Source organism: Chiloscyllium punctatum, chromosome 47 (assembly GCF_047496795.1).
Source record: "Chiloscyllium punctatum isolate Juve2018m chromosome 47, sChiPun1.3, whole genome shotgun sequence".
Lineage (NCBI taxonomy): Eukaryota > Metazoa > Chordata > Chondrichthyes > Orectolobiformes > Hemiscylliidae > Chiloscyllium > Chiloscyllium punctatum.
The window spans coordinates 9,046,629-9,190,807 of record NC_092785.1 but is presented as its reverse complement, the minus strand read 5'-3'; positions in this window follow the sequence as shown (position 1 = coordinate 9,190,807).

The following is a 144,179-nucleotide window of genomic DNA, read 5'->3' as shown; positions in this document are numbered from 1 at the left end:
CACTCACACAATAATATACCAATACACAGAGACGCACACATATGAAATCACAGAACAATCGTGACATGCTGACAGTAACACCCACACACCCATACATACCCACACCACAAAGTCATCGGAAGGGAACTCCACAAACAGCATACACACAGACACAAACACAACAGTTGCGTGTGTGCAAAACAGACACAGGTAGACAACCATACAGGCACAGACATGTACACAGACAAAAAGGTACTCAATTTCACGGAAACACTCTCATACAGACTGAATAGCATTCCCAAATACATCGCTGACAGGAGAGATGAATGGCCTGCTGCTACTACTTGACTATGTGCCCCCGTATTTGTCAATCTGTCAGTCAATCAAAGATAGATGCCTGTTCATCTCTGGCACCTCCCTCCCCTTCCTGGACCTCTACATCTCCATTAATGACGACCGACTTGACAATGACATTTTTTACAAAGCCACCGACTCCCACAGCTAGCTGGATTACACCTCTTCCCACCCTACCTCTTGCAAAAATGCCATCCCGTATTCCCAATTTTTCCGCCTCCACTGGATCTGCTCCCAGGAGGACCAGTTCCAACACAGAACTCGCCAGGTGGCCTCCTTCTTTAGAGATCACAATTTCCCTTCCCACGTGGTTAAAGATGCCCTGCAACACATCTCGTCTACATCCCACACCTCCGCCCTCAGACCCCACCCCTCCAACCGTAACAAGGACAGAACGCCCCTTGTGCCCACCTTCGACCCTACCAACCTTCGCATTAACCAAATAATCCGCCGACATTTCCGCCACCTGCAAACAGACCCCAACACCAGGGATAAATTTCCCTCCCCACCCCTTTCCGACTTCCACAAAGACAGTTCCCTCCGTGACTACCTGGTCATGTCCACGCCCCCCCACAACCCGCCCTCCCATCCTGGCACTTTCCCCTGCCACCGCAGGAACTGTAAATCCTGCGCCCACACCTCCTCCCTCACCTCTATCAAAGGCCCTAAAGGAACCTTCCACAACCATCAAAGTTTTACTTGCACATCCACTAATATCATTTATTGTATACGTTGCTCCTGTTGCGGTCTCTTCTACACGGGGGAGACTGGGCGCATCCGAGCAGAGTGCTTTAGGGAACGTCTTCAGGACACCCGCACCAATCAGCCACACCACCCCGTGGACCAACATTTCAACTCCGCCTCACACTCTGCCGAGGACATGGAGGTCCTGTGCCTCCTTCACCGCCGCTCCCACACCACCAGACGCCTGGAGGAAGAACGCCTCATCTTCCGCCTCGGAACACTTCAATCCCAGAGCATCAATGTGGACTTCAACAGTTTCCTCATTTCCTCTTCCCCCACCTCACCCAAATTCTAAACTTCCAGCTCAGCACTGTCCCCATGACTTGTCCGGACTTGTCCTACCAGTCTATCTCCTTTTCCACCTATCCACTCCACTCTCTCCTTCCGGACCTATCGCCTTCATCCCCTCACCCACTCACCCATTGTACTCTATGCTTCTTTCTCCACACCCCCACCCTCCTCGAGCTTACCTCTCCATGCTCCAGGCTCACTGCCTTTATTACTGATGAAGGGCTTTTGTCGATTTTGAAGCTCCTTGAGTGCTGCCTGAACCACTGTGCTCTTCCAGCACCACTAATCCAGATACTGGTTTCCAGCATCTGCAGTCAACGTTTTTACACCGTGATGAATGGTGACCCATTCTGCTTCCCACATCCCCACCAATCCCTGGGTGTTATACTGAGATCCATGTGATTATACTGATGGAATCCTGGGCGTCCATATGCAATTCCTGCGCTGGCAAAACTGCAGCGGCCAACGAACTTCACTCAGTTGTTTTGCTGAATGACTAAGTGAAGAATTTCCTTGACCAGTTGTTATTCTGCATTCCTGAACTTCTCTCTGAACTTGGGCAGAGTCACTGCATAAAATAATGTGTTTGTGCTGCAGCCGAAATCCTTCAGCATTTCTGCAACAAACGTAAACTGGGTTCTAAGCCTGTTCCTCTAAAGATTTCCTCCTTTAATCTGGAAGTATAAGATATTTGTACCGTACGCTAACCAAAAAATTATGAAGCTGATGGGTATGGTGAGGAGGTAAATAACTGACCTCCTCCAGCTCTCCATCTCTGTGTCTTTGTGAGTCTTTGCCCTCCTCTGACCCCTCAGGCTCTTGCGGATTCGACTGGCCACGAAAATATACCTGACCGTCAGAGTGTTCATCAACAGAATTAACATGAATGGGATGAAAGGGGTTAAAATGTAACCAAACCACCTAAATCCCAGCTGCCTGGGTTCAGTAAAATAATTTGACTTTATATCGCAGTGCATCGGAACATTGTCAACTCCCGTCCCAGGTTTGTACCGAAAACACGAGAAAATGCCTTTTGAAAAGAGTAGAATGCCGGTTGCAGCCAGAGTCACGGCCAAGGCCTTCTGTCTCCAACATTTTCTCTTCATTTTCAGGCAGCTAATTGCTCCAAAACGATCAAAGGAGAAAAGCAGAGTGAACCAGACAAAATAATCTGCCGCTTTACGAGCCGGGACAGCGACAGCACTGCACACAGTTCAGGAAACATTTTGGGAAGTACAAGTATTTGAATCGCTACAGCATGATGTCTGTGAGAATGAATAGTCGATCTGATGTTGTCATAGCCAACAGGCAGCGTCTTGTGCAGTTGGAGAGGTCGCATTTTCCACGTGCGAGAAACAAAATCACCCGGAAATTGACTAAAGGAGTCGATAAAATGGAAATCAGAAATTAGGTAAAAACCTGATGAAGGGCTTTTGCCCGAAACGTCGAGTTTACAGCTCTTTGGATGCTGCCTGAACTGCTGTGCTTTTCCAGCACCACTCTAATCGGAAATTAGCAATTGCCATCGTGGCCTAATTTGTGAGATGAAAGGGAAGGGGTTAAGAGTAAATGTGAGGAAGAGGTGTTCACCCAAAGCATGGTGGGGGTCTGTTAATTCAGTTCCTGTCAGGGTAGTGGAATCAGGAAACCTCACAAACTTTTAAAACTACCTGGATGAATAATTGAAACTTCATAACATACGAGGCTACGAAAATATTGCTGGAAGCCAGGACGATCGTAGATTTTGGGTAACGTTGATAGCACAAACTGAATTGTCCAAATGAAATATTCTGTCATTTTTTTAATGATTCTGAGAAGAACTTCAGGGAGGCAGGTTGGGAAGTGAACCATTTTAATGAAATAAATGTAAGGGCTTTGAATGCTGAAAACATGTGATGGCACTCATCCACAGATTCAATCAAGAAGCACATCGACCTGGACCCATATACCGGCCACTGCAGTGGAGAGCTGGACCTGACAACCAGAAGCGGCAGATACAAATCACGATAACCGCCGGACGAAGCATCACAGAAGCGCTTCACAGGAGGCGCCCAAGCACAAAGGATGTCACCTCGAGAGGGGACGAAACGTCAGAAACACAAATTCCCAGCTCGGCGAACAGAACCACAACAATTAGTAAATGCAGTACTCAAATCCATGTAAAATAAGATCCAACATAATAAAAATCTAGTATCTGACTCTCTCTTGTGTTCTGATTATGTCAGGGGCAATTAACATTTCAAGTGATAATGTCATTACCCAGCAGGTCAAAAACATTGCAACATTTCACAACATTTGCTTTTAAGAAACATGTTTTAATAATGAGAATAACTAAACAAGGATGTTGCCTGAACTGCTATAATAATCTAAATGATTAATTCCTGACTTCTAAACTTAGTTAAAAATCATTCCTCCACAAGAATTACTTCACGCATTGTAAAAACTATAGAGATACAAACACTTCTTCATGGAACAAATGGAAGGTCGTCATAGCACTCTGGAACTCACTTTAACACTCCACAGTATTGCAATTATCCTTCAAGTCCAGATCCAGGTTCCCTTTAAATGATTGTGGTTTGATACCTCAAGCTCCCAGCGAAATTTGGCAGTGAGTTTAACATGCACCATCACCTTTTGAACGAAACGGTCAGTCTCGTGTACCCTCCAAACCTTCCATTAATTTGCATTACTCTGTTTCTCCTGATAAATGTTCCTGTGTTTGGCGTGATCGGTCTCCGTCTGTGACCCTGATTATTTTGGTGACTTCAATCACATCACCTCTCATTCACCTCTGTTCAAATGAAAATGAACCAAACACTATCCATCTTTCCTTAATTCTACAGTAATTTCCACATAATGGCAACATTTTTGTAAATCTCTTCGAAACTGCCTCAGTGCAATTCTGTCCTCACTGCTAGGTGGTGACAAAGTACTGATCATAAAACCATAGATGTGAGCCACCCAGTGTCTCACGTCGTTATAGTGCTACAAATCTTGCGTCGGTGAGGGAAGTTGTTTTGCATTGGCTCTGTTGCAGTGTGAAAGATTCCTATTTTGGTAGAGGTAATATGCAATTTCATCTACGTCTCGATGTGTGATCTGTAGCGTAAAATGGATCTGGAGAGGTATAGTTGGGGCATCGTCTGATTGAAGTGTGGTGTCAGTTAATCAGTTCCTCGGGCGTTAGGATATGTGGTTCGTAGCCTCACTTCTGTTCTGATACCAACTGATTAATTACGAAACAAGCCAGACCCTCAGAACGAAATCCAGTTTGATGGATTATAATCTTATGTCTTTTCATTTAACAAAGTGATCTCTTGCTGAATAGTAAACGCAAAATGCGGCAAATATTGCGCCCAACGTCAAAAACAAAGTTTATTTCAAAAGAAATAACAAAATATTAGAAAGCAAACTCTCGACTTTTCAAACAGATTCAAAGAAACTGATTATGCAGTGTGTATAATTCTCATTAACTTCAAAACAATGCATAGATGAAACGAAAAAAAAGCAGCTTTTTACTGAATTTCCAACTGCTCTGTCTTTCCAAAGAAAATGCCCCTCGTGTAATATTCATACCAGGGTCCCTGGATCTAACATTTGCCCAAATGACTTGTGCCAGCCACTTTTAAAGTGAAGCTGCAGTGAACTTCTTTATGGAACTTCCAAAAAGTTGATTGAGAATGTACTCAGCGTTAAGTAATCTCTTCAGAGCATCTTTTCTCCCAATAAATCTGTCTCGGATGAACAGAAATGTTCACTCCAAGGTACGAAAGCTGACTAATTTTCGCATCCCTTCTCATGAGGGTAATTTTGTGTATCCACCCAGTTTCAGGAAATAAAAAAGACTGAAACAAATGAGAAAAATGATGAAAATTAAGCGATTTATTCTGAATATCATTTTGCTGACCTCTCGAGCAAAACTTTAGATACCATTGATACCATGCTGGGTGATAAACAATAATTAAAAAAAAACATTGTGGACTCGTGCACAAAGCCATTCAACCCACGGCCAGACTTTTAAAAAACGGTTTTGAAACAAATTGCTGTGGTAACAGGAATACCTCGAAGTTTAATGTTAGCATCAGAAGGACAGAGTAACCGACAGCTTATTCGTTCAAAAAACAGAAAAGAAACCTCTCCCGATTTTTTTTTTCTATTCTCGACATAAAAATACCACTGTATATATTTTTTTTCAAAGAGACTCTCTTCCTTAATACCATCGAAATTCAGCGTAGTCTCCGCTTGAATTGAGATTTCTGCAGGCTTGCCAAAAGAGATTAATCATTACACCATGGAAAGTTTAATTTCCTGGGCAATTCCTGCAGAGTGTGCGATTACTCCCCATGCGTCATTCTGAGTAATAGCATGAATCCTCAGAAAGACTCAGGCAATGTCAGATGTGTCAGGCACTTACCAGGAATTCTTACAATCGGAATGTTCGTGTCAATGATTTTCCACATCTGATGAATTGAAAAAGTCATTTTCTGCTAAAATCTCTTTGTACAAGCAATCTCTCTGTACGAAATTCCTAGGTGATATAATCCCGAAGTCTTTCATTTATACCTGCTGATACCTCTGGGGGACAATGACATGACAACGTGGTTCCAATCATTTATTTAAGAATTTGAACAAACAGGTGACAGCGGTGTGTTTACTCCGAGTTGTGATCTTTCATTGTTAGAACTTAGGTTTATTCGATGATTAAAATCCGAATCGTTCAATAGCAAACATGGGAACATGCATTCTGAGCCATTTATTGGAATCTCTACGGTGTGGAAGCGGGTTAAACGACTCATCGAGTCCACACTGACCGTGCAACGTGCATCCAACGCAGGCGCACCCGCTGGGGCTGTGAGGCAGCAGGGTTAATCAATCAGTCCTTATGGCACGCTATTTACTCGCGTTGATACCCCAATTCTATCCATCCAACTTGGAAATCTTATTTTACATCATATTGTTATTAACTTGACATTGACATTTGGAAATTAATTCCGGTTGAGAGTTTCTCAGAGAAATGTTCTCCTCAATACTGGGTTGTGGCTGTCCTGTTTAATTGCAGCTGTAGCATGAAAGAAAAATAGCTGGTTACCTGAGACGACACATTGTAGGTCTTAACAAACTCAACAGAATTGAAGCGGAAAGTGTAGAAAATGAAGAGCCACAGGTCCTGCTCAACATTGGCATCAACAATGTTAGGTGGTGAAATAGCCCTTCAGAGGTCAGAATTTAACATTAATCATTCCTCATTTACAAAAGCACAGCCTGTGACAATAGTCTCTCACTGACTGAGGTATTGAACATCTCCATATCCATGACATTCATCCTTTTTATGTCAGCAAGGGCTCACTGATTGAGACAGATTAATAGCCACAATCAGGGAACTCATATCCGATGAGGTCAAGTTGGCTGACCACATCACAAATATTCTCAGAAGGAAAAGCTTGGGGTTTCTGAAAGTCGATTTGAGCAAATCAGGCAATAAATTGAACAGCTGATCCTTGGGTTACTCCAAGTGCTCATTTGATTATTGTATGTGTGGCTGGAAATATTGGTTCCAAGGGGAAGATCGTCGGACATTTCATTTATTGGTGAGGGTTCTGGGACTGGTGCGATCTGAATACATTGGAAGAGTGGTTTGCTTTTAATTGAATGTTACTTTTCTAGCCAGATCCTCAATAAAGTATGCGTGGGCGGCACGGTATACACTGTGGTTAGCACTGCTGCCTCACAGCGCCAGAGACCTGGGTTCAATTCCCGCCTGAGGTAACTGACTGTGAGGAGTTGAAATGTTCTCCCCGTGTCTGCGTGGGTTTCCTCCGGGGTCTCCGGTTTCATCCCACAGTCCAAAGATGTGCCGGTTAGGTGAATTGGCCATGCTAAATTTCCTGTCGTGTTAGGTAAGGGGTAATTGTATGGGTGGGTTACACTTCGGCAGGTCAGTGCGGACATGTTGGGTCGAAGGGCCTGTTTCCACACTGTAATGTAATCAAATCTAATCTAATCTTAAAGTGATAAGTTACTTTTGAAACCTCACCTTCATAACTGATTATTTATGATGATGTGTTCGGTATTTGGACAGAGATACACTTTGAAAGAATTAACTTATTACTTCTCACAGTCTTGAATTGATACAAGAGCACAGGTGTAAACACGCAGCAATGAAATATGCTTTCTCCAAATAGTACGTACACAATGCAAAAGCATGATTTTGCAATTTTATTGTATTGGGGAAGAGTGATCTCAACATACTCGAATTATTTGCCAACATGGAGAATGAAGAAACTTGCGTCCTGAATCTAAATAGAGAGTTGATGTATAAATGAGCAAGGCTGGACTGAGGAACATTAATAAAGACGTTCTCAGTTGAGAGGCAATGGCAAAAGAGGGAGAAATGTCTGAATGCATTGCAACAATTATTCAGGTGCTTCGGGATCAGCACGAAAACACGATAGGTGAGAATGGGCAGCCCTGGCTGACTCTGGATCTGATCAGGAAGCCCTCTGATTCTCAGCCATTGACGGCAGAAGCAGTAAAAATATCTGTTTCCATGCTGTACGTCTGTATGACTCTACGACCTGTTGAATTCATTTGCTGAATCCTCCCCAAAACTCAATGTGGAAAGCACATCTCAGACTTAGCTGCACAATATCCTGTCAAAGGTCTTCTCCTGGTCCAGGCTGATGAGGCAGGCCTCCAACTCCCCGGTCCTGTACGGAGGTGATCGTGTCCCTCAGGAGAAAAATTCTCTCATTGTTAATGCTGCCCACTACAGGACAGGTTCGATTGGTTTGAATCACTGATCCCAGAGAAGATCTGACCTGGTTCTTTATGACCTTAGATACGATTTTTAAATGTGTAGTCAGCAATCAAACAGGTTGCCAGTCCTCCAACTTGTTCTTCGAACTGTAGATGAGGGGCGAGATAGCTTTTCTTGTGCGTTATGCATTGGTCCTGGCCAATCATGTCCCACCGATTTGACCACAATTTGGTGGGAAAGCAGTGACCTCTGGGAATTTTACATTTCTGAGGACTCAATAGCCTTGTCAGCTCATTCAGGGAGAATGGCTGCTGTCGCATCTCCCGGGTGCTGTTGTCTAAGACCACCGTGATATTGGGCAGGAATGACAGGGACATTTGCAGCGATAGTTGGCTTCATATCGTAGAGTCCAGCAGAAAAGGATTTGCTGATCCTTAGAATATCATTTTGAGAGGACATTACCGAGCCATCTTCTTCATTCAAGCTGCTGATCACTGATCTCCCTCTGTCAATCTTATGAAAGAACAATAATGCGCAGGACTCACACTGCTCGGCTTTGTGGATGATGAACCAGGAAGTTACCATGAAGGCTTCTGATGTAAAGAGCAAGGCTTACTAAAAATTGGTCATAACATCGACCTCCATCGTCTGCAGTAGACGTAGGTTCTGCATGCTCTTTTGCATTTTGGACAGTTCTCCCTGCTAAAGGTCCTCTTTATATTCCCCTTGAATATCGCCCACAAGTCCGAGAGAGACTGAAAGAGGGATGTCACAGTTCACCAAACTGTGGAATCCATTTTGAGCTTCTCTGTGTTCTCTTGGTTCAGCAGTTTCACCATCAGGTTACACGTTCCCTTTCTGGCCAGCATGAGGCAGTGATCATGGAGCAACACCGGGTTGACGTCGGTGAATCTGCCCAAACTCAATCCAAGTCTTTCCAATCTAACCTCACAGGTGAAACGTTCCAAGCCTGGGCAATTCGCCTTCAACCTTCCTTGTGATAGTTTCAAAAGCGTTCATGCTGTTGTATACATTTGCTTCCAGGTTGGTTGCAACCTTCTTTCTTCTTTGCTCTCTCGACTTCATCTTTACTTTCGTTTGCTTTTAGCGATGACGGTTGGTGAATATGGTATCAGCGGTGTCTACAGCAGCAGCCTTATGAACTGGAACATGAATCCTGGTGTTGGTAGGGGTAGGCCCAGGTACACAATCCCATTATGTTGACCAATTGCATTGTACTGGTGTTAATGAGACAATGGAACTGAGATGTTAAACCAGGAAACTTGCCCCTTTGCCTGTCAAATTCAATCAAGCCAGACAGATATGCAAGTCTTCATTTTGACTGAAAATTGAATGGATTGGTGATGAGACATTGCCACAAGGTTTCGCACTGTGAAATAGTTCTGTGTTTAAGTAGAACTGTTCTTGAGATGGTTAATTTAAAAAGATGACATCATAACATCAAATGCTGTTTATGTCCCACACTTTCTATGATAGAAACTGAATTTAAATTTCGTTAAGTATTTTGTTACTTCAAACGGCTACTAAACAATTCTGAGCGAACATGACCTGAATGACTGGCTAAAAAAAGGTCAGAAATCACACGAGAGCTTGTGCTTTCAACTGGACCTGTATAATAATAGATTGGTATCGTGTGACCTCTGACATTGTCTCCCCCATTTCAATGCTGGCACCTCCACATCATGGCTAAAAAAAAGGCAGCTCAAATCAGAGTGTTCCCACACACACTGCAGAGAATCTCAGGACAAAGAAGCAGGGACCTTGGGAGTGGGAGGAACAGCTCCAACTCCAATTCTAAAAGCCGTCATCAGGTATTCTAACCTCGTACCTGGGCAAAGACATTTCAGAACTGAAAAATTACCCGGGATTTTAGAGGGAAAAATTGGGTTTGCAAAGTTGCATATTTATTGAACCTGGATATCAAAGATAATAAAACACTTCTCGTTATTGGTGTATGACGAGGCCCATTAATGAGCAGATCGACCAGACCATATGAGAACAAAACTTACAGGTGAAATTATGAATGTCTACAGGGAAATGGCCTGCACAGCGATTAATCCTTTTGCCTTAGAATTTTACAGGCGGAAAAACCAATAAGTAAGATTTCACTCATGTCGTTTCGGGAAAGAAAATGGAATTCTTACTTGGTCTGGCCTGTACATGACTCCAGACAGACTGCAATATGGTTGACTGTGAACTGCCAAGAATTGCCAATAAATGCTGTTTTGATCAGTGATGCTGTCATCTCACAAAATACCACAAATGTTACAGCTGCAATGAAACAAATCCCTGGTTAGATCTCACTTGGTGAAATGTAAACAGATCCAGCAACCACACCTTAGTTTGGATACAATGGCATACAATGGGAGGGAATACAGTACAGCTTTGCAAGAATGAGAGCTTAACTTTAGATGTTTAGTTATAAGGAGAGGCCGGACAAATGTGGCCTTGTTTCTGTCGAAATTGAAAACAGGGTGGATGAAGGTAAACTGTTTCAATTGGTTGGGGATTCAAGCACAAAGGGACAAAGTCTGCAAATTAAGGCCCGTGTGATCACGGGAAATGTTAGGAAGCATTTGCACACAGAGAGGGTTTTTGGAAATCTTTACGACAAACGACTGTGGATTAGGTGTTCATTTTAAATCCGAGGTGGATTTTCTTTTTTGGTAAACCTAGGTATTAAGTGAAAGATACAAATAGAGGTGCATGGCGTTCTGCTGCAAATCAACCATTGAATGGTAGAACTAGCTCGAGGGGGGTTGATTGACCTTTTTCTATGTTCCAATGACTGTTAGCCCAGAGCTTATCCAAGGCATTGACATCCTTCCAAAAGGAGAAGCGTTGAGAAGTGGGCAGAGCTCCATTTCAACCCATCACAATCCATTTACTTTTCAAGAGTTCAGATTTGATCGGTGTCCTTCCCAACTGTGTCTGAAACAATGAATTGCAAAGATTTAGTAATATTTTCGTTAACTTTGTATTCCATCTCGACTTTGTGCAGTTTTTTTTTCAGCCTGTTCAAACTGCCCAACCACTTTCCAGAGAAATAAAGTGTACAACTCCAAGCCTTGATGTTCTTACGTCACCTCCTGAATTTGGTAATTTAATTTACAGCATATCTCTTGTCCATAAAGTTTAATGGTTTCTCACTTCTTACATTATCTGCTATTTCTCTGCCTCCTTCACCTGTTTACAGTATAAAATGTGTGTAGAAAGATCCCACTAATGGACAGCGATTAGCTGAAACATTTGGAATACTGCAAGCAGCCGTTATCTAAAATATTGTTCAATGTTCGAACAATTAGCCAGAGAAGTGAACATTTCACTGACGGATTTTGTTTTTAATTCAATAGATAAAGCATTGCTCAGTTTTCAATGTGTGTGCTGCTGTCATAGACATACTCAGAAACAATAGAATAGGTGGAAACTATTCAACTCCTTCGATTGCCTGTACCACAGGAACTGGAGGAGACCATTCAGCCCTCCTCCAGCCTATTGTACTGGAGCAGGAGAGCATTCAGCTCTGAATTTCAACGCAATTGCTGGCAGAGATGCTGACATTTTTTCCAATCAAGTTCGGCTTTTCTTGATGATTTATCACATCCACAGTTCTTTTGGTTTTGTTCAGCCCCAACTCCAGCATGTTACATAGAAGGAAGCCATTCAGCATGTGGACGCAGTGTCTTATTGGAAATATCACCGGACTGTCAATCCAGAGATCCAGGTAATGTTCTGGGGAACCGGATTCAAATGCTACTCTATGTCGGATGGTGACAGTTGAATTCAATAAAATTCTGGAATTGAGGAGTCTAATGACCAAAAGTCCGATTGTCGGTTGATTCGTGTCCTTTACAGAGAAAAACGACCATTCTTATTTTGTCAGGACGACAATGATTCCAGGCACACAACAATGTGTTTGTCACTCATCTATCCTCTAGGCAATTAACGATGGGCAAGAACATGTTGGCTCTGACCAGTGACTCCTTCATTCCCATGAATTAATTTTAAAAAGCCCCGTTTGGGACTGATACGAAGGAAGTAGAGGAGGTAGTTTAGCTCATTTTGAGAGTATAAAGAGGAACAACAGAATGCCATTCATTCCCTCTCATGTGAGTACAAGACCAGGAGAAGGGAATTATATTCGTCCACACTGCTCTAAATTAAAAATAGAGAGCAGGTGGGAGAGGGAGGTTTGAGGAGTATGTTGTGTGTGAGGTGCCAAGACAGAGTAGTCAGTGAGGTGGAGAGAGGTGATCTTGTGAGACAATGCGGTATAGGAGGGGAGTAATTGTGCAGATGAAAGGAGTGACTTAAAGTTGTGGTTTGGAAATTTGAAGAAATCAGAACATTTATTGGAAGCTAATTGGAAGGCTATGCCTATTTTCCCCAACAATAACTAAAACTGGAACACAGTTCTGTTGAGTAATATTTAATCCTTTACCTAATCGACAGCAGTTAAACAACTCTCTTATTCTCTGTGCAATCCAATCTCTTCCCCGGTGTTAAATTCTCTAACGGAGACTCTGTCTTTCACCTTCTCACTCTCTCTCTCTTGAACTGTATTTAAGCCATTATCTGAATTCACTCCTCTGTATCCACTCCCCTGTATTTAAACTTTTTCCTGTTAGTTTGCATTTAATCCTCCCCAATTCATCTTTAATTGCCCCAATGTTATTCTGCGTTTGATTCTCTCTATTCCCTTGTACTGAACCATTTCTCTCTTCCACTATATTTAACCTTCGTCCTATTCCTCTCTATTCAATCCTGTCACTGTTACTTTACATTTCATATTCTTACAATTACTCTGCACTCCACAATTTTATTTAAATTGCACACATGTAAATCTTTAGTCCTCTCGTTGCATTCAACTTTCTGCACATTGCTCTCCAATTAACTCACATACGATTCGTCTTCATTTAATCCTCTGCACTCTGTGTGTACATGTTTGCTTTTCCCCTGTGTTTCCCCTATCCCTGCTATCCTCTGTTCATCCTTCTCCTCATAGCAATCTAGGTAGTTTATTCTCAATATCGCGGTAATAACTGTCCTCCATCTTCCTCTTAACACAATTCTCACACTGCTCCCCTGTAATCACCTCTGTCCTTATTACTCGGTATTTAATCCACTCAAGTGTCACAGAGGCCAGGAACCGTCATCAAGTCACTGCATTTACGGTTACGAATTATCTGTAACTGACCCAGCTATGACAAAGCTGCTTCCTAGAATGAGCAGAATCCCCAATGTTCCTGTTTGTATCTGACAGCCAATAATCCCTGATGGGAATAGGTTTACAGCCCCCATCAGGGAACTCATTCAATTTGATCCATCTCGCTGGACACATTTTTTTTTCCAGCTGCCCCTGTACTTACCCTCTCTCTGGACCCCTGTAGTCAACACTGTTTCTGCCGACACATTTCTACCCTGTCATTTTCTGTCAAATCCTCTTCATGTTCTGTCTTTAACATTCCCCCATTCCGCTGTATATTGCTCTCTCCTTATTATTCTCAACTTGCCCTCATGTCCATTTAATCGTCTCCCCATTCTTTTCAATTGAATTCTCTGTCTGGTACAATATTCAAAGTTCGGTGTATCTTTATTTAACACACTGTCTGTCCCCAGTGGCTTCAATTATTGTCACCACCCCTTCCACATCATGAGGTCCGCCCAACACTAACTAGAACTCGGTGTCCTGCGTAATCATTCCTCACACCTGCTAACACATAAACATTGCTTCTCTGTACTTCCGCTGCTCTGGCTGGTGCTGGGACTGCAGATCCATTCAAAGGTCCTGGAGGAGCTTTGCATCAGCCCAACACGGTCAGACACTGCATTACTAATGGGTAAGATAGAGGTACTACATCATCATGAACAATACTCTATTGATGCATGAATAGAAACAGTTCCAAGAAACAACAGTATTTCCATATAATCATGAGCAGCTCTGATAGATGACAACATTTGTATGTGCACTGGGACAGATCCAAGGCAAAATAATAATTTTGCATCAACACAAAAAGTTCCTTTGAACAATGATACGAACGTGTAAACGAAATCAACTCTAATACACAACAATATTTGTACAGACCCAAACAGCTTCAGCATGCAACATTACATAACATAGATTATACATATAAAATGTAAAACTGCATTTATATCAAGAGTGGTGTGCTGGAAACGCACACCAGGTCAGGCAGCATCTGGAGTAGGAGAATCATGTTTCAGTCAGAAGTTGTTCATCGTCCATGATGAACAGCTTCTCCCCAAAACGTCGATTCTCCTGCACCTTGGATGCTGCCTGACTGACTGTGCTTTTCCAGCACCACGCGTTCGACTCTGAGCTCCAGAATCTGCAGTCATCGCTTTCTCCAAATACTCTATTTTTGAATAACTTGAATGAAGAAAGGGAATGTTCTTTTGCCTAATTTGCAGATGAGACAAAAATAGGTGGAAGTCAAGTTGGCACATTGCATGCGCTTTCTTCGGTATCGAGATAGTCATGCTATTCTTCCAGCAGGTGGGGATTTCGTTTTGTTGGAGGGAGAGGTTGAAGATGTCGGTGAATACTCCACGAGTTGGTTCATACAGCATCTCTGTGCTCACCGTGTGATTCCGTGTAGGCCCACTGCTTTCTTCGGGTTGTCTCTCAGAAAGACTGATCGGAAATCTGAAGTGGTGACCAAAAGAATAGAAGTGTCAGGGGATGTTAGGGTCGAGGTCACTGCAACGCTGGCATTCAGCTCAAACCAAGCATAGAAAGCACTGAGTGTGTCAGGGAGGGATATGTCTTTGTCTGCTATCTTGCTGTGCATCATTTTGAATCCGTAATGTTGTTTAGGCCGTGCCATGGGCGGTTGGTGTCTGGTTGGTCGCATTCGCCTTGAACTTGATCCAGTAGTGACTCCATTTTGGTGGTCATATCTGGATTCTCTGCGTTAGTCGGTGTTGTCTGCTTTCAATTCTGCCCATCTGGTCTTTAGGAGGGAGCGTATTTCTTGGTTTATCCAAGGTCCAAGATTGGGAAATACTCGGATTGACTTATTTGGCATGCAGTCCTCCATGCATTAGTTAATGTAGTCTATGACGTTGGTGTCATAATCATCCAGGTATTCTGCCGATACATGAACACGGTCAAAACCACTGATTCCTAGCAGTCCTGGAGACTGTCTTTCACAGCCTCAGACCAACATCAGACCTCCATTTGTGCATGGTCTTTTAATTTCAGCTTCTGCGTGCAAGCTGTTTCCACATGTAGGGGAGACTAGGACCTGAGGATGGGTCAAAATTTGGAACATAGATGAGGATTAATTTCTTCAACCAAAGAGTGGTTAATCTATGGAATTCATTGCCGCAGAGAGCTGTGGAGGCGAGGCCATCAAGTGTGTTTAAAACAGAGATAAATGGGATTTGGAACGACGCCTTTGGTTAAGGGGAGAGTGGGATTGACAAACAGATCATTCATGATTAAATTACAGAGCTGACTGGGTGGCCTGAACGGTCTGATTCTGCTCTTACATCGTATGGTCTAATGATCCAATTTCTAACAATATTTGTAAATGCACACAAACCGCTCTAACCTCAAACGATAATAATATATTATAGCCTTTGCAAAACATGGAGAAAAGAGCTACTGTCCTGCATTTCAGTGAGTATTCCCTCCCTTGCTTAGTTCGTAAGACTTAGGTCTTTGAATTGAAATAACAGCTCAGCTTTCAAGGTTTCTGGGGTAAATAGACTGATATTTACATCGTTTCCAGTTTCCCATAAATATTCTATTGAGAGAAATCAGTGCACCTTGACCGACTGAAGACTTCAATTGTCATTGGAATGGAGAGGGAGACTCATGATAATACAGAGAGATAACCACAACCAGCAGGAAACAGAAACCCCGCCCCTCACACACACACTTAGATACACACATGCACACACACACAGAAAGTTAAAAATCACACAACACCAAGTTATAACCGAACAGGGTTAATTGGAAGCACTAACTTTCTGAGTGCTGCTCCTTCATCAGGCGGTTTTGGAGAACACAATTTTAAGACACAGAATTTACAGCGAAAGTTTACAGTGTGATGTTACTGAAACTAATCATTGAAAAAAACCTTAATTATTTATTGTGGCTTTCATCTGTTAGAACACTGTGATAGTTTCACTTCTTTCATGTGTAAATCACAAAACCTTTGTTTTAAAGTTGCATTCTCCGGTTAACTGTAACAATGGGTGTTAACTACAAACTTTTTAAGGTGTTAGCTCCGTGTTCTCTGTCATTGTCATAATGTTTAGACTGATTGTAAACTAAAAAAGTGAAATCACAGAGTTTAACATTAATTCATGCAGTTTTTGAGCAAAGTACAATGTAACTCTGCATTATGGTCAGTATCCCACGCTTGTAAACTTTGGTGCTGGGAAGAAAAGCTTTGGAAGTTATGATTGTTGCTGAGGTGTCTGGGACTGTTGTGATCTAAACACATTGGAAACATCGCTTTCTTTTTCGTTGGATGGTGATTGTTAACGTTCTGGAGTAATATGCCGGCCATGATTGTGGAAGCCACCACGGGAGGTAGACAATCTTGAGTGAGAAAGTAAAGCAGCTGAAACACATCCTAGATCTGTAATGTCATTCTGGTTCTGAATCCTGGCCTTCAGGATCAAACACTCCACTTATGCATCTCACACATTCAGGTACAGGGTTCTTTCTCAAGCATTACTTTTGAGGTTTGGGAGATCCTCAATAACATATGCATGAAGTGATGCAGTTACTGTCGAAACCTCACCTTTTCCATTTAGTCTTTGAGATGATGCGTGATTTTTTTTTTCAAAAACAGATTGGAAGAGTACATCAGTATCTTGAACTGTTTGCAACAGGCCACAATGCATTCTTGAAGGATTATTTTATTACATCTCGCAGCATTGAACTGACACAAGAGCGCAGATGGAAGAATGCAGTGATTTCCGAAGCTTTCCACAAGAGTTACGGACACAATGAGTTAGCATTATTGAACAACATCAGTATACTGGCGATCAGTGACAATAAAATCTTGAATTAATTATTCAGGTGGAGAATGAAGAAATTAAGCAGAAACGTGATTCCTCAATTGAAATAAAGAGAACAATGAACGCTTCGTGCAGAAATAGACAATGATAGATAATGCAATCTTATTAAAAAATGTAGTTAGTTGATTGGCAACGGTGAAACAGTAAGCAATGCCTGAATGAATTACAATAATTCACCCCTCTCTTGTGCAACAATAAAACAGAAAAGGAAAGAGTGGGAAGCATTGCTTGAATCCCAATCTTATCAGGAAGCTTTGTGATTCTGAACCATTTATTGAGACTGCACTTGTTGTTGTAGAGTTGTGAGATCAAAATGTGGGTTCCCTCCCCAAAGCCTCCTTGGAGAATACATTCCACATGTAACTGTGCGATATCCTGTGAAAAGCCTTCCCCTGCTCCCGGCCGATGAAGTTGGCGTCCACCAGGCCAAGCTTCCCACGATCGTGTCCCTGAGGAGAGTGAGGCTTTCAGAAATCATTCTGTTCAGTAAAGCGCAGGTTGATCGGCATCATCACCACTTCCAGAGCAGTGGTTGGCGATGACCTTAGAAACGATTGTGTAATCTGCATTCAGCAGTGAAACTGGTCAACAGACTTCCCTCATCCCTTGGAATTGTAGAATGGTGGGGTTGTGAAGAAAAGTTTATGCATGCATTTACACATGCTAACAACATGAACGTATAAGAATATTGCCAGTCTTGGAGTGTTTCAGCTAAAGGGAGAGTATGAATAGTCTGAGGTTCTTTTCGCCACAGCGTCAGAGATTGAGGTGTCACCATGTCAAAGATTATAAATCATGAGGGTCAGAGATAGGGTAAATAGCCAAGGACGTTTCCCCAGCATAATGGAGTCCAAAACTACAGATAATATGTCTATGTTAGAGAGGAACGTTTTAAAAGGGACCCAGCAGGCATCTTTTTCACACATGCTTGGATTGAACTGTCAGACGCAGTGCATGCAGCACCCTCCACCACAGATCCCCGAGAGAAAGGGGGAGGAATACCACGTAGAAAGCCCTCCACTGGGGGTCCCCACCACCTGTTGGCAAATGGGCACGCCAAGGCGTGTTCTGACAATGGATGAGGGAACGAGGTGGACAGTGTGCAGCATCAGTCTATACAGGGCCCGCCATTTTACCCCCTGAAAGGGAACAAAATTAATTTTCCGGAGATGGCTCAGGTTGTGGGACACAGGGTCCCGCGGGAAGTACGGGACCTTGGGGCCAATGTGAAATTCCGTCCGTGATGGGGTGATCGCGGACGGGATCCCATCGCACACGTGAGCGTCCTCCCACTGGTGCACTACGTCGGGGACTAGCACCACCGTTTTAAGGCGTCGGATGACTCTAGCCACGTACCGGACGTCTACCGCTGCCCTTCTCGATATGTTTTGCGGCAGCGTCCAGCCCAGGCTCCCGGCACCCAGCACAACCCCGACCCTGCTCACCCTCACCACCATGGCCCTCCCCTACGACAGCTTCTCGAACCCGTGAGTATGGAGGTGCGGATTCCTGTGCAACGGCTCTCTGATGACATCCACGATTTCTGCCGGAGGATAGGCACGGCATAGTTCGACCATTCCAGGCAGTGATCATGTCCTGGTAAAATTACAATGAGTGTACGTGGCTGCTTTAATGTGGTGAACATAATATAATAAAACTCCAACCTGTCTGACTCCCTGGTGTGTTCTGATCATGTCAGCGGTAACTACAATATTTCTTTAAAACCGATTTATAATGCAAATAACTAAACTAGGCAACCAATATTAACCTAATGATCAAATTGATAACACCCCTCAGTCTTTCTGAAGTCCCAAAGAAGCTCAGATCAGTTCCGGCATTGAAAAAGGTCATTCATATCTGGGTCGACTGAATAATCTATGTAACTGTCCAATCCCACCTTCCAGCATGTTGTACCTTGAAGATCACTTCAAGTGCAGATGCAGGTATCCTTTAAATTAGTTGAACGTTGCAGCTGAAGCAGTCACCTAACCACAGCACCCCACTCCTCCAAAACTGGGAAGTGAATTCCAGACAAACCACAACCCTCTGGATGAAATGTTGAGTCCTCATGTCCCCTATAACCCTTCAATCAATTCGTATCCCTCTTGTGCACTGCTCAATGATCATTCGTTCAGGGTGACAGGTCTCCATTCAAGACGTTCGTTTTTTGGACACATGAATCACATTTTGTCTCTTTCTCCTCTGGGGAAAATGAACCAAAGGTGTCCAGCTTTCCTCAATGCTGCAGTAATTCCCATATTATTAGCAATATTCTTGTATATCTTTTCTAAATTCTTCTCAGTGCAAGACTGTCTTGATGGTTAGGTGGTGATCAGAACTGTGCAAAAACGGCAGCTGTGAGCGATCCGATTTCTAATTTATTTTCAGTGTTTCAGGTCTGGCAGTGGTGAGGGAATTTGTTTTGTGTTGCCTCTGTTGCAGGGTAACGGGGTAGTAATTTGGCGATGGTGGTCACATGACACTGTATCTTAGTTCAGGTTTCCGGTCAGGACTGAGCGTATAAATGAAACTGGAGGGGTATAGTTGGAGCATAGTGTGATCAAAGTATAGGATTAGTTAATCAGTTCCTCACGAGTTAGACGATGTGTTTAACAGCTTCACCTCTGCTCTGATACCAGCTGATATAAACACAGAACAAGCCAGACCCCAGACCCCAGCTTGATGTATCACCACCTTATTTATTTTGATTTATCAATGGAGTCTCTTCCTGAATTGTACATAACCAATGCTGTAAATATTGCTTCAGCAAAAAGACAGAAGTTTACTATAAATGAAATGGTGATACAATATAATAACCGAGCTATGTACGTACAACACAGATTCAAAGGCAATGAACATGCAGTCAATGGATAATCGTCAATCTAAAAGCAATGCAAAAATGAAAAGAGAGAAAACGTATTTTATAGGTGCGACAAAACAATAGCAAGGTTGCGTTTACAAACAGAATATTCCTCGTACAATGATCACACCAGAATCTTGGTTAAGTGACTTGCGATTTCAAGTATTAAACTGGTACTCCAGTAAACCTCTTCCTGAATCTACCACACAGCTGATTGTCAATTTACTTAGCTTTAATTAATCTATGCAGAGCTTTATTTTAAACCAAAATTTCTGGTCTGCGGTGAACACAAACTGTTGGCTCCTCAGTAAAGTGATTGACTAAATCTATCATTCACTTCAAATGAGCAAACATCTACATATCCACTCAGTTCCAGGAAATTAGAAGGACTAAAAGAAATGATAAAATTGATGAAAGTGAAACGAAAGGTTTCAAAGGTAAGGGTACTATTCCTAATCTCAGATTCCAGAACTCACAAATAAATCTTTGGGTCCATTTTAATGCCATGTTGGGTTCCAACCAAAAATAAATAAAGATTTGGCCTGTAGCCAAACTTCAAAAGCAGTTTGAAAAACAAATTGTTGTGATTGCATAAATACCTACAAGTTAACTATTGACTTCAGAAGCACAGAGAAGCCCACTGCTTATTTACTGAATAGCCAGAACCAAACTCACTCGAAATATTATTGAAATCTATACATAAAAATATCATCGTTTTTAATTTTCCGATTATGATGGCTTTGCTCAATTCCACGGTAGTCTTCAATTGAAATGGAGATTCCCAGAATAGATAAATAGCTTGGCAGACGAAAGTTCAATATCCCAGGCAATTCCTTCGGTATCTGTGATAGTGGGGAATCTGCAGCGTCCCTGCAATTTGAAACTAAATCAGTCATCCGCCACTGTGTGAGGGTGATCACAATATGCGTATGGACCATTGTCAGTGGCAGTAACTGAAGCGAATCTTCAGGCCGATTCTAATAAATTCAGTTGTGCAAATCAATTCTGCAAGACACCCTCCCGGAATTGCACATGCTGAAAATAAAACATCATTTTCTGCATGAAGCTCTTTGTGCAGGCAATCTCTCTGAACTCAATGCCGATGTGATTCAATCTCAAAGCCTTTCCTTTATACTTGCTAACATTTCCTGGGCGACTGTAACATGACAACGTGATTCAATTCATTTCTTAAAGAATTTGAATGACCAGGTGACGACGGTGAGTGAACTCCCAATTGTGGCAGAATATTTTTCAAACTGAGATTTATTGGATGAGTCCAATCTCAATCGATCAATAGCAGACATTGGAAAACACACATTGAGTTATTTCATAACATCCCTACAGCGTACATGCAGGCCAATCGGCCCCTTGAATCGACTCAGACCCTGCAAAGGGCATCCCACTCAGACCCAATCCCTGGAACTGTCAGGCAGAAGAGCTAACCAGTGTGCCACCCCACATGCCAGCATTGGCAAAGCAACACCATCCAGCCCACTTTGAAATCTCCTTTTAAGTCATCTTGCCCTTGACTTTGACCATTTGGAAATTAAATTCTAGTTGTTAAGTAGCTCTCTGAGAACTTTCTCCTCAACACTGTGACGTCGCTTCCCCGTTTAACAGCAGCTGGTACGGTGAAGAAATATTGTTTGAGAAATGGAGAGAACACATTTCAAGTTTTAACAGATGCAAGATCGAAATAGAATTGCTCACCTTGCATGGATACAGCGTCTCAATCAAATATAACTTCTTCAATGAAGGCAAGTAAAATATTCACAGAAAACTACCTTCAACCGTTACGTAAGCTCAAAGCAATAGAGATCCTCATACCATGATGAGACTATCCTGGAGATAGCTGAGATCTGACTCTGATGCACACATGATCTGTACAACAGCAGATGGGCACGAATGGCACCCACATGTATGGTGAAGAAACCTAAAACATTTGGCTGATGATGCGATGACACAGTTTGAAGGAAGATGGACAGATAAGCCCAGTGGGGAATTTGCACGCACAAGGGTGCAAAAAATGTCAAATTCCAGAAATGTGTGTTCGGTAGTTAATATTGTCTACGTGCCCTGTAGTGATGGTGAAATGGGACTTGGTGTGTAGACTGATAAGGGTCAGAAAACAGCGAGCAGAAGAATCATATTCCATAATCTGTTTGTCACGTTGGTATTAGCAAGTCCACAAGGAGCATTACTTGAGATACAGCCATTGAAAATTTCTCTCAATGACAGAGATCATACGATCATATGTTACGTTGGCGAGCATAATGAAACGTGGGACAGTAAAATACAAGGATGACATCGGAACGTTGAAAAGAGGGAAGACATGTTCAGTGTATGAATGAGCACCACATAGATTGTGTAATGTAATGTAGAGAATGTGATACATTGTTCCTTCATTTCCATCTTGGAAATATTTCAGGCCGTCAATAAACTAATACATGCTTAACCTAGTCATAAATCTAAAGCCAAAAAGTAGCATTTCTGTCCATTCAATGATTGCCATTGGTATTATTCTCTTGAACATTTTACTTCTCTCAGATCTCTCTAAATTTGAGGTACAAACATTGGTTTGTGTCATTTCACTCCATCATCATGGAAGCCTTGCTCTCTTGCTTTCATTCTGGTCATTCAATGCTGCACTCAAAAGGACATCGACCCTCAACTCCCCAGTATATTTTTGTTTTTCCTTTTTTATATAGTCAGTGTCTGTGCCGTGTTAAAAATCAAATGACAGCAGTGCACAAACCTAAAATGGCTGTCTGACTCAGAATCATCAGTCCTGACTTGACAAATCCAGAATGGTATGTTGCCTCGACAGTTCCCAGTGTCAAGCACATCCCAGAACAACTTTAGCCCTTCCTGGATGTGGGAAGGGCTTGAGGTGGGACAGAGGCAGGCGTTGGATAGTGTGCTAAGTGAAGACACAGATGTCCTGGTCCACATTGAGGAAAACAATATTTGACAGCGAAACAGCGACTCAAAAGCTGGCATCCTATCATTATGCACGCTTTTGATACAAGTGCATAAACTTTGACAAAAGCCTGTCACTGAGCCATGCCGTCAGCATCTCAATATCCCTGATACTCACCCGTTGACATCAGCGATGCTTCCCTGATCGGTCCTAATTAACAGCCCCAGTCAGGGAACTCATGCCCCATGTTGTGCAGCTGGCTGACCTCATTACCTTCCTGAAATCCATATTGATGAAGCCCATTGCTCTGCCATCATCAGTCCACTTTGATATTTCTTCAAAAAGCTCAATTCAGTTTGTGAGACATGATTTCCCTCGCACAAAACCATGTTGACAATCCCTAATCATTCCTCGCCTTTCCAAGTACATGTATGTCCTGTCCCTCAGGATAGCATCCAAAAACGTGCCCACCACTGACGTCAGGTTCACTGGTCTATAGTTCCCTGTCTTGTCTTTCCCGCCCTTCTTAAACAGTGGCACTACGTTTGCCAAACTCCAGCCTTCCACCACCTCACCTGTGACTATCGATGATGCAATCATCTCAGCAAGAGGCCCAGCAATCACTTCCCACAAAGTTTCCGTGGACACCTGATCAGGTCTTGGGGACTTATATTCTTTTATGCGTTTTGAGACATTCAGCACTTCCTCCTTTATATTATCGACATTTTTCAAGATGTCACTGCCTATTTCCCAACATTCTATACCTTCCAAGTCATTTTCCAGAGTAAAAACTGACGCAAAATTCTCGTTTCGTACCTCCCCCATCTCCTGTGGCTCCAAAGGCCACCGTGCTGATCTTTGAGGTACTCTATTCTCTCCTTAGTTAACCTTTCGTCCTTAATGTATTTGTGAAATTCCTTTGGATTCTCCTTAACTCTGGTTGCCAAACTGTTCTCATGTCCCCTTTATGCCCTCCTGATTTCTCTCTTTGGTATACTCCTACTGCCTTTATACCCTTCTCAGGATTCACTCGATCTATCCTGTCTGTACCTGACATATGCTTCATTCTGTTTCTGAACCCTCAATTTATTTAGTCATCCTGCATTCCCTGTACCTACAAGCCGTTCCTTTCACCCTCACAGGAAGATACTGTCTCTGGACTCTCATTACCTTATTTATGAAGGCTTCCAATTTTCCATCCGACCCGATCCTGTGAACGTCTGCCTCCATTAGCTTTTGAAAGATCTTGCCTAATACCATCAAAATTAGCCTTCCTCCAAGTTAGAACTTTTTCACTCTTGCATCACTATTTTAAAACTATTAAAATTATAGTCACTGGCCCCAAAGTGCTCCCCAACTGACACACCAGTCACTTACCCTGCCTTATTTACCAAGAGTAGTTTAAGTTTCGCACCTTTTCTAGTAGGTCCGTCCGCATACTGAATAAGAAAATTTTCTTGTACACACTTAACAAACGCTTCTGCATCGAAACACTATGACTCTGTATTATTCTGCATTTCATCATTTCTCTATTACCCGTTATTTTCCTCATACTTTCCATTTAATCTATTTACAATTACTCTCCATTGCAGCCACTCTGCTTAAACCTTCACTCTGTATTCAACATTCTCCCTGTTACTCTCTAATTAGTACTCTCACTATTGTTCTTCGTTTAATCCTCCGTACTCTGGACTTAACCTTATCCGTTCCCATGCATTTATCCCTGTCCCTGTTGTGGTGTATACAACTCTCTCTTCATTACTCTCTATTTCGTTCTTTTTCTATCACTCTGTCTTATCTCTCCTTCCTTTTCCCCTTAACTGAACACTCACGTTACTCCCCTGTATTGAACAATCTCCTTAGTACTCTGTATTATTTCCTCTCAAGTTCCACAAATGTGTTAACCCCTCATCAAGTCACTCTGCATTTATACTTGCACAGTACATGACATTCACCCAGCTAGCACAAAGCTGTTTCCTTAAGTGAGCAGAACCCTTGACACCCCCGTTGATATCCTGTCAGCCAGGACTCATTGTTCGTACCAGATTAATAGCCCCACTCAGAAAGCTCATCTTTAAGGAGATCCATCTGGCTGACCAAATTACAATCTCTCCAAATTTCCCTGCACGAACCCTCTCCCTGTGCCCCTGTCATCAGGATTTCCACACTCATTCTTTATGTACATCTTCCCCTGTTATTTTCTATTAAGTCCTCACCCTTTCTGTCTTTAAACTCCACCAATTGTCCTGTATCCAGCTTTCTCGCTATTACTCTCCTACTGTCTATCTTTTCCTCTACCCATTATTCTATACTGAATTCTCTCCCTATTACAATCTTTAACCCTTTCTCTATCTGTATTTAACGCTGTCTCTTTCTCCAGGGCTCTTTAATTAATGTCTCCATCCACTCCCCCCATTCCGGATTTAGTGTTTTTTCCTCTGCAATACTCAGAGACTGAGTATCCCTGCCTGAACATTGCCCACAGCCGCTAAACTGTAACCACTGCTGCTCTGTGCTGCCGCCCGTCTGGACAACGCTGGGACTGCAGATTTATCCCAGAGTGCTGGAGGAACTCAGCACCAGCCCCACATCGTCAGAGACAGTGTTGCTGGTTGGAAGAAGAAAAGCACAACTTTAACATGAGCTAATACAGTATTGATGTAAAAATAGGAACAGCTATAATACACAACAACATATACATACAAGTTTTAACAATTCTAATATGCAACAATATATAACGATAAACTCGAACATCTCCAACACAATTGATTTTTAAGTTCCAATGCACAATAATATTACATGCAAACATAATCAGCTCTAATGCACAATGATATTTGTACAGCCACAAAGAGCTCCAACATATAACAATACATAATGTATATTAGATACATAAACATGTAATAATGTGCATATGAATGACTTGTCGGAAGAAAATGAATGCACTGCTGTGAAAGTTGCAGATGACACAAAAATAGGAGGAATGGCAAGTTGGGACATTGCATGTGCTTTCTTAGGTAAGGTTATGGTGGTGGTCTTCTTGGAAAAGATAGGGTCTTCGGCTTGTTGGGGGGAGAGGGTACAGATGTCGGTGTGCACCTCCGCCAGTTTGGCCGTACAGAATCTAATTGCACAGACAGAGACTCCATCCAGGCCCGTCGCTTTCCTTGGGTTGACTCTCAGGAAATCTGATCTGACATGTGCGGTGGTGAACGATGGACCAGTCGTGCCTGGGGCTGTTGGAGCAGGAGTGAATGCGCGACTGGGATTCTGCTCAAACCGAGCAGAGAAAGCATTGAGCACATCAGGGAGGAACGTGTTTTGTCCGCTATCCCTCTTGGCTTCAGTTTACATCCCATAATGTTCTTTAGGTCTTGCCATATGCTGCGGGAGTCTGTTTGTTTGTATGGCCCTCTTATGTGGTCTGGTCCTCCCTCTTGGCATCCCCGATGGCCTAGTGGTGGTCAGATCTGGATTCCCTGTATAAGTCAGGCTCTTCCCACTTGCTCATCTGGTCTTCAGTAGGGAGTGGATTTCCTGATCCACTGAAGGTTTACGCTTGGGGAACATTGGATTGAATTCTTCACTCCACAGTCCTCCATACATTTGCCCATGATGTCTGCAATGGTGGTGTTGTCTTCATCCAGGATTTCCACTGAGTACTTCAACACGGTCCAGTTCACCAATTCCAAACAGTCCCAGAGACTGTCATTCACAGCCTCAGACCAGCATTGTATTTCATTTTGTAAAGGGTCCTCCAATTACAACTTCTGCTTGTAAGCTGTTTCCACATGTCGAAAGACGAATACCGGAGGACACAGCCTCAGAGTGTAGAGGCGACGTTTGGAACTGAGACTGGAATTAATTTCTTCAGGTGATTCATCTGTGGAAATCATTGCTTCAGAGTGTTGTGGAGGTCAAACATTGAGTGCATGATGCTGCTGCCCCTTTACCAAGTATGTGTTTCCTTGTTTTTTTTCCTGAGTGTGTTTGTAAATGCAATGGTTCTCGGATGTTGAGATTGGATGGGTTGCAGAGCCAATTTCATGATAGCTAACAGAAACTGCCTCAGGCAAAAATGCTTTCAAATGTAAAATCATCTGCAATGAAAGGGGTGTGGCCAATTCTCCCACCTCCGATTATCTCTGGTCTGGTTTAGTTTGGGTAGGTGTTTGCAATTGTCAGATTTTTAAACTGCTGGTGAAAGGAACAGCGACATGGAAGAAGTTGTTGAATGCTGAAACTCTCTCTGACATCTCTCCTGCAAGACCCTGTGTTTGATTTTACCCGTTCTGACACTGGGTGCTTGTGGAGATTATTGGAGGAATTTTGAACAATCGTTAAGTTGGGACAGTCTGTTGGGTTTTCAGATGTGTGAATTGATTTAGTCTTCTGTTCTCTTTTGTTTGTGTTTGATTCGATACTCTGTAGATAAACTCTGCGTTATTTAAACCGATGAATGTTTATCTGCTCCATCAATCCTGGAATATCCACTATACACATGCATAAAATCAGCAGATAAGTTAGGGTCTGGGCTACCATCTTAAAATACTTTTAGTGGGTCTGATCCATAACAATTGCATTAAAAATTGTGCAATATGGGTCCCTGGTTGATAAGGGAATCAAACGTTGTGGGGATAAGGCCAGAGAATAGAATTGAGAAACAGATCATTCATGATCAAATGGCAGAGCAGACACGATGGGCTGAATGGCCCTATTCAGTTGCTACATTGTATAGCAGAATGATCCCGTCTATGACAACATTTATGGACGGACACAAACAGCTCCAACATGGAAAAAGTGTATGTATCTCTTCCTTGATTTAACATGGAAGAAACAATTGGAATGCTGCATTTCTTTGAATATTTCCCTGTGTTATTTTTGTTTTCATTAGTCTTAGGTCCTTGAACTGACGTAGCAGTTCCGTAATCAGGGTGCAGGAGGTACATATATTGATATTTTGATTTTTCCCAGGTAGCCAAAATGCACCTTTGAGAGCAATATGTGCACAGAGACCTGTCATAGAGTTCACATGTCCTTTTTCAGGAGACGGAGTTTCATGATCAGACAGAGACAGAACCACACCGAGACGGACACAGAAACACGCCCACACCCTCACGTGCACACATGGACATGCAAGCAGAAGGACATCCAAACACAGAAATGCAGGCAAATTAAGATATAGGAACATACTGACAAATAAAAACACATGCACGTGCAAACATTCAACTCACAAAAATCCACACATGCACAATAACACATTCCAACTGAAATGTGAGAACACACCTATACAATGACTAAAGAAATATGCCCATACCCTCACAACACATACAGGAATACAATCAAAGTCAAGAATGGGGTCCAACTGCTCACATAGGCGTGAGCATGTACGCGCACATGCACACACGCACGCAAACACATGACAACAGGCAAACTAAGTCAGATAGGAACACCCCCACGTATGGTCAGAATGCATACACGTTTCCACACAAAGAAATACAGTCACACAGAAAGAGTTGAAGAAAACTACACACGCATACATGCACACACATACCTACAGACATACTCACGGAGAAAGGAACATACCCATGTACATACCGAATGCACACATATCCACACACACAGAAATACAGTCATACTGAGATACAGGAAGACAGGCACAGAATCACACCCACTCCCTCACACTTAAATAAACAAACTCAAAGTAACAGACATTACACACCAACCTTCGAGAATGACAGCAACTTCTTGTACATATGTAAAAACACATTCAAACACAGTTACGGAACCATCACCACAACTAGAAATAGACAGAGTGACACACAGAAACAAACACAGAGAGATCCTGCTGGGGGCACAGAAAGTTCATGACTTACGGACAGACAGTCAAACAGAGTCTGAACAACATATTCTCTTGCTTAAACAAGAGCACAGCCAGGCAGAAACACACTCCCCAAACCCACAATAATGTGATGACACTCAGAGACATACATACATCGTTTCACAGAATGTACACACAACCACATAGTCATTGAACTACCATGCCAAAAACAGCATACACACAGGCACAAACACCACAGATGCACATGTGCAAAACACAGACAGATACGCAATCACTCAGGTACAATGACATACGCCAACATAAAAACACCCACCTTAACAGAAACTATCTCAGACAGACTGAATAACATTCCCAAATAGATGATTGCATGAATTGAAATACTTCTCAACACACACAAAGGGAAAGCCACTTTGACATTCATAAACACAATCACAATGTGTCACACTCAGGGACATGTCCAAGAACAAACACTGAAAGACACGCAAACACAGGGAGATCCCCACAAAGGCAATGAAGACCCACCCCTCTCTCTCTCTCTCACACACACACACACACAGAGGGAGATCCCTACAAAGGCAATGAAGCCCCCTCCCCACCACACACAAGGAGAACCCCACAAAGGCAATGAAGCCCACTCCCTCCCCACAACACACACACAGGGAGATCCCCACAAAGGCAATGAAGCCCCCTCTCACCACCCACACACACAGGGAGATCCCCACAAAAAGAAAAGAAGCCACCTCCCCTCACCCCACCCACACACAGCGAGAATCCCCACAAATGCAATGAAGCCCACTTGCCCCAATCCACACACACAGGGAGATCCCCACAATGGCAATGATGCCTCCTCTTCAAACACACAAACAGGGAGATCCCGACAAAGGCAATGAATTCCCCTCCCACCACTCACACACACCGGGAGATCCCCACTAAAAGAAATGAAGCGACCTCTCCTTGCCCGACACACACAATGAGATCCCCACAAAAGGAAATGAAGTCCCCTCCCCCCCCCCACACACAGGGAGATCCCCACAAACACAATGAAGCCCCCCTCCTCCACACACAGTTGGATTCCTACAAAGTCAATGAAGTCACCTCCCCTTCCCGACACACACATGGAGATCCGCACAAAGGCAAAGAAGCCCCCTTCCCCCATCCACACACACAGGAAGATCCCCACAAATGCAATGAAGCACCCTCCCCCCACCACACACACAGGGAGATCCCCACAACGACAGTGAAGACACCCCGCCACGCACACACACAGGTATATCCCCACAAAGTCAAGGAAATATGCACCCTCACCCCACCCCAAACACAGGGAGATCCCACAAAGGCAAAGACGCCCCATACACACACAGGGAGATCTCCACAAAGTCACTCAACCCCACAACATCCCCCCACACACACACGCACACACACCCACAAATGCAACGAAGCCCCTTCCCTCCCCACACACATGCGCACAGGTTTATCCCCACAAATGCAATGAATTACGCTCCCTCCACCCACCCACACGCAGGGAGATCCCCAAAAACAGGCAATGAAGCCCATTCCCCACCACAACACACACATACACAAGGAGGTTCCCTCAAAGGCAATGAAGCCCCCTTCCCCCACACACAGAGAGATCCCCACAAAGGCAATGAAGCCCCACTCCGCTCCCACACACACACAGCTACACAGGCACCCTCACACACAGAAAGGCAAACGCGTGAACACACTTCCCGCCCAGCCACAGGGAGAGGAATGGGAGATGTCCAAACTCCAGCCGACTTACTTACAGTAATGTGTCAAAGTGTTGCTGGCTGTAGCCGTACACTTTGTATTTTACAAATCACTGTTTGGGGAAAGATCAGTGAATAAAGGGATTAAAGTCAATGCAAGTGAGCATGTGCTGAACTGAGACAACATTTGTCTGAAATGGTCAATGTGAGATAAAGACAGACAGCGCATGAGAGAGAGAGACAGAGAGACAAGAAGGATAGACATAGAGGAAGAGAGACAGACTGACAGACAGACAGATAGCTAGAGAGAGAGGAACAGAGCAAGAGAGAAACAGCCAAAGGCAGACAGAAAGAGACAGAGAGGGAGAGACAGAAATAGCCTTATGAATGAAGTAGACAGAAGGTGGACGCAATAAACACACTCAAATACAAATGTGCATTGAACAATTATCCATTCATATGACCAGATCACCGGTACACAGAACTTTTATCTTGTTGTAATAAAGTGTTTATTGTGAGCTGAAGAGAGAGAGTCTGACAGTCATCATGGTGCAGGAGGGACTGTTTCAGTCCCTCCCCACTGCGCCCCTGCAAGGAAAATTCAGAGACACCTCCTGCTATAGTCTTTCACACTCATCCGCAAAGCAGTCCATGAAGACAAAATATTCCAGCTGAACCCATCACTCACACCTGTCCATCACTTGCACTCACTCCTGCAGCCTCTTTCCATCCTACCCTGCCCCGGATAGTCACCTCTTGCTCCATTAACTGCTGTCCATTTTTCGTAACTTTCAGTATCATTGAAGGGGAATGCAGATAAATTATTGCTAATGTTTTGAGGGATGATGGTGGAGGAGCGCTCGGATGAACAAGGAAATGCGGGTTTGATGGTACAGTTGCATCAATCACGATTTTCTGGGCTGGCTGGGCGATCAGAAAAGAATGGCTGAATGGCCTCTTGCTGCTCATTGTGTGCCTCCGTGTGTGTCAATCCGTCAGTCAATCAAGGATAGAAGCATGCTCCTGAGCATGGTGAATGGTGATCCATCCTGTTACTGCCCCCCGCATCCTGCACTGGGTGTTATAGTCAAAATCTTGTGCTTGTGCTGGTGGAATCCTGGCCGTACATCTGCAATTCCTGCACTGGGAACACTGCGGCTGCCTCGTGAGCTCTCTCAGTTGTTTTGCTAATTTATTAAGTGATGAATCTACATGACCAGTTTGTGCACTGCATTCCTGAACTTCGCTCTGATCTTGGGCAGCGTCACTGCATAAAATAATGTGTTTGCGCTGCAGCTGAAATCCTTCAGCATCACTCCAATGTATCCAAAATTCATGAAAGAACTGTTGTTCCATTGATTCCCTCCTTTAATGAAATTGTACAAGACTACTGCACCGCGAATGAACCACAGAAGTATGAAACTGATGGATATGGTGAATAGGGAAATCACCGACTTCCTCCGGCTCTCCATCTCTGCATCTTTGTGACTGTCTCCCTTCCTCTGACCCATCAGGCTCTTGCGTACTCGACTAGCCACTAAAATGTGCCTTACCGTCAGAGTGTTCATCCACAGAATTAACATGAATGCGATTAAAGGGGTTAAAATTATATCGAACCACTTAAACCCCAGCCACCTGGGATCAGTCTCATAACTTGACGTTGTTCGGCAATACCACTGAACATTGTCAATTATCCTCCCAGGTTGAAACCGAAAGTAATAGGGAATGTTTTTTGAACAGAATAGAATGCTGGTTGCAGCCACAGCCACAGCCAAGGCTTTCTCTGTCCAATATTTTCTCTTCAGTTTCAGACAGGAAATGGCCACAAAACGATCAAAGGAGAAAAGGACAGTGAACCAGACGGAACAGTCTGTGGCTGCTCGAGCTAAGGCATAGACAGCACTGCACACAGGGGTGATATTCAGGAAAGACCTTGAGTAGTAAATGAATTTGAATTGCCACAGAATAATCTCCGTGAGAATGAACATGAGATCCGATGTTGCCATGGCCATCAGGCAGCGCATTGTGCAGTTAGAGAGGCCGCATTTTCCCCGTGCGAGAACCAAAACCACCAGGAAATTAACTGAAAGACAAAGGAAGTAAAATTCAAATCAGAAATTGATGATCAAACATTCTCTGCTTCGGTTCAGAGAGCAATAGAAGGTCTCAGCACCGAACTGAGGGAGCTGGAAGTGTTCAGATTTCGAGTTTGAATACGACATCTTCAATGGCCTGACACATTGTTTGAAACAGCTCAATCCTGTGTTTGACTAATTGTGGGCAGGCAATCAACAGATGCAGATGGCATCATTTTTAAGATGAAAGGGAAGAGGTTAAGACGGGGTCTGAGCAAGATGTTTTCGCACAGAGAGTAGTGAGGGCGTGGTAATTCATTGCCTGGGAGATTCGTGGAAACAGGAAACCTCACAAACTTCCAAAACTGGATGAACACTTGAAGCGTCACAGTATTTGAGACTAAATTTGCACTGCTAGAAGCTGGCGCGGGTATAGATTTCGCGCAGGTTTGATCGCACAAACTGGATGGAACAAAGTACCTCTTCGGTATCATTGATTCTATTATTCTAAGAATTACTTCTGGGGGAAGATTGGGTAGTGTAACATTTTAATGGAATAACTGAAAGGGATTTGAATGCTGAAAACATGAAACAGAATCAGATATAACTGGCAAAACCCAACAGTTATGGCAGCATCTATGGGGACAGAAACAAAGTTAGTGGAATCACCGTTCATCAGAGCATTTTCATCTAACCATGGGTCATTGAACTCAAAACATCATATCAGGTTTCTGTCCACATTATACCCTATCATTTCAACCAAAACACAGGGATTCGTTTCTAACAGGGAAATGAGGTTGAAAGTGTTGATATTCAACTACAATGGAACATTTGGTAAACTGCTCTTCACTTACATAGTTGGAGTCATGAAGATGTACAACACAGAAACAGGCCATGTAGCCCAAATTGTTCATATAGTTCAGATATCCTAAATTAATCTAGTCTCGTTTGCCCCTATCTTCCTCTCAAATCTTTCTAAACATTTACCCACCCAGATAACATTTAAATGTAATTATACCAGCCACCATCACGTCCTCCAGCAGATCATTCCATACATGCACCACCCTTTGAAATAGTTACCCCTTAGGTCCCTTTTAATTTTTGCTCCTCTTACTCTAAATCTATCTGCATTAATTTTGGACTCCCGCAACCCATGGAAAAAAACCTTTCCACTTACCTTGTCAATGCTCCTCATGGCTTTGTAAACATCTAATATTCAGCCCTCAGCCTCCTAAACTTCTGGGAAACCAGCCCCAACCTACTCCGCATTTCCCCATAGCTCAAATACTCCAATCCGGGCAACATCCTTATGAATCTTTTCCGAACCGATTCAAGTTTCAAGGCATCCTCCCTTTTGTAGGAAGACCAGAAGTGCACACAATATTCCAAAAGTGGCCAGATCAATGTCCTGCACAGACAGAACATACCCTCCCAATTCCAACATTCAGTGGTCTGAACAATAAAGGAAAGTATACCAAGCGTCTTCTTCACCATCCTATCGACTTGAGACATCATTTTCAATCTCAGTGAACCTGCACTCAAAAACCTCTTCTTTCAGCAACATTTTCCAGGACCTTACCATTAACTGTACATGTCCTGCTCTGGTTTGCCTTTCCAAAATGTAGCACTTCACATTCATCTGAATTAAAATATAAAGGACACTCCTCAAACAATTGTCCCATCTGATAAAGACCCGTTGTAAATTGAGAAACATTTTTCGTTGACCACTCCAACTCTAATTCTTGTGGCATCTGTAAACTTACCAACTGTATCTCCAATGTTCACATCCAAAGCATGTCTATGAATGAGGAAACGCCGTGGATTCCGCACCGAACCTTGTGGCACACCACTGGTCATCGACCTCCAATCTGAAAAGAAACCTTTCACTACCACATTCTGTCCTCTGCCTTCAAGGGACTTCTCTTCAAATGGTTGTGTCTCCATTAGTTCAATGTAATCTAACCTTGCTAACTACGCTACCATGAGAAAACTGATTGAATGCCTTCCCAAAGTCCATATAGATCACATGCGCTGTTCTGTGTCAACAATACTCTTCGTAACTTCTTCAAAAAACAGAGTCAGGTTCGTGAGTTATCTTATCCCACGCACAAGGCCATGTTGACTGTCTTTAATCAATCATTGCCAATTAAAATACATGTAAATCCTCTCCCTGAGGATTCCGTCCAATAACTCCTCAGATACACCAGTCTATAGATCCCTGGCTTTTCCTTAAAACCTTTCCAAAATAGTGGCACCACGTTCGTCTACCTCCAATTTTCTGGCATCTCACCTGTGATGATCGATTATACAAATATCTTAGCAAGGTGCCTAACAATCACTTCCCCAGCTTCCCAAAGAGTTCTAGGGTACATCTGATCAGGTCCATGGTATTTATCCACCTTTATACGTTGTAAGACATCCAGGACCGCCTCTTCTGCAATATGGACATTTTTCACGAAATCACCAACTATTTCCCCAAATTCTGTATCTTCCATGTCTTTCGCCACAGTAAATAATGATGCAAAGATACTCAATTAATATTTCCCCCATCCCCACCATTTCCACACATGGGCTACCTTGCTGATCTTTACAGGATCATATTTTCTCTTCAGTTAGGCTTTTGACCTTAATATATTTATGAGACCACATTGTTTTCTTCTAAAACCTATTTCCTAAAGACATCTCATGACCCCTTTTTGATCTTCTGATTTCCCTCCGAAGTATACATCTTTATACTTTTCTAAGTATTCGCTCGACCTCTGCGATCTATATGTGACATATGTGCCCTTCTTTCTCTTACCAAAAGATGAAATTCTTTCATCATCCAGCATTCCCTACACTTCCCAGCCTTGCCTTTTAACCGAACAGGAAGATACTGTCTCTGGACTCTCCTTTTCTCATTTTTAAGGTTTCCAATTCTCCCCTGTCCCGTTACATGAGAACATCTGTCCCCATTCAAACTTTGAAAGTTCTTGCCTGGGACTATCAAAATTGGCTTTTGTGTAATTTCAACTTTTAGAACCGATATATCCTTTTCCATCAGTGTACTAAAACTAAGGGAATTATGGTCACTGGCTCCAAAGTGCTCCCCAGCTCACAACTCAGTCCCTTACCCTGGATTACTTCCTAAGATTTGTGCCTTCTCTAGTCGACCCATCCACATACTGAATCAGAAAATGTTCTTGCACACACTAACCCAATTCCTTTCCATCTAAACACTTAACACGACGGACATCTCAGTCTATGTTTGGAAAGTTAAAATTCCCGACTATTCCCACTCTATTATTCTTACAGAGATCAGAGATGGCCTGACAAAGTTTCTCTTCAAATTCCCGCTGACGGTGGGGAATGGGTCCATAATACAATCCTAATTAGGAGATCATTCCTTTCTTATTTCTCAGTTCAACCAGAAAGACTTCCCTGCACCTATTCTGAGGAACATCCTGTAAGTACAGCCATAATACCATTCCTTATCAAATGCGCAACTTCTCCTCTTCCCCATTTCTTGCTCCCCCTTTCTTTCCTTCCCACAGCCTTTGTATTCTGCAACATTCAGCTGCCAGTCCTGTCCACCCTAAGCCACATCTCCACAATTGCTATGATTTCTAAATCCCTTTTTTTTAACCATTTCCTAAGTTCATCTGCCTTCCTTGTTTGGAATCGTGCACTGAAATAAATTCAGATTAATTGATCAGTCCTACCTCGTTCTCTGCTTTGTCCCTGCCTGCCGTGATTGTTTGACAGCCTCCTTTTCCCAAATGTACCAGTCTCAGACTCATATTTTTCTCACTATCTCCCTGGGTCCCACCCAGTCCCCTGGTTCCCCGCCCGCACCAAACACCGACCTTCTTATTTTAAATGCAAGCAGCTCGAGCAAATCACCCTGCTCGTACATTAGTCCCCTTCCAATTCAGATTCAATCCGTCCTCCTTCTACAGGTCATTTCTCCCCCAGGTTCCAGTGATAACAAAGTGTGAACCCTTGCCCCCTGCACCAGTATCCCTCCCACGCATTCATCTGCTCTATCCCCCGGTCCTACGCTCACTACCTTGTGGCACTGAGAATTATCCAGGTAATACTACGCTCAAGGACCTCCTTTTAACTTCCTACCTAACATGTTACACTCTCCCTTCAGAATGTCATCTTTTTTTCCTTCCTATGTCGTTAGTTCCAATGTGCATAATGACCTCCTGCTGATTCCACGCACCTTTGAGAATATTTTGCAACTTCTCCAAGAGATCCTTAATCCTGGTTTCACAAAGAGAGCACTCCATTTTGATTCCTCACTCCTGGCCGCAGAAACATCTATCTGAGCCTTTGACTACCAGAACTGATCGTTTGGAAACTGATGTACTGCTTGTTCCATTAGAGCCAGACTTGGTACCAGAAACGTGGCTCTTCGTGTTGCATTCCCCTGACAGTCTATCACCGCTATGTTTTTCACAAGAGCACGGTTGTTTAAAATGGGTGTAGTCACCGGAGACTCCTGCACTACACACCTTCCTCTCCTAACTTTCCTGGTGGGAACCCATCAAACTGATTGTATCTGTGTTTATTGTCTCATCCCATAAGTGCTATTCATCACACCCCGACCTCCTATAAATTCCTTATTACCTCAAGCTGCTGCTCCAATCCAATCCATGCGATCTGATGGTATTCACAACCAAACATACTAATTGTGGATCCTAATTATCGGTAACATGGAAGCTGTCAAGAAAATCCCACATCCGACAGGAAGATTATATCACTCTACTAAAGGCCACCACTGCAGCTGAGTAATCTGCGGACCCAGAAAATATCACTGCCTTACTGCGCTAAAAAGGCACAGCTCCAGGCTAACTTTTTGCCTATGCTTTTTATTTTCATATTTTCGTCAAGAGACAGACCTCAATAAAACATAAAGCCAAAAAGAACTCACTCTACTCACTTTGGCACATTTACACAAAAAAATGTCTGCAAGATGACAAGTAAAACCTGTGCCATGAATTCGTCCACACAGGTTCCTCCAAGGTCAGTTGCAATTTTCGTGTTGTTGCTTTTTCGTAGATGCACTCTGATCCCCAGAAATACATGAACTCAAAAAGCAAAGGCAGTCGCTGTGCAGATTCACTGCAATGGCAAAAGTGAGGACTGCAGATAATGGAGGTTGAGAGTCGAGTGTGCGGTGTTGGAAAGCGCAGCACATCAGGCAGCATCTGAGAAGCAGAAAAATCGACGTTTCGGACATTCCTGATGAAGGGGTTTTGTCCAAAACTTCTATTTTCCTGCTTCTCGGATGTTGTCTGACATGCTGTCCATTTTCAGCACTTCACTGCTGTGTCAGTCAGCAGTGTAGGTGTCTCTGTCTCTCTCTTTCACTGGCCATGTGATCTCTAGCTTTGTCGTTCTCCATCCTTTTTCAATTGCCGTTTCTTGGTCTTTCCTTTCCATAAATTTCGAAAACAATGCAATAGCTTATAAAACAATAATTACTTTGCCTAGAGTTAATGGAAATCAGCTCTGCCATCGAAGATCCCCCCAAAAAGGAGCAGCTCTTAAGGCTGCAATCTTTGCCCGTCCCCATATAGAATTACCTAGAATTGGCTGGTCACTACAATTCAAAAATCATGAGTTGTTGCACTGGAGAAGACGTTATTATTTGACGGCTCATGCTAACAGATCTGAGAAAGGTTTGTTTTATCATTAAAGGCACAAACCCCGATAGAAGCCCCGTCTGTGTGAGGATAAACTGAGGATTTGTAAACTCACTGAATCCCTCATCCTTTGTTTTGTGAAGTGAACAATTCCTTGTAATGTTTAACAAATGTTGTAATTTTTTTGTACACTAAGTCATCAAATAATGCAAAATGCAAATCGAGAACTGTGACTTTTTGATACATTCTCTGCGTTACCTGACTCAAATTGTTTGGGGCTGTGCTTGTTCATATTTTTTGAATAAACGACATAATGCAAAAGAAAACAGGCAATTCAGTGCTGCAATTACAGAGTGTGACAGATCCAATCCTTTGTATAATGAACATATAATATGGTAAAAATTCAGTCTCTCTGACTTCTAATGTGTTTTGATTTTGTCAGGGATAATTAACATTTGAAGTGATAATCCAAATACTCAGCATTTCATAAACAGTACAAGATTTCACAGCACTCCTTTTAAAAAAAGTATTAGTTTTTTTAATGAGAGTAACTAAGCAAGGTAAGCAATACTAACCTAATGAATTATTAAATCCTGAAGTTCCAAACTTAGTTAATATTATTCCTCCCCATGTTGAAATCACTTTATCCACTGCAAAATTTATGAAGCAACAAAACCTTCTTCAATGAACAACTGGAAGGGCGCCGCAGTCTACTGAAATTCAACTTAACACTTCACCATGTCCCAGTGGTGGAAACTGACAACATAGAAACAGGCTATTTCAGGCACCAAGCGAATTCACTTTCACACGCCTCAGTCTTTCTGCAATCTCACAGAAATGCTCGGAAGTTATGGCACTGCAAGACGTCATTCATGTCTGCATCAACTGAATAAACTAGCTACCTGCTCTGATACAACTTTCCAGCATCTTGTCCACATTGTTGAAGGGTTGTACACTTTACATGCAGATCCAAGTTCCCTTTGAATGAGTTAAGGTTTGACACCTCAAGCCACCATCAAAACTGGGCAGTGAATTCCAGTTGCAACATCATCTTCTAAATGAAATGATAGGCCTAAATTTTCTTGATAATCCTCCCATTAATTTTTCTCACTCTGTGTCTCCTGGTAAATGGTCCTGCATTCTGGGAGACAAGTCTCCATCCAAGACCCTGCTTATTTTGCACATCTCAATCACGTCAAATCTCATTCACATCCGTTTCGTTAAAATCCATCTTTCCTCAATGCTGCAGTAATTTCCACGTACTAAGACCATTATTGTAAATCTCTTCTATACTCTCCACAGTGCAATTCTATCTTCGCTTCTCGGTGATGACCAGTACTGTGCACAAAAACACAGCTGGAAGCCACCCGGTGTCTCATGTAGTTCCAGTATTACAGGTCTGGTGGTGGGGAGGGAGGGAATTTGTTTTGTGTTGGCCGTGGTGCAGAGTGAGAAAGGAGTAAGTTTGGGAGGAGTAATATTGAATTACATCTCAGTGTGGATATCTGATCAGGATCTGGTACATATAATAGACTTGAATGGATATAGTAGGGCGCAATCTATTTGACGTGTGGGGGTAGTGTATCAGTTCCTCCAGAGTAAGTCTAAGTGTTAAATCGCCTAACGTCTGTTCTAACACCAGCTGATTAATTAAAGATCAAGCCAGATCGTCGAAGAAATCCAGCCTGATGGATCATAACTTTATTTGTTTTGATTTAATAAAGTGATCACTTGCTGAATTATAAACGCACAATGCTGCAAATATTGGTTCCACAAGAAAACAGATTTATTTCAAAAGAAGTGACGACAAAATAGAATGAGAATCTAGATTAAATTGGTGCTGGAAAAGCACAGCAGGTCAGGCTGCATCCGAGGAGCAGGAAAATCGACGTTTCGGGCAATAGCCCTTCAGCAGGGCTTTTGCCTGAAACGTCGATTTTCCTGCTCCTCGGATGCTGCCTGACCGGCTGTGCTTTTCCAGCACCACTCTAATCTAGACTCTGCTTTCCAGTATCTGCAGTCCTTGTTTTTACCCCGATAAAACACAATAAACCAAACTACGTACTTGTTCTGCAGATTCAAAGGCAATGAACACAGAGGAAATGTATAACTCTCATTAACCCCAAATCAATAAAAAAAGAAGCAAAAGGACATGACTTTTATATATTATGTAAAACACGACTCCCAGTGTCGTTAGAAAGAAACAACCCTCACATAATATTCACACCAAAATCCATTTATATAACAATTGGTTAAATGCTTGTGATTGTCACTTGTAAACTGGAACTGCAATGGATTTCTTCATGGAGCTCCCACACAACTGACTGTCAAAGTAGTCAGCTTTCAACCATCGCTACAGAGATTTTTCTTGTCCCAACACTTCGACCTGGGACAACATTTCAATTCGAAGGCAATGCAATTTACTGAAGCCCTCATTTCCTTTGCATGAGCATGGAGCTACACATCCAATCATTTCCAGGTCTGACTGGAACTAAAAGAAATGACAAAAATGATATCAGTGAAAGCAAATCTTTCTCAGTTAAGTGTTTCTTCCTCCATCGCTTATTCCAGAACTCTTCAACAAATCTTACAGTCTCCATTAACACCATGCTGGTTTGTAATCATCAAAAATAAACACAGGTTCACTCATGAACAAAGCCATTTAGCCGAAAGCCAAACCTCAAACGCAATTTTTAAAACAAATTTATGTTATTGCAGACATAACTTCAACTTCAGATGCACAGAGAAGCCAATGCTTGTTCACTCAACAAACAAGAACAACATGCAAATTAACTGATTTTGCAAACTCGACATAAAAATACCACGGCTGATATTTTTGCAAAGTGATTCAGTTTATTAATTCCACCGAAAATCTTTATAGTCTTCGACTAAAATGGAGATTTCTGGATGGTTCCCATAAGAGAGGAATAGTTTTCCAAGCAATTCCTGTGGAATCTGCGAAGATGTGGATTCCACGCAGTCCCTGTAATCTGAGACTAAATTACTTATTGTCTGCTCCTGTGTGACCTTTGGGCACAATATGGCCAGGTATCATTGCCAGTGGCAGAAGAAACCCGCAGAGAATCCTCAAACAGATTCACACAAATTCATAGGTGCAAGGCACTTACCAGGAATTGTTACAAACGGAAGGGTCGTGAGAAATATTTTCCTCACACCATAAAGTGAAAACGTCATTTTCTTCCTCAATCACTTTGTGATGTCAATTTCACTGTACTCAATGCCGTGGTGATATAATCTCAAAGCCTTTCATTTATGTCTGCTGGCATCGTCTCGGGGACTGTTACATTAAAATATGGTTCAATCAATTTATTTACAAACTTGAACAAACAGGTGACAGCGGTGAGTTAACTCTCAGTTGTCACAGAGCATTTTTAGAACTGATGTTTATTGGATGATGCAAATCTCAAATCGTCGAGAGGAAACATTGGAAAATGCATGTTGATGAAAATCATAGAATCCTTACAATGTGGAAGTAGACCAATGGGCCCATCGAGTCCACACCGACCCTGAAAAGTCTATCCCACCCAGACCCACCCACTGTCCCTGTCAGGCAGCAGAGCTAAGTACTGAGCTACTGTGCCAACCTGTCCACCAGCATTGACACCCCAACACCATCTCTCGAACACTGAAAACACATTTTACTTCAATGTCATCCTTCCCTTGCCTTTGACCATTTGGAAATTAAATTCCAGTTGTTCAGCGTCTCTCTCTGAGAAATGTTCTCCTCAACACTGGGATATGGCTTCCCTGGTTATCAGCGGCTGCTTTGTAAAAGGATGATAGTTGGTTAATGGAGACGACACATTGTATGTTTTAATAAATCAAACATCGTGATCGAATTCCTCTCCCTCCACAGGTACAGCGTCTGAAACTAATATAACGTTTCTTGTGCAGGCAATAATTGAAATCAATAAAATAATCACTGAAAATCGCCCACAAAGGCTATGCAAACTCCAATCAATACAGATCCTTCGACTGGGATACGAATGTCCTGGACATTTTGCAGAGCTGACTCTGAGACACACCTGACCTATGCAGAAGCACATGGGCCTGAGTCATTATCTCTTCCCTGCAGTGTACTGAGCATGTATAGAGAAGAAACTTCAAACATCTGACTAATGGTGGATTTGCGCACTTAAGGATGAAGAAATTTCAAATTCTGGAAATGTTTGAGAAGGAGTAAATGTTATCAATGAGCCCTGCAGTGATGGGGAAATGGGAATTGCTGTGAGGACTGATAAAGTACAAAAAACAGAGAGCAGGAATAAATCAGTCATATTCATGTTCTTCGGCTGATATTAGTGAGTCCCACAATTATCATTCCTCGTGCCATTTATGATCTGTATCCATGACTGAGGTGATAGGATCATGTGTAACGTTGGTGATCACACAATGTTTGGTGAACAGTAAAGGAGGAGAGAGGAAGAATGAAAAAGGAAGGACAGCTTCAGTGAGTGATTGAGCACAAAAATAGTCTGTGCAATTTAATGTCGAGAAATGTGAACAAATCTTCAACCATTTCAATCTTGGAAAGATTTCAGGCCACCAGTAACTTTTCGATGCTCACTCCAGTCGTAAATCAAAAGGCTACAGGAATCCTTTATGTTCCATTCACTGCCAGTAGTTTCTATTATTCTCTTGAAAACTTTACTTTCCTCACACCCTGCCAAGTTGGGTTTCCATCATTTTGGTCCCTCATATTGATCCCTTTTAGTTAGTTACCATTCTGGTCAAATGATGCTGCACTCAAACAGACATGGATGCAAAACTTGGTTTATATTTTTCTTTTTTTCCCCACTTATAAAGTCAGTTTGGTTCTGTGTTAACATCAAGTTGCAGCAGGGTTCAAAGCTAAATTGATTGACTTTTTCAGAATCATCCGTCCTGACCCGACAGTGTCCAGGAAGATCTATCGTCTGAAAAGTGCCGAGGGTCGAGAATATCACAAAACATCTTCAGCACATTTTTGGGGTGTGGTTGACTGTGAGTGTGACAGGGAAGTGTGGAAAATGAGGAGGTCCTCATCCACATTGGCGCCAACCCTTCAGAATCTTGCATCCTGCCATTAATCACATTTTATTCACAAAGAAAGAGCCTTTGACGGAAGCCTGTCACTGAGTCAGGTACTAGGCATCTCAGTATTCCTGACATTTACCCTTCAGAATCAGCCTGGTCTCCCTGACTGACACAGAGTAATTGCCCCAGTCAGGGATTTCATATCCAGTATAATCCAGCTAACCCACCTCATGGCAATCATTACCAGGGTGAAAAAAACAATGAGTTTCTGAAAGTGCGGATGAACAATCGGGCAAGAAATTAAAAAGCTGATCCATGGGTGACTCCGAGTGCTCATTAAGCCGAAGAAGGTGTGGCTGGAAACACTGGTTCCATGAGGAAGGGCTTTGGGCATCTCAGTCATTGGAAATGTTTCGCAGGCTGGGGCGACCTGAATGCATTGTGATTGTTTTGTTTTAATTGGATGGGGATTGCAACCCAGCTCGGGAGATATACGACTGTTGTTAGAGAATATTTAATCAGACCTGTCAGAGGATTGGGAGTCTGAGATCAAACTCATTTAGTAGGGAAATGAAGCTGGTCATTATAAGTAGACAATCTATGAGTGAAAGAGAAAAGCAGCAGAATCACAATCTGGATCTGTTAAGATGTTGTGCATCTGAATTCTGGTCTCCAGGATCAAACTTCCATCCCCGAACTCACATTTCTAGGGACAGAGTTATTTCCTGCACGTTTCTTTTTCATTTTCGTGAGAAGCTCAATAACATAGTTACTATCGAAAGATTTTTTTTTATTTTGTCTTTATGATGATGTGTGAGATATTTGTTCTGAAATAGACTGCAAGTATACATCAATATTTTGAACAGTTCACTACCGCCCAAGAACCTAAAGACAGAATGCACATTGGAAGGACTAATTTATTACATCTCACAGCATTGGATTGACATAGGAGCACAGATGTAAGCATGCAGCAATCTGTTATACATTTCCACAAATCACGAAAGCAATGAGAAAAAAATACGTCACAATATTGTTGTATTTGGAAGAATGCCCATAAAATGCTCAAATTGTTTATTAAGTTGGAGAATGAAGAAATGGAATATGAACCTCAGAGCCCTGAAGCTAACTAAAAAGAACAACAAGGAATTGATGCCTAAATGGTCAAACGTGGACTCAGTTTTCTGTGGATAGGGAATGGCTAAAGAGTATGAAACATCTTCATGAATCACAACACTAATTCAGTCACCTCTCGGACAATGAAGAAACAGGATAGGCGACAATGGGTGGGGCTGCCTGAGTCCAGGGCTGTTCGGGAAACTTTCTGATTCCCACCCATTTACTCAGACTACACTAACGCGGTTGATGCAGAGCATTGGCATCCAATTGCAGGTCTCGTTGCAAAAAGCCAATTTTGGAGAGTACATCCCACCTGTTGGTATACAATTTCCTGTAAATGGCATTTTCCTAGTCCAGGCTGGTAAGGCAGGTTGCCAACCTCACTGTTTCACACATAGACATTTACATCGCTGAGGAGTGCGAGACTCTGAGAGATCGTTCTGCCAAGTACACCACAGGCTTTGTCGGGGTGAATCATTGATCCCGCTGCAGACCTGACCTCGTTGATGATAATCTCAGGCAGGATTCTGTCAATTGCTTTTTGCAGTGAAACCGGTCGTCAGTCCTCCCTGTGCACCTTCTAACTTTAGATGAGAGGGATGGTAACTTTCCTGTTCGATTCACACAGGCTACCTGTTCGAAGCATACAGTTATCCATTTCCAGCAGGTCCAGGTCAATCAAGTGCCACAGAGGTGAAAACAACTCAGGTGGGCAGTCATCACTTCTGGAAGTTGTACTCATTCTTAAGGACTTGAGGGTGTTGGTCAGCTTCTACAGAGGTAACGGCTGGTCCAGACTCTCCCGTGTGATGTTGTCTAAGACCTTTGTGATACAGGACAGGAACAACTGTGCGGCTGCGTTGTCTGCACACTTCATATCATATCGACTGGCAAAAAGGGATTTGCTGATCTTCAGAATGTTCTTCCTGGTGGTCGTGGTGTCAGTAGAAAACCTTTTAATCCAGATTGATCGGACAATTCGCCCCAAGGCCTGGCTCCACAAACAGACAAAGATTGTTTGGTGTGTGCTTTTACCCACAAGCTGTACCAAAGGCCAGAAGTTACTCTCAGCAAACAGTTCCCAATTCACAGCTCGAAGCCTATTTCATTACAAAAATGCAAAACACAAAAAGTCAGTGAGGGGCCTATCACATCTGCTCCCCATCATTTCTGTTGTAGTGTTCATCTTCTCCTTTGTGAAGTACCTGTGGGTGTATGAACAGCAAGAGTTTGGAGGGACACGGGTCAAATGAGACAATTTCGGGTATCTGATCGACATAGATGAGTTTGATTTGATTCAATTTGATTGCTTTATTGTGACGTGTACGGAAATGCACTGAAAATCTTTGTGTATGAGCAGTCCAGGGAGATCACACGAGGCAACGATGTGCAGAACAAAAGCTTTTGACAGAGTCATACAGGTTATATTGCGCAGGGCGTACAACACAGGTCAGCGTTAGAAAAATCAGCATTACTTGAGTCAAGAGAGTCCATTCAATAGCCTGATAACGTCTGAGCAGAAGCTGTTTCTGAACCTGTTTGTTAATGGTCAGGTTTTTTGTACCTTTTGCCTGATGGAAGAATGTGTTGGGTATCATTAACGAGGCGGCAGGGGTATAATGGAGTCCATCGATGGAAGTATGGCTCACGTGATGGCCTGGTTTGTCAGGATGTCTGACTGGGATGAAGTCGAAGATTTATGCAGATAATGAATTGGTTGAATGATCATCAATTTCTGTTTGTGTTTCTGATATACAGAGTCTGCAGTTCCTTTGGTTTTGTTCAGCCCCTTCTCTAGCTTGTTGCACAGGAGGAGGTAATTTAGAAGTTGGAGGCAATGGCCCAGTGGAGTTATCACTGGACTGTCAATCCACAGACCCAGGTAATGTTCTGCAGACACAGACACAGCAGATGGCGTTATTTGAATTCAATAAAAGTCTGAAATTAAAGAAGCTCATGATGACCGGTTCAGAGAGGGGAACTGCCATCCTTTCCAGTTCACTACTACGTGTGAGTCCAGACGCATAACAATGTGGGTTGACACTGACCTGCCCTTTCGGCAATTCGGGATGGGTGATAAATGCTGATGCTAGCCAGCGACGCCCTTATCCCTGAATGAAGAAAAACAAAGCCCCTTCTTGAACCTGAAACAGAGGAATTGGAGGAGGCAATTCCACCCATTTTTTAAATTGGAAAGGGGACCAGCAGAAGGCCATTCATCCCCTCTCAAGTGGGTAAGAACTGTCGATGGGCATTACATCAGCCCACACTGTTCGACTTGAAAAAACAACAAGGCACGTGGGAAAGGGGAGGTGTGAGGAGAGGGAATTTGTGTGATGTCCAATTACAATTGCATTGGGAATGAGGAAAAGTCGTTGAGATGGAAAGAAGTGATCCTTGAAAGCAATGCAACAGGGATAAACTAATTTTGTCAATGGACAGAGTGTGAACAACGCTCATTATTGAATTTGCAGGGATGAGACCATTTGTTGATTGCTTACAGGAAGGCAGTGCTCCTCCCCCCAACACTGACTGAGGGTGGATCTCATCTCCTTTATTCTGCATGTTATCCTTTCTCTCGTCCCCAGTATTTAATCATCAATATTATCCTGTAGGTAAAAACAATGACTGCAGATGCTGAAAACCAAATACTGGATTTGTGGTGCTGGAAGAGCACAGCAGTTCAGGCAGCATCGAACGAGCAGCGAAATCGACGTTTCGGCCAAAGGCCCGTCATCGGGAATAAAGGCAGTGAGCCTGAAGCATGGAGAGATAAGCTAGAGGAGGGTGGGGGTGGGGAGAGAGTAGCATCGAGTACAATGGTTTAGTGGGGGAGGAGATGAAGGTGATAGGTCAAGGAGGAGAGGGTGGAGTGGAGAGGTGGAAAAGAAGATAGGCAGGTCGGACAAGTCAAGGGGACAGTAACTGAGCTGGAAGTTTGAAACTAGGATGAGGTGGGGGAAGGGGAAATGAGGAAGCTGTTGAAGTTCACATTGATCCCCTGGGGTTGAAGTGTTCCGAGGCGGAACGTGAGGCGTTCTTCCTCCAGGCGTCTGGTGGTGAGGGAGCGGCGGTGAAGGAGGCCCAGGACCTCCATGTCCTCGGCAGAGTGGGAGGGGGAGTTAAAATGTTGGGCCACGGGGCGGTTTGGTTGATTGGTGCGGGTGTGTCGGAGATGTTCTGTAAAGCGCTCTGCTAGGAGGCGCCCAGTCTCCCCAATGTAGAGTAGACCACATCGGGAGCAACGGATACAATAAATGATATTGGAGGATGTGCTGGTGAAACTTTGATGGATGTGGAAGGCTCCTTTAGGGCCTTGGATAGAGGTGAGGGAGGAGGTGTGGGCACATGTTTTACTATCCGGCGGTGGCAGGGGAAAGTGCCAGAATGGGATGGTGGGTCATAGGGGGGTGTGGACCTGACCAGGTAGTCACGGAGGGAACGGTCTTTGCGGAAGGCGGAAAGGGGTGGGGAGGAAATTATATCCCTGGAGGTGGGGTCTTTTTGGAGGTGGCGGAAATGTCGGTGGATGATTTGGTTGATGCGAAGGTTTGTAGGGTGGAAGGTGAGCAGCAGAGGCGTTCTGTCCTTGTTACGGTTGGAGGGGTGGGGTCTGAGTGCGGAGGTGCGGGATGTGGACGAGATGCGTTGGAAGGCATCTTTGACCACGTGGGAAGGGAAATTGCGTTCTCAAAAGAAGGAGGCCATCTGGTGTGTCCTGTGGTGGAACTGGTCCTCCTGGGAGCAGATACGGCAGAGGCGGAGAAATTGGGAATACGGGATGGCATTTTTGCAAGAGATAGGGTGGGAAGAGGTGTCATCCAGGTAGCTATGGGAGTCTTTACCTCTTCCCACCCGATCTCTTGCAAAAATGCCATCCCGTATTCCCAATTTCTGCGCCTCCGCCGTATCTGCTCCCTGGAGGACCAGTTCCACCATAGGACACACCAGATGGCCTCCTTTTTCAGAGACCGCAATTTCCCTTCCCACGTGGTTAAAGATGCCCTCCAATGCATCTCGTCCACATCCCGCACCTCCACCCTCAGACCCCACCCCTCCAACTGTAACAAGGACAGAACGCCCCTGGTGCTCACCTTCCACCCTACACACATTTTCGCATCAACCAAGTCATCCACCGACATTTCCGCCACCTCCACAAAGACCCCACCACCAGGGATATATTTCCCTCCCCACCCCTTTCCGCCTTCCGGAAAGACCATTCCCTCCGTGACTACCTGGTCAGGTCCACACCCCCCTACGACCCACCCTCCCATTCTTGCCCTTTCCCCTGCCACCGCAGGAACTGTAAAACCTGTGCCCACACCTCCTCCCTCACCTCTATCCAAGGCCCTACAGGAGGCTTCCACATCCATCAAAGTTTCACCAGCACATCCTCCAATATCATTTATTGTATCCGTTGCTCCCGATGTGGTCTCCTCTACATTGGGGAGACTGGGCGCCTCCTAGCAGAGCGCTTTCGGGAACATCTACGAGACACCCGCACCAATCAACCAAACCGCCCCGTGGCCCAACATTTCAACTCCCCCTCCCACTCTGCCGAGGACATGGAGGTCCTGGGCCTCCTTCACCGCCGCTCCCTCACCACCAGACGCCTGGAGAAAGAACGCCTCACCTTCTGCCTCAGACCACTTCAACCCCAGGGCATCAATGTGGACTTCAACAGCTTCCTCATTTCCCCTTCCCCCACCTCATCCTAGTTTCAAACTTCCAGCTCAGTTACTGTCTCCTTGACTTGACGACCTGCCTATCTTCTCTTCCAACTATCCACTCCACCCTCTCCTCCTTGACCTATCACCTTCATCTCCTCCTCCACTCAACCATTGTACTCTATGCTACTCTCTCCCCACCCCCACCCTCCTCTAGCTTATCTCTCTATGCTTCAGGCTCACTGCCTTTATTCCTGATGAAGGGCTTTTGCCCGAAACGTCGGTTTCGCTGCTCGTTGAATGCTGCCTGAACTGCTGTGCTCTTCCAGCACCACTAATCTGTTCACTGCCTTGTATTTACTCCTTTCCCTATTTGTCTGGATTTAGCCTCTACAATGATTCTTTGCACAATACAATCATTATCTGCATTTGATCTTCTCTATTTCCTTGTGTTACCCAACGGTCCTCCTTTGTATTCAGCCCTCAATGTTACTCTCTGTTATCCCATTCGCTAATACTTTCCGTTGAGGTTGGTCAGAATTACCCACCATTGCACCAGATCTATGTAAACAGGACACAAGATAATCATTAACTTCCACTCTGTGTTAATCTTTCTCCCTATTACTCTCTAATTATCCGTCTCTCTATTACTTTTCATTTAATCATCTCCACTTGAGGATATGAAGCCTGAATTCAGGCTGAGGTAACTAGCTGTTGTCAGGAAGAACGACTTAATACATATTCTTACGAACATAGGTGTAATTAAAATGGCTTCACAACACAAATAACATAACAATGGTTTCTAGGCTGCAAATTAACAATTCTGCTTAAAGCTGCATAAAATGGCTTTTAACCCACTAAAGCTGCATAATTGACTTGCCCACAATCTGTCTCAACAAAGATTAATAGACAATGCTTCCTTTGCAGCATAGAAATAACTAGACTAGTTACTGGCCATCCTAACTGACCTTGAAGTGCAGGGCAAAAACTCAGTGCGTGAGATAAGAATGGTTGAAGTTTTGAGAAATAAAGTTGGTTCCCAGGAAATATCATTGGGTTAAGTTGCTGTCAATAAATCAATTTCATTAAATTGATCGGGTATTGTTTAAATGAACTGTACGATTGTCGCCTGTACCTCTCTTAAAGAAAAGTGTTAAAATGTCTTCGTTTGAAGCCAGTTCCTCTCAGCAATAGAGGAGTTTTTAACCTCTGTGTCTCTGGATGATCTGTGCTCAGCCGTGAGGAAACAAAATGTGAATTCATCAAGTACCAAACCGATTGCCTGTATTTGTTGACTGATGGCGGAACAGACATACCACCACACCCCCCCCCCCCCCCCCCCCCCGCCCCGGCACTGGCACCAGGGGCCCAGAGTTTCGTCTGCTGCTGTGACTCGGACTCGGAATGGATGGATTTCGGTCAGCAGTTGACTTCAGAGGATTCAGCCACCCAGACGTGAGTATTTTTACCCGTTTGGTTTCCTTCTCATTCGTGTCGTGGTTAACCCGACACCTCGCTGCTTAACATCTCAGTCCAGCCGGACAGAAAGAAAGGTGTCTGGAACTCCAGGATGTCGGGGACTCCAGGATGTCAGGGACTCCCACTAACAGGTCGGGGACCCATGCGTAGAATGGGCCACTCTCAAAAGGGAGGGGTCGGGGGACCCCAGGGAGTCGGGGGATCCCACTAACAGGTCGGGGACCCTCAGGTTGAATCGGGTACTCAGAATAAGTCGGATTGGTGTTGTTTAAGAATGTCGAGAAAGTTCCGCAGAAATCATTTTTCTTGTTCATTGTCGGGTTGTTGATTAGTGAAAGTTTTAGGTCGAGGTTATCTTCTCTGTTTTATCTGTTCAGCTTGACTTGTCCTGCTTTGCTGCTTTGTCTTGTTTGTCCGCTGTGGTTTTGTTCTGTTTGTTTGGCTTTTGGTTCTTTGGTTATGGAATATAGAAGGTGGTTGCTGCTTTTGTTGCATTAAAGAAAATAAAGCTGGCCAGTGATAAACTTCTCGCATACTTGGTTAAGCAGCTGTGTGCCGCAGCCAGGATTTATTATACTAGTGTGTGTGTGTGAGAGAGAGAGACTCAGTTGATTCTGCATCATTTGACATCAATACAAACTTGCTCTCAATTTCTCCATAATTCCATGCTTCTGCCAAAGATCATTTGCACCACTCTCACCCCAACGTGTAGTACTAATGAAAGAATTGACCGAATAAAGTATAGCAGTAGCAATACGTCTGGGCCTCTGGTGCATAATCATTCTGTTCAAGGATGAGAGCAGGACTCTGCTCAATTTTATGTATAATCTAAACCTAACATGGAGTAAAATCACTTCAGACTTTAACATTTGCTCTTTGAGTGGAGGAATTGCATGAACCTTATTTAATTTCGTTACATTTTGTAAAACTGGAAGATCCAAGGTATCCCAAATAAACAGCACAGTTTTCAGAAAATGATACTAGCAGATTTGATTTTTGTTTCAGACTCGTTGTTTGCACTTAATTTTAAGTTTGCCGTGTTTCATTGGTGATTATGGTGTGCCAGTCATAACTTTATTTGATATCAATTCCCCTTCCTTAATGACAACTGAAGTTTCAGTTCAACATTAAGTTGCGATAAATCATGTAACAAAATTAACATCCTATTCTTAATACCTGCGTCTTTGGATTCGGCCATTATTCGAGCATTAGAATATTTTTTGTTATCATGTGAGTAGACAAGAACTTCTAATGCAGCAGCGGTCAATTCACGGCCAATAGCATTGTAAATGAACAATGACTGGTCAGGACTGTTTAAGGAACCTAATCTGGGATTGAAATTGAAGGACTAGAACCAGGTAATTATAATGGATTTCCGAGTTGGAAATTCTATACATTTTACATTTTAAATATTGAACACTGAATAAATGAATTTACACCATATATTGATGACTTATAAAATGTCTTAATCACCTGTTCAACTTTCAGCTCTGAATTAAGATAATGATTATTTTATTTACTACTATTTTGTAATTAATTTTATTAGCCCCGAATCACAAGCGCAGAATTAATTGTCATGATCACTTGGTCTTGTTCTTTTACACATTATTAGTGACCTATCTCATTGTCTCTTGGTTAATTTGAAGAATGGCTGCATTAATTTGATGCTAACTGAAGAATATAAAAATACTTTACTGGCCAGTTGAGTGGAATTTGCATGTGATTGGGGATTAATGCATTTATAGCAAATGGGACTCCCAAAAGATGGGAGGTGTTGTGAATGGGTAGATGGGGAAATAAAAGGAGGATATGAGAAAAATGTAAGGCAACTAAGGCTGAGGAATATACAAACAGGGTTAAGCAAAAACGCTATAATTCAAGAACTTAGATTCTACTCGGAATCCCGAGCCTATGTCTTTCTAACCAACCCTATTTGAAAATGGTGATTTTGTTCTTGGATACCCTTGGGAAAGGAGAGAATGGTTTATACTCTCTTACAATGGACACGCCGCGGCCTCTAAACTCGATGGAGGGGACCCCTACTGCTGATAAAGTCACAGGGCTACTCCATCATTGCACGCTCATCAGACGACCCCCATGCAAGGGGGGTGATGATGAAGATCGAACTTACCCTATTATATGGACTCATCTTCGTCGGCATTGGTGCTCAAGAACGGACGGTTTACCCGTCCGAGCTTTTGCAACCAGAGACTGTGTCTTTTTGTGCCGAGAGACTGATTCTTTCGATGAATGGAAAGTTATCAAGAATGATTGTCGCAATGATCAACTGCATCAAGAAGATTGGACAGTTCGTTTATTGGACAAGTCTCAATGGTCTTTACCCTGTCAAGGTGTTGTGTGCCAGTTTGATTTCAGTTGTGATATGAGCGGCCCGAGTAAGCCTGTCCTGTATTCAAAGAGGTCGAAATTGGCACAGTCCAGAAGAGAAATTGGGGAAATATTATATTTTGCGAACAATATGTTTCCTCAAATTCGCAATAAACTTTATGGCTGGGATGAAGTGCTCTGTTATGCCATTACATCAGCAAAGGACTCGTTGACCACTTTCCCCTCCCGTCCACCCCATCCCAACATAGGAATCTGGAACGCTTCTTAGTCGTTTTCTGGACATGATATTTCTTTTGACTATTAATTATCCCCACCTGCTTGTTGCTTTTGGACATACTCCGTGATCGCCTATCCCAATTGTAACGACAGAATGTTATGTGGGTACATTTACGTGAATGTGTCCAAGACTATTCCATGCACCTTGAGTAAATGGACCAATGGCGACTGATCCCCTGTGGGGCCTCGCATCTCATGCATATGCCTACGGGAGGAGTATGTCTCTGTAACCCTGTTATTACTGGTGTTCAGGCCCTTTGTGGTGTGGTTAACAGCACCACCAACCTTCACTGCGAGACCCCGAATGGCATCTCTATCTTCCCCATTCTTGGATGGAAGGAAACATTCTGGGAGAATGACCACATCTCTTCCCATAGGACGCACCACAGTTACATTGAGCAGCTTTCATGATCAGCGTTCAGTGCAACCACACTTTGGAGTCATCGCCGACACATATATTCGGGAAGTTTTTTTTTCCAGCCAATTCAAAGCAACCAACTAACTTGTTCTTCGTTGAAACAGTGATTTCCCCTGCTATAACCGTAGGGACACGTTTCCCGACTACTGTTCCCTGTCCAACTACCTGGGAATAAGTTTTCCCTGCCACTGTTCAGTTTTCTTTGAGTTCTGTGTACAGTGGAGGGGTGCTCGGGCTTTGGACAACATTGAAGTTCAGTCTGTGTACGATGAATTTCTTAGTACTATTTTCCTTCGGAGGATCTTCTGGAATGATGAGCTATCTAAAACGAAATTATGTTATTTGTGGTCTCAGACTCTTGGGCAAAGAGACAGTCTTGGCCTTGGCAGGGGTTTAGGACATGCTCTCAGAATTATGCCTAACTTCCAAACAAAAGCGGTACGTCTTGGACTACCAACTCGCCAAAGAGGGTGGGCTTTTTGCCATTGTAAAGGGCAAGTTTATGTTGGGGTTACTGACCGCATCGAGAATATTACCAACCATGTAGATAACATCCAGACCTTCCTCACTCAAATGACAGAAGGCACGGAATGCGGAGATTTGGGTTTTGGCTCATGGTAGAACGGGTTGATAAGTCTGGCCATGTATATTGTTATTGTTTTAATTTACCTCTTTGATGGCGTTGCTATTACTAAATGTATTATTGATAGGCAAATAATTTCTGTTGACAACATCGGTTCTCCCCATAAAATGCTTCTTCTCCATCCAAATGAAGATGAGGACGTGCGATTGCCTACCCTTGATTCTTTGGAGGGGGAGAAGGAAGTATGTCATTCTCTAGCGTCCATTTGATTGGACTGATCGAATCTGTTTAGATCAGAGTGGTGCTGGAAAAGCACAGCAGGACAAGTAGCATCCGAGGAGCAGGAAAATCGACGTTTCAGGGAAAAAAAAACCTTCATCAGGAAACTAATGGCATCATCAGGGCATCTAATATAAGCTCTCCCATAATATTGTGTGGTCATGGATCGACTAAAGAGGGGAGATAAGGATCTGGAAACTGAAGACAGGCTGAGGTAACGAGTTGTTATCAGGATGAGTCACTGCAATCCTTCCTTTCATTGAATATTTCCCTGTCTTGTATCGTTCATTAGGCTTTGGTCCTTGAACTGAACTAATAGTTTAGCTGTCAGGGTGCAGGAGCTACAGATACTGATAGTTAGATATTTCGCAACTTGCCAGAAATGCGCTATTTTGACCAATGTGTGTACCGTGACCTGCTCAAGGATTCACTTGAACCCTTTCAGGAGATGGAATATCATGATCAGACATGGACAGAATCACAACCAAAGGATCACCGAAACACTCCCACACTCTCGCGCAAACATACATGTACATGTAGAAACACACACTCACCCTCAAACTCACTTACACATACATGCAGATCACATACCTGTACACAGAAATATAGTCAAAGTGAGATATAGGAACATACTGACAAACAAAAGCACACATAAACGTACACATATGCACAGATGCACAATAATACCATCAGTCTGAAACATGGAAACACATCAACACACAGACTACAGCAACATTCCAGCACCCTCACTACACACAGGAATGAAAACAGAGTGCAGAAGGGGGCACACCTTCTCGCACATGCGCGTGCACACATATGCAACCAGAAAAACAGGCATACTGAGACACACCCATGTATGGACAGAATGCACACACATACAAACACAAAGAAATGTAGTCATACTGATGATTTAGAGATGCGGTTGTTGGACTGGGGTGTACGAATTTTAAAATCACACAACGTCAGATTCTGGTACAACAGGTTTGTTTGGAAGCACGAGATTCCAGCGTACTGCTCCTTCACCATCTGGTGAAATTTAGCAGGCACAGTGAGAAATCAGAACAAATCTACACACGGTCACACATGCGTGCGTGTGCGATCGCACACACACACACACACACACACACACACACACACACACACACACACACACACCCCCCACACACACACGTATGCACACACAAATACAGAAAGGAACACATTATGTACATGCCAAATGCACACATATCCACACGTAGAGAAATGCAGTCATACTGAGATATAGGAACACATCTCCACATAAAGAATTACACCTACAGCCCCACATACAGATGGAAAGAACTCAGCGTAAGAGTCATTACACACCAACTTTCAAGGACTGACAGTACCTTCTTCAGCACACACACAAGCAGTTTCAAAACTAGTTACTAAACCACAACCACAATGAGATAAATACAGAGTGACAGTCCGAAACAGAGACACACACACCGAGAGGCACAGAGAGACCTTGACACACGGACAGACAGCCAAACACAGTCTGATCAACACACTCACCTGATTTAACATGAACACAGTCAGGCAGAGACACACCATACTCCCACAATAATACAATGACACTCAGAGACACACACAGATGGTGTCATAGAACCGTCATGACATGCGGGGAGTAATACACAAAAACACACACACACGCACACACAAAACCACACGGTCATAGGACTGTGACCTCACAAACAGCACACACACAAGCAAAAACACAACAGCTTCACAATGCGCAAAGAACACACAGATTAGCAATCACACAGGCACAATAACGTACACTCACATAAGAACGCTTACTTTCTCCGGAACACTTACACAAAATTGAATAACATATCCAAATACATAAACGCATGAATGGAAATTCACCAAAATACTTTCCAATGCGCACAAAGGGAGACCCACACATAGAATCATAAACACATTCATGATTTGTCACACTCAGGGACATATCTAATGACAAAGACTGAGCGACACACAAACAATGTTAGATCCCCATAACAGCAATGAAGTACACCCCTATGCAGAGACACACAGAGACAGTCACACACTGAAAGGGAGACGCATGAACACATTTCCCGCACAGCCACAGAGAGAAGAAAGGAAGATGATCAAACTCCAGAGGGAGAGACAGAGGGACCGAGAAAGAGATAGACAGAGACAGAGGAGGATTGACACAAAGGGAGACAATGAGACAGACAGACAGATAAACAGGTATAGAGACAGATCGATGCAGACAGGGAGGGACACACAGAGCGAGACAACAATAGAGAAAGAGAGACATAGCAAGAAACTGAGAGATGGGGGGGGGGGTCAGCGTGAGAGAGGAACAAAGACAGACAGGTGAGGTAGAGAGAGCGGGAGAAAGCAATATTTTTGTGAAGTAATTAGACAGGAGGTGGACCCAATAAGCTCTCAAAAACAAATGCACTTCTCCAACAACCAACTCTGATTAGGTGAAGACTGGCACCCGGAACCATTCCCTGCCAGTTGTAATAAAGTTTTAATATGAGCTGAACAGGGAGAGCCTGACAATCATCATTGTGCAGGAACGATTGCTTCTGCCCAACACCGTCCTCCTCTGCAGGAGAAATGCAGACACCCATCATGCTGGTCTTTAACACTCATCCAACGGGCACTCTGTGAATACCCAATATTGCAGCTGAAACCATCACTCGCAGCCAGCCCGACATTTGGAATCATTCCTCCAGCCTCTTTCCATCCTCTTTCCATTATAAGTGAAGAATTTACGTGATCAGAACTTCGCTCTGAACTTGGGCAGAGTGGCTGTATAAAATAATGTGTTCGTGCTGCAGGTTAAATCCCTCAGCATTTCTGCCATCAACATAAACTGGAATAGATGAGAGTTCTTCCAACGATATGGTTCTTTAGTGCTAAAGTATAAGGTGTTTGCATCCTGTGCTAACGACAGAAGTACAAAGCTAATTGATATGGTGATGAGAGATATCACCGACTTCCTCAGGTTCTCCATCTCTGTGTCTTTGTGAATCTCTCCATTCCTCTGAACCAGGCAGAACAGTCTGTGGCTACACGAATCAGGACAAAGATAGCACTGCACACAGGGGTATGTCCAGGAAACACTCTCGGTAATAATGATCTTTGAATTACCACAGCATGATCCCAGTGCTAATGAACAGCAGATACCCTGTTGCCATAGCCAACAGGCAGCGCGTAATGCAGTTATAGAGGCCGTACTTTCGCCATGACAGAACCAAAATAACCGGGAAATAATCAGAAGTCACTAAGCAAACATTCTTCATGACTGCTGAACGGAAGATCTTCATATCTAACTGGGACAGGGGATTGACAGATGGCAGAAGGGTGCAATTTTTAAGGTGATTAACCAAGGTAAAAGGTTTGGAGGGGATTTGAGGAAAAGGCATTCACTCAGAGAGTGGTGTGGGTTTTGATACGTCAGTGCTTGGGAGGGTTATTGATGTAGGAAACCTCAAAACCTTTAACAACGAATTGGGAAGAGTCCAGATTTTATTTAGCCTTGATAGCACAAGCTTGATGGACCGACGGACCTCTTCAGTACAGTCGGGTTCCACAATTCAAAGAATTATTTCTGTGAAGTAGGCTGGGAAGTGAAACATTTTTATAAAGGAAATAAATGAGTTATGAATACCATAATTATAATAATTAATCAGAAATATCTGGCGAAACTCATCAGGTATGGAAGCACCTATGGAGAGTGAAACAGAATTAATACAATCATTCTTCAACTGAAAACGTTCCTCTGAACATTTGTCAAAGAACTCAAAACATCAACTCGGTTTTCTTCTCGCGCAAGTCCCTATCATTGCAAACAAAGGACTGGGGTTGACTCTTAAAGGGAATTGAGACTCGTAATATTGATGTTTATCTACAATGAACCATTTGTTCTACTGGTCTTAGAATGCTGGGCGAAATTAGAGTCTTAGAGATTTAGAGGAAGGAAACATTGTTCCAAGTCGTCCTTGCTGATCAGATATTCTGTAATAATAGCGTCCCATTTGTCCTCATCTCCATCAAACCCTTTCCTCCTCATTTACCCATCCGGTTGTGTTTGAAATGTTGCTTTTGTACCACTCTCCACCGGTTCATCTGGCAGTTCATTCCATATATGCACCACACTTTGCATGGAAATTGTTTTCCGTTAGATACCTTTTAAATCATTCCACTGTCACCCTGAACCTAGGCTCCAGGCCTCTGGACTCCCCCACCCCAAAGGAAAGAACTTGCCTATTTATCCTATCTATGCCCCTCACGATTTTATAAACCTCTATATGATCACTCTTCAGCGTCTAAAGCTACATTAAAAACAGACTCAGCCTATTCAACCTTTCTCTATTACTCAAACCCTCCAAACCTGGCAATATCCATGCAAATCTTTTATGAACCCTTTCATGTTTCACACCTCTCTTCTGATAGTAGGGAGACCAGAATTGCACAGAACTTTTCCAAAAGTGGCCTAACGAATGTCCTGTACAGGTACAAAATGAACTCATAACTCCTCTCATCAATGCTCTGAACAATAAAGGAGCACCTTCGAAACGGCCTCCTCAATATCCCAGCGTCCAAAGACTCCACTTTCAGGGAACTACAGAACTGCACTCCAAGGTTTCTTTGCTCAGTAACATTCCCCAGGAGCTTACCTTAGTGTACAGGTCCTTCCCTGGTTTGCTGTTCCAAACTGCAGCACCTCACACTTACATAAAGTAATCTCCATCTGCAACTCCTCAGTCCATTGGCCCATCTGATCAAGATCCCATTATACACGGACATAACTTACTTTGCTATCTGCTATATTTTACATTTTGGTTACATCTGCAAATTTACGAGCCATACCTCCCACATTCACATTTAAATCATTTATATAAATGACAAAAAGCAGTGATTCAGTTTCAACCCTTGTGGAACACCCCTGGTCACAGGCCTCCAGTCTGAAAAGCAACCCTCTACCACCACTCTCTGCCTTCTACATTCTCGCCCATCCTGTATCCAGATTGCGAGATCTCCCTCCATTCCATGTGGTCTGAACTTGCTAATCAGTGTACCATGAGGAACCTTGACAAACTCCTTACTGACTTCAATATAGATCACGTCCACCACTCGGCCATCATCAATCCTCTTCGTTACTTGTTCAAAAACTCAATCAAGTTAGTGAAACATGATTTCCCACGAGCAAAGCCATGTTGACAACCACTAATTAGTCATTGCCTATCCAAATAGAGTGTACATATAAATCCTGTCAATCTGGATTTCCCTCCAACAACTTCCAGACCACCAATTTCACGCTCACCTGTATAAAGTTTGCTGGGTTATCCTTACAACGTTTCTTAAACAGTGGCGCACATGAGGCAACTTGCAGTTTTCCAGCACATCACCTATGACGATTGATTATCCAAGCATCTCAACAAGGGTCCAGCATTCACTCGCCGAGCTAGCCACAGAACAAATCCTGGGGATTTATCAAACGTTATGCATTATTTCATAACCAGCTCATCCTGCCCTGTAATATGGACATTTTTTTCATGATGTCACAATCTATTTCCCCATATTCTATGCTTTCCTGGCCTTTCCCCACAGTAAACAATGATACAGAATGCTCGTTTAGTATCTGCCCCATCTTCAGCAGTTCCACACATTGATTGCTTTGCTGATCTTTGAACGGTCTTCTCTCCTTAAATCCCTTTTCGTCCTGAATGTATTTAAGAAATCGCCTTGGATTCTCCTTAACCCTATCTCCTTAACTCTATTTGCAAAAATTATCTTTTGTCCCGTATTTGCCGTCTGGATTTCCCTTTTAAGTATACTCCTACTGCCTTTGTACTCTTTGAAAGATTCACTTGATCTCTGCTGTCTAAACTTATCTTATGCTTCCTTATGCCTGCCAACCTCTTCTTTCACCCGACCAGGAACATACTCTAAGAACTTGCCAAATGGCCATCCTCCAATTTAGAACTTTAAGTTTTAGAACTGTTCTGTCATTTTCCTTCACGATTTTAAACGAAAAGAATGCAAGTTTCTGGTCCCAAAGTGTTGCCCCACCTGCACCTCAGTCAAATGCCCTGCCTTGTTTCGCAAGAGTAGTTTAGATTTTGTAGGTTTTCTACGAGGCACATGCACACACTGAAACAGAAAATTTTGATTTTCACACTAAGCATATTCATCTCCATCGCAGCCCTTAGAATTGTGGCAGTCCCAGTCTATATTTGGAAAGTTAAAATCCCCTTCCATGACCACACGTTTATTCTTACAAATAACTGAGATCTCTTCACAAAATTGTTTCTCAATTTCTCACTGACTGTTGGGGAGTCGAAAGGGCAATCACACTAAGGTGAACAGCCCTTGCTTAATTCTCAGTTCCACACAAATATTCTTCCCTGTATGTATTCTCAGGAATATCCTCCTGAAGTAAAGCAGTAAAATTATCCATTTTCAAAAAGCAAGTCCCGCCACCTTCTCTTGTGCACCTTTATTTCCTTCCTGCAGCACTTCTATCATGCAGCATGAAACTGCCAGTCCTGCCAATCCCTGAAAGCCAACTGTGTAATTGCTATGATATTCCAGTCCCATGCTCCGAACCATGACTGCAGATCACCTGTCTTCCCATTTCTGCATCTTGTACAGAAATGAATGCAATTTAATTTGGCAGTCCGCCCTCATTCTCTGCTTTGGGCAACCCTACCCTGACTATTGGACTTGCACCTTTTCCCAGTTGTGTCAGTCTCAGACTGATTTATTTCCTCATGATCGCCCTGGCACACCACCCCAGCCCCGCACCTCCACCATCCCCGCACCCCCCACTCCAACTTTACTAGTTTCAATATTCCTGAACATCACGAGCAAATCTCCCTGCAACTAAATTAGTTTTCTTTCAATTCAGGTGCAATCTGTCCTTGTCATAGAGGTCACTTCTATTCCAAAAAATATTCCAATGATTCAAAAATGTGAACCCTTCTGCCTCAGACATGAATTCATCTGCTATATCTTCCTATTCCTATACTCACCAGCTCGTGACAACTAGAGTAATCCAGATATCACTACCCCCTTCCTGCCTGACTTCTTATATTCCCCCTTCAGAATTTCCTCCTTTATCCTTCCTATGTCGCGAGTTCTAATGTACACAAAGACCTCCTGCTGGTCGCAGTCCCCTTTGAGAAAGTCTGCACAGTCTCCGAGAAATCCTTGATCCTGGCACTCGTGAGGCAACAAGCAGACTTGTCCGTGGTAATGTCTTTCTCTGCCTCTGAGGAAAGAGCCCCTGGTCACAATAGATCACTTCGAACCTGACATAACCTTAATTACATTAGAACCAGTCTTTGTACCAGAAACTTGGCTGTCAGTGCTACATCACTCCCTACAATTTCCTAAACAGCATATAAGTTTAAAATACACATGGCCACAGTAGACTCCTGCGGTAACTATGCCCCTCTCCTGTCTTTCCTAGCGATAACACAACTACTTGATCGTGTCGGCTTTTGTTCACTTGCTACTATAGCTTCCATCCATCAGTCCACCGAGCTCCTGAAAATTGCTCATTGTCTCTGAATGCTTCTCCAACTGATCCATGCGATATTCTCGGTTTTGCAACCAAGCACATTTACTGGAGTCATATCATCAGAACTTGGAAGCTCTCCCTCATCTCCCACATCCAACAGGTAGCGTACATCACTCCACTAAAGGCCATTTTCGCACCCTTATAATCTATACGCCCAGAAAATACCACAGCCTAACTGCTCTGAAAGACAATGCTCCCGGCTAATGCAGTGCCTTGACTTTATATTTTTACATTTTAACCAAGTGACAGTTCTCAATGAATACTATAACCAAAAAGAACTCACACTACTCAAATCGTAGATTTACACAAAAAAAGAAATCAGCAACACAACATTTAAAAAACATAAATGTGCCTACTCCTGTGCTGTGAACTCTCACATACAGGCTCCTCCTTTATTTAAATTGTGTTGGGCTGACCTTTTTTCCCCTAAATTTCCAAAACAATGCAACAGCTCATAAAACAATAATTACTATTCACGGAATTTGTGGAAGTCAGCGCTGACACCTAAAATACCCCAAGTATTGGAGCATCTCTCACAGCCACAATCTTTTCCCGTCCTCGAATTAGGATTACCTCGAATCGTCTGGTCAGTATATTACAAAAGCACGAGTTGTTGCACTTGAGAAAATGTAATTGTCTGGCGGACATTGCTAACAGAGCTGAGAGTGGTTTGTTTCATCATCAAAAGTGCAAACCACGATCTGACTCATCGCTGCGTTGATAAACTAAGGATCTGTTAACTTATTGAATCCCACACAGTTTGTTTTGGAAAATGATCAATTCCTTGTCAAGTTTAGCAACTGTTCTAATTTGGCTGACATTCAGTCAGCAAATAATGGAAAATGCAAATAGGGAGATGTGACGTTTTACTGTATTCTCTGCATTAGCTGACTCAAATCGTTTTGGAATATGCTTATTGATATTTAATGAATAAACGACACAATACAAAACAAGACAGGCAGATTACTGCTGCAATTAGTGAATTGAGCAGCTCTAATCCATTGTATAATATGATATGATTTTAAAAATGAGATCTCGTTGACTCTCTATTATGTTATATCATGTCAGAGGAAAATAAACTTTAAATTGATAATCCAATTAAGGGTTCATGCCCGATACGTCAATTCTCCTGCTCATGGGAAACTGCCTGACTTGCTGTGCCTTTCCAGCATCACACTCTCGACTCTGATCTCCAGCATCTGCAGTTATCAATTTCTCCTCGGTAATGACCAGTAGTTTGCACGAAGCCGCATTTGTGTGAGCCAGCCAGTGTCTCATGTAGTTCCATTGTAACAGATCTGGCAGTGGCTGAGGGAATTTGTTTTGCATTGGATCTGGTGCTGAGTGAGGCAGTAGTAACTTTGGGAGAGGTAATATGGAATTACATCTCATTGTGCATGCCTGATCAGTGTCTGGGGCATATAATCGATCTGGACGAATGTCGTTAGGGCACAATGTATTTGAAGAGTGGGGTTAGTTTATTAGTTCATCTGGAGTTAGCCTCGTGTTTAATAGCCTCACTTCTGTTCCAGCACAAGCTGATTAATTAGAGAACACGCCAGATCCTCGTCAGAAATCCAACTTGATTCTGTTTTAATTTAACAAAGTGATCTCTTGTTGAAAGTAAACACACAACGCTGCAACTATTGTTTCCTCGTCAAAACAGAAGTTTATTGCAAAAGAAATGACGACAAACTAGAATAAACCAAATTTCGTACCTATAACACAGTCAAAGGCAATGACACGCAGTATATTGCATAGCTCTCTTTAATCTCAAAACAATGTATCAATGAAACAAAAGGACACGATTTTTATCTATCTCCATAACACGACTCTCAGTGCCATTCCAAAGAAAACAATTCCCATAATGGGTGGCACGGTGGCAGCACTGCTGCCTCACAGCACCAGAGACACGGCTTCAATTCCCGCCATAGCAACTGACTGTGTGGAGTTTGCACATTCTCCCCGTGTCTGCGTGGGTTTTCTCAGGGTGCTCCGGTTTCCTCCCACAATCCAGAAATGTGCAGGTTAGGTTGGTTGGCCATGCTAAATTACACTGGAGTCTTAGGTTAAATTCAATGCAGGATAGCCATGTTCTGTGTAAGGCAAAGGATAGGAAGGACACAATTCGTGAACCATGGATGGCAAGAGAAATTGTACAACGCGCCAAGAGGAAAAGGGAAGAGTACAAAAGATCGAGACAGTTAAGAACAGAACGGGCCCTGGCGGAATGTTGGAAGAGTAGGACAAGTCTTCAACAATCAACGGTATGAGGGGTCATGAAATAGGTTTAGCAAGCAGAATTAGGGACAATCCCAACGTATTTTATTCTTACATAAGAAGCAGGCAGGTAACTAGGGAAAGGATTGGTTCTTTAAAAGATAATAAAGGAAGGCTGCGTGCCAAACCTGAGAGAAAGGGTGAGATTCTGAATGATTGCTTTGCGTCAGTGTTCACTGAGGTGAGGAACATGATGAATCTTGAGATTACAGATAGAAGTTTGATTAGTCTGGATCACGTTGGCATAAGTAGGGCAGATGTGTTGGGTATGCTAGAGGTTATTAAGGTGGATAAATCCACAGAATCGGATGGGATCTATCCCACGGGAGGTGAGAGAGAAAATAGCTGGAGCCCTTACAGAAATCTTTGGGGAAAAATTAAATACAGGTGAGGTGCTGGAGGACTGGAGGGTTGCTCATGTTGTCCCCCCGGACAAGAAGGGTAGTAGTACAGACCAGTAACTTCAGACTCGTGACCTTGACGTCGGTGATGGGGAAGTTACTGGAGAGTTTACTTCGAGGTAGGTTCCATTTATATTTAGAAAAGAATGAGTTATCAATGATCGGCAACATGGTTTTGTGCGGGGGAGATCCTGCTTTACCAACATAATAGAGTTCATTGAGGAAGTCACCAAGTTTTTAGATGAAGGGAGGGCTGCTGATATCATATAAATGGACTTTAGTAAGGCATTTTATAAGGTTCCCCATTGTCGACTAATGGAGAAAGTGAAGTCACACAGTGTGCAGGGTGTTCTAGCGAGGTGAGTAAAGAACTGGTTGAGCAACAGGAGACTGAGAGTAGGAGTTGAAGGGAGTTTTTCGAAATGAGAAACCTGACCAGTGATGTTCCTCAGGGGTCAGTATTACAGATTTGTAGATTACGTACAGTGTGGAAACAGGCCCTTCAGCCCAACAAGTCCATACTGATCCTCCGAAGAGCAACGCACCCAGACCCATTACATTTACTGCTTCACCTATTTAGCGTGGCCAATTCACCTGACCTGCACATTTTTGGACTGTGGGAGGAAACCGGAGCACCAGGAGAAAACCCACGCAGACACGGCGAGAATGTACAAACTCCACACAGACTGTTGCCTGAGGCAGGATTATGAACCCGGGTCACTGGTGCTATGAGTCAACAGTGCTAACCACTGTCCCCACTGTTCTTTGTAATATACATAAATAATCTAGAAGAGGGCATTGTTGCTATGATCAGCAAGTTTACAGATGACACAAAGATTGGTGGAGGAGCAGATATCATAAGGGACTGTCAGAAAATAAGGAGGATATAGATAGACTGGAGAGTTGGGCAGAAAAGTGGCAGTTGGCTTTCAATCCAGACAAATGTGAGGTGATGCATTTAGGTAAGTGTAATTCTAGAGTGAATTATACAACGATTGGAAGAGCCTTGCGAAAAGTTGATGGACAGAGAAATCTGGGAGTCCAGGTCCATTGTATGCTGCAGAGTTGCATCGAGTGGTCAAGAAGACATATGGGGTACTGGGCCAATGGTCGGATACTTGGTGGTGTGGTTGAGCAGAGGGATCTTGGTGTCCATGTACACAGATCTCTGAAAGTTGCATCGTAGGTAAATAGTGCTGTGAAGAAGGCATATGGTGTACTGGCTTTTATTGGTAGAGGAATTGAGTGACGGAGTCCTGAGGTCATGTTGCAGTTGTATAAGACTCTGGTGCGGCCGCATCTGGAGTATTGTGTGCAGTTTTGGTCGCCATACTATGGGAAGGATGTGGAGGCACTGGAACGGGTGCGGAGGAGGTTTACCAGGATGTTGCCTGGTATGGTTGGAAGATCGTATGAGGAAAGGCTGAGGCACTTGGGGCTGTTTTCATTGGAGAAAAGAAGGTTTAGGCGTGACTTGATAGAGGTGTACAAGATGATTAGTGGTTTAGATAGGGTTGAACATGCGAACTTTTTTCCACGTATGGAGTCAGCTATTACCAGAGGGCATAGCTTGAAATTAAGGGGTGGTAGGTATAGGACAGAAGTTAGGGTTAGATTCTTTACTCAGCGAGACGTTACTTCATGGAATGCCCTGCCAGTTGCAGTGGTGGACTCTCCCTCTTTATGGGCATTAAAACGGGCATTGGATAGGCATATGGAGGATAGTGGGCTCGTGTAGGTTCGGTGGGCTTGGATCGGCGCAACATCGAGGGCCAAAGGGCCTGCACTGCGCTGTATTTTTCTATGTTCTATGTTCTATAGTATGCTTGCCTTAATTGGACGGGGTATTGAGTATAAGCACTGGCAAGTCATGTTAAAATTATCCAAGACATTGGTTCGGCTGCATGAAGAATACTGTGTACAGTTTTGGGCACCACATTACCAAAAGGATGTGAACGCTTTGGAGAGGGTGCAGAGCAGGTTTACGAGGATGTTGCCTGGTATGGAAGGTGCTCGCTTTGAAGAGAGTTTGAGGCGGTTAGGTTTATTTTCACTTGAAAAAAAGTGATTGAGGGGGACCTGACGGAGGTTGACAAAATCATGAACGGTGTTGACAGGGTGGATAGAGACAAGCTTTTTCCCAGAGTGAAGGATTCAATAACGAGAGGTCGTGCTATCAAGGTGAGAGGTGGAAAGTTTAAGAGGAATATACGCGGCATGTACTTCACAAAGAGGGTGCTTGTCGTTTGGAACAGAGGTGGTAAAAGCAGGCACGGCAGATTCGTTGAAGATGCATCTGAACAAATTCATGTGTAGGTGGGGAACAGAGGGGTACAAATGCTTCGGAATTGACCAACAGTTTTAGACGGTACATTTGGATCGGATCAGGCTTGTCTCTCTTATGGACAGACTTTTCTGTGGCCAGCATAGAAAAAAACACAATGGTGTGTTGTTTCAATGGTGCCAGGATCAAGGATGTCTCAGAGAGAGTGCAGAATGTTCTCACGGGGGTGAGGGGCCAGCAGGAGGTCATTGTCCACATTGGAAATATTATGGAATGCCCTGCCAGCAGCACTGGTGGACTCTCCCTCTTTATGGTCATTTAAGCGGGCATTGGACAAGCATATGGAGGTTATTGGGCTCCTGTAGGTTAGGTCGGCTTCGGTCGGCGCAACATCGAGGGGCGGATGGCCTGAACTGCGCTGTATTTTTCTATGCTCTATGCTCTATGTTGTATTAAAAGGGACCTAAGGGGTAACCTTTTCATACAAAGGGTGGTGCATGTGTGGAATGAGCTGCTAGACGATATGATGGTAGCTTACATTTAAAAGTAATCTGGATGGGGAACCGTTTAGAAAGATTTTAGACAGATGTTGGGACAGATGAGACGATATTAATTTACGATATATGGACCGTATGAACAATTTTGTCGAAAGAGCCTGTTTCTGTGCTGTATATCTTTATGACCCGAACTATGCCTGGTCGGTGAATAGCAGTTTACCAAATGTTCCATTTTTAGGTGAATATCACCACTTTCAATCACAATTCTCTGTTAGAAATAGATCCCTATGTTTTTGGTTGAAATGATAGGGTCTTGCGTGCGCAGAAACATGAGATTATGTTTTGAGTTCAATGATCCACGTTAGGTGAAAATGCTCTGATTAACAGTGATTCCATCAACTCTGTTTCTCTCCCCACAGATTCTGCCATACCTGTAGGGTTTTGCCAGTGATACCTCATTCAGTTTCACGTTTTCAGCATTCAAATCCCTTTCATTTATTGCATTAAAATGCTTCACTTCCCAATCTTCCCCCAGAAGTAATTCTTAGAATAATAAAATCCAACGACACTGAAGAGGTGCTTCGTGCCACTCAGTTTGTGCGAGAAAATCGACACGACATCTTATACCCGCCCCAGCTTCGAGCACTATGCACATAGTCTCAAATAAAATGACGCTTCAAATGTTCATACAAGTAGTTTTCAAGGTTTGTGCGGTTTCCTGCTTTATCACCCTCCAGGGAATGAATTACCACACCCTCACCAGTCTCTGGGTGAAAACACCTTGCAAAGACCCCCTCTAAACCTTTTCTCTTTCATCTTAAAAAAAGATGCCCTCTACCATCTGTTGATTGCCTGCCCACAAGTAGTCAACCACAGGATAGAGCTGCTTAAACCAATGTGTCAGGCCATTGAAGATGGCATATTCAAACTCGATATCTTAACACTTCCAGCTGGCCTAGTTCGGTGCTGAGATCTTCTATTGCTCTCTGAACCGACGCAGAGTATATTTGATCATTAATTTCTGATTTGCAGTTTACCTCCTGTGTCTTTCAGTTAATTTGCTGGCGGTTTTGGTTCTCGCATGGGAAAAATGCGGCCTCTCCGACTGAACAATGCGTTGGCCATGGCAACATCGGATCTTCTGTTCATTCTCACTGAGATCATTATGTGGCAATTCAAATACATTTACTACCCAGGATCTTTCCTGAACATGACTCCTGTGTGCAGTGCTGTCGATGCCTTACCTCGAGCAGCAACAGACTGCTCCGTCTGGTTCACTGTCCTTTTTTCCTTTGAACGTTTTGTGGCCATTTCCTGTCTGAAACTGAAGAGAAAATGTTGGACAGAGAAAGACTTGGCTGTGGCTCTGGCTGCAACCAGCATTCTACTCTGTTCAAAAAACATTCCCTACTATTTTCGGTTTCAACCTGGGAGGATAATTGACAATGTTCAGTGGTATTCTCGAACAAAGTCAAGTTATTTTACTGATCCCAGGTGGCGGGGGTTTAAGTGGTTCGCTCTCATTTTGATGACTTTAATCCCAATCGTGTTAATTCTGTGGATGAATACTCTCACGGTCAGGCACATTTTAGTGGCCAGTCGAGTACGCAAGAGCCAGATGGGTCAGAGGAAGGGAGACAGTCACAAAGATGCAGAGATGGAGAGCTGGAAGATGTCGGTAATTTCCCTCTCCACCATATCCATCAGCTTCATACTTCTGAAGTTCATGTACGGTTCATGTTCAATATCATGAAAAGAGGGAATTATTGGAGGTACAGTCCTGTCATCAGTGTTGCATACACTGGAGAAATGCTGAAGGATTTCAGCTGCAACACAAACACATTATTTTATGCAGCGAATCTGCCCAAGTTCAGAGCGAAGTTCAGGAATTCAGTGCACCAACTGGTCATGTAAATTCATCGCTAAATGAATTGGCAAAACAACTGAGAGAGGTCCAGAGGCAGCCGCAGTGTTCCCAGCGCAGGAATTGCAGATGTACGGCAAGGATTCCATCAGCACAAGCACATGGATTTGAGAATAACACCCAGTGCAGGATGCGGGGGGCAGTAACAGGATGGATCACCATTCACCATGCGCACGAGCATGCTGCTATCCTTGATTGACTGACGGATTGACACACACTGGGGCACACAATGAGCAGCAAGAGGCTATTCAGCCCGTCGTGTCTGATTGCCCTGCCAGCCCAGAAAATCGTGATTGATGCAATTGTATCATCACTCCCGCATTTCCCTGTGCACCTGAACACCTCTCCCACATCATTGCTCAAAACATTTGCAATAATTTATCTGCATTCCCTTTCAATGATACTGAAGGTTATGACAGAGGGACAGCAGGTAAGAGGGGAAGAGGTAACTATCTGGGCCAGGGTAGGATGGAAAGAGGCTGCAAGAGTGATTCCAAATGATGGAAAGGCTGTGAGTGATGGGTTCAGCTGGAACATTGAGTGTTCACGGACAGCCCTGTGGGTGAGTGTTAAAGACTGCGGCAGGAGGGGTCTCTGAATTTTCCTTGCAGGGGTGTAGGGGGGACTGACAGAAACAGTCCCTCCTGCACCATGATAATTGTCAGCGCCCCTCTGTTCAGCTCACAATAAACACTTTATTACAACAAGGGAAATGTTCTGGGTACTGGTGATCTCCTCATCTGAATGGGATGTTGTTACGTACACATTTGTATTTGAGTGTGTTTATTGCCGACTTCATTCCTAAGGTGATTTCAGACTCTCCCTCTCTGCCTCTTTCTGTCTGTCTTTGTCTGTTCCTCTCTTCCTCTCTCGCGCTGTGCCCCATCTCTCATCTTCATGCTCTCCGTCTCTCTCTGTCTCACTCTGTATATGTCCATGCCTGCATCGTTCTCTCTCTGTCTCTTTCTCTTTACCTATCTGCCGGTCTGTCAGTCTTCCTGCGCGAGGGTGTCTGTGTATCTCTCTGTGTGGTGCGGAGGGGGCTTGATTGCCTTTGTGGCGAGCTCCATGTGTGTATGTGTGTGTGTGTGTAGGGGGTGGGGGGTGAGGTGGCTTCATTGCCTTTGTGGGAATCTCCCTGTGTTTGGGCCGGAGGGGTTTTTATTGCCTTTATGTTGACCTCCCTGCGTGTTGGGGACGGGGCAGGGGGCGTCATTGTCTTTTTGGGGATCTCTGTGTGTGTGTGGGGAGGGAGTTGGCTTCATTGCCTTTGTGGGGATTTCCTTGTGTGTGTGGTAGGTGGCTTCATTGCCTTTGTGGGAATCTCCCTGTGTTTGTGTGTGTGTGTGTGTGTGTGTGTGTGTGTGTGTGTATGTGTGTGTGTGTGTACGTACCTCAGTAATTGTCCTTGAACATGTCCCTGAGTGTGACACATTATGACTGTCTTTATGAATGTTAGTGTGGCTTTCGATTTGTTTGTGTTGGTAAGTATTTCGATTCATGCGTACATGCGTTTGGGAATGTTATTCAGTCTGTCTGAGATCGTTTCTGTGAAGGTGGGCATTTTTATGTTGGCGTACGTTACTGTACCTCTGTGATTGCGTATCTGTCTGTGTTTTGCACATGTGCATCTGTTGTGTTTGTGCCTGTGTGTGTGCTGTTTGTGGGATTGCATTTCAATGACGATGTGGTTTCGCGTGTGTGTGTTCTGTGATACGATATGTGTGTGTCTCTGAGTGTCATTATATTAATGTGGGATTGGGGAGTGTGCTTTTGCCTGGCTGTATTCTGGTTTAAGCAGGTGAGTATGTTGTTCAGACTGTTTTTGGCTGTCTGTCCGTGTGTCACGATATTTCTGTGCCCCCAAAAGGATCTCACTGTGTTTGTTTCTGTGTGTCACTCTGTCTATATCTAATTGTGGCGATGGATCTGTAACTGTGTTCGAATGTGTTTTTGTGTATGCACAAGAAGTTGCTGTCATTCTTGCAGGTTGGTGTGTAATGTCTCTTAATCTGAGTTTGTTAATGTAAGTGTGTGAAGGTGTGAGTGTGATTCTGAGTCTGCGTCCCTCTATCTCAGTATGACTGTATTTCTTTGTGTCTGGACATGTGTGCATTCTGACCATACGTGTGTGTGTTCCTAACTGTCTTAGTATGCCTGTTTTCATGTGTTTGAGTGCGTGTGCACGTGTGCGAATGAATGCTCAAGCCTATGTGAGTAGCTGTTCCCCATTCAGGACTCTGATTGTTTTCCTGTGTGTGTTGGGAGGGTATATTTCTTTACTCTTTGGAAAGGAGTGTTCTCACATTTCATTTGGACTTTGTTATTGTGCAAGTGTGCATATTTGTGAGTTGAATGTTCGCATGTGTATGTGTTTTTATTTGTCAGTAAGTCCCTATATCATACTTTGCATTTCTGTGTGCTGGTGTGCTTCTGTTTGCATGTGCACATGTGTATGTGATGGTGTGGGCGTGTTTCTGTGTCCCTCTGGGTGTGGTTCTGTCTCTGTCTGATCATGTGACTTCCTCCCCTGAAAAAGGACACGTGAACCCTTCAGCAGGTCATGGTGCACAGATTGGTCTCAATGGTGCATTTCGGCAACCTGGGAAATATCTATGTATCAGTATCTGTACCTCCTGCACCCTGTTTGTGGAACTGTTACGTCAGTTCAAGGACCTAAGACTAATGAAAAAAAAAGACAGGGAAATATTCAATGAAAGACAGGATTCCAGTTGTTTCTTCAATGTTTGAACGAGGGATGCAATACATACACTTTTTTCATGTTGGATCTGTTTGTGTCCGTCCATAAATGTTATTTTCGGCTGGATCATTCCACCATACAATGTATCAGCTGAATAGGGCCATTTAGCCCATTGAGAGTGCTCTGTCATTTGATCATGAATGATTTGTTTCTCAATTCTATTCTCCAGGCTTCTCTACACTACTTTTGATTTCCCTTTGAACCAGGAACCCATATTTCACTGTTTTTAATGCAATTCTTCTGGACCAGACCCTCTAAAAGCATTTTAAGATGGAAGCCCAGAGCCTAACGTTTCTATTTGTTTTGTTCATGTGTACAGTGGATATTCCAGGATTGATGGAGCAGGGAAACATTCAACGGTTTAAGTGAAGCAAAGTTTATATACAGAGCATCGAATGAAACGCATACAAATGAAAATAGAAGACTGCATAACTTCACCCATCCGAAAACTCTACAGACTGTCCCAACGAATGTTCAAAATTCCTCCCACAACCTCCATAAGCACCCAATGTCAAAATAGGTAAAATCAAACAGAGGGTCTTGCAGAAGAGATGTCAGAGAGAGATCAGCATGGAACAACTTCTTCCTTGTCGCTGTTCCTTTTACCAGCAGTTTAAAAATCTGACAACTTGCAAACACCAACCCATATTAAACCAAACCAGAGATAATCAGAGGTGGGAGAATTGGCCACACTCCTTTCATTGCCGATGGTTTTATACTTGAAAGCCTTCTTGCCTGAAACAGTTTCTGTTAGCTATCATAAAATTGTCTCCGCAAGCCATCCAAACTCAACACCCAAGGACCAATGCATTTACAAACACACTAAGAATAAAACCAAGGACACATTACTTTGGTAAAGGGGCAGCATCATAACGCACTCAATCTTTTGAACTCCACAACACTCTGAAGCAGTCATTTCCACAGATGAAGCACCCTTTGGCTGAAGAAATTAATTCTAGTCTCAGTTCCAAATGTCGCCGCTTTATTCTGCGGCTATGTTCTCTGGTCCTAGTCTCTCCTACATGTAGAAACACCTCACAAACAGGTGCTGAAATGGAAGGACTGCTTATGGAAGGAAGTACAATGCTGGTCTGAGGCTATGAATGACAGTCTCTGGGGCTGTTTGGAATTGGTGGACTGGGCCATGTTAAAGTACTCAGTGGAAATCCTGGATGAGCAAACGACCACCATCACAGACATCGTGGGCAAATGCATGGAGGACTGCTGAGTGAAGAATTAAATCCGAGTGTTCCCCAAGCGTCAACCTTCAGTGAATCATGAAATCCTCTCCCGCTGAAGACCAGATGAACAACTTTCAAGTGGGAAGACCCTGACCTATAAAGGGAATCTAGATCTGACTTCCGCTGGGCTATCAGCGATGCGAAGAGGGAGAACCAGACCACATAAGAGGTCCATACCTACTAAACAGATTCCTGCTCCCTATGGAAGGCTGAAAGAACATTTGAGGATGCAAAATGAAGCAGAGCAAGATAGCTGACAAAGACACATCCCTCCCTGAGGTGCTTATTGCTTTCTCTGCTTGGATTGAGCAGAATGCCAGTGGCGCCGTGACTCCTGCCCCAACAGCCCCAGACACACTTGTTCCCTCGTTCACCACTGCACACGTCAGAACAGTTATCCTGAGAGTCAACCCAAGGAAAGTATTGGGCCTGGATGGAGTCCCTTGCCGTGCAATTAGATCCTGAATGGAACAACTGGCTGGGGTACTCACTGACATCTTCAAACTCTCCCTCCAACACGGTGAAGACCCTATCTTCTTCAAGAGGACCACCACCATCCCCCCACACACATTCTCTCTCTCATGTACACACGCATTCTCTCTCTCAAGCACACACTCATTCTCTCTCTCTCACATATACATGCATTCTCTCTCTCACGTGCACCACCATTCTCTCTCTCACGGACACTCATTATCTCTCTCACGTACACACTCATTCTCTCTCTCATATACACATGCATTCTCGCTCTCTCACACACTCATTCTCTCTCTCACGTGCACACTCATTCTCCCTCTCATGCACACACTCATTCTCTCTCTCGCTCATGCACACACGCATTATTTCTCACATACACACGCATGCTCTCTCTCACATGCACATGCAATTTCTCTCACGCACACTTATTCTCTCGCTCACACACACAATCATTCTCTCTCTCTCACGCACACATGCATTCTCTCTCTCATGCACACACTCATTCTCTACTCGCATGCACACACGCATTCTCTATCTCACGCACACACACATTCTCTCACTCATGTACACACGAGTTCTCTCCCTCACGCACACACTCATTCTCTCATTCATGTACACATGCGTTCTCTATCTCATGCATACATGCATTCTCACTCTCATGTGCACATGCATTTTCTCTCTAATGCACATGCATATTCTCTCTCATGCACACACTCATTCTCTCACTCATGCACACATGCATTCTCTCTCTGATGCTCACACTCATTCTCTCTCTCATGCACGCACTCATTCTCTCTCTCTCGTACACACACATATTATCTCTCTTGCACGCATGCATTCTACGTCTCACACAAGCTCATTCTCTTTCACACACATGCAAGCATTGTCTCTCTCGCACACACATTCTCTCTCACGCGCACACGCATTCTCTCTCATGCACACGTTCTCTCTCTCACGCACTCATGCCCTCGATTTCCCTTACACATACACACTCTGTCTTTCTTGCACCCACACACACTCTTGCACACATGCACTGTCTTTCTCTTTCACACACACTCACTCTTTCTTGCACCCACACACTCTCACAACCCCTCACACACAGTCGCTTGCGTTCACTCGCACTAACTAAATATGTCACACACACTTTCTCTGTCATGTGCGCACATCCTCTCTTTCTGTCTCTCTCTGTCCCGCTATTTCACTGTCGCTCTCTCTCTGTCGCTCTCTCTCTCTGTCCCTGTATCTCTCGTGCTCTCTCTCTTTCTCTATGTCTGTCTGACTCACGCTCTCTGTCTGTCTCTCTGTCTCTCCTTCTCTGTCTCTCTGTCTCTGTCTGTCTGACTCTCTCTCTGTCTCTCTCTTGGTTTCTCTCTCTCTGTCTGTCTGCCTCTGTCTCTGTCTCTCTCTCTCACTCCATCTCCCTCTCTCTCTGTTTCTCTCTCCTTCTGTCTCTCTCTCCCTCTGTCCCCCTCTCTCTCCGCCCGTCTATCTCTCCATCTCCCTCTGTCTCTCCGTCTCTGTCCCACTCTCTCCCTCTGCGTCCCTCTCTCTGTCACTCTGTACCTCTCTCTCTGTCTCTCTGTCCCTCTCTCTCTGTCCCTCTCTCTCTCTCTCTGTTTCTCTGTACCTCTCTCTGTCTCCCTGTCCCTCTCTTTCTCTCTGTCCATCTCTCTCTGTCCTTCTGTTCCACTCTCTCTGTGACCCTCTCTCTCTGTTCTCTCTGTCCCTCTCTCTCTGTCCCTCTCTCTCTGTCACTCTGTCCCCCTCTCTCTCTCTAATGTCCCTCTCTTTCTCTAATGTCCCCCTCTCTCTGTGTCCCTCTCTCTGTCCCTCTCTCTCTATCTCTCTGTCCCTCTCTTCTCCCTCTCTCTCTCTCCGCCCTCTCTCTCTCTTTCTCTCCGTCTCTCTCTGTGTCCCTCTCTCACTCTGTGTGTCCCCCCCTCTCTCTCTGATTCCCCCTCTCTCTGTGTACCCCTCTGGGTCTATCTCACTCTCTGTTCCCCTTTCTCTCTCTCTCTCTCTCTCTCTCTCTCTCTCTCTGTACCCCTCTCTCTCGGTCTGTCTCTCTCTGTCCCTCTCTTTCTCCCGATGTCCCTCTCTCTCTGTATCCCCTTCTCTCTCTCCGTCTCTCTGACCCTCTCACTCTATCTCTCTCTGTCCCTCTCTCTCTCTGTCTCTCTCTGTCCTCCCCCTCTCTATCTCTTTCCCTCCGTGTCTCTCTGTGTCCCTCTCTCTTTCTGTCTCGCCCTCACTCTCTGTCCCCACTCACTCTCTGTCCCCGTTCTCTCTCTCAATCTGCCCCCTCTCTCTCTGTGTCCCTGTCTCTCTGTCCCTCTCTCTATGTTTCTGTGTCCCTCTCTCTCTGTCTCCTCCTCTCTGTCTCTTTCCTTCCGTCTCTCTCGCACACCTCTCTCTCTGTCCCTCTCTCTTTCTGTCTCCCCCTCACTCTCTGTCCCCCTCTCACTCTTTGTCCCCTCTCTCTCTCTGTTTCCCTCTCTTTCTCTGTGTACCTCTCTCTCTCTCTGTCCCTGTCTCTCTCTGTCCCCCTCTCTCTCTGTCTTTGTGTCCCTCTCATTCTCTCTCTGTCTTTCTGTCCCTCTCACTCTCTCTGTCTCCCTGTCCCCCCTCCCCGTCTCTCTGTCTCTCTCTCTCTCTGTCCATTTCTCTCTGTCCTCTTTTCTCTCTCTGTGTCCCTCTCTATCTCTGTGTCCCTCTCTCTCTTGGTCTCTTTCTCTCTCTGTCCCTCTCAATCTATCTCTCTGTCCCTCTCTCCCTGTCTCTCTCTGTCTCCACACACTCTCTCTCTCGTTCCCTCCGTCTCTCTCTGCGTCTCCCTCTCTCTCTGTGTCCCTCTCTATTTCTGTCTCCCCCTCACTCTCAGTCCCCCTCTCTCAATCTCTGTCCCCTTTCTCTCTCTCTCTCTGTTTCCCTCTCTTTCTCTGTGTAACTGTCTCTCTCTGTCTCCACCCTGTCTCTCTCTCTGTCCCTCTCTCTCTGTCACCCTGTCCCTGTCTCTCTCTCTCTCTCTGTTTCTCTGTCCATCTCACTCTATCTCTCTGTCCCTATCTCCCTGTCTCTCTCTGTCTCCACACACTCTCTCACTCTCGTTCCCTCCGTCTCTCTCTGCGTCTCCCTCTCTCTCTGTGTCCCTCTCTCTCTGTCTCCCAACTCTCTCTATGTACCCCTCTCTCTCTCTGGTTCCCTCTCACTCTCTGTCCCCCTCTCTCACTCATTGTCACACTTTCTCTGTCTCTCTCTCTCTCTGCCCCTCTCTTTCTCTGTGTACCTCTCTCACTCTGTTCCCCTCTGTCTCTCTGTCTTCGTGTCCCTCTTTCTCTGTCTCTCTGACCTTCTCTCTCCCTGTTCCTCTCTCTCTGTCCCCCTCTCTCTCCCTCTGTTTCCCTCTCTCTCTCACTCTGTCCCTGTGTCTCTGTCCCTCTCTCTATCTCTCTGTCCCTCTCTCTCTCTGTCTCCCCCTCTCTGTCGCTTTCCCTCCGTCTCTCTCGCATACCTCTCTCTCTGTGTCCCTCTCTATTTCTGTTTCCCCCTCACTCTCAGTCCCCCTCGCTCAATCTCTGTCCCCTTTCTCTCTCTCTCTCTCTGTTTCCCTCTCTTTCTCTGTGTAACTGTCTCTCTCTGTCTCCACCCTCTCTCTCTCTGTCCCTCTCTCTCTGTCACACTGTCCCTGTCTCTCTCTCTCTGTTTCTCTGTCCATCTCACTCTATCTCTGTCCCTCTCTCCCTGTCTCTCTCTGTCTCCACACTCTCTCTCTCTGTCTTTCCCTCCGTCTCTCTCTGTGCCCCCCTCTCTCTCTGTGTCCCTCTCTCTCTGTCTCCCCCCTCTCTCTGTGTACACATCTCTCTCTCTCTGGGTCCCTCTCACTCTATCTCCCCCTCTCTCACTCCATGTCACCCTTTCTCTCTCTCTCTCTGTCTCTCTGACCCTCTCTCTCTGTTCCTCTCTTTCTGTCCCCCTCTCTCTCCCTCTGTTTCGCTCTCTCTCTCTGTCTCTGTCTCTCTCTCTCTCTCTCTCTCTCCCTCTCTCTCGGTCTCTCTGTCCCTCCCTCTCCCTCTGTGTCCCTCTCTATCTGTGTGTCTTTGTCTTTCCCAGACTGGAGTGAGTTACAGTCTGGAATCGAATCAAGGGGTTCAGGGTAGTTCAGATACAGAATAACAGATACCCCTGAGTGAGATGCATTCTGGAATCTAATGGAGGGATATGCGAAGCTTTTTATGTGGAATAACTGGTAACTGGGAGAGAGTCACAAAATGGATTATAGGCCAAGTGCTTTCAAATCTTGTCTCGACTTAAACGTAATGCAGTCACAAACGACACGACTTTTCTGACTCCCCACGGATCCATGGGACATTAGACTGACCCCACTGTGTTTCTGTTGCTGACACCTGGTGACATGAGTCTGACCCCACTCTGTCTCTCTCACTGACCCCTGGGGACATAAGACTGACTCCACTGTGACCCTTTCACTAACAAAAAGGTCGAAGGAGCTATGGATAGTGTTGAAGGATGTTGTTCGTTACAGAGAGACATAGATAAGCTGTAGAGCTGTGCCGAAAGGTGGCAAATGGCGTTTATTGCATAATGCAGAGTACTGGACTAATGGTAAGATTCTTGGTAGCGTATATGAGCAGAGAGATCTCGGTGTTCATGTACATAGATCCCTGTAAATTGTAACCCAGATAGGGTCATTAAGAAGGCATATGGTGTGTTAGCTCTTATTGGGAGCGAGATTGAGTTTTGGTGCCATGAGGTCATGTTACAGCAGTACAAAACTCTGGTGCGGCCGTGAGAAGTTAAGTGTTTCTTCCACCATCGCTTATTCAAGAACTCTCCAACAAATATTTCAGGCTCCATTAATAACATGCTGGGTTGCAAGCATCAAAAGTAAATACAGGTTCACTCATTCACAAAGCCATTTAGCCGAAAGCCAAACCAAATTTTTGAAACACATTTATGTTATTGCAGAAATAACTTCAACTTCAGATGCACAGAGAAGCCTACTGCTTATTCATTCAACAAACCAGAACAACATGCAACCAACTGGGTTTGCAAAGTGATTTTCACAAAGTGATTTATTTCATCAATTCCACCGAAAACCTTCATTGTCTCTGATTGAAATGGAGATTTTTGGATGGTTCCCAGAAGAGAGGAATAATTTTCCAAGCAATTCCTGTGAAATCTGCGATGATGTGGATTCCACGGGGTCCCTGTAATCTGAGACTAGATTACTGATCGTCTGCCACTGTCTGAATTTTGGGCACAATATGCCCATGTGTCAATGTCAGTGGCAGAGTGAACCCGCAGAGAATCCTAAGACAGATTCTCACAAATTCAATGGTGCAAGGCACTTACCAGGAATTGTTACAAATGGAAGGGTCGTGACAAATATTTTCCACACAACATAAACTGAAAACGTCATTTTCTTCATCAATCACTGTGTGATGTCAATTTCTCTGTACTCAATGCCGAGGTGATAAAGTCTCAAAGCCTTTCATTTATGTCTGCTGACATCGTCTGGGGGACTGTGACATTACAATATGGTTCAAGCAATTTATTTACAAAATTGAACAAACAGGTGACAGCGGTGTGTTAACGCTCAGTTCTCACAGAGCATTTTTAGAACTGATAGTTATTGGATGATGCAAATCTCAAATGGTCGATAGCAAACATTGGAAAATGCATATGAAGAAAATCATAGAATCCTTACAATGTGGAAGTCGGCCAATGTGCCCATCGAGTCCACAAAGACCCTGCAAAGTCTATCCCACCCAGACCCACCCGCTATCTCTGTGCGGCAGCAGAGCTAAGCACTGAGCCACTGGGCCAACCTGTTCACCAGCACTGACACCACAACACCATCTGTTGAACACTGAAATCTCATTTTACTTCAATGTTATCCTTCCCTTGCCTTTGACCATTTGCAAACTAAATTCGGATTTTTGAGTGTCTCTCTGAGAAATGTTCTCCTCAACACTGGGACGTGGCTTCCCTCATTATCAGGAGCTGCTCGGTGAAGGGATGATAGTTTGTACGTTTTAACAAATCAAACATTTTGATAGAATTCCTCACCCTTCACAGGTTCAGCGTCTGAAACAAGTATCACTCGTCCAGTGCAGACAATAATTGAAATCAGTACATTAAGCCCAGAAAATTGCCCTCAAAGGCTATGCAAACCCCAATCAATGCTAATCCTTCCACTGGGATACGAATGTCCTCGACTGTTTGCGGAGCTGACTATGAGACACACCTGATATGTGCAGAAGCACATGGGCCTGAGTCATTCTCTCCTCTCTGCAGTGTACTGAACATGTACAGAGAAGAAACTTCAAACATCTGACTGATGGTGGATTGGAACAGTTTCATGAGAGATGGAGGAATGAGGCTGGGGAGGGATTTGCACACTCAAGGGTACAGAAATTTCAAATGTGGAAATGTTTGAGAAGGGGTCAATGTTGTCAAGGAGACCTGCAGTGATGGGAAAATGGGTCTTTGCTGTGAGGACTGATAACGTACAGAAAACAGATAGCAGGACTAATTCTGTCATATTCATGTTCTTCGGCTAATATTAGTGAGGACCACAATTATCATTTCTCGTGTCACCGCTATTTATAATCTGTATCCATGACTGAGGATTTAGGATCATATGTTACGTTGGTGATAGTACAATGTTAGGTGGACAGTAAAGGAGGAGAGAAGAAGTTTGAGAAAATGAAGGATAGGTTCAGTGAGTGAATGAGCACAAAAATAGTCTGTGCAATATAATGTCGAGAAATGTGAATAATTATTCAACCATTTCAGTCTTGGAATAATTTCAGGCCACCAATAACTTTTGGATGCTGATCCCAGTCGTAAATCACAGGCAACAGGAATCCTTCCGTTCTATTCATTGCTAGTAGTTTCGATTATTCTCTTGAAAACTTTACTTCCCTCAGACCCTTCCAAATCTGAGGAATTTCACCCTGGGCTTTTGTCATTTCTGTCCCCCATATTATACCCTTGCTGTTCAGTTATCATTCTGGTCAATCGATGCTGCATTCAAATAGACATGGACTCAAAACTTGTTTTTTTTTTGTTTTTTCCCACTTAAAAAGTCAGTTGCTGCTGTGTTAGCATCACGTTTCAGCAGTGTTGGCATCTAAATTGATTGACTCTTTCAGAATCATCTATCCTGACTTGAAAGAGTCCAGGATGGTATACTGCCTCAAAAATGCCGAGGGTCGAGAACATCACACGTTTTTGAGCTGGACTGTGAGTGGGCAGGGTGAGGGAATGTGGGGAAATGAGGAGGTCATCGTCCACATTGGCACCAACCCTTTAGAATCTCGCATCCTGCCATTAATCACTTTTTATTTACAAAGTCAGACCCTTTGACTGAAGCCTGTCACTGAGTCAGGTACTCTGCATCTCCTTCTCCCTGACATTTACCCGATGGAATTAGCCTGTTCTCCCTGACTGACACAGATTAAAGGCCCCAATCAGGGATTTCTTATCCAGTATTATCCAGCTACCCGACCTCATGACAATCATTATCAGGGGGAAAAAATGAAGTTCTGAAAGTGGGAATTAAAAGTCGGGAAAGAAATTGAACAACTATTCCATGGCTGAATCTGAGTGCAAATCGTGTGGCTGGAAACATTTGTTCCATGAGGAAGGATTTTGGGCATCTCAGCCATTGGAAATGTTTCTCAGGCTGCAGCAATCTGAATACATTGTGATTGTTTTGTTTTAATTGGAAGGGGATTGCTACCCAGCTTGGGAGACATGCGACTGTTTTTGGGGAATATTTCATCAGACCTATCAGAGGATTGGGAATCTGGGATTAATCTCATTTAGGAGGGAAATGCATCTGTCACGGGAAGCAGATAATCTGTGAGTGAAAGAGAAAAGCAGCAGAAGCACATTCGGGATCACCTAAGATCTTGTGCATCTTAAACCTAGTCTTCAGGATCAAACATTTCCCTACCGTGCCTCACAGGTTTAGGGACAGAGTTATTCCCAGCACGTTACTTTTTAATTTTCGGGAGATGCTCAATAACATATGTGTTAAGTAATAAAGTAACTTTCGAAAGATTTTTAAAAATTTTGTCTTTATGATGGTGTGTGAGGTATTTGTTCTGAAACAGACTGAAAGAATGCATCGATACATTGAACAGTTCATTACCGCCCAAGAACCTAAAGCCAGAATGCACATTGAAAGGCCTAATTTATTACATCTCACAGCATTGGATTGACACAGGAGCACAGATGTAAGCATGCAGCAACTTGTTATATATTTCCAAAACTTACGAACACAATGAGATAGCATTATGTCACAATATTACTGTATTTGGGAAGAATGACCATAAAATGCACAAATTGTTTATTAACTTTGAGAATGAAGAAATTGAATTTGAAACTCAGAGCCATGAAGCTAACGAAGAAGAACAGCAAGGAATTGATGCATAAATGGGCAAACGTGGAATGAGTTCTCAGTGGATAGGCAATGCCTAAAATGTATGAAACATCTTAATGAATCACAACACTAATTCAGTCACCTTTCGGACAATAATCAAATCGGAAAGGTGACAATGGGCGGCGCTGCCTGATTCCAGGACTGTTCGGGAAGCTTTCTGATTCCCACCCATTTACTCAGCCGCACTAACGCTGTTGGTGCAGAAAAGATCAATCCAATTGCAGGTATCATCCCCAAAGCCAATTTTGGAGAGTACGCCGCACGTGTTGGTGTGTAATTTGCTGTAAATGACCTTTTCCTGGTTAGGCTGATAAGGCAGGTTTCCAACCTCACTGACACACACAGAGACAATTACATCGCTGAGGAGTGCGAGACTCTGAGAGATTGTTCTGCCCAGCATAGAACATGTTTTGGTCGGGGTGAGTCATTCATTCCGCAGCAGACCTGACCTAGTTTACGATGATCTCAGTCAGGATACTGTAAATTGCATTTTGCAGTGAAACCGGTCGTCAGTCCTCCCTGTGCCTCTTCTAATTGTAAATGAGAGGGATGCTAACTTTTCTGTAGGATTCACAAAGGCTACCTGTTCGAGGTGTCCACTTCCAGAACGTCCAGGTCAGTCAAGTGCCACGGGGTAAAAACCACGCAAGTAATAAGCCATCACTTCTGGAAGCTGTGTGCTTTCCTAAGGACTACAGGGCCTTGGTGAGCTCCTCCAGAGATAACTGCTGGTACAGACTTTAGTTTCTTCTGTCGTCTAATGCCTCCGTGACAGAGGAGATGAATACCTGGGTGGCCGGACTGTCTGTGCACTTCGTTTCATATCGACTGGCATAAAATGATTTGCTGATATCCACGGTGGTCGCTCTGTCAGTAGAAATAATGCAAAGAACAAAAAGTCATTAAAGGTTCTGTCAACTCCGCTCCCCATGATTTCTGCTGTATAGTTCACCTTCTCCTGAGGGAATTTACGATATGGATATGAATAGGAAGGGTATCGAAGGATTTGGGACAATTGGCACAATTTACGAGATCTGACGGGCACGAAGGAGTTTGATTTTATTCAATTTGTTTGATTTATTGTCACATGTACCGAAGTGCAGTGAAACACTTTATTTATGAGCAGTACGGGCCGATGATACACAGCAATGATGTGCTGAACAAGGAATAATTAAAGAGAGGCATACAGGTCACATTGCATAGGCCGCACAAGATAGATCCGTGTTAGGAAGGTCAGCATAACTTGAGTCAAGAGAGTCCATTCAATAGTTTCATAATGGCTGTGCAGAAGCTGTTCCTGGAACTGGTGTGTGTGTGTGTGTGTGTGTGTGTGTGTGTGTGTGTGTGTGTGTGTGTGTGTGTGTGTGTGTGTGTGTGTTCGGACTTCTGTACCGTCTGCCTGATAGAATTTTTTTGGAATCTTTACCAGGGTGGGAGGGGGGTCTAATGGAGTCAATCGATAAAAGTTTGGCTCGCAGAATGGCCTGAGTTGTCAGGATGTCAGACTGGGATGAGGAAGGTGATTGATGCAGCAAATGAATTGATTGAATAAACAGCAATTTCGGTTTATGTTGCTTATTTCCAGCGTTCACAGATAGTTGGGATTTACTCTGCCCTGTCTCTAGCCTGTTACATCGGAGGAGGCCATCAGCAGATGTAGGAGATGGCCTCTTGGAATTATCACTCGAAGATTAACCCAGAGACCCTGGTAATGTTCTGGGGACCCAGACACAGCAGATGGTGATATGTAAAATCATTAATTATCGAGAATTAAAGAGGCTGATGATGACCGATTGCCGGTTCAGTCATACCCTTTAGAGAGGAAACTGCTGTCCTTCCCTGGTCATTACTACATGTACACTCCAGATTCACAACAACGTGGTTGAAGCATCACTGCCCTGTAGGCAATTAGGGATGGCAATTAATGCTGGTGCGAGCCAGCAACGCCCTCATCCCCGAATTCATTAACGCAAAAACGCTCCTTCAAATGATAACAGAGGAATTGGAGGAGGGAATTTAAATCATTTTGAGATGAGAAAGAGGGAATAGCAGTCGTCCATTCATCCCCTCTCATGAGAGTACAAGACGTGGGCATTACGTCAGTGCACACTGATCGATTGAAAAAGAAGGCTCGCGGGAAAGGGAATGTGTGAGGGAGATCTAACATTGTTAATCAGTCTGTCATGGGGAACCTTGTCTGAAGCCTTACTGAAGTCCATATCGATCAGCTGCCCCGTTCTGCCCTCATCAACCCTCTTTGTTACTTCTGTAAGAGGAACACAATCAAGTTTATGAGACTTGATTTCCCACGCACAAAGCCATGTTAACAATCCCTAATCAGCTTTTGCCTTTCGAAAGACATGTACATCCTGTCTCTTAGGCATTTCTCCTTGATACTCTTCTGAGCATTCATTCGATCTATCTTGTCGATATCCGGCATATGCTTCCTTCTTTTTCTTAATCAAACCCTCAATTTCTTTTGTCATTCAAAATTCTTTTCACCTACCAGTCTTTCCTTTCACCCCAACGTGTATACCCTGTCTCTGGACTCTCGTTATCTCATTTCTGAAGGCGTCCCATTTTCCAGCCACCCCTTTACGTGCAAACATCTGCCCCCAATCAGCTTTTAAAAGTTCTTGCCTAAGACTGTTAAAATTAGCCTTCCTCCAATTTCGAACTTCTCACTCTTAGATCTGGTCTATTCTTTTTATTCACTATTTTAAAACTGAATTAATTATGGGCGCTGACCTTAAAGTTCTCCCCCACTGACAACTCTATCACCTACACTGCCTTACTTAACAAGTTTTGCACCTTCTCTCACAGGTATATACAGATATTAAATCAGAAAATCATTCTGTGCACACATGATAAACTATTTTCTATCTAAACCCTGTTATTCTCTATTACTGTGTATTTCGTCATTACTCTATTACATATTTTTAATCATGTCGATTATCCTGCATATCATTCAGTCTCTTCCCCAGTATTTACTTCTCTCCCGATTACTCTTTCTTCCACTTTTTCTGTCTCTCTGGACTTAAGCCTGTATTAGTACTCCATCCCCTCAATTCACTACCTTGTATTTACTCCACTCCTTATTAGTCTGTACTTTGACTCCACTGTTATTCTTTACTCAACATTATTGTTATCTGTATTTGATCTTCTCTATTTCCCTGTAGTTACCCATCCCACTTCTTTTGTATTAAGTCCTTTCCCTGTTACTGTATTTTGAGTCCTTTCCCTAATACTCTCCATTTAGACTCCTCACAATTACTCTCTATTGCACCTGCTTTTTAAACTGCACACATGACAATCGATAACCTTGACTCTGCATTCAACTTTCTCCATATTACACTCAAATTAGCCCTCTCACTATTGTTCGTCATTTGTTCCTCCCCACTCTGGACTTCTTCCTTTCCGTTCCCCTGCATCCCCGCGCTTCTCATGACTCTCTATTTATTTTTCCTGTGACTCGGTGTAAACTCGCCTTCCTTTTCCCCATACCTGGACATTTCCGTTACTCCCCTGTATTCAACATTCTCCCTACTACTCTGTATTATATCCTCTCCAGTTCCACAAAGGTGGTAACCCATCAAGTCACTCTGCATTTATACTTGCATTGGACCTGACACTAACCCAGCAAGCACAAAGCTGGTTCCTGGAGTGAACAGAACCCTTGACACTACTGTTTATATCTATCGGCCAGGACTCCCTGTTTGTCCCAGGTTAATAGACAAATCGGAGAGCTCATCTTCAAAGAGATTCTTCCGGCTGACCTCATTAGAATTTCTCCAGCTTCCCCTGTATTAACCCTCTCCCTGTGTCCCTGCAATCAGGACTCTCCCCCTTACTCCTCATATAATTCTTCTTTTGTTATTTTCTATTAAATTTTCTCCCTTTCTGCCTGTAACACTCCCCCTTTTCCTACACTCAGCACTATTCTTAATACGCTTTACTTAGCACTCTCCTCTTGTCGATATTATTCTCAACCCATTGTTCTCGATTGAATACTCTCCCTTTTACAAACTTTAGATCAATCTCTCTGTGTATTTCAACTTCTCTGTTTACCCAGCGCTCTTTAATGATTGCCCTCCACCCCCAGCTACCCCTATTACAGGATATGTGTTTACTCTCCACAACAACCAGAAACCAGGAGACCCTGACTGAGCAGACCCCACAGCCGCCAACACGTGACCGACACTGCTCTGTGCTGCCACCCGTCTGGGCGGCGCTGGGACTGCAGATGCATCCCAAAGTGCTGCAGGAGTTCAGCAGCAGCCCCACATGGTCAGACACTAAATTACTGATGTGAAGAAGATAGGCACAACGTCAACGTAAACTAATACAGTGTTGGTGTATAAATAGTAAAAGCTACAATACACGACAGGATTTTCATAAAACGTGAACAGCTCTATTATGTAATTATATATATATATATATATAAAATCTTAAACACATCCAACACAAAGAATATTTAAATTCCAATGCGCAATAATATTACATGTAACCACAATCAGCTCAAATACACGACAATATTTGTACAGACACAAACAGTTACAATATACAATAACACACAATGTATGTTATACACAAAAGAAAACATGAAATAACGTGTTTAAGAAGGACTTGTGGGAAGGAGGTGAATGTACTTTTGCGAAATTCGCAGATGACATAAAGAGTAGGTAGGAAGTTACGTTGGGACATTGTATGTGATTTTTTTTTTGCGCCGGGGATAGTGGTGGTCTTCTTCAGGAAGATAGGGTAATCGGCTTGTTGGAGGGAGAGGTTGAAGATATGGGTGAATACCCCCACCAGTTGGTCCGTACAAGATCTAAGTGCATGGCCAGGGAGTTCATCCAGGCCCATCGCTTTCCTTGGGTTGACTCTCAGGAAAACAGTTCTAAAGTGTGCATCGGTGATTGAGAGAAGAGGTGTGTCTGGGGCTGTGGGGCAGGAGTCACTGCGTCACTTGCATTCTGCTCAAACCGAGCAGAGAAAGCATTGAGAGCCTGAGGGAGGAATGTGTCTTTCACCGCTATTTTTCTCTGCTTCATTTTGCACCCTGTAAATGATCTGTAGAACTTGCAACAGGCGGTGGGAGTTTGTTTGGTTTGTTTGGCCCTCTTATGTAGTCTGGTCCTCCCTCTTGACACTTCTGATGGCCCTGCGGAGGTCAGACCTGGATTCCCTGTATAGGTCTGGCTCTTTACCGTCTGATCTTCAGTCGGGAGTGGATTTCCTGATTCACGTAAGGTTTACCTTTGGGGAACACTGCAACTGCATTCTTCACTCCGCATTACTCCATGCAATTACCCATGATGTCTGTGATGGTTGTGGTGTACTCATCCAGGTTTTCCTCTTAATACTTGGACACGCTTCAGTCCACCAATTCTAAGCAGTCCAAGAGACTGTCAGTCACAGCCTCAGAACAGCATTCAACTTCCTTTGGTGAAGAGTCCTTCCATTTCAGCTTCTGCTTGTAAGCTGTTTCCACATGTAGGAGAGACTAGGACCTGAGGGCACAGCCTCAGATTGACCGGACGACCTTTGAAACTGAGAAGAAGATGAATTTCTTCAGACAAGGTGTTGTTAATCGATGGAAATCGTTGTCGCAAAGAGAGCTGTGGAAACCAGCTCGTTGAGTACGTGAGATGCTTCTCCTTTAACAACATTGTGTATTACCTGTTTTTGTTTTAGAATACTTGTTCGTGCAGTGATTCTGGGGTGTCTAGTTTGGATGTGTTGCAGGTCTAATTAGATGATATCTAAAAGTCACTCCCTCAGGTAAAAGGCTTTCAAGTTTTGAAATAAACACTCTTTTGCAGTGAAAGGGGTGTGAACAGTTCTTCCAGCTCAGGTATCCTCTGGTCTAGTTTGGTTTGTTTTGGTTAGTTTTTCATTTGCTTGAAAAAGAAACGGCTGAATGGAAGAAGGTATTCTACAATGAGTCTCTGTCTGACATCTCTCCTGTCAGACCCTGTGTTGATTTTACGTTTGAAGTGATGGGCGTTGATGGCGAAAGTTGGTTGAATTTGGAATAACATCATGATGTGTTGAAAATCGGTTGGGTGTTTGGATAGGTTAAGTTACTCTGTAGTTTGTTCGCTTCTGTTTCTGTTTCATTCTGTACCCTGTAAATAAGTTCTGATTAGTTTAAAATGAGTAGTTTTGAGCAGGTCCATCGCTCCTGGAATATTCACTTTATAACTGCTCAAAACAACTAGAAATATTTCACTCTGGGCTACCTTCTTGAAATGATTTGAGGGTGTCTGGCCAGGTCCATAACAGATTGAGTCTCCCCCGGGATTTGTTCTATAATTCCGATTTGTGATTGTTGTTGCTGGACTCGCATGCAGTGAGTGGTAATTGTTAGTTCTGTGAGTTGATTTTGGTTGGTTTAAACAGTGTGTGGGAATGACGATGGCATTTTCAGTCACTGAGAGTTTTCTGGGGGTGGAAGAATTTAACCTTGGGGGTTTTACAAAAGGTGAAAAAGGAAATCCTGCTGGAATTGGCAGTCATTTGTCTTTGTAGCGATATCCTTCCTTGAAGAAAGGAGAGATAATTACATCATTAGCTCAGAAATAAATTTGTTGGAAACACCATCAGAATCTTTAGAGATTGCAACAATTCAACTGAAAATGAAGCTGGTTCAGTTATCAGCAAAAGAAAAGGAAAGGACAAATGCAACGAAACTGTTTGCAATAACTATTGAAAACAGAGAAAAGAGCAAAAGAACGAACGGCTTTAGGAGAACAAAGAGAAAAGGAGAGGGAAAGAGAGAGTTAAGAAAGGCAAATAGAGAGAGAGAAGAGAGGCAGGTAGAGAGGCAGTTTGAACTTCAGAAATTGGCACTGAGTTTGTAAAGTCAGCTGAAAAGGATGGAGATGAAGGTTGAAGGTAAGCTTAGTCAGGAAGACAGTGAAGATGAGCAAACCCATGCATAACAAAGACCTGATGAGTGTCTGTTTAAATATATTTACGGTTTGCCTAAATTTGATGAGAAGGATGAAAAGTGTTTTTCATCTCATTTGAGAAGGAGTGTAAATAAATGAAGTGGTCAGTGACCATTTGGGTTTCCTTGATCCAAGCCACACTTATCGGTGGAGATCAGGAGGTATTTGTGGTGTGTGAGGCAGTGAGGAATGTTCTCTTCAGTGTATATGAGCTTGTGCTCCAAGCTGACAGGTAACGTTTCAGGAATCGAAGGAGCAATCCTCGTCAAACTTTCATTGAGAGTGGAAAGAATCAAACAAACTAAGTTTAAAGGAGAGTGAGGCCATTACAAAGAGAATAAATCAATGATGCTCGTATTTTATTTTAGAGGAGCTCAAAACTTCACTTCCTGATGTAATGAGAACTCATGTGGAATACCAGAGAATGAAAGGTTAGCAGCTGAAGTGAATGATGATTATGAGCTAGTTCATAAATCCAACTTTGCCTTCCAACATCACTTTCAAACTGTGAGTAATTTGGGGAAACAAGAAGACCTCACATGGAAAGGGAAAAGTAGACCTGGTGGAGACCACAAGGATAACTTACCACAGTGTGAAATGGAAAACCTTGAAGGGGAAAGAGAAGTTAAAAGGTTCCGGTGTTTTCTGAGCAATAGGTCAGGATACATGAAATTACCATTGTTGGTTTTGGAAAGGCACTGGGAATCCAGATGAAGGAAAACAGGATAAGCCAGTGAATTTTGTTGGAGTGCTAACACAAAGCATAGTGGAGGCTATAAAGAACCAGAATGGACAGCCTGGTTGGAGGTTGGTTCAGGAGGAAGTCCCAGATCTTCATAAACCATATACCTGCAAAGCTAAAGTTGAATCGTATAGGCCAGGAGCAGTATGTAAAGAGGTTCAATTCTTAAGAGAAACGGGATCCTCCCGTCTTTGATGTTGAAAGATGTACATCTGAAGACGTTTTACAGAAAATAAGCTAGTAATGGGAATTCATGGTGTGACAAAAAGCACTGAATGACGTAGAGTGAGGGTAGAGTGTCCAATGAAGAGTAGAGAAGTTGTGGATGTAGGTTGCTCGCTGAACTCCAAGGTTGATATCCAGAACCTCCCAGCTCAGCGAGCAAACCAATATTCAAGACCTCAAACTGAGTAACTAATCTTCTCAAAACTGGAGAAGTTATGGTAGGAGACCAGGACATACTCTCAGCTCCAGGAATTCAATTTAGCCTTGCTGATGATATCGCCGATTCACAGGTAAGAGTGTGGTCTTCTGTGGTTGAAACGCCAATGGATACTCAGGTAACGAAACCATGGGACGACACATATCCTGGGTTTTTTCCTGCTTTGCGGAAACAAGATCACAAAGTCACCAGTTGAAATAGGAAAAATCAAAGAGTACAGACAAGGAGGTTGACATGGAATTAGCAGACACCCTGTTTGATCATATGGTTTACACAAACCAGGTGCAATCATGACAAAGCAGGTATCAATAATTCAGAGAAATTAACGGAATTACAGCAGAAAGATGAGAAACCTAACAAATTGTTAGAGAAAGCGTAAATGGAAAAAGAATCTAAATATATCCCGGTGTCCAACTTTTTCAAAAATGATGTCTTAATGAGGAAATGGAGATCAACACATATCCAGGCAGCTGAGAAATTGCTGTAAGTTCTTCAAGTTCCATTGCCAGTGCGTGTGGAAATGTGCGCGGTGCGTGAACGACCACTAGGTTGTCATTCAGATGTAAGAAAAATCCAAACTAAAATACAGAAGCGATTTTCCTGGCCTGGATTGCACGAAGATGTTGTTGATTTTTGCCAGACATGTCATACAGGCAACACCGACAACTTTAATAGCTTTTCCTTCACTTGAGGAACCTTTTACAAGTGTCTTAATTGATCACGACGGAGCCCTACCTAAAATAAAAAATGACAATCATTATTCGTTAACTATAAGGATGCTCCACTTGATTTCCAGACGACATTTCATGATGCAATATCACAGCCACAAGGATTGCAGACGAGTTACTCAATGTTTTCATTAGATATGGACTACCCACAGAATTACAAGTAGATCAAGGTTCAAACTTTATATCAACCTTATTCAAGCAAGCTATACAGTTTGGGACTAAACCAATTCAAATCTACTGCATACCATCCAGAATCGCAGAGATTGGGAGAAAGGTGGCATCAGACTTGAAAACCATGTTGAGAGTTTATAGTCAAGACTAATCAGATGATTAGAATAAAGAAATACCATTTGTTCTTTTTGCGATCAGAGATGCACCAAATGAATCGACCAAATTCAGTCCATTTGAATTACTTTTTGTGCAAGAAGTGAGAGGACAGTTACAATTGATTAACGATAATTGATGAGTCAAAATTCATTTTCCACATATTCAGACAATGTGTCAGAATTTGTGGAACGATGAAATAGAATGGGGGAGTTGGTGAAACAGCATTTAAAAGTTATCATAGCAGACAATGAAGTAGGAAACATAAATGCAATCAAAAACTCGCAATTTTATTATTGGAGCTGTTTGTGTTGCTTCCGGTGACAGGTAAACATTTTAAAACAAATTTCTGTGGATCTTACCAATTCAAGGAGATTGATTGAGGTACACTTCTGATATGGACTCCAGACAGAGTCTTCAACAGAGTGTGTCTTGTGAATATGCTCAAAAGGCATTTTGACAGGGGAAGAAAGTCAATGGAGACTGTGTTATTGATTACAACAATGATCGAAGAACCAAGTTCAGAGGATTCTGAATTTTAAATTCCTCACATTCAATTAGACCATGACGTAGTTGTCAGAAATTTGGATAAATTATTAAATTACATGTTGGAGGAAAATGGAAACGATCTGAAGCATTTAAGACAATCGCATTGGGAGATGTGTCGAAATAAGCTGGGAAGTACGAACCTAACTATACATGATGCAGATAGAGGAAACACTCATCGGATTAAACGACATCTGTAGAAACATAATACCTAAAAGTTTGCATGGGTTTTGCATGAAATTGAACATGTGCTCTGAGATGGCATAATCAAAGTGAGTTTAAGTTACTGGAGCTCACACATAGTCATGGTGTCAAAACTAAATGGTACCCATCAGTTCTGTGTGGTCTATAACAAAGGCGGTGCAGTTGCAAAGACTGATGCATGTCCGACTGCACTTTTTGAAGACCGTGTTGAAAAGCTGAAACAAGCAACTTATATTTTGATCTTGGACTTGCTCAGAGGATACTCTTGGTCTGAACGAGTGAAGACGGTTTCAGCTTTCGTAATGCAAAATGACCCTTATCAATATTAAGTCATACTATTTAGTATGAAAAATGTGCCAGCCACATTTCAGAGCCGAACCAATAAGGTTATTTCTGTATTACCCATTGTGTCAGATATATAGATGACCAAACGATTTTTCGTCACACATGGAAGAAACATTTGCAACATTTATCAGAATTGTTACATTGACTTTGGGAGACAGGTTTGGTGATGAAACTGACTAAACGTGAATGTGTCACCTTCTAGGTCCATGTTATTTGGAGTGGACAAACGACCACATGGAATTAAAATCAAAGGTAAAAAGGGAGTTTCCCATACCATCAACAAAAACAGCAACACTGAACTTCCTGGGATGGAATGGGTTTGACTGGAAATTCACACCAAATTTAGCAGTGTGTATTCTCCACTCACTGAATTACTAAAGAACCACAAGAAGATTTTGTTGTCAGGGAACTGTCAGAAAGCATTTGACAGTCTGAAAGTTTTGTTGACCACTACTCCAGTGTTAGACATCCCAAATAATGCTAATCCATTCAAGGTGTCTATCGATGCGTGTGATCTGGATGTTCGCACTGTGCTCTTATAGGAAGATGACGAGAAGATTGAAAGACCTTTCAGGTATTTCATTAGGAATTTGAACATACGTCAGCAGAATTACTCGAACGTGCTGGGGGCACAGAAAAATCTTGACACATGAACAGACAGCCAAACACAGTCTGAACAACACACTCACCTGATTAAACAAGAGCACAGCCAGGCAGATAAACACCCCGCACTCCCACAATAGTACACTAACACTCAGAGAGACACACACTGAGTCACAGAACAATCATGACATGCTGACAGCGAAACACACACACACACACGCGCACGCACACATTCAGTCATAGGAATGTACTCCACAAACAGCATATACACCGGCACAAACACAACAGAAGCACATATGTAAAACACGCACATTTATGCAGTCACAGAGGCACAGTAATATAGACCCACATAAAAAAAAAACTGACTTCACAGGAAGACTCGCATACAGAGTGAATAACATTCCCAAAGACATAAACGAATGAATATATTTTCACAGAAATACACACAAAGCGAAACCCACACTCAGATGCATAATCACACTCATAATGTGAAACATTCAGGAACATATCCAACGACAAAAACCAAAGGGCACACAGACAGAGTGACATCCCCACAAAAGCAATGAGCCCCCCGCAACACACACACACACACACATACACACAGACACCGTCACGCACTGAAAGGGAAACGCATGAACACACTTCCCGCCAAGCCACAGGGATAGGAAAGGGAGATGACCAAACCCCAGCCAACTTACATACAGTGACGTGTCAAGTTATTGCTGGCAATATCTGTGCACTTTGCACTTTGCAAAATCACTCCCTGTGGAAAGATCATTGAACGGAGTGATCGGGAAGTGAGGTCAGTCAATGCACGTGAGCATGTGCTGAACTGAGACAACAAGTGTCTGGCATGGTCAATGTGAGAAAAAGACACAGAGACTGAGAAGGAGAGACAGAGAGACAGAGTAAGAGATCGACAGAAAGACATTGGGGGCGGCTGGTGGCACAGTGGTTAACACTGCTGCCTCACAGTGCCAGAGAGCGGGTTCAATTCCCGCCTCAGGCGACTCTCTGTGTGGAGTTTGCACATTCTCCCCATGTCTGCGTGGGTTTCCTCCTGGTGCTCCGGTTTCCTCCCACACTCCAAAGATGTGCAGGTCAGGTGAATTGGCCATGCTCAATTACCCGTAGTGTTAGGTAAGGGGTAGATGTAGGGGTAATGTGTGGGCTGCGCTACGGCGGGGTGGTGTGGACTTGTTGGGCCGAAGGGCCTGTTTCCACACTGTAAGCAATCTAATCTAAAGAAGGATAGATAGAGTGAGACGGAGAGAAAGACAAACTGATGAAAAGGTGGAGAGAGAGAGAACGATACAGACAGGGAGGGCGACACAGAGCGAGACAGAGAGCTAGATAAAGAAACTGCGCAGGATTCTGAGAGATAGGGACAGTGTAGAGAGTTGGAGAGGAACAAACACAGACAGAAAGAGGCAGAGAGAGAGTAAGCAAAGACCCCTTGAAGAGAGTAGACAGGAGGTGGACTGAATAAACTCTCTTTCAATAAAAATGCTCATCTCCAATCGCTAATCAGATAAGAAGATCACCAACACCCGGAGCCTTTCCATTGTTGTAATGAAGTGTTTATGGCGAGCTGAATAGGGAGAGTCTGACAATCATCGTTGTGCAGGAGGGTCCGTTTCTGTCCCTCTCCCTCTTCCCCTGCAGGTGGAATGCAGAGACCACATCCTGCAGGTCTATAACACTCATCCAAATGGCAGTCCATGAAGATGCAATGTTCGAGCTGAACCGATCACTCACAGCCAGTCCATCATATCAAATCTCTCTCCAGCATCTTTCTATCGTCATTCCACCCTAAGTGAGAAATTTACGTGACCAGTTGCTGCATCGCATTCCTGAACTTATCTCGAAACTTGGGCACAGTCACTGCATAAAATAATGTGTTTGTGCTGCAGCTGAAATCCCTCAGCATTACACCGGCCCAAAAGATGTGAAATTTCCTCCAAAGACCTATTTCTTTAATGATGAAGTATACGGTGCTTGCACTGTTCACTCCCCAAAGAAGTATGAAGCTGATGGATATGGTGACGAGGCAAATCACCGACATCTTCAGGCTCTTCATTTCTGTGTCTTTGCGACTCTCTCCCTTGCGCTGGCCAATCAGGCTCTTGCGGACTCGACTGGCCACTAAAATGTACCGGACCGTCAGAGTGTTCATCAACAGAATCAACATGAATGGAATGAAAGGCGTTAAAATAATATCAAACCACTTAAACGCTTGCCACCTAGGATCAGTAAAATAACTTGACTTTACATAGCAGTACCTTGGAACATTGTTAATTATCCACCCAGGTCGAAACCGAAAATAGAAGGGAATGTTTTTTGAACAGAGTAGAATGGTGGTTGCAGCCAGAGCCACAGCCAAGGCTTTGTCTGTCCAATATTTTCTGTTCATTTTCAAGCAGCAAATAGCAACAAAACGATCAAAGGTGAAAAGGACAGTGAACCAGACGGAACAGTCTGTGGATGCCCGAAACAGGACATAGACAGCACTGCACACAGGGGTGATGTCCAGGAAACACCCTGGGAAGTAAAGTTCTTTCAATCGCCGCAGTATGACGTCAGCAAAGATGAACAGGAGATCGGAGGCTGCCATAGCCAGCAGGCAGTAGGTTGTGCAGTTAGAGAGGCCACACTTTCCCCGAGAGAGAACCAACATCAGCAGGAAATTAACTGAAAGGCACAGAATATAAAATATAAGTCGGAAGTCACTGATCAAGCATTCTCCACTTCTGCCCAGAGAGCTATGGAAGATCTCCATATCTAACTGGGACAGGGAATTGACAGATGGCAAAAGGACATAAATTTTTAGTGAACAGCAAAAGGTTTGGAGTGGATTTGAGGAAAGGTCTTTCACTCAGAGAGTGGTGCGTGTTCTGATAATTCAGTGCTTGGGAGGGATGTTGATGTAGGAAACCTCACAACATTTAACAACTACCTGGGAGAAGACCAGATTTCATCGAGCCTTGATAGCACAAGATTGACGACTGATGTAACTCTTCAGTACAGTCGGGTTCCACAATTCTAAGAAGTACTTCTGGGAAGTAGTTTGGTTAGTGAAATATTTTCACAAAATAAATAAAAGAGCAGTTGAATACCAGAAATATAAAAAAGAAACAGAAATCACAGGCGAAGCTCAACTGCTGTGGCAGCATCTGTGGAGAGAGAAGCATCATTAATGCAATCATTCTTCACCTGAACACATCCCTCTGAACATTTGTCAATGATATCCAAACGTCATCTCGGTTGTCTCCTCTCACAAGGCCCCAACATTGCAAACAAAGGACGGGGATTGATTTTGAAAAGGGAATTGAGAATCATGGTGTTTATATTTATCTATGATGGAACATTTCTTCGACTGCTGCGACCATGCTGGGCGTAGTTAGAGTCATAGTCTCTATGACTCTAATACCACCGTGGATGTATTCCCAGGAATATTCTCCCTAAGTCCAACTGTAATGTTATCCCTTATCAAAAATCATCTCCTCTTTTTTCTTGACACCATTCTTTACTTCCTACAGCATTTCTATCCTGAAATTGTCAGCTGTCAGTCCTGTCCATCCCTGAACCACAGCTGTGTAATTGTTATGATATCCAAGCCCCATATTCCTCACCACAAGCATCTGTTTCCCCTGTTTGGCATCTTGTGTAGAAATACATGAAATTTAATTTGTCAGTCTTGCCTCATTCTCTGCTTTGAGTCTGCCTGACAATTGGACTTACTCGTTTTACCTTCTGTGTCAGACCCAGGCTGATTTCTTTCCTCCTGTCAGTCTGATCACGCGACCCCACCCACGCTCACCCAACCTTACCGTAATCCAGATACTACTACCCTCAAGGACCTCCTTTCATTTTCCTGTCTAACCTCATAATGTCCCTTCAGAATTTCGTCCTTATTCGTTCCTGTGTCGTTAGTTCCAATGTACACAATGACCTTCTGCTGATCCCACTCCCCTTTGAAAATATTCTACACGGTCTCTGAGATATCCTTGATCCTGGCAACAGTGAGGCAACAGACTGTCTGTGCCTCTGTTGAGAGCGTCCCCTATCACAATTCGTCCCTTGGAACCTGGCGTAGCAGTCGTTATGTTTGAACCAGTCTTTTTGCCAGTATTTGGCTGTTCATGATACATTCTCCTTAGAGTCCATCACACACTACATTTTCCAAAACAACATATCTCTTTAAAATGGGCCACAGGAGACTCCTGCACTACCTATCTCCCTCTCTTGCTTTTCCTGGAGGTAACCTGTCTATTTGGTTATGTCTGCTTTTGTTGTCTCTTCTTTTTGCTGCTCTCCATCATACCCCTTATCTCCTGAAAATTCCTAATTGACTCAAAATTCCTCACTGCTGCTCCAACCTATACAAGTGATATGATAGGATTCACGATCAAACATACTTCCTCCAGACATATTGATCAGTAACACGTCAGCTCTACCACATCTGGCAGGAAGAGTACATCGCTCCACTGAAGGCCATCTTTGCAACTTAATAATCTACACACCCATAACAAACTACTGCCTTACTGCTGTAAAGGACTCTGCCACCGGCTAATGTAGTGCCGATGTTTTATATTTTTACATTTTAATCAAGAGACAGGTCTCAATAAAACCTGTAACCAAATATTACTCATTCTACTGAATATTTCAGATATAGATCAAAAACTCAGCAAGACTACGCTTAAAAAGTATAAACGTCCCTGTTCCTGTGCTGTGAACTCTCCCACACAGTTTCCTCCTTTATATTACGTTGTGTTGCTTTGATCTTTCTTTTCCCCAAATTTCCAAAATAATGTGACATCACATGAAAAAAATTACTCTTCCAGCATTTTTTGGACGTTAGCGCTGACACCCGAACTATCTCAACAAAAGGAGCCGCTCTTACAGTAACAATTATTTCCCTTTCTCCAATTTGGGTTACCTCGAAGCGTCTGGTCATTATATTACAAAACCATTGCTTGTTACAATTGTGAAGATGCATCTGTTTGATGTTCAATGCTAACAGAGCTGAGATAGGATTGTTGCATCATTACATGTGTAATCCATGATCTGAGCCCTTTCTGTGATGATGGAATGAAGATCTGTTAACTCACTGAATCCCACATAGTTTGGTTTGGAAAGTGAACAATTCCCTGTCAAGTTTCGCTAATTTCGCTGACATTCAGTCAGCAAATAATACAAATGCAAATAGGGAGCTGTTGCATTTTTTATTGCATTCTCTGCACTACCTGACACAAATAGTTTTTGGAAGGTGCTTGTTGATATATTATGAATAAATTTTACAATGCGAATCAAAACAGACAGTTCCCTACTCCAATTTCTGAATGTGACAGCTCCAATCCATTGTATAATAAAATATGATTTCAAAAATTCACGTCCCTCTGACTGTCTATTGTGTTCTATTATGTCGGGGCAATTAATGTTTAAATTGATGATCTGAACACTCAGCAGTTCATCGACAATACAAGATTTCATAATAATTCTTTTCTAAATCTTTACAGTGTAGTGAGACAACTAAACAAGGTAAGTAATATTAACTTCATGATTTGGTAAATTCTTATGCTCTCACTTTAATTAATAGTATTCTTCCTCATGCAAAATTGATTTATGCATTTTAATGCTATGAAGCTACAAACACTTCTTCTTGGAACAACTGGAAGATGGACACAACCTTGTGGAGTTCACTTTAACAATCCACAGTGTTGTTGTGGTGGAAATGGAAAACATAGAAACAGGCCATTTAAACGACCAAGTGAATTCACTTCAAAATTCTCAGTCTTTCTGCAATTGCACAGAAATGCACGAAAGTTATGGCACTGAAAGAGGTCATTCATGTCTGCATCAATCGAGAAAACGAACAAGCTGCTCTGATCCCCCTACTGGCACCTGGTCCGCATCGTTGAGTGTGCTTCCAATTAAACCTGTTGGACGATAACCTGGTGTTGTGTGATTTTGAACGCCGGAATTTCCACATACTAACACCATTCTTGTAAATATCTTCTCTACTCTCCTCAGAGTAATCCTGTCCTCACTGCTCAGTGATGACCTGTACTGAGCACAAAACCGCATGTGTGTGAGCCATCCAGCGTCTCATGCAGTTGCAGTCTTACGGATCTGGCAGGGACTGAGGGAATTTATTTTGAGTTGGCTCTCGTGCAAAGTGAGAGAGTAATAACTTTGTGATGAGTGATAAGGTATTAAACTCAGTGTGAATTACTGATCAGGCTTTGGGCCATATAATGGGTCTGGATGGATATAGTTGAAGCGCAAACTAAACGAAGAGTGGGGTTAGTTTATCAGTTCTTCAGGAGTTAGTATTAGTCTATAATGGCCCCACTTCTGTTCTGATACCAGCTGATTAGTTACAGAACAAGTCAGATCCTAAACACAAATCCAGTTTGATGGATGATAACCTGACTTGTTTTGATTTAACAATGTGATCTCTTGCTCAATCGCAAACACACAATGCTGCAAATATTATTTCTACAACAAAACAAAAATTTATTGCACAAGGAAAAAACGATTAAGTAGAATGAATCAAACTACTTACATAAAACTCAGATTCAAAAGCAATGAATACGGATGAACTGTATAATTCTCATTACCCTCAAAACTTCCATAAATGAAAGAAAACCCGTGACTTTGATATATTTTACAAAACACGACTCCCAGTACCGTTCCAAACAAAGCAATTCTCACGTAATATTTACAAGAGTATCCCTGTATCTATCACTTGGTGAAATGACTTGTCAGTGTCACTTCTAAACTGGAACCGCAGTAAATTCCTTCATGGAGCTACCAGAGTGTCAACGTACTTAGCTTGAAACAATCTCTTCAGAGATTTTTCTTCTCACATCACTTTTGTCTGGGACTAACACAACATTTTCATTCCAAGGCAATATAATTTACTAAAACTCTCATTTCCTTCACATGAGCACGGATCCATACACTCACTCAGTTCCAGGGTCTTACAGGAACTGAAAGAAATGACAAAAATGATTGAAGTGAAAGTAATGCTTTCTCAGTTAAGGGTTTCTTCCTTATTCGCAAATTGCAGAACTCTTCAATAAATCTTTCAGGCTCCATTAATGCCATGCTGGGTTGCAAGCATAAAAAATAAACAAAGCTTCACTGTAGCCAAACATCAAATTCAATATTGAAAACAATTGTTGCGATTTCAGAAATAACTTGAAATTAACCATAACCTTCAGATGCACAGAGAAGCCTCCTGATAATTCACTCAAAAAAAACCCAGATTCAAACTTAAACTAAATGATATTGCACTCTCTACTTTAGAATACCACCGCTTATATTTTGCCAAAGTGTTTCCTTTTCTTAATTCCACCGAAACTGTCCACAGTTTCCGATTGAAATGGAGATTTCAGGAACGTTCCAAGAAGAGTTGAAGAATTTCCAAAGCAATTCCTGCCGAATCTGCAAGATAGGGTTTCCACACGTTCTCTGAAATTTGAGACGAAATGGCTGATCATCTGCCACTATGTGACTTTAGGCACAATATGCCATTGTATAATTTTCAGCTGCAAAGTGAACCCGCACACAATCCTCAGACCGATTCACACGAATTCAAGGTACTTACCAGGAATTGTTACAAATGGAAAGGTCGTGTAAAATATTATCCGCACATTACGAAATGAAAGCGTCATTTTCTGCCTTAATCTCTTTGTGCAGACAATCTCTCTTTACTCAATACCGAGGAGATACAATCGAAAGCCTTCCATTTATACCTGCTGACATCACTTGGGGGACTGCGACATTTCAATGTGGTTCAATTCATTTATTTAACGATTTGAACAAACAAGTGATAACAGTGAGTATACTCCCAGCTGTCACATTGTATTTTAAACCTGAGGTTTATTGAATGAGACAAATCTAAATCGGTCAGTAGGAAGCATTGGAAAAAGGCATGTGGAATAAATTCATAGAATTCTGACAAAGTCGAAGTGGATCAGTGGGCCCATCCAGTCCAAACCTGCAAAGGCTATCCCACCCGCACCCACCTGCTGGCCTTGTGAGACAGCAGGGCAAACTACTGAGGGTCTGTGCCACCCTGTATACCAGCATTGACACCCCAACTCCATCAATCAAATCTCATTTCATATCAGTGTTCTTCCCTCGCCTTTGACCATTTTGAAAGCAAATTCCGGTTGTTAAGTGTCTCTCTGCGAAATGTTCTCCTCACGAGAGGAATGTGACTTTCCTGGTTCCTTGTTCTGTGAAGGGATGATAGTTAGTTAATGGAGACAACACATTGGAGTTTTTCAAAAATCTAAAGTCACAATAGAATTCCTCATCTTGCAGGGATACAGCTTCTGAATCAAATATAACTTCTCCAATTCATGCAATCATTGATACAAGTAAAATGAGCCACTGAAAAATACCCTCAAACGTAGGATAAGTTCCAATCAATACTGATCCTCCGACTAGTCCTTGAGTGTCTTGGACATGTTTCAGAGCTGAATCTGAGACACACTATCTGTGCAGCACCACATGGGGATGAGTTATTCTCTGTTCCCTGCAGTGTACTGCACATGTCCAGAGTAGATACCTAAAACATCTGACTGATGAGGGGATGGATCACCGTCATGCGAGATAGTGGAGTGAGGCCAGGAGGGATTTGCAAAAGCAAGGATGTAGGAATGTCAAATTTGGAAACATTTCAGCGGGTATCAATGCTGCCGATGACTCCTGCAGTGATGGGGAAATGGGACTTGGCTGTAGGACTGATTTAGAAGAGAAAGCAGAGAGAAGGAATAAATCTCTCATCTTCATGTTGTTGGGCTGGTATTAGTGTGTGCCACAAGGACCATTTCTCCAGACACAGCCATTTATTATCTGTCAATGACTGAGATGGTGGGATCATGTGCGACGTTTGTTGATAGCAAAATGTTAGTTGGACAGTAAAATTCAAGGTGAGCGGGAAGGACAGTTTCAGTTAGTGAATTCACACACAATATTCAGTGCACTATAATATAGAGAAATTTGTGGCATTGTTCATTCATTTCTCACTTGGAAAGATTTCAGTGCACCCATAATCATTTAGATGCTTGTCCCATTCATAAGTCAAGAGGCAACAAAAAAGCCATTAGGTCCATTTAGTGCCAGTAGTTTCCATTATTCTCTTCAAAGATATACTCATCTCAGACACTTCTAACTTTGTGCAATTCAAAGCTAGGTTTTCGTCATTTCACTCCCTCATCACTGAACTCTTGCTGCCCAGCTCTATTATGGTCAATCAATCCTGCGCTCAAACAGACATGAATTCCCAACTCACCAGTTTTTTTTTGCTTTTCAGTATCTATAATGTCAGATTGTTGCTGATTTAACATCCAACGGCAGATGTGGACAAACATAAAGTGACTGAGTGACTCGATCAGAATCATCATTCCTGACTTGACAGGAGCCTGGAACGTACATTGCTTCAAAAGTGCCTCGGTCTGGAACATCACAGAAAAACTTCAACATATATTAAGGTGCGGGGTTTACTGGGTAGGGACAGAAGCAGGAAAGAGAAAGTGTTGAAACTGAAGAGTCCGTGGTCCTGGTGCACATTTACACCAGCAATATCTGGTCGTGAAAATACGCTTCAGAGGTCGGCATCCTGTCATTAATCTCCCAGTTATGACAAATGAATCTCCTTTGACAGTTGCGTCTTACTGAGTCAGTTGTTCAGCATCTCAATATTCCTGACATTCATCCTTTTAATTCAGACCGGGCTCCATGATTCGATCAGTTTCACAGCTCCAATCAGGGAACTCATGCACTATGAGGTTCAGCTGGCCGATTGAATGACAAGAGCAGGGAGAAACCGTCATTAATCCCAATCAGTAAAATGTGGCAAATCAAGCAAGACACTGAAAGGCTGATCCCCTTGTTTTTCTGAGTACACACTCGGCCGACGAAAATGCGTCCGGAAGCATTGCTTGAAGGAGGAAGTGCTTTGGATGTATCGATGATTTGTGAGGGTTCTGGTGCTGGTGCGATCAGAATATATTGGAAACGTGGGTTTTGCTTTAATTGGTTGGGGATTCTCCTGTTCTGGAGAATCACACTACAGACATTGTGGAATATTTGTTCAATTTTTGTCAGAGTGTTGGGAACCTGGAATGAAGCTCAGTCAGCAGGGAGATGAAACAACCCACTTGAAGTAGTAAATCTGAGAGTGAAAGAGAAAAATAACAAAAACATGCTCCGAATCCATGAAAATGATCTGCTTCAGAATCCGAATCTTCAGAATCAAACCCTTCCCTCACATGTCTCACAGATTCGGGGACAGCGTTCTTTCTGGAGCTAGACTTTCTCATTTTTAGGGATATTCTCAATAAGGTATGCGTTACTTTATACAGTTACTACCAAGATCTCATCTTTATTTGTTATTGCTTATGATGATGCTTGCTGTATTTGGACAGAAATACCACTTTAAAAGAGTTAACTTCTTAAATCTCAGGTTTGAACTGATACAAGAGAACAGATATAAGGATGCAGCAAGTTAATTTGTTTACTCTAAAACAAACAGGCACAATGAAATAGCATGAATTTACAATATTATTGCATTGGGGAAGAGTGATCTTAAAAGACTTCAATTGTTTATTAAGACGGAGAATAAACCGTTTCAGTCTGAAACTCGGGTCCTCGATTTAAACAGCGATTTGATGTATAAATGAGCAATAGTGGATTGAGGAACCTTTGTTCAGAGGTTCTCAGTGGAATTGACGTTGGCTGAAGAGGAACAAATGCCTGAATGGTTTTCAACAGTGACTCAGGTGCCTTCAGGTCAACAAAACAACAGGAAAGGTGAGATTGGGCAGCCCTGACTGACTGTAGATCTGATCGAGAAGCTTTCTGTTTGCCAACCATTGATTGAGGTTACATTCAAAATGTTGGTGTAGACTAGTATGGTTCATTTGTAGAATCCCTCTCCAAAGCCGACTTTGGAGAGAACATCAAACATAGATGTGTGTAAGATCATGTCAAGGACCTCCTGGTGCAGGCTGATGAGGCTGGTTTCCAACTCCCCTGTCCTGCACAAAAATGACTCTATCCCTGAGAATTGTCAGGCTGCCTGTCCAGATCAGATTTGCTCGGGTGAATCACTGATCCCAGAGTAGAACTGACCCAAATGGGTGATTACATTATTCAGAACAACTTCATTTACATTCATCAATTAAATTGGTCATCAGTCGTCCCTGGAGAAAGTGAGGACTGAAGATGCTGGAGATCAGAGCTGAAAATGTGTCTGCTGGAAAAGCGCAGCAGGTCAGGCAGCATCCAGTGAGCAGGAGGAGCGACGTTTCAGGAATGAGCCCTTCATCAGTCGTCCCTCTCCACTTCTGATTGCAGATGAGGGGATGATACCTTTCCACATGGATTAACACGAACTACCTGTCAGAAGCTTTATGTAATCCTCTTCCAGCAGGTCCTGGCCAATCAAGTCACACAGAAGTGAATACAATTCGGCTGGTAAGCCGTCACTTCCTGGTGTATTACTCTTTCCTGACGAATCGAGGTCATTGGTCAGCACACCCAGAGATAGCGGCTGTTGCAGCCTCTACCGGTTGCTGTCGTCCTAGACCTACCAGATAAGTAGGAATGACCGAGAGGCTGCGCTAGCTATGGGCTTCCTGTCACATCATCCGGCATGAAAGCATTTGCTGATCTTTAGAATGTCAGGTTGGGATAGCCTAAAAATCCACCTTTTCCCTTCTGGCTCTGAGAACAGAGCACTCTTTTTGCAACTTCTCAAATTACAAACACGAGCACGTCTATCCTGCTCCATGATGTGGACCCTGGACAAGGATATTACCTTGGAGACTTCGAATTAAAGAGCGAGGCTTGCTGGATTTTCACCTCCTGTTGATTCTCCATGACATCAACCCACATCGTTTGCAGCAGGTGTAAGTTCTTCATACTTTTCTGGAGTTTTCACAGTTCTCCCAAGTTGCTTTCTCACTTTCAGAATACCTTTGACAATGAAGATCATCGTGATGTTCCCCTTACTGTTTCCCAAAAGTCTGAAGTAGACTCAAAGTGGGGTTTCACGTATCTCCAACCTGTGGAACCCCTTTTGAGATATTCCATGTTTAATGGGATCAGAAGTTTCATATTCAGTTTCCCTGCTGACCAGCAAGAGTCAGTGGTCAGAGAAGAACACCGGCTTGATATCGGTGAATTTGACCGAAACCAATCCCAGCCTCTCCAGTCTCACTTCACAGGTGAATCACTCGAGCCCTGGTGAACCTCCCTCGTACAATTCTGCATGATTTTTTTTTGTTTTTAGATTGCGGCATTGGCAGAGTCCGAGGCCCATTTGGTTCCAATCACCAGACCGGTCGCATCCTTCTTTCGTTTTTGCTGTCTCATCTTCATCTTGGCCTTCTGTTCCTTCTGGTGGTCACAGTTGAGGATCGTGGCATCAATGGTGTCTGCAGCAGCAGTGTTGTGAACCTGGAATAGGAATCCTGGTGCCGGAAGGGGCGTCGGTTTGGTAGGCCCATGTACACAGTCTCATTATCTTGACTGATTACAGTGAATCAGTGTTCATGAGACAGTGGAATTGAGATATAAAATCAGGTAGTTTGCAGCATTCACTGTCAAATTCAATCAAGTCTGACAGATATGCAAGTCTCCACCTTGATTGAACATCGAATGAGTTCTTGATAAGACATTGCCACAAGGTCTTAAATATCCTGTACTGTTTTATGTAATATCCTTCCTGGGATAGAAACTATATTTAAAGTATGCGAATGACGTTGTTACAGCAAACTGCAGCTAAGTCACTGCCATCGGAAATGACCTGGATAACGAGCTAAAAGAAAGTCAGAAGTCACACAAAAGCATCTGATTTCAAGTAACCCGAGTGGACGATAACCTAGTGTCGTGTGACTTCAGACCTTGCCCAGCTCAGTTCAACACCGGCACCTCCACATTAAAGCTAAAAGAAGCCACGTACGTCAGAGAGATCCCACACACATTCCAGAGTATATCAGGACAAAGAAGCAGGTACCTTGGGAGTAGGAAGAATACCCCAACCCCAGATCGAAGAGTTGTAATTGGAAATTTTAAACTAGTGTGTGGGCAGACATTTCAGTCTGGAAGATTACTGGGGATAGTGGAGGAAAATACTGATTGTTTTAAATGTTGTGTATTGATATATATATATTGCTTTTAAAAGATAATAAACCACATCTCATTATTAGTGTTAAACGAGGTCCACTAATTAGTCAAGTAGCTTAGTCCATACTGTTATGAGGGTTTCGGTGTGTACTGAATCTTTAAGAGAGAATGTACATTTAAGAGAGACTGGAAGCTTGGCTTGAACTTAGAGTGGCACAGAGTGTGCTGAAATAATTCAGAATGTAACATTTGACTGTGAAACCAACACTGCAATTGTGTTGCCATGATAAACAACAAATTCGAATTGGCCAATCAGTTAAAACTAAGCCACAAGATTTCAAAATTCAATCAAATTTGAATTTAATGTTTTGGTGACTTCAAACCATTGAAATAATCTGATGTTTTGTGGTATAAAACCGGACATTTTGAACATTTAGTGGAGAACAGAACAGAGCAGCCCCACGCATCAACATCCTGCTGTCCGAATTACACTCTCGAAGATACCTGTCCATAAAGAACTTGTGCAGTAGAACACCAAAGCTGATCTAGAGAAATCTACAGAGAACGTTTGACATCCGAAGATGCCAACTGCATTTGAAAGTGATTTTCCGTAAATATCGGACCAGCATTATAGAGTGTAATGTAAAAGATAGTTTGTGGCTTGAATGTCCTCTGGTGGACTTAAAGAATAGAATTGTTATTTTTTTCTTTAAACATTGAAATCTGGGATAGTTATGAGATGAAAATGAACAATTTAGGCCTTGTTTCTCTATAACGTAGGACACAGGGTCTAAAAAGATAAACTATTTTCGCTGTTTGGAAATTCGAACACAAAGGGGCACATTTTGCGAAGTAGGGTTATTGTGTTCAGGAGAGATGTTAGGAAGCACTTCCATACAAAAAGGTTGGGGGATGTTTAGCATTCTTTTCCATAAACAGGACTGGATGCTGGATTAGTTGTTAATTTTCATTCTGAGACAGATTTTTTTTGTTAAATGTAGGTGTTAAGGGATAAAGTACAAATGCTGGTATATGGAGTTAGGCTTCAGATCAGCCATTGAATGTCAGAACGAGCTCTCACGGGAGGGGGTGTGAATGGCCTGTTTCTATATCCCTATGATTATTATAATCTCGTCCGATAATCTACCCAAGGCATTGACATGTTTCCTAAAGTGTCGTGTTCAGAAGTGGGCAGAGCTCAATTTTAACACAATGCAAGGCATTTGATTTTCAAAAGTTCAAATCCAGTCTGTTTCCCCCAACTGTGGATGAAACAGTCAATTATAAAGGTTTGATAACATTTCAGGTCTGTTTATATTCTAATTCCAATTTATGCATTTACTTTTTTACAAACCTGCCCAACCTGCCCATTCACTTCCAAAGAGAAGTGTACACCTCCAAGTCTTGATAATATTATGTCTCGTCCAGAATTAGGACAGTTCATGAATATTATCTCTCTTTAGAAAAACTAATGAATCTTTCTCACTTCCTACATGATCTGCTAATTATCTGCCCGTTTCACTGGGTAACGGTATAAAATGCATCTAGAAATATCCCACTAACGAATCGTGATTTGCTGCACTATTTGGAATACTGCAAACAGCCTTCATTTAAAATATTGCTCAACGGGAGAACAGAAAGGCAGAGAATTTAACATTTCACGGACATGTTTTTAAATTCAATGGACTGAGCTTTGCTGTTGGCAGAGACACACCCAACAGCACAGCAAAAGTAGAACGCTGCTCAGTTCTATCTCCAACCTTTATACTGGAACAGGAGGCCATTCACCTCGAATTTCTCTCTACAGATGCTGTCAGACATGCTCCGGTTTTCCAGGAATTTCTGTTTTTGTTTCTGATTGAGAACATCCGTAGAACTTCCATTTTTAATTCAGTCCCTTCTCCAGCCTTCCAAACAGCAGGAAGGCATTGAGCATGTGGAGTGCGAGAATTCGGACGAGACTGCTCATCCACGCAACCAACTCATGTTCTCGGGGCATTGCTTCAAATCCCACTGTGGCAGATGATTGAATTTCAATTCAATGATTTTCTTAAATTTAAGAGTCTAATGATGAACCCAGAATGATTCTTTGTTACCGCATGCCTTTTACAGAGGGAAAAGATAATCCTTACCTAGTCAGTCCCACTCGTAAGCACAAGAATATCAGAATGGCACAACGTCAGTCCACACTGGTTTCCATGAAAAAGGGAAGGGACGAGGGAACTGGAAGTTGTGAGTAAAGGGGGTTAAATGAAGTGTAATAACAATTGGAATGGGAATGAGGGAACAGTCGGCCAGATGAAGAGAGCTTGTCCTGGGAGGCAGTGAAACATGGAGGCCACTAATTATGGGGATGGACTCAGTGAGAGGCAACGCTTCATAATGATGTCTAGAAATTTGAATGGAGGGTCCTGCCCAACACGGCCTACCACCCAAATTGAGTAAAGCTGGAAATAGTCACTGTTACCCTGTATTTTATCATCTCGATTGGGTATTGTTCCGCTCCATTTCCAGCATTTCAACAATTATATTTGCCTGCGTGCAAACCTTTTGCTGTTAATCGTCTCTCTGATCCCTTGAACGTAGGCCACACTGTTCCCCAGTGTTTCATTCTCATCTGATTTCACCTTCTCTCCCTTTGTATTTCAGCCGCTCCCTTTTACTCTGCATTTAAGCCATTCGGCATAATTCAGTCCTCTCTGTTAACTGTCCAGTATTTAATCCTCTTTCTATACGTTTGCAATTAGTAAATCATATAATTCTTACCTTGCTGTCAATCAATCCCCTGAAGATCATCGCACCGAAACCCATTCCCCCACCCTATTGCTCTACGTTTCCCACTGACTAATGTACCTAATCTACACTTCTTTGAAAAGGATGGGCATGTTAGCATGGCCAATTCACCTGACCTGCACATTTTTGCATTATGCAAGGAAACCTGAGCACTTGGAGGGAGCCCACAGAGACACGGGGAGAATGTATAAACTCCACACAGACAGTCAACCGAGGCTGGGATCGATCCCGAGAGCATGGTGCTGTGAGGCAGCAGAATAAACACTGAGCCATAATGTGTCCTACCGTATTGATCTTTCCTTAATCCTGTCTTTATCTGCATTCGATCCTCTCTGTTCCCCTGTACGTAACCATTTCTCTCTTACACTGTTTTCAATCCTTTTCCTGATAATCTCCATTTAATCGTGTCCTTTTTTGCATTTAGTACTCACACACCTTGCCTCCACTGAACGCGCTCGATTTAAATCCTAACAATCACAGTATTTAGCCATCTCTATCTTCAGTGTTCTTGCCATTGCTCCATAATCAGCCCTCTCACTACTACTTTTTGTTTATTCCTCTCCACTGTCCTCTTGCCCTTGACTTAATCCTCCTCCTATACTCCTTTATTCAAACATCACATTACTATATGGTCTGTATTAAGCCCTCTCCCTTTCTCCTGTATTTAACTGCCACCCTGCTCCACTGCATTCAACATCATCCCTATCATTCTCTATTTTCTCTTCTTCCTATTAAGCTGTTACACTCTCTCCCCTTCCACATAAACTGACAATCTATCAACAACTCACCCAGCAGTTCCAGGTGCAGAGGATATCACACTGACAAAACTGATTCCGAGAGTGACCTGAAACTCGAACATTCCCCTCTATATCTATCAGCCAGGACTCGTCAGTGGACCAGGTTAACATTCGCAATCAGAGAACCCCCAGATTCAATGATATCCACCTCATTACAAATCCTACAGCTTTCTCTATATTCGCCCTATCTCTGTGCTGCTGCAATAAGCACACTTCCTCTTAAACTCCACGTACTTCTCTTCAATTACGTCCCATTAATTCCTTTCCCTTCTCTGTCTTCAACTCTCTCCCAATTCCCCTCTTTTCAATCTTCTCCCTATTAGTTTTGTTAAGAGAGTTGAAGGCATGTACGGTACCTTTAAGAGAGAGAGAAGCCTGTTTTAGCAGTGTGAGTTTGCAGACACCTGTCATGTGAATGACTAGCAGTCTCAAAGTGTCGTGGAAAACTTAAAATATGCAACATTTGGTACGATGTTCACACCAGTTCAAATTTAAGCCATCAGTTTTCATTATGCCCCAGAATTCTAAACCCCATTCGAATTTGAATTTTACTGTTTTGACAACATTGAACCAATGAGAAGATCCAAGGTTTAGTGAATAAAGAAGCGCGCATTTTGGACAGTTAGCAAGAGAGAACAACCAACTGCCATCATCAGAATATCTGCTAGCAAAACACTTGCCACCAATGGTACTTTTTCATATGAAGCATCTTTAGAATAAAAGACCGTAGATGACCCAAGGAGCTGTTCAGATGAAGGAAGAAAGACACCGACGCCAACAGCTGATTTCTTGTTTTGCAAATGAAGTTGATGCAGTTTAAAATAGGGGCTTTTATTGGATCAAAATATTGTCATAGAGTTGAATGTCGATTACAGATCTTTAAGATAAAGGACGTTCAGACTTGTATGTATTTGTTGTTTAATATTCACTTTTAGAGTTTAAGAATAAAATTGATACTTTTCTTTAAGTAGCAGAATTTGGAGAGTTCTCTGTCACTCATACGTTAACAGATATGAGTTGAGGTGTGCTTTTCTCTGCGTTTGTTTTATTAGCAGAAGGATTCACTACCATGTCATAACACTCCCCATTCCACCATCTCTATTCCTTCATATTGAGCTCTCTTCGCGTAATTCCCTACTTAATCGTAAACCTGCTCCTTGATATTAAATCCTCTCTCCTTCCATGTAGTTAATCATTTCTTCGATCAATTATATTCAATCTTCTTCCAATAAAACTGCAATTTCACCTTTCCTTCTTACGTTCCTTTAAATCCCATCCCGTTATGCAGTATTTAATCCTCTTCCTATTACTCTCTGTATAACCCTCTCATTGTTACCGTCTATTCAACACTAGCACAATTATTTTGAATTGAATTCTCTCCCTATTAAAATATTGTGTCCCCTCTGTAACTCTCTGTATCGCCCATGATCCTGTTCCCTATTCCAGAATATGCATCTACTCTACTAAAAACGGACAACAGTACTCCCTGCCGGATCATCCTGCAAGACTGCTAACACGTGACCTCTGCTGCCCTGTGTTGCCGCCCCTCTGGCCTGCGCTTGAATTGCAAATTTATTCCAAATCTCGACAGGGGCACAGCAGCAGAACCCCATGTCAGACACAGGACTGTTCATCAATAGGAAGCAGGCATAACTTCAACGTACACTCATATTTACATATAAATAGCAACAGCTCCAATACATAACAATATTTATGTACAAACGGGAACAGTTCCAAAATAAAGTAATCCCAACACATAAACTGCAACATTTTCAATTTACAACTTTTATATATGAACTGAACCAGCTCCAGTACACTTCAACATTTACATATAGACAAGAACGGTTCTAATATACCATATTTAAATTTGAACATGGTCAGTTCTAAGACACAATTCAAGACACGAAATATGAACAGTTTCATTACATCTCCACTATGCGGAAAGATTGACGTATAAACGTAAATACTTCAAAAATGGAAAAAATTGTTCCACATAAACATGTGCATCTGCAACTCACAACAGGTTCATATGTAATAGAGCACAGTTCTGAGATACAGCAATACTTATATGCAAGCATGAATAGCTCGGAAACTGAACAGGAATGGAATAAAAACATGAACACTTTCCAGACTCAACAATATTTATACTTACAAATGAACAGTCCTAATGCTCAACTATATTTATATAGAAGCTGGAACATCTCCGATGCAAAAGAATATTTCGATATAAACACACACAGTTACAATGCACAATAATCTTTACACGGAAACATGGTTTGCTTCTATACATGGTAATATTCGTACAGACACACAGCTCCAATATATACTAATACACGTACTTTAATATTGTGCATATGAATGACATGGATGAAGTAAGCCAATGTGATGTTGCCAATTTTGCAGATAACACAAACATAGTTGAGAAGGTTGCATCGGGTTCAGAGAGAGTGTCAACGGTCCTGAAGCTGTGACTCTGATTTCACTGCATGGATGTTGCCAGATCTATTGAACTTTTCCAGAAATTACTGTTTTTTTTTCAGTTTATCAATATATCGTAACTTCAAAGATGGACAAAGAACTGAATTCCAGAGGTGAGGTGAGAGGGACATCCGTGTGTCCCTCACAAAATGACAATCAACGGCACACTCCCAACGAGCTGATGTCATGTCTGGCACATCGGAAGATGGTTGTGGTTGTTGAAGGTCAGTCATCTCAGCTCCAGGACAGCTGTGCAGGAGTACGACAGGATTAGACACAACCACCTTCAGCTGCTTCATCAATAACTATCTGTTCACAGCTAATTTAAATATTATTGCTCCAAGTGCAAATCAGAGGCTCAGAATACTACGGCGAGTAACTCACCTGCTGACTCTCCAAAGCCAAGGTAAAATTAAGAAGTGTATTGGAATACTGTCCACTTGCCTGGATGGATATAGCTTCATCGTACGCATCCTGGAAAAAGCAGCCTGCTTGCTTGGCATCGCATCCACAAGCATCCACTTGCTCCACCATTGACAGTAACAACTACCAGATGCACGGCAGAAAACCATCAAGGTTTCTGGGCAGTAGCAATGCTAAGCGAATCAGCTCTGTTGGAGACAATGTGAGCTGAACATTTGCTTTCCCAATAATAAGAGGAGACTGATATCCTATTTGGAGAGAACCATTTTTGGACCTTTACTTACAAGGGATTATCTCCACTCTTACGTAGTTGACCTGTTCCTCATATGAAACTCTGCCAAACTTCCCATCCCTATTCAGAATTTTGAAGATTGATGTGCTTCTGTGAGGGTATAAATTCCTATCATGTTTTGACCAGAACTGTACACAATACTTCTGCAGGATTCTCACGAAATTCATGTAAGTCCCCACAAAACCTCCCTGTTCCTTTCATCTGCACCACGACTGTTCAAGGTATGTTTTGTCACATGTGCCTTCTTAATAATCTACTAACGTGTCATGCCACCTTCAAATATCTGTGGGTAAACATCCCAAGATCCCACTGTTTCTATGAGCTTCCTGGTGCCTTGCTTCTCATTGTATGTTCCCTTGTCCTGTTTAGCTAGTTCGACAATAGGTCTTAAAACAAGCGTGACAGGTTTCAAAACACCCACTTTCACACGACATACACACAGACACAGAGACATACCCACACGCACACGTACAGTCAAATTAAGACAGAAACAGAAATACATCGGATCGCCCATCACAAAACATCAACACACACAGAAACAGAATCAAATTCATATATGGGAAGCCAACTGCAAACCGACTTAGAAACACACCCTCACTGTCGCACACACACAGAGGAATACAATCCGACTGCAGTATGTGACCAAACTACACAGTGATACATGAACAGACACACACTTCACATACACACACAAACACCTAAATACAGTCATGCTGAAATGTATGACTAGACCAAAACACAGAAACAGAACAGATAAACAAGTAAAAACATCATCCTGCCATAAATAAACTCACTTGCACACAGACAAGAATTACACCTGCATCCCCCCACACATAACGAAGTGAAATCATATTGATAGACATTGCACATCAACATGCAAAGAATTGCAGAAACATTCGTATACACACATGAGCACACGAAAATACAGTCACACAACCACACATACAATAAGGTACAGACAGAGAGTGACACTCAGAAACAAACGTAGAGAAACACGCACAGAGAGGTACAGAGAGTTATGCAGGGGGCACAAAGATCTTGACACAAGGGTAGGTAGACAATCACAGTCTGAACAACACACTTAGAAGATCAAACAAGAGGAGAGCCAGGCAGAGGCACAACCCATACTCCCACAATAATGCACCGACAATCAGACACACACCCATATAGAGTCACAGAACTATTTTGACATATGAGAGTTAACACATACACACACACACACACACACACACACACACACACACACAGCTGCTACACAGACACAAACACAACAGATGAAGATATCAAAACACACACATTCACACTGGCACAGTAACAAAGAGCCACACAAATATACTCACCTTCACAGAAACATTCTCGCCACAAAAAGACACGACCCTCTCTCCCTCGTAGCCCTACACACGTAGGAAAACAAAAACATTTCGACTAGGAAAACACATCTATCTTGGGACAGGCTAAGCAGAGACATGCCAGAGAATTTCTAGAGGCCTGGCACTCCAACCACAACGCCATAAACAAACACATGGATCGCAAAAACATCTCTCAACCTCTCAGAAAACGAACAGGAAATGACATCACCACAAACCCAGGAACCACATCCAGAAAAAACCTATAAATAGAAAGCAGGAGACAACAGCTTCCCCTCACATGGAAGTCGCCACTGATGATGTTTCTTAGCCAGGTAACGAAATCTCTGGATATCAAACCCACAGCTCAGCGATAAGACCTACACCCTAAACCTCAACCCAAGCTACAAACCTTCACAAACCTTGTAGAAAGGCTCTCACACACCAAATGAAAATCACGCAAACACAAACTCCATGATAGTGACAAGGAGAGAGAAGGAGACAATCAAAGTGCGGGAGATGGAGGGGCAGTTCATTGACAGAAATGTCATTAATATTACGTTAATGAATTGCTGATTGTGTTTGTGGATTTTGTATTTTGTAAGAATCACCTCATCGGGTATAATCAGCGAATGAAGAGATGTGGAAGTGTTTTCAGCCAATTCATGTGAGCATGTGTTTAACCGAAACAACATGTGCCTGATGTAGAGACAGTTAGGGCGACAGATACTGGAGACCAGTTCGAAAGTGTGGTGTTGGAAAACGCAGCAGGTCAGGCAGCATCCGAAGAGCAGGAGAGTCGACGTTTCAGGCAGAAGCCCTTCTTCAGAAAGGGGCCTGATGTGGTCAATTTGAGAAAAACAAACAGAGGGTGAGGCACAGACAGAGAGAAACAGTATGAGATAGAGACAAAAACAGACAGAGGGACAGAGATCGAGGGAGACAGAGACAGAGAGAGAGAAACAGCAAGAAACTTAGAAATTTAGGGTCAGAGGTACAGACATTGCGAAAGACAGTTTGAGAGAGAGAGCAACACAGAAACAGAGGCAATGACGTGGAGAAAGAGGTAGAGCGAGAGAAGGCAATATCTTTGTGATGTAAGTATACAGGATGTGGACTCAAGAAACACGGTGAAAAGTTTTAAAACTCGTGCATGAAATAGTAAGCAAATCAGATGAAGGGATCACCAGCACTCGGAGACATTTTTTAAATTTTAACAAAGTGTGTATCAAGAGTTGAACAAAGAGAATGTGGCAATCATTAGGTTGTTTCTGTTTCTGTTCCTCGCCATCCTCTGATATTACTGATGAAGAGCTTTTGCCAGAAACGTCGATTTTCCTGCAGCTCGGATGTTGCTTTACCTGCTGTGCTTTTCCAGCACCACGCTATTCTTGCTCTAAAAAAGACTCTGCTCCAGGCTTACTTCGTGCCTTTGTGTTGTATTTTTAAATTTTAATCGAGAGACATATCTCAATAATAAGACAATCAATGACAGTCCAGCCACTCACTACTGTAGATTTACAAAAGAAAATCTGTAAGGTGAGACTTAAAAACCATGCGCTGATCCTGTGCTGTGAGCTTTTCCTCCTTCAAGGTCAGCTCTGAGGTTTGCTGTTGGTTAAGTTGTCTCAAGTGCACTCCGATGCTCAGAAATACATGAGCTCAAAATGCAAAGATAGTAGCTGTGCAGAGTTTGGGGTGACAAGCCTCCATCCAAGATCGGGAATAGTTTGGACACCTCAATCACATCATCTCCCATTCTGATCCATTCGAGAGAAAATAACATCATCCATGTTCCCTCAATGTTGAAAAAATTTCCACGCTATTCTTTTCAACCTGTTTTATTGACTCCTCAGATGTCACAACGAGGTGATGACCAGTACGATGCACATAATCCGCAGTTGTGAGCCACCCAGTGTCTAATGTCGTTCCAGTGTGCCAAGCCTGGCAGGGGTTGAGGGAATTTGTTCTGAACTGGGACTGGTGCAGGGAGAGAGATCAGTAACCCTGGAAGGGGCAGTATAGTATTACATCTCAGAATGGATGTCTGATGAGGATCTGATGAGCAGAACGGAGGTGGTTGGGTATATTTCGGGTATAGTCTGATTGAAGTGTGGTGTTAGATTATCAATTACCCAGCAGTAAGATTATGCGTTTCATCGGCACACGTCTGTTCTGATACCAATTGATGTAATTCCAGAACAAGCCATACCCCAGATAGGATTCCAGTTTGATTGATCTCAACCTTATTTCTTTTGATTTTAAAAAAGTGTTCTCTTGCTGAACAATAAACACACAAATCTGCAAATACTGCTTCCACAACAAAACAGAAGGTTATAACAAATCAAATGATGACAAAATAGGACAAGTCAAATTCCGAATTTATTTCACAGATTCAAAGGTAATTAACACGGAGTAAATGTATAATCTCATCCATCTCAAAACAATACATAAACAAAATGAAAGAAAACGATCTTTAGGTATTACACCAAGCCTGGTGCCATTCCAAAGCTAAATCACCCTCTGTGTAATATTCACACCAGATTCCCTGTACATACATTTCGATAAAGCCTTGTGACCGCCACTTTTAAATTGGAACTGCAGTCAACGTCTTCCAAGAACTACTTCACAGCTTTGTGTCAATGTACTCGGCTTAAAGTAACCTCTTCAGAGGCATTTTTAAATTATCTAAACACTTTCGTCTGGGAAAAACACGAAATTTTCACAGTAATGTAATATATTTAATGAAGTTTCTGATTCCCTTCTCATCAGCACAGATCTATGCATTCACTCAGTACCAGGTCTTACAAGGACGAAACGAAATGACAAAAATGGCAAAAGTTAAACTAAAAGTTTGCCAGTTAAGGGATTATTCCCTCTTTCAGATAGTAGAACACTCCAACAATTCTTTGAGGCTCCGTTAATACTATGTGGGTTTGCAAACGATTAAAAATAAGCAGAAGTTCATTATTGCACAAAACCATTCAGCCAACAACCAGACTTCCAAAGCAGTTTTTAAAACAATTTACTGTGATTACAGAAATACAGAAATGTTCACTATTAACATCAGAAGCACAGCGAACCCTGCAACTTATTCACTCAAAATTCATAACAAATCTCTCTCAACATGCTATTGCACTCTCTACATAAAAATGCGATCTTTTGTATTTAACCAAGGTGATTACCGTAAATACACGTGTATAGTTCGAATTGTTAATACTATTTTAAAAGATCAATTTGGTGGTTCAACTAATACACGAGCACAAACGTTGAGGGACTGAAGAGCATGCTGCAGTTAGAAATATCCCACTATTAGCAAAAGTCAATTTAATTGCACAATTAATCCAAGCAAGAAAATGCCATCAAGTATGGGAATGGAAATGACTGATAAAAGCAAGAGACACGTGCGAACGTTTAACGTGGCAAAGGTTCATTGAAATTCTGCAAATCACACTATTCAATATCTTCATGACATAATTTAGTGCAGCAATTAACTTGAAACATTTATTAAATTCAGAATGTATGTGTCTCGAACTTTCTCGCCAAATTAATCTGTTTCCCTCCCATTTACTCTTGTATGCTATGAAACTCAGCAACATTAACCCATTTGTCAAAAAATTAAAGATATGTCAGTAGGTAGCTAATATATCTCACTTTTATTCAGATATCATGGCAAAAATTGAAATGAAGAACTTTTTTTAACGAGATTAATTTTTGGGTGTGTAATGAACAAAGTGTGACAAGTCCCGATAGACTTAGTGCTGGTCTGAATGAATGAATGAATCAAAACATGCTGTAGTAAAACAACTGCGGTAATTACAATTATCAATGAATAAATGCATGTATGCATAAAGCTGCAGTGTAGCAAACAAGGAGAGATGAGTAGAGTTACAGGTATAAATGAACGAATGCGATTTTGTGTCAGCAGGTAAATTGATAAAATGCAGTTTCCTTTGTAAGGGATTTGTAATATGATATCGTTGAGTCTACTTATACATGAGATGTATGGAAATACACGATGTTTTTCACCAAAAATGAGAGGTCGACCTGCACATTAGATTAACGTAATCATGGCATAAACACAAATATATTCCTTAATTCAGAAGAGAATGAAACACTGGGGAACAGTGTGGCCTACATACAAGGGATCAGAGATACGAATAGCAATAGGATTGTATGCAGTTGCGTTTAAAATAAATAGAGCGGGGGGAGGGGACAAACTGGAAGTTTAAGAAGGGAAAGTGAGAACAAGGGAAGTTAGGAAAGACAACGGGATCAATGAAGCAGGAAACTCAAAAAGAGATCATGCCGTAAGTTTGAGTGAAATAGGGGTTGATAGGAAGGGAGAGGGCAGTAACAAATTAAAAATACTACACATGAATGTACGAAGTATTAGAAATAAGATGGATGAGCTTGAGGCTCTTTTGGAAATTGGCAGCTATGATATTGTGGGGATAACTGAGACGTGGCTTCAAGTGACAGCGCTTGGGAAATGAATATTCAAGGCTATACGTGCTATCGTAAGGACAGACTGATGGGAAGAAGGGGTGGGATGGCCCTGTTGGGATGATGTTCAATCCCTTGCGCGGGGGGACCTAGAATCAGGATGTAGAGTCAGGATTGAAAGAGCCGAGGAATTCTAAGGGTAGAAAGACTCTCTTGAGATTTATCTCCAGGCCCCAAACATTAGTGTGGATGTAGGGTGTAAGTTGTATAAGGAGCTGAAATTGGCCTGTCGCAAAGATGTCACTACAGTTGTTATGGAGGATTTCAACATGCAGGTAGACTGGGAGAATCGGTATGGTATTGGACCTCAAGAAAGAGACTTTGTGGAGTCCCTCAGAGATAGATTCTTCGAACAGCTGGTTCTGGAGCCCGCCAGGGAGAAGGCAATTCTGGATCTGGTATTGTGCAACGAACCAGAATTTATCAGGGACCTCGAAGTGAAGGAGCCATTAGGAGGTAGTGACCATAATACAATAAGCTTCAATCTGCAATTTGAAAGGGAGAGCTATGAGGGAGCAGCTGGCCAAAGTTCAATGGTGCAATACCTTAAAAGGGTTGACAGTGGAGGAACAATGGCAGATATGTCTGCGTATAATGCAGAGTATGCAGGATCAGGTCATTACAAAAAAGAAGAAAGATCCTATGAGGAGGCAGGGGTGGCCGTGGCTGACGAGGGAAGTTAAGAAATATATAAAGTCAAAAGAGAAAAAATATAACATCGCAAAGTTGAGTGCGAAAACTGAGGACTGGGAAGCTTTTAAAGAACAACAGAGGATTACGAAGAAGGAAATACGCAGAGAAAAAATGAGGTATGAAGGTAAAGTGGCCAAAAATATAAAGGAGGATAGTAAAAGCTTTTTTACGTATGTGAAAGGGGAAAAAATGGTTAAGACTAAAATTGGGCCCTTGAAGACAGAAACGGGGAATATATTACAGGGAACAAAGAAATGGCAGAAGAGTTGAATTGGTACTTCAGATCTGTGTTCACTGGGGAAGGCACAAGCAATCTCCGAGAGGGAACAGTGGCTAAAGGACCTGAAATGAAGGGATTTTATATTTGCCAGGAATTGGTGATGGAGAGACTGTTAGGTCTAAAGGTTGATCAGACCCCAGGGCCTGATGGTCTACATCCCAGGATACTGAAGGAGGTGGTTCTCGAAATCATGGATGCGTTGGTGATAATTTTCCAGAGTTTGATAGATTCAAGATCAGTTCCTGTGGATTGGAGGGCGGCTAATGTTGCACCACGTTTTAAGAAAGGAGCGAGAGAGAAAACAGGAAATTATAGAACAGTTAGTCTGAACTCAGTGATGGGAAAGATGCTGGAGTCAATTATAAAGGATGAAATCTCGACACATCTGTATAGTAGTAACTGGATAGGTCAGAGTCAGCATGGATTTATGAAGCAGAAATCATGCTTGAATAATCTTCTGGAAATATTTGAGCATGATAGAGTACCACATAGGAGGTTAGTGAGCAAAATTAGGGCACATGGTATTGGGGGCAAAGTACGAATTGGATTGAAAATTGGTTGGCTGACAGGCAACAGAGAGTAGTGATAAATGGCTCCATTTCGGAATGGCAGGCGGTGACCAGTGGAGTACCGCAGGGATCAGTACAGGGACCACAGCTTTTTACAATATATATCGATGATGTAGAAGACGATATTAGTAGTAAATTTAGCAAATTTGCTGATGATACGAAGCTGGGTGGCAGGGTGAAATATGAGGAGGAAGTTAGGAGATGACAGGGTGTCCTGGACAGGTTAGGTGAGTGGACAGATGCATGGCAGATGCAGTTTAATGTGGATAAATGTATGGTTATCCACTTTGGTCACAAGAATAGGAAGGCAGATTACTACTTGAATGGAATCAAGTGAGGTAAAGGGGCAGTACAATTAGATCTGGGTGTTCTTGTACACCTGTCAATGAAGGCAAGCATGCAGGTACAGCAGGTAGTGAAGAAAGCATGCTTGCTTTCATAACAAGAGGTATTCAGTATAGAAGCAAAGAGGTTCATCTGCAGCTGTACAGGGCCCTGGGGTGAGACCGCAGCTCGAATATTGTGTGCAGGTCTGGTCTCCAAATATGAGGAAAGAAATTCTGGCAATTTAGGGAGTGCAGCTTAGGTTCATAAGGTCAATTCCTGTAAAGGCAGAACTATCTTATGTTGAAAGATTGGAGCGACTGGGCTTGTATACCCTTGGGTTTAGAAGACGGAGAGGAGATCTGATTGAGACATATAAGATTATTAAACGATTGGACACTCTGGAGGCAGAAAACATGCTTACGCTGATGTGTGAGTGCCGAACCAGAGAACACAGCTTAAAAATAAGGGGTAGGCCATTTAGGACAGAGATGAAGAGAAACGTCTTCACCCAGAGAGTAGTGGGTGTGTGGAATGCTCTGCCCCAAAAAGCAGTGGAGGTCCAATCTCTGGATTCGTTTAAGAAAGTGTTGGACACCGCACTCAATGATAGTGGAATCAAGGGTTTTGGAGATAAGGCAGTAATAGGATACTGATTGAGGATCATCAGCCATGACCTTAATGTATTGTGGTGCAGGCTCGAAGGGCAGAATGGCCTACTTCTGCACCTATTGTCTATTGTCTACAGGCAAATATAAACGCGTAACTGCAGCGAAATGGAGCGGAACTAATAGACTATCGAGATGATTAAATACAGGGTAATTGTTACTATTTCCAGCTTTAATCAATTTGGGTCAGAGGTGGTGTTGGGCAGTACCCTCCTTTCAAATTTCCTGACATCAACATTGTACCTTGGCTCTCACTGTGTCCATTCCCATAATTAGTTGCATCCAAATTACACTGCCTCCCAGGACAAGCTCTCTCCTTCTCACCGACTGCTCCCTCATTCTCATTCCAATTGTCATTACACCTCATTCAAACTTCCTCACAGAAAGCATAGAAAGCAGGTGACAACAGGTTTGCTTCACTTGGAGGTCGCCACTGATGATGTTACCTAGCCAGGTAATGAAATGCCTGGATATCAAACATAAGCCCAGCGAGCAATCCTACACCCTACAAGCCCATCTCCTCACATCTTCCCGTTCCCTCCTACCTTCGCTTTTTCACGGAGACCAACGTGGACAGACGTTTTGCCATTCTGATATTCTTGTGCTCACGAATGGGACTGAATGGCCTTCTGTTATTCCACTTTACCATCTCAGAATGAGCTAAATTGCCTGCTCCACTTCCTCCGTATCATTCTCAAGAAGGCTTCTGTTATTCAGTCTGGGATGAGGGCGTTGCTGGACAACGCCAATATTTATTTCCCATCCTTAATTGCCTGGAGGGGTGTTAAGTGTCAACCATATTGTTGTTGGTGTGTGGTCACGTGTAGTCGTGACCAGGGAAGGATAGTCATTTCCCTCTGTAAAAGGCATGAGCAAACAGAGAAACATTCTGGGTTCATCATTAGACTCTTAAATTCCAGAAAATCAGTGAATTGAAATTCCATCATCTGCCACAGTGGGATTTCAAGCAATGCCCCTAGAACATTACTTGGGTGCATGGATGAGCAGTCCAGTCATAATTCCCGTCCTGCTGTGGCCTCCTGCTGTATCGAAGGCTGGAGAAGGGACTGAATAAGAAATGGAAGTACTGCGGATGTTCTCAATCAGAAACAATAACAGAAATTCCTGGAAAAACTGAACATGTCTGACAGCATCTGTAGAGAGAAATTAGAAGTGAATGGCATCCTGTTACAGGAATAAAAGTTTGGAGAAAGAGCTGAGTAGCATTCTACTTTTGCTGTGCTGCTGGGTGCGTCTATGCCAACTGCAAAGCTCAGTCCACTGAATTAAAAAGAATTTCCGTGAAATTGTCAAGTCCCTGACTTTCTGTTCTCCCGTTGAGCAATATTTTAAACGAAGGCTGTTCGCAGAATTCCAAAATCGTGCAGCTATTCACGATCCATTAGTGGGATATTTCTAGATGCATTTTATACCTCTATCCAGTGAAACGGGCAGACAAATAGCAGATCTTGTAGGAAGTGAGAAAGCGAGATAATATAAATTAACTGGCCTAATTCTGGAGGAGGCATAATATTATCAAAACTTGGAGGTGTACACTTATCTTTGGGAAAGTGATATCGCAGGATGGGCAGATTTTTAAAACGAAAACGTACAAATTGGAATTAGAATGTAAAGAGAAGTGAAATGTTATCAAACCTGTATAATTGACCGTTTCAGCCAGAATTGGGGGAAACAGACTGGATTTGAACACTTGAAAGTCAAATGCCTTGCATTGGGTTAAAATTGAGCTCTGTCCACTCCTGAAAACGACACTTTAGGAAGGATGTCAATGCCTTGGATAGGCTATAGGAGGAGATTAAACATCATAGGGATATAGAAACAGGCCATTCACCCCCAGTGAGAGCTCGTTCTGACAGTCAAAGGCTGATATGTAGCCTAACTCCATATACTGGCATTTGTACCTTATCCCTTCACACCTACGTTTAACAAAAAAAATCTGTCTCAGAATGAAAATTACAACTAATCTAGCATCCAGTCCTGTTTGTGGAAAAGAGTGTTAACATCCCCCACCCTTTCTGAGTGGAAGTTCTTCCTAACATCTCTCCTGGACACAATGACCCGACTTCGCAGACTATGTCCCTTTGTGCTCGAATCCCCAAACAGTGAAAATAGTTTATATTTTTCCACCCTGAGTCCTTCGTTGTAGAGAAACAAGGCATACATTGTTCAGTTTCATCTCACAGCTCAACCGCTAAACTCCAGTTATCATTCTTACAAATCTACACTGTACTTACTCCAAGGCTAATGTGTCCTTCTTAAGGTGCGGTGCTTGGATCTACTCACAGTTCTCCAAGTGAGAACTAACCAGGGTTTTGTATAAATCATCATAACTACTGCGGCCTTATGTGGGATGAGAGCAACCCAGGCTCGGACTGCTTTTTTTTCCCCATCCCAAACCGCAGTCAAAAGTCAACCACATTTCTTCAGTTTCGAGTCATAGATCAACCTGACCAGATGAGGACGTCAATTTTTTTCCCGAAAGGATATGAGTGAAAGTTCACTTGTTGATTTAATTTTCCTCAAAAAACTGAGGCAAAATGATTAATCAGTTATTGGACATTTCTCTTTACCCATTGACAATATCCATCGTAAGTTTCATTTTTGGATTGTTACGACATGGGGTAAACCCCTCTGCTAATTTAAAGCAAACACACAGAGGAGCTCACGTCGCATCATAATCTGTTAAATTTCTCGAGGCAAGTAACTCTCCTAGATTTCAGTATTTAAAGAAAACAAAAAACAATTCTATCCTTTAAGTCCACCAGAGAACATGCAAGTTACTACTTACAACTCCTTATTTGAAAACTATCTTTTATCTTACACTCCATCATACTGGTCCGATATTTACGGCAAATCACTTTAAAATGCAGTTGGCATCTACGGATGTCAAACTTTATTTGTAGATTTCTGTCGGTCGGCTTCGGTGTTCTATTGCTCAAGTTCCGAATGGACAGGTATCTTCCAGAGTATAATTCGGAAAGCAGTCTGTTGGTGTTTGGGGCTGCTCTTTTCTGTTCCTCCCTAACTGTTCAAAACGTCCGGTTTTATACCCCACACCATCAGATCATTTCATTGGTGTGATGTCATCAAAACATTAAATTCAAATTTGATTGAATTTGGTATCTTGGGGCTTCATTTAAACTGATTGGCCAAATTCGAATTTGTTGAGTACCATGGCAATCCAATTACACTATTTGTTTCTCACTCAAATGTTATGTTTTGAATTATTTCAGCACGCTCGTTGCCTCTCTAAGACGATGGCAGCTTCCAGTCTCTCTTAAACGTACCGTCTCTCTTAAAGGTACAGTACACACCGATACCCTCATTACAGTATGGACTGATTGGCTTATTTCGTTAGTGGAACTCGTTTGCCACTAGTAATGAGATGTGGTTTATTATCTTTGAAAAGCAATATATCAATAGACAATCTTTTAAAAAATCAGACTATTCCTCCACTATCCCCAGTAATCTTCCAGTCCGAAATGTCTCTGCCCACACACGAGTTTAAAATTCCCAAATACAGCTCTTCGAACTGGAGTTGGAGCGATTCTCTCTACTCCCAAGATACCTGCTTCGTTGTCCTGATATCTTCTGGAATGTGTGTGCGATCTCTCTGACTTAAGTGGCTTCTTTTAGCTTTAATGTGGAGGAGCCGGTGTTGAACTGAGGTGAGCAAGGTCTGAGGTCACATGACACCAGGTTACCGTCCAATAGGTGTAATTGCAATCAGAAGCTTTTGTGTTTCTTCTGACATTCTTTTAGCGAGTTATCAAGGTCATTTCCGATGGCAGTGATTTAGCTGCAGTTTGTTGTAACAATGTCATTGGCAGAAATTAAATTCAGTTTCTATCCAGGAAGGATATTACAGAAAACAGTACAGGATATTTAAAACCTTGTGGCAATGTCATGTGAAGAACCCATTCAATGTTCAGTCAATATGAAGGCTTGCATATCTGTTGTCTGGCTTGATTGAACTTGACAGTGAATGCTGAAAGCTTCCTGGTTTTATATCTCAGTTCCATTGTCTCATTAACACTGATTCAATGCAATCAATCAAGATAATGGCATTGATTACCTGGTCCTACCACACCAGCGCCATTACCGACACTAGCATTCCTCTTCCAGGTTCACAACGCTGTTGCTGCAGACAAAATTCATGCCACCTTCCTCCCCCGTCACCACCAGAAGAAAGAGAAGACCAAGATGAAGATGAGACAGCAAAGATGAAAGAAGGATGTGACCGGCCTGGTGATCGGAACCAAATGGGCCCAGGACCCAGTCAATGCCGCAATCTTAAAACAGAAAAAAATCATGCGGAATTGTACGAGGAAGGTTCACCAGGGCTCAAGTGATGCTCCTGTGAAGTGAGACTGGAGAGGCTGGGAGTGATTTCGGAAAATTCACCAATATCAAGCCGGCGTTCTTCTCTGACCTCTGACTCTTGCTAGTCAGCAATGAAACTGAATCTGAAACTGCCGATCCCATTAAACATGGAATATCTCAAAAGGGGTTCCACAGGTTGGAGAAACGTGAAACCCCGCTTTGAGTCTACTTCAGACATTTGGTAAACAGTCAAGGGGAACATAAAGATGATATTTATTCTCAAAGGATTTCTGAAGGTGACAGAGAAACGGGGGAGAACTGTTAAAACTCCAGAAAAGTGTGCAGAACTTACACCTGCTGCAGACGATGTAGTTTGATGTCATGGCTGATCGAAAGGATGTGAACATCCAGCAAGCCTCGCTCTTTACCTTAGAAGCCTCCAAGGTAATATCCTTGTCCAGGGTCCACAACGTAGAGGAGGATGAGATGTGCTCATGCTTGTTCTTTGAAAAGTTGCACAGGGACTGTTCTGTTCTCAGAGCCTGAAGGGAGAAGGTGGAGCTGCAAGCCTGACATCCTGAGGATCAGCGATCCATTCATGACGGACTGTGTGACAGGAAGCCCACAGACAGCGCAGCCTCGTGGTCATTCTTCCCTATCTGGGAGGTCTTAGGCGACAGCAATTGGGGCAGGCAGCACGAGCTGCTAACTCTGGGTGTGCTGACCAAGGCTCTCGTGTCCTCAGGAAAGAGGAATACACCAGGTAGTTAGTATAAGTCCATGAGGAAAAGTATCATGCCCTCCTCTGCAATCAGAAGAGGGAGAGGGGTGACTGACGACCAATTTAATTTTATGAATATAAATTAAAATGTCCTGAATAAGGCCATCACCATCTGGGTCAGTTCTGCTTTGGGAACAGTGATTCACCCCGAGCAAATCTGATCTGAACAGGCAGCCTGACAATTCTCAGGGAAAGGGTCACCTCCGTGCAGGACAGGGGAGTTGGAAACCTGCCTCATCAGCCTGCACCAGGAGGTCCTTGACGCGATCTTACACAAATCTATGTGGGATGTTCTCTCCAAAGTAGGCTTTGGAGAGGGATTCTACAAATGAACCATGCTAGTCTACACCAACATTATGAATGCAGCCTTAGTCAATGGTTGAGAAACAGAAAGCCTCTCGATCAGATTGACAGTCAGGCAGGGCTGCCTCATCTCACCTTTCCTGTTGTATTGTTGACCAGCAGGCACCTGAATCATTGTTGAAAACCATTCAGGCATTTCGTCCTCTTCAGCAAATGTCAATCCACTGAGAACCTCTGAAATAAAGTTTCTCAATCCACCATTGCTCATTTGTACATCAAACCGTTGTTTAAATTCAGGACAAAGTTCAGACTTAAATTCTTCATTCTCCATCTTAATGAACAATTCATGTATTTTAAGATCACTCTTCCCCATTGCAATAATATTTTTAAATTCATCCTATTTTATTGTGGCTGTTTGTTTTGGAGTAAGCAAATTAACTTGCTGCATGTTTACATCTGTTCTCTCGTATCAGATCAAACCTGTGAGATTAACGAAGTTAATCCTTTTAAAGTGCTATTTAAGTCCAAATAGAGCAACCATCATCATAAATAATAACAAATATCGGTGAGATCTTGACAGTAACTGTATTACGTAACGCATACATTATTGAGAATATCCCGAAAAATGAGAATGTAGCTCTCCAGAAAGAACTCTGTCCCCGATTCTGTGAGACATGTGAGGGAAGGGTTTGATCCTGAAGATTCGGATTCTGAAGCAGATCATCCTCATGGATCCAGAGTGTGTTTTTGTTAGTTTTCTCTTTCACTCACAGATTTAGTACTTCAAGTGGCCAGTTTCATCTCCCTGCTAACTGAGCTTTGTTCCAGGTTCCCAACACTGACAAAGATTGAACAAATATTCCACAATGCCAGAACAGGAGCAATCTCCATCCAATTAAAGCAAAATCCAGTTTCCAATGTATTCTGATCGCACCAACCCCAGAAACCTCACAAGTCATTGATACATCCAAAGCACTTCCTCCTTCAACGAATGCATCCAGCCGCATTTTCATTGGCCTAATGTGTACCCAGAATAACAACGGGTTCAGCCTTTCAATGTCTTGCCTGATTTGCCGCATTTTACTGATTGGGATTAATCACTGTTTCTCCCTGCTCTTGTCATTCGATCAGCCAGCTAAACCTCATAGTGTCTGTGTTCCCTGATTGGAGCTCTAAAACTGATCCAATCTGGGAGCCCGATCTGAATTAAAAGGATGAATGTCAGGTATATTGAGATGCTTAACACCTGACTCAGTAAGACGCTACTGTCAAAGGAGATGCATTTGTAATAAATGGGAGAATAATGACAGGATGCCGGCCTCTGAAGTGTGATTTCACGACCAGACATTGTTAGTTTAAATGTGCTCCAGGAACGATGCTCTTCAGTTTCCACACTTTCCCATTCCTGCTTCTGTCCCTCCCCAGTAAACCCCGCACCCCAAGATGTGCTGAAGTTGTTCTGTGATATCCTCGACCTCGGCACTGTTGAGACAATATACCTTCCAGGCTTCTGTCAAGTCAGGAATGATGATTCTGATGGATTCACTCAGTCACTTTGTTTGTCCACAGCTGCCATTTGATTTTAACTCAGCAACAATCTGACTTCATAAATACTGAAAAGCAAAAAATAACGGTGTGTAAGAGTCCATGTCCTACAGATTAATTCACCATAATATAGCTGGACAACAAGGGTTCAATGATGAGGGAGTGAAATGACACAAACTGAGGGTTGAATTGCGCCAAATTAGAAGTGCCGGATATGAGTTAATATTGAAAGACAATAATGGAAGCTGCTGGCACTAAATGGACCTAAAGGCTTTTTGTTGCTTCTTGACTTATGACTAGGATAAGCATCTAAATGTATATGCATGGCCTGAAATCTTTCCGAGGGAAATGAATGAACAATGCCCCACATTTCTCTATATTATACTGCACAGGCTATTGTGTGTGCATTCACTCACTGAACCTGTCCTTCCCCCTTAAAGCGTTACTATGTTCTCCTTGTATTTTACTGTCCCAATGACATTTTGCTATCAACAAACGTCGCACATAATCCCACCATCTCAGTCATTGAGAGATAATTAATGGCTGTGTCTGGAGAAATGGTCCGCGTGGCACTGACTAATACTAGCCCAACAACAGGAAGATGACAGATTTATTCCTTCTCTCTGCTTTCTGTTCTGTCTCAGTGCTTACGCCAAGTCCCATTTCCCCATCACTGCAGGAGTCATTCACAGCATTGATACTCGCTAACATGTTTCCAAATTTGACATTTCTACATCCTTGCGTGTGCAAATCCCTCCCTGACCTCACTCTACTGTCTCGCTTACAGCTGAACCATTCCATCATCAGTCAGATGATTTATGTATCTACTCTGAGCATGTGCAGTACACTGCAGGGAACAGAGAATAACTCAACCCCATGTGGTGCTGCACAGATCGTGTGTCTCACAGTCAGCTCTGAAGTATGTCCAGGACACTCAAATCCGGGTCGGAGGATCAGTATTGATTGGAACTTATGTAACCTTAGAGGGTATTCTTCAGTGAATCATTTTACTTGTTTCAATTATTACCCGAATTGGAGAAGTGAAATTTGATTCAGAAGCTGTATCCATGCATGGTACGGAATTCTATTATGACGTTAGATTTATGAAAACCTACAATATGTTGTCTCCATTAACCAACTATCATCCCTTCACAGAACAGGGAACGAGGGAAGCCACATCCCGCTGATGAGTAGAACATTTCTCAGAGAGATACTTAACAAGAGGAATTTAACTTCCACACTGTCAAAGTTGAGGGAGGAAGACACTGAAATGAAATGAGATTTCAGTGTTTGATACATGGTGTTGGGGTGTCAGTACTGGTATACAGGGTGGCACAGTGGCTCAGTAGTTAGCCCTGCTGTCTCACAGAGCCAGTAGGTGGGTGTAGGTGGAATAGCCTTTGCAGTTTCGGTTTGGACTGGATGGGCCCATTGATCTGCTTCCACATTGTAAGAATTCTATCAATTTATTCCACATGCATTTTCCCATGTTTCCTACTGACCGATTGAGATTTGTGTAATCCAATAAACCTCAGTTCTAAAATATAGTCTGTCACAACTGCGAGTAAACTCACCAGGGTCACCTGCTTGTTCAAATTCGTAAATAAATGAAAAAACTACATTGTATTGTCACAGTCCACCAGGTGATGCCAGCAGGTATAAATGAAAGGTGATATTGTATCACCTCGGTATTGAGTACAGAGAGATTGCCTGCACAATGAGACTCAGACTGAAAATGACGCTTTTATTTCGTCACGTACATACTATATTTTACTCGACCTTTCCATTTGTAACAATTCCTGGTAAGTGCCTTGCACCGTTGAATTTGTTTGAATCGGTCTCAGGATTTTATGTGGGTTCACTTTGCCACTGACAATGATACATGGGCATATTGTACCCAAAGTCCAACAGTGACAGACGATCAGTCATTTAATCAAAGATTTCAGAGACCCTGCGGAAACCCTATCTTGCAGATTCGGCAGGAATTGCTTCGGAAATTATTCATCTCTTGTAGGGACCTTCTCGACATCTCCATTTCAATCGGAGCCCATGGAGAATTTCGGTGGAATTAAGAAAATGAATCACTTTGGCAAAATATAAGCTGTGGCATTCTAAAGTAGAGAGTGCAATATAATTTAGTTTGAGTTTGGTTCTGTTTTATTTTTAAGTGAGTAGGCAATGGGCTTCTCTGTGTATCTGAGGGTTATGGTTAACTTGAAGTTATTTCTGAAATCAGAGCAATTTGTTTTAAAAATTGCGTTTGATGTTTGGCTATAGTGAATCTTTGTTTATTTTTTATGATTGCAACTCAGCATGGTGTTAATGGAGACTGAAACATTTGTTTGAGAGTTCTGGAATTGCGATTAAGGAAGAAACCCTTAACTGAGAAAGCATTACTTTCACTTCAATCGTTTTTTTGTCAATTCTTTCAGTTCCTATGACCCTGGAACTAAATGGATGTATAGATCCGTGCTCGTGTGAATGAAATTAGAATTTTAGTAAATTATATTGCCTTGGAATGAAAATGTTGTTATCGTCCCAGACAAAAGTGTTGTGACAAGAAAAAGCTCTGAAGAGATTGTTTGAAGCTATGTACGTTGACACTATGGTAGCTCCATGAAGAAAGTTACTGCAGTTCCAATTTAGAAGTGACAGTCACAAGTCATTTAACCAAGTTAACAGGGATTCTCGTGTAAATATTATGTTAGAGTTGTTTGATTTGGAACGGCACTGGGAGTCGTGTTTTGCAAAATATATAAAGGTCATGTCTTTTTCTTTCATTTATGGATGTTTTGAGGGTAATGAGAATTACACATATCCTCCATGTTCATTGCTCTTGAATCTGCGCTATATGTAAATAGTTAGTTTCATTCTTCTTTATCTTCATTTCTTCAGAAATAAATTTCTGTTTTGTTGTGGAAATAATATTTGCAGCATTGTGTGTTTGCGATTGAGCAAGAGATCACATTATTAAATCAAAACAAGTTAGGTTATCATCCATCAAACTGGATTTTTGTTTAGGATCTGGCTTGTTCTGTAATTAATCAGCTCATATCAGAACAGAAATGAGGCGATTAAAGACTAATACTAACTCCTTAGAGAGTGATAAACTAACCCCACTCTTCATATAGATTGCACCTCACCTATGTCCATCCAGATCCATTGTATGGCCCAAAGCCTGATCAGACATCCCCACTGAGTTTAATACCATTATACCCATCCCAAAGTTACTACACTCTCACTCTGCATCACAGCCAACACAAAATAAATTCTCTCAGTCCCTGCCAGACCCATAAGACTACAACTGCATGAGATACTGGTTAGCACACACACACATGCGGTTTTGTGCACAGTACTGGTCATCACCGAGCAGTGAGAACAGAATTACTCTGAGGAGAGTGCAGAAGATATTCACAAGAATGGTGTAAGTATGTGGAAATTCCGGCGTTCATAATAACACAACAGCAGGTTATAGTCCAACAGGTTTAATTGGAGGCACTACATTTCGGAGCGTTGTTCCTTCGTAAGGTAGTTGTGAAGTACATAGTTGTAAGACACAGCATCTATAGCAAAAGTTCACAGTGCGATGTAACTGAAAGTATGCATTGAACAATACCTTGATTATTTGTTACGTGTCTCATCTGTTAGAATAACCACGTTAGTTTCACTTCTTTCATATGTAAATTACAAAACCTTTTTCAAAACTTAAATTCGCAGGTCAACTTAAACAATTATCGGATAATATGTTGAATGTGTTAGATCCCTTTGTGCTGCTGTCCGTGCCATAATGTTTAGACTGATTCTAATGTTAAAAATGAATTAACAGAACATTACATAGATTGATGCAGTGTTTGAGCAAAGAACAATGTAACTCTGCAAGCACAATACACCTCAAACTTATATGTGTGTGTGTGTGTGTGTGTGTGTGCATGTGGACTCTAACCTGGTGTTGTGTGGTTTCTAACTTTGTTCACCCCAGTCGAACACCGGTATCTCCAAATCATGCAAGTTTCCGCAGCTTTGATGAAATATGCTGAGGGTAGTTTCATTTTCCATAAAGAGAGGTGCATGAGATTTGATGTGATTGGGATGTACAAAATAATCAGGGTCGTGATTGGGGACATGTCTCCCCGAACGTCGAAATATTTCCCAGGAGACACAGAGTGTGAAAAACTATTGGGAGGATTACCAAGGACATGAAGCCTACAATTTCATTCAGAAGTAGATGTTGCGACTTGAATTCACTGCCCAGTCCTAATGACGGATTGAGGTGAACAACTTTAACTCATTTCCCGGGAACATGGAACTTCACGTGAGGTGTAGAAACTCTCAATGTTGTAGACCAGGTGCTGGAAAGTAGGAGCAGAGCAGCTTGCTTGTTTATTCAATTGATGCAGACATGTATGACCTCTTTCAGTCACATAACTTTCGTGCATTTCAGAAAGACTGAGGAGTGTTGAAGTGAATTCACTTGGTCGGTTAAATGGCCTGTTTCTGTGTTTTCCATTTCCATCACTGCAACACTGGATTGTTAAATTGAACTCCACAGGGCTGTGTCCACCTTCCAGTTGTTCCCTGAAGAAAGTTTTGTCTCTTCATAATTTTTACACTGCATCAATCAATTTTACATGGGGAGGAATACTATTAACTAAGGTTAGAAAATAAGAACTTATCAATTCATGAGATTAATATTGCTTCCTTGTTTCATCGTCTCATTACAATGTAGCGCACTAGAAAAGAAGCATGATCAAATCTTGTCTTGTCGATGAACTGCTGAGTATTCAGATGATTAACTTAAATCTTAATTGCCCCTACATGATCGAACACAATAGACAGTCAGAGATGCCTTACATTTATCATATTTTATTATACAAAGGATTGGAGCTGTCACATTCAGTAATTGCAATAGTGAACTGCCTGTTTTGATTCAAATTGTATTGTTGATTCATAAAATATCAACAAGCACATTCCAAAACTATTTGAGTCAGGTAGTGCAGAGAATGCAATTAAAAAGTCACAGCTCCCGAAGTGCATTTTGTATTATTTGCTGACTGAATATCAGCCAAATTGCAACACTTGCTAAACTTGACAAGGAATTGTTCACTTTCCAAAACAAACTCTGTGGGATTCAGTGAATTAACAGATCCTCAGCTTATCATCACAGAGAGGGCTCAGATCATGGTTTTCACCGTTAATGATGAAACAAACCTTTATCAGCTCTGTTAGCATTATTCATCAAACAATTGTATCTTCTCAAGAGTAACAACTCATGGTTTTGCCATATCGTGACCATACGATTCGAGGTAATCCTAATTGGGGGCTGGGAAGCGATTGTAACTGTGAGAGCTGCTCCTTTTTTGAGGTAGTTTGGATGTCAGCGCTGACTTCCAAAAAATCCTGGAAGAGTAGTTGTTATTTTATGTACTAATGCATTGTTTTGGAAATTTCGGGAAAACCCGATTTAAAAATATAATTTAAACAAGGAGGAAACTCTGTAGGAGAGTTCACAGCACATGAGCAGGTACGTTTATGGTTTTTAAGTGCAGTCTTACTGAGTTTTTTTGTCGATCTGCAATATTCAGGAGAATGTATTCTTTTTGGTTTTCGGTTTTATTGAGATCTGTCTCTTGATTAAAATATAGCAATATAAAGCATAGGCACTACATTAGCTGGTAGCAGTATCTTTTACAGCAGTACAGCTGTGTTTTTTTTTCCTGGGTGTGTAGATTATTAATTTGGAAAGGTGGCCTTTGGTAGAGTGAAGCACTCTTCCTGTCAGACATGGGAGAGCTTCCATGTTACTGATCAATGTGACTAGAGTAAATATGTTTGCTAGTGAATCCTGTCATATCACTTGGATCAGTCGGAGCAGCAGTGATGAATTTTGAGACAATGAGGAATTTTCAAGATTTAGGGGTCTGATGGATGACAGCGAAAGGAAGAGAAAACAAAAGCAGACACAACCAAGTAGACAGGTTACCTCTAGGAAAGACAGGCGAGGGTGATAAGTAGTGCAGGTGTCTCCTGTGACTGTCACCATTTTAACGAGATAGGTTATTTTGGAAAATGTAAGGTGTGATGGACCCTTAAGGCAATGTAGCATGAACAGCCAAATTTTTGTGCTAAGACTGGCTCTAATAAAACGATTAGTACGCCAGGTTCCAAGCGATCACTTGTGATAAGGGACTCTCCCGTGAGAGGCACAAACAGACTTTTCTGCGGCCAAGAGTGTCTGTTGTCCCAGAGTCCTCAATGGTGTGAGGAACAAAGCTAACTCAGAAAGGGTGCAGAATATTCACAAAGTGGAGTGGGACCAGCAGATTATTGTGTACATTGGCAGGAATGACACAGGAAAGAAAAAGAATGAAATTCGGTAGGGAGAATATGAGGTTAAGAAGGAACTTGAAAGGAGGTGGTTGATGGTAGTAATATCTGGATCACTCTCAATGCCACGATCGAGTGAGCGTCGCACTAAGAGGATAGATCAGATTGACTGTGTGGCTGAGGAGCTGGTGCAGGGACGAAGGATTCTCATGTTTACATCATGGGAATACTTCTTGGGGTAGACTCGGCCTATATATCACGGAATGATTGCACCTGAATTAGAATAAAACCAATTTACTGACAGGGAGATTTGCTCAAGATGCTCAGGAATATTGAAACTAGTAAGGGTGGAGTGGGGAGTATGGGAATGGTGGATGCGCGGTGGTGGGGTGGCGTGACCAGGCAGATAGTGAGGAAAGAAATCAGTCTGAGACTGACACAGAAGGGTAAAGGAGCAAGTCCAATATTCAGAGCACGCAGGCGCAAAGCAGAGAATGAGGCAAGACGGAAAAATTAAATTTCATTTATTTCTACACAAGATGCCTAACAGGAAAGGCAGAAGAACGGAGGTCGTGATTCGGAACATGGGGCTGGGATATCATAGCAAGTATTCAGATGTTGCTCTGGGATGGACAGGATTGGCAGCTGACAGTCTCAGGACAGAAACGCTGCAGGAAGGGAATAAATGCATCAAGAAAACAGAGGGGTTGCATTTTGTTTCATTATGTGGATGTAACTTTTAGAGAACCAACAAAACCTCACCTTCTCTTGGGAAATATGGCAGGCAAGTGACTGAGGTGAAGTTGGGGAAGCACTTTGGGATCAGAGGATTGAATTCTATGAATTTAAAATAATTGCGGAAAAGAATACACCTGATTTAAAAGTTTAACTTCGAAATTGGAAGAAGGGGATTAGGCAAGATCTTTCAAAGGTTGATTGGGGTGGATGTTCTCATGTGAAAGAACTGCTGGAAAAAGGGAAGCCTTCAAAAATGAGATAACCAGAGCGCAGAAAGAATATGTTCCTGTTCGAGTGAAACGCAAGGTTGGTAGATATAAGTTTTGATGGAGAAAATGAAGGAAGCATATATCATGTATAGTCATCAGAGATCGAATGAATCCTTAAAAGAGTGTAAAGACAGTAGGAATATGCTTAAGAAGGAAATCAGAAGGGCTAAAATGGGACATAAGATAGTTTTGTCTAATCGGGTGGTGGATTATCCAAAGAGATTTCATAAATACATTCAGAACAAAAAGATATCTAAGGTGAGAAAAAGTCGCCTCAAAGATCAGCAAGGCAGCCGACGTGTTGAACAGCTGAAGATGGGAAAGATACGATAAGAATAGTTTGCATCATTGTTTACTGTGGAGAAAGACCTGGACAATATACAATGTAGGGAAAGAGATAGTCACATCTTGAAAATGTTCATATTACGAGCAGGATGTGCTGGATGTCCAATGATGCATAAAGTTTGATAAATCCCCAGGATCTGATCTGTGGGTAGCTACGGAAGTAATTGCTGGACCGTTGCGGAGATACTTGGATCACAGCTGAGGTGCCCAAAGACTGGAGGTTGCCTCGTGTGTGCCACTACTTAGGAAATGTGGTAAGGAAATCCCATCAAACTTTACACAGATGAGTCTGACATTGCTGGTGGGCAAGTTGTTTGAGGGAGAACTTCAGGGACAGGATTTATATGTCCTCCTTATTTGGATAGGCAAGGACGAATTGGTGTTTGCCAACATGGATTTGCACGTGGGAAATCATGTCTCACTAAATTGATTGAGATTTTTGAGCACGTAACAAAGAGGATTGATGAGGCAGAGTGGTAGACGTGACCTATATGGACCTCAGTAATGGTTTTGGCAAGGTTCCTCATGGTTAAGAAGGTTAGACTACATGGAATAGAGGGAGAACTAGCTGTCGGGATACACAACTGGCTCGAAAGTAGAAGACAGAGGATGGTGGTAGAGGTTGCTTTTCAGACTGGAGGCTTGTGACCAATGGTGTGCCGCAAGGATTGGTGCTGAATCATTGCATTTCTTCATAAAAACAAATGATTTATGTGCGAATATGGGAGGTATGGTTCGTAATTTAGCAAATATCAATAAAATTGGAAGTGCATTAGACAGTGAAGAAAGTTAGGATTAGAATGGTGTTGCAAAAGCATAGCATGTCAGGCAGCATTCAAGGAGCAGGAAAATCAACCTTTCAGACAAGCGCCCTTCCTGGTGAAGGGCCTTTGCTCGAAACATCGATTTTCCTGCTCCTAGGATGCTGCAAGACCTGCTGTGCTTTTCTTGCACTACTTTAATCATGATTATAATCTGCACCATTTACAGTCCTCAGTTTCGCGCCGTGAAGAAACATACCTCAATGTTAACGTGATTTTGATCAGATAAGCCAATGCGTTGAGGATTTGCAGATGGAGTTTAATTGAGATAAATGTGAAGCGCTGCATTTTGGAAAGGCAAATCAGGGCAGGATCTGTACACTTCGTGGTAAGATCCTGGGAAGTGTTACCGAACAAAGAGACTTTGGAGTGCAGTTTCATAGTTACTTGGAAGTGGTGACTTCAGTAGATAGGACAGTCAAGAAGTCGTTTGGGATGTGCTCCTTTATTGATCAGAACATTGATTAGAGGAGTTGTGAGGTCATGTTGCGGCCAGACAGAACATTGGTTAAGTCACTTCTGGAACAGTTGTGTGCAGTCCTACTCCCCCTCCTTTCAGAAGGATGGTGTGAAAGATGAACGGGTTCATAAAAGATTTACAAGGATGTTGTCTGGTTTGGAGTGTTTGAGTAATAGGGAAACGCCGAGCCGACTGTCTGTTTTTAATGGAGCATTGGAGGCTGAGGGAAGATCTTACAGAAGTTTATAAAATCATGAGGAGCATGGACAAAATAAACAGGGAAGGACTTTTCTTTCGGGTGGGGGAGTCCAGAGACAGAGAGCAGAGTTTTACGTTGGCAGGGGAAAGATTTAACAGGTACCTAATGGAATATTTTTTTCATGCATAGGGTGGTGCATGCATGGAATGAACTGACTGAGGAAATGGTGGAGGCGTGTACATTGCAACATTCAACAAAAGCAACCGGATGTGTAAATTGGGGGCAAGGTTGAGAAGGATATGGAGGCAAATGGGATATTATTATTATAGAATATCTGGTCTAAAAGAATGATTTAGACAAATGCGTCTGTTTCCTTGCCCTTCATCTCCATGACTCGAACTACGCCCAGCATGCTCGGAGCACTCCATCAAATGTTCCATCATAGATAAATATCAATTCAATCTCAATTCCCTTTTAGAAGTCAATCACCATCCTTTGTTTGCAATGATAGGGCCTTGTGCGAGGAGAAAACCGAGTTGATGTTTGATTTCCTTGACAAATTTTCAGAGGAGTGTGTTCTGATGAAGAATGAGTGCATTGACTGTTTCTCTCTCCACAGATGCTGCATTAGATGTTGAGTTTCATCTGACATTTCTCCTTCTTTTTCATATTTCTGGTATCCACAGCACCTTTATTTCTTTTATGAAAATGCTTCACTTCCCAATCTACTTTCCAGAAATACTTCATAGAATTTTGGAACCCAACTGCATTGAAGAGGTGCACCAATCACCAAGCTTGTGCTATCATGCCTCGACGAATCTGGTCTCCTCCCAGGTAGTTGTTAAAGGTTTTAAGGTTTTCTGCATCAACAACCCTCCCAAGCAATGAATTATCAGAACCCAACCACTCTCTGAGTGAAAGCCTTTTCCTCAAATCCCCTCCAAACGTTGTGCTATACACCTTACAATTATGCCCATTTGCCATCTGTCAATTCCCTGTCGCAGTTAGACTTGAAGATCTTCCATTATTCTCTGGGAAGACATGGACAATGCTAGATCAGTGACTTCAGATTTATGTTTTATATTCTGTCTCTTTCAGTTAATTTCCTGCTGATGCTGGTTCCCTCATGGGGAAATTATGGCCTCTCGAACTGCACAACCCGCTGCTTTCTGACTATGGCAACATCAGATATACTGCTTATTTTGGTTGAGATCATGCTGTGGCGATTGAAGAACTTTACTACCCAGGGTGTTTCCTGGATATCACCCCTGTGTGCAGTGCTGCCGATGTCCTGCTTCCTGCAGCCACAGACTGTTCTGTCTGGTTCACTGTCTTTTTCACCTTTGATCGTTTTGTAGCCATTTGCTGCTTGAAAATGAACAGAAAATATTGGACAGACAAAGCCTTGGCTGTGGCTCTGGCTGGAACCAGCATTCTACTTTGTTCAAAAAACACTCCCTTCTATTTTCGGTGTAAACCTTGGAGGATAATTAACAATGTTCCAAGGTACTGCTATACAAAGACAAGTTATTTTACTGATCCTAGGTGGCTGGGGTTTAAGTGGCTTGATATCATTTTAATGCCTTTCATCCCATTCATGTTAATTCTGTTGATGAACACTCTGACGGTCAGGTACATTTTAGTGGCCAGTCGTGTCCTCAAGCGCCTCAGGGGTCAGAGGAAGGGAGAGAGTCACAAGGACACAGAGATGGAGAGCCTGAGGAAGTCGGTGATTTGTCTCTTCACTGTATCCATCAGCTTCATACTTCTACGGGAAGTGCACGGTGCAAACATCTTCTACTTCAACTTAAATTCGCAGGTCATTCGAGGAAAATTCGCTTTTCATGGGCGGAGCAATGCTGAGGGATTTCAGCTGCAGCACAAACACATTATTTTATACAGTTACTCTGCCCAAGTTCAGAGAGAAGTTCAGGAATGCGGTGCACCAACTGGTCACGTAAATCCTTCAGTTTTGGTGGAAAGAGGATGGAGAGAGGATGGAGGAGAGTTTTAATATGACGAACAGGCTGTAAATGATGGTTTCAGCTGGAACACTGTCTCTTCATGGCCCGATTGTGAATGAGTGTTACAGACCAGCAGGACGGGTCTCTGATTTCGCACTGCAGGGGAGTTGGGAGAAGGGCAGAAACAGTCGTTCCTTGTCAGACTCTATTCAGCTCGCATTAACCCGTTCATTGCAACAAAACATAGGCTCCACATGCTGGTGATCCCCTCATCTGAATTGGTTATTGGAGATGGATATTTGTTTTTTCGAGAGTTTGTTTACTCCACCTCCTGTCTACTACGTTCCAGGTGATATTGTTGACTCTCACTCTCTATGCCTCTTTCTGTCTGTCTTTGTTCGTCTCTTCCTCTCTCGCGCTGTCCCCATCTCTCAAAAGCTTGCTTAATCTCTCTCTCCTCCTGTTTGTCTCGTTCTGTGTGTCACTCCCTGTCTGTGTCGTTCTCTCTCTTTCTATCTTTTTATCTGTTTGTCTGTATCTCTGTCTCCCTCCGTCACTATCCTTTGTCTCTCTGTCTATCTCTTTCTCTGTCTCCCTGTCTCTCCCTCGCGGTCTCTGTGTCATTTTTTTCAGATTGGCCATGTCAAACTTGTTGTCTCAATTCAGCACATGCTCACTTTCATTGACTCACCTCACTTCCTGATCCCTTCATTCACTGATCAATCCCGAGGCAGGGATTTTGCCAAGTACAAAGTGCACGGGTACAGCCAGCAATACCTTGACACATTACTGAATGTAAGTCTGCTGGAGTTTGAGCATCTTCTTTTCCTCTCACTGTGGCTGGACGGGAAGTGTGTTCATGCGCTTCCCTTTGAGTGAGTGAGGGTCTCAGAGTGTCTGTGTGTTGGGGCTGTTCATTGTCTTTGTGGTGATGTCACTCTCTGTGTGTGTCGTTGGATATGTCCCTGAGTGTCACACATTATGAGTGTGTTTATGCATCTGAGTGCGGGTTTCGCTTTGTCTGTGTATCTGTGACGACACATTAATGTGTTTATGTCTTTGGAAATGCTATTCACTCTGTATACGAGTGTTTCCGTGAAGATGAGTTTTTTTATGTGGGTCTATATTACTGTGCCTGTGTGACTGCGTATCTGTACATACATACGTGCATCTGTTGTGTTTGTGCCTGTGTATATGCTGTTTGGGGGGTTGCATTCCTATTACTGAGTGTTGGTGTGTGTGTGTGTGTGTCACTGTCAGCATATCATGATTATTCTGTGACTCCATGTGAGTGTCTCTTTGAGTGTCAGTGTACTATTGCGGGAGTGTGGGGTGTGTAGCTGCGTGGCTGTGCTCTTGTTTAACCAGGTGAGTGTGTTGTTCAGACTGTTTGGTTTTATGTTCCTGTGTCAAGATCCATCTGTGCCTCCAGGACGATCTCTCTCTGCCTCTCTGTTTAGATCTCTGTTTGTTTCTGAGTGTCGCTCTGTCTGTATCTAAGTATGGTTGTGTTTCACTAACTGTGTTTGCATATGCTTGTGTGTATGTATAAGATGTTTCTCTCAATATTTTCAGGTTGGTGTGCATTGTCTCTTACTCTGAGTTCACTTCTATGAGCGTGAGGATGAGGGTGTGATTCTGTGTCTGAGTGTAGATGTGTTCTTATATCACAGCATGATTATTTTTGTGTATGTGATGTGTGTGCATTCATCTGCATGTGGGTGTGTTCCTGTATGCCTCAGGACGTCTTTTTCTGGTTGTGCGCGTGTTTGCATGCACGCATGTGTGAGTAAGTGTGTCTCCCTTCTGCGCTCTGATTGTATTCTTGTGTGTGTTGCGAGGGTGTGTGAATGTTTCTGCAGTCTTTGTGTACGTGTTTTCCCACATTTTGGTTTGAATGTGTTATTGTACAAGATTGCATGTGTGGGTTTGTGCGTGAATGAGTATCTTTGTTCGTCAGTATGCGCATATTTGACTGTATTGCTGTCGGTGGGTGTGCTTCTTCCTGTCCGCCAATGTGTGAGGATGTGGGTGTGTTTGTGTGTTCCTATATGTGTAGTTCTGTCTCCATCCGAGACCCTCTCCTGTAAAAGAACGAGTGAACCCTAGAACCTGTTCACGTTGCACAGATGAATGCCAATGGCGTATTTCTGGCAGCCTGGAATTAACTCAATAGAGGTATCTCTCCTTCTTGCACCCTGAAAACTGAACTGTTACTTCAGTTCAAAGACCTTAGCCTAATGAACAAAAGAAGACAGGGGAATATTGAATTAAATTTAGGATTCCAGTTCTTTCTCATTAGACCTTACAATGTGGGAGCAGAATTAGAATATTCAGCCCACTGAGGCAGTTCTGCAATTGATTATGAAGTTTCTGTTTTTCAATTCAATTGTCCTGCCTTCCCTTCATAACTATCGATCAACTTACTAATCAGGAACCAATATTTTTCTGTTTTAAATATATTTGTTATGAATCAGGACAGACCCTCTCCAAACATTTCAAGATGGCAACCCAGACCCTTACTTTTCTACTTCTTTTGAGCAGTGCAGAGTCAATCTTCCAGGAGTGATGCAGTTGGTCAAAACCCCTTGTTTTCAAGCAAACATAGTTTATTTAAAGAGTACCAAATGCACACAAACAAAAGAGAACAGAATACAGAATAAGATTAACTGATCTAATCCTAAAACCCAACACTCTATCCGAACTTAGTGACTGTTGCACATTCCTCCAACATTCCCCATAAAAAACCCACGACAAAACGGGTAAAATCAAACATGGCGACTAACAGAAGAGATGTCATAGAGAGATTCAGCATGGAACAACTTGTTCCATGTAGCTTCTTCTTTTACCAGTCGTCTAAAAAAAAACTAACTGCGTGCTAACACCACACTAAGCTGAACCAAAGCAGAGGTAGGCTGAGGTAGGAGAACTGGCCACTTTCCTTTCATTGCGTAAGTATTTTTTCACATATTTGAAAGACTAATATCCGAGCCACTATCTGTTAGAAACAATCAAATTGGTCTTACAACCCATCCAAACTAGACACCCCTTATCCCCAGAGTTTGCGACCTCACTAAAAAAGTCAAGGACAACACAACCTTATGAAAGGTACAGCATCATTACATCTCTATCCTTCCAAAAAAGTGAATCATCAATATCCACAGATGGCTTCTTTTTAAAAACGCTTAGTTTGTAACTGTTTGAACACTAGAACACCAATGAGCATGAAATTGATAATAACCATGCAAACATTCACTATGAATTTCTGTTTCAATCTATTTCAATCCTTCCACTGAGCCCTCTGTTTCTCATTCAAGCCTTGACAATGCGTCAGCAATCACATTTTCCCATGCTGTCACATACACAATTTTCAAACTGAATATCTGCAACAACAGACTCCATCCGAACAGTCTTGAATTTTTGGCCTTAAATTTCTGTGCAGACTTCAATGGGTTATGATCAGTGCGTATATTTGACTCAGACTCATTAATGGTAACATAAAAGTTGAAATGATTTAAAGCAAACACCAATCTCAAAGTCCTCTTCTCAACGTTCGATTCATTCTGCCGACAGATTTTCAATTTCCTGCTGAAATACCTGATAGGTCTTTCGATCTTCTCGTTATCTTCCTGTAAGAACACAATACGAACATCCAGATCACTCGCATTAATAGCCACCTTGAATGGTTTTGCATTATTTGGGATGTTTAACATTGGAGCAGTGGTCAACAAAACTTTCAGGCTGTCAAAACCTTTTTGACATTTCCCTGCCCATGAAAACCTCTTGCCGTTCTTTAGTAATTCAGTGAGTGAGAATCCACACTGCTAACATTTGGTGTGAATTTCCAGTAAACCCTTTCCATCCCAGGAATTGTAGTTTTGCTCTTTTAGTTGATGGCATGGGAAAATCCCTAATTGCCTTTGCTTTTAATACTTCTTTAGCATATTCACAAGACACGCTCTGTGAAAGATTCTGACTGGATTCCTTAAAAAAAACAGTTCACTTCACTCAATCTCCTTAACTTGATAAGGTCCAATGCAATTTGCTTGAAAGTTTCACCTGTCTCTGGAAATGACACGAACACCTTACCTCCGACAGCAAAATTGCGACTTTTATTTATTAGATTCCCTACAGGTTGGGACAGATAGTGAGAAACACATAGAGCAAATGTGGGGTATATAGTGAGAGACGCACAGAATGAGGGTGGTATAGATAGTGAGATGTACAGAGTGAAGGGGTTAGATAGTGAGAGTCAAACGCTGTGAGGGCGTATAGATAGTGAGAAATACTCAGAGTGGGGGTATAAATACTGTGAGACACACAGAATGAGGGAGGATAGATAGTGAGAAACGCACAGAGTGAGCGAGTATAGGTTTTGAGAGAATAGATAGTGAGAGACGCCCACAGTGTGGGGATATAGATAGTGAGAGAAGCATAGTATGAGGGAAGATAGACAGTGAGGGATGCACAGAGTGAGGGGAATAGAATGGGAGAGGCGCA